Genomic DNA, 144,179 nt, shown 5'->3' on the forward strand with positions numbered 1-144,179 from the left:
AAAGGGTAAGGATGGCTGAAGTGCTGAGGAGGACAGGTGAAGTGGAGAGGACAGCATGGGGGTGCGGGGGTTGAAAAGAGAACACAGGACTTTGTAGGCAAGGAGTTTGAATTATATTTAATGCTCTGTGATGTCATGGGAGGATTTTAGGGAGGGCATGGCATGATCTCCTTATCATTTTAACACAGCTTTCTCTGTCTCTGTGTAGGGAGTGGATCCAGCAGGGAGATGTCAGAAGGTCACTGAATCATCAGGGCAACATTGATAGTGGCTTCAGCTGGGTGGGCAGTCCAGATAGAAAGAAATGAACAGTTTTCAGCTATGTGGGAAGTAGAAATGGAAAAATTGTTGACAAATCGGATATAGGGTTTGAAGAAAGCAGAAAAATATAGTTGTAAGGTTTTCAAACTTCCAAACAAATCTGATTTGTCCTCATGGACACACAACCTTAGTGAAAAAGCAAGCAGGAGGCGCCTAAATAAGTTTTCTTCCCTGGTGGAAGTGGTCTATATTAAGTCTGCTGAAGTCACCCAGAGCATAGTCTACTTTCCCAGAGAAAGACAGCCAGGACTCTGATCCAAACTTGAGACCTCCACTATAAAGTGAAGATTTCAGGTGCAGGAAAAAAGACATCGATATTTATGCAGATTAATATGAGGGTGCAGTTCTGTAGTCTGGGGATCACAGCCCAAGTGTAACTCTAGACTTTCGGGCTGAAATATCCTGGTGTTGAACTTGGATCTCCTGCCATGATGAATCAGGGAACGGAAGGGACTTCGTAATACAATACATCCAGCTTGTCTGTGGAATCCCGTTACTGGAAGAAAGGTGAATGATGACTTTATTCTCTGATCCCTTCCGGGATTCAAACAAACCTAGTGTTCTGAACTGTCAATTTTGTTTAGTGAGTTTCACATAAAGTATCTGTATTAACAGGTAAAACTGTAAACTCATCTTTCCTGACATCTGATTTTCATGTTCTTATTTTACTTATGTTAGCAGGCTAAATATACCATGGACTCTCAGTCTTTATGGATGTATGACAACATGGTTTGACTAACTGAATAACAAAGTTATTATCCAATCCTTGTGCCTCAATTCCCTTATCTGTAAAATGAAAGTGGTAGACTCGATAACACATAACATGTACATAAAATGATTTCTCCAATTCGTTGTTTGTGTTCATGTGTTTACATGGACTACTGGTTAAGGATGAGATTTGGCATCTGATACATCTTTGTACTCTACAGCAGCCATTATGGCCATGAAACCATAAAAATTTATACTGAAGGAGCTTTCAGATGTAGCCTTTAATATATTCTTTTATCTATTAGTGTACTCACTCATTTGACAAATATTTATTAATGATAAATACACAATTGTCAAATGAATGAATACATAAATAAGAAAGAGAATACATTAAAGGTGATATCTAAATTATTTTTCAGCATGACATTATATGACATTTATGGCTATAATGGTTCATAAAAAGCCTTTTGGTAATGAAGACCTTTATAAATGTAATGGGGTTAGAAGCTGTGTTCACTGCTTCATGCCTGCAGATTTGACATCCATAATAGATGCCCAAAACATGAGAAAGGGGGCTCTGAAATCTCACAGAACTGACTCTAAACTCCAGCTCTGCCTTTGACCTGCCCATGAGACCTTGGACAACTTACTTCACTTCTCTAAACTTCAGTTTCTTCCTGTGCAACCTGGAGATTATAATAGAACTAACTTCACGGTGGCATTGTTGGAATTAAATGAAAACACTTAGCATAGTTCCTGGTCCATAATGAGTACTCGGTAGGCTTAAACTATTATTAACTGACTGTTGCAAGTTATTTTATAAGCTTTAGAGGCCAGCAACAGTGGTCTCTAAAGCTTATAAAATGACATTTTTTTTTTTTGCTTCTTCATTGCCCTACCATGATAAGACTCTAGTGCTTGTGTGTGTGTGTGTGTGTGTGTGTGTGTGTGTGTGTGTGAGTGTGTGATGTTTTCTCACTTTGTCCCGCAGGTGGGAGTGCAGTGGCGTGATCTTGGCTCACTGTAACCTCTGCCTCCTAGCTTCCAGTGATTCTCCTGCCTCGGCCTCCTGAGTAGCTGGGATTACAGGCGTGCTACTGTACTTTAATAGGAGTAGACATGCAATAGTACAAGTTGAATAGACTAGAACTAAACTGATTTGGATGGCAATTGAAACATTAAAATAGACTCTGCTGCAGAATTTAGAAATGCCTATCAAGTGTTCACTTTCACTTTTAGGAGTGCTTTTGCTCATATTATCTGTTTAATCATGTCAGCAAATCCTTGAGATCGGCATTATTATTTTTACATCACTGTTAAGTAAACAGGTTTAAAAAATTAAAGTGACTTGTCTGGTTCTTAAAGTGACTGGAACTTGTCCTTGACTCTTATCTTGGGAATCCACATACCAAATTAATTCTACAATGTGAAAAATATCTTTAGGGGAAGTGAGAAGTTCTGATCTTACCCAGATGTTTTCTCTATGATACCACATATTTCATTCACTTCTCAATTGCTCGGTGCATAATAGCTTTTACTAGTAAATAAGAACAGATACAGTAGCCTCCCTTTAGCCATGGTTTCATTTTTTCAGGTTTCGGTTACTTGTCAACTGAGGTCTGAAAATATTCAAAGGAAAAATTCCAGAAATAAAAGAATTCATAAGTTTTAAATTGTGTGCCATTCTGAACAGCGTGGTGAAATGTTGCACCATCTCACCCCCTTCCACCTGGGACATGACTTATTCCTTTGTCCACTGTATCCACTCTGTCTACGTTGAGTGACTCACCTGCTGGAAGGCAGCCAGCTCAGTTATCAGATTGTCATGATAATTCAGTGCCTTTCTTCAAGTAACCCTTATTTTACTTAATTATCCTATGTGATGAATAGTTATTGTTGTTAATATCTTACTGTGCATGATTTATGAACTAAATTTTATGACAGGTATATATAGGTAGGGAAAAACGTAGTGTATGTAGGGTTCAGTAAAGAAAAATCATAGTGTTTGCAGGGTTCAGTACTCTCCGTGGTTTCAGGTACCCACTGGGGGTCTAGAAACACATCCCCTGAGGATAAGGGAGGACTATTGTATACTTTTAGTGTCTCAATTTCTTGAAAAAAGTTGATCAACAGGTAATGCATGTGTGTTCTCTATGCAGTTAGACATCTGTGAACATTCATTCATTCATTTTTAATAGCATTCCAAAATAGTGTTTTTCTTCTGCTATTTTTTCATTACAATTATACCTTTATTAGAATTTTTAAATTTAAATTATGTGTAATTCAAAAACACCAAAAGGGGCAGATAGTAATAGAACATTCATGAACCCACCACCCAGCATATACATTAATATCATGCCTTATTTACTTTATAATTTTTAAAAAAAATAAAATATTACAGCTACCACTGAAGTTAATCTGAATCCCTCCTATTTACATTTTAAACACTTCAGGGCATATGTATAGTTTATAAACACTATAAAGTTTCTTACCCTGTACATCCTTCTGTGACTTGCTTTTTTCATTTAACAGTTTTCAAGATTTATTCATGATATGCAAGTATATATATTTTTTATTTAAAAAACTATCAGATGAACATATTTATTTATTTATTTACTCTGTGGTTGGTGGATATTTATGTTGTTTCCAAGTTTTTTCCACTAAAGTAATGTGCATCCTTATGCAATATTATCAGTTCTCTCAGGTATACTCAAAAGTGGAACTGCTGGGTCAGACTGTGTGTATTCTCACATTTAATAGGTCTTGTTGAGTTGTTTTTAAAACTACTATTTGCACTTTAACCAGAATGTTTTATGTTGGAACTTCCATTTCCCTGAAAATTCACCAACACCTAAAGTCAGATTTTAAAGTTTTTGCCAATTTTCTGTAAATGAAATGGTACAATTGATTTTGCATTTTTCCAATTACTATGTAAGTAGAACAGCTTTTCCTTGTATATATGCTGTTTGGGTTTTTTCCACTGTTCATATTCTCAGTTGCATTATTTGGGCTTTCTTATTGATTTCTGAAATTTTGTTGTATATTTTCAATATCGATCCTTTGTTGGCTATGTGAGTAACAAATGTCTTCTACCAATCTATGTGATGGATTTTAATTTGTTTATAGTGTATGACTGAACAGGAACGCTTGCTTTTTAAAGTAAGCAATAATTAATCTTTTATGGTTTGTTCTGTATTGTGTCTTTAAGATTTTTTTTTTTAACTTTTAGGTCATAAAGATTTACTCCTATATTATAATTTAAAAGTTTCCACGTTTTGCCTTATGCAGTTGGTTCTTTACATGTCTGCAATTTCCATTATTGTATGATATGATACAGGAATATAATTTTAAAAATAAGGATAGCCAGTTGTTCCAACAGCAGTTTTAAAATTGTCCATCCGTGCTTATGTACTATGTTTCAAAATGTACATGGACTTGATGATGGATAGAAAGCTGTTACATGAGTTTTTTTAAAATCATTTTTTCCCTAGCCCTAGGTCAATATTAAATTATTTTCTTTATGATAAATCCTAATATCTTACAGGGAATATTTTTATTTTTTCCCTCCTACTTTAAAAAATTGCTTTCCTATGTTTTCAAATTGCATGACCTTTAACACTTTCTTATGAATTTTAGAATTGGTGTGTCAAATTCCTTGAACACCCTTTATGGAAATCTATTTAAATACCATTGGATTTATAGTTTGTATAGATAGAAATGGTGTTTAAAATATTAAATATCTTAAGCCATATGTATAGTATCAGTGAGAGGTCAGTGCAGAAAACAATCACTCTCTAGGTATCTAAGCAGAAATGAATTTAATACAGGGAATTAGTTGTGGGCTAGCTCCTGGAATAAGTATGTATTTGTTTTGTTTTTTTGTTTCCAAATGTATAGGGGGCAGAAACTGGCTATTTTTGTTCATTTGCTCCTTCTTCTTCTTCTTTTTCTTTTTTCTTTTTTTGCATTGTCATTGGAGAACAGTATTGATTCTTCTGTATTTGTTGAAAACATCCTTTGTGGCGTACAAGATTGCCAATTTTAATGAATGTTTTATGAGGATTTGCAAATGTTGGTGTGTTCTACTTATTGAGTATGAGGTTCTATATATGACCTTTAGATCTAGCGTATGAGTTTTATGCTTAAATCCTCCCTATCCACCAGTTTTTTTTTTTGTCTGCTTGGTCAATTTCCTAAAAAAGAGCCTTAAAATGTTCCACTGTAATGATGAATTTGCTGATTTCTCCTTATACTGATGATAATTTTTGCCTTACATATTTGAGATTAAGTTGTAAAATGAATACATACAAATTTAAGCATTCCGAATACCTGAAGAGTTATCATTTTACCATTAACTCAGAAACTTCTATTAACTTTTTTCTTTTAAAGTCCATTTAGTCTGATATTTTAGGAGTCACACAAGCTTTCTTTTGTTTCAGATTTACTTGTATATATTTTCCATACCTTTAACTTCACATTTCTGTGTAATTATGTTTTAGTTATTGTCTCTTATAAATACATATATCTGGGTTTTTCCTAAATTTTTATTTTGAATAATTTCAAATATGCAGAAAAGTTGAAGAAATAGAAAATAAAATCCTGGCTACCTTTCATCTAAATTTATCAATTATTTATTTTGTCACTTTTGCTTCTCTATCTATATATCAATCACACTTTTTTTAATGGAACCATCTGAACATAAGATGCAAGTATCATGCTGCTTCACCCCTAAATAATTCAGCATTCATTTCTCAAGAATAAGAATATTATTCCACTCAACCACAATAACATTTTTTACACCTACAAAGTCAACAATAGTTTTATAATATTTTCTAAAAGTGGTGCATAAACAAATACCCCCAATTATCCCAGAAATGCCTTTTAATGGCTTTTTCCTAATCCATGACTCAAGATTTATGCATGACACATAATTATTATTTCCCTTGACTTTTAGAATAGTTTCTTTCATATTGAATTGTTTTACTAGTTATTCTGAGGAATTTTCCACTTACTGGATTTGTCTGATTGGGGTCTTATGACTAGTTACAAGTTAGATATTTTGGCAAAAATGTTTAGGTGATATTATAAACTTATTGCATCATGTCATGGAGGCTGTGATGTCAGTTGTCCCACTATTTGTGATGCAATTGATAGCTTGGTTAAGGTGGCAACCACTAGATCTTCCCATTATAAAGTTACACTTTCCTGACTGTACGTAGTAAGTAATCAATGGGTGATTCTTCGCAATCAAATGAAAAGTCTAATCTGCATACCCTTTCACCCAGTGGTTGCAGCATCCATTTATGATCCTTGCCTAAATCTATTAATTATTAATAGGGGGTCAAAGAATGCAACTTTTCAAATGTTGACATTATTTCTACCTGAATTTTTTGGCATTCTTTTCTAAAGAAGAAATTTTCTCCTTTCTGTCTTCCCTATTTTTCTTCCCTACTTTTTTTTTTAATTGAGTAACACTGTGGACACACAGATTTCTTTTTAAATCCAATATTTTATAATCTATTACTATAACTATTCTTTGTGATCTCAAATTTCCCAAAATTTGGAGACTGGGAACTCTTTCAAGCCAACTCCCATATCTTTTAGACATAACTCTAATTGTCTTTGAACATCTCTCCTTATTCTCAGGCACAACATGTTTTAGGCTTACTTTAGAAGTTCCCTGCCCCAGTTCTAGAATCAGTCTTTTTTCCAAGAATCTTTTAGTAGACAATGATATACAGAAGCCAAGAACTGGCCACAGGTGCGCTCAATGCTAATGGCGTGCCAATGCTTCTAGGCTTCCAGATCATTTTAATGGACAGATCAAGGAACATACACACACACACACACACACACACACACACACTGAATTGTACTGCATTGCTGGATATATCACAACTTGTTTTATCCATTCACCCATTAAAGGTCATTTGGGTTGTTTCCAGTTTGGGGCTAATACAAATAAAGCTTCCATGAACATTTCTGTACAAGTCGATGTTTGAACAATGCTTTATTTTTTTCTCTTGGGTGAATACCTAGGAGTATGATGATTAGATTGTATGGTAAGTATACGTTTAACTTTTTAAAAAAATTGTCAGTTTTCCAAAGCATTTGTACTGTTTTCATTTCTACCAGCAATGTATGAGAGTTCTAGTTCCTCAGCATCCTTGCCAACACTTGCTTTGATTAATCTTTTTAATTTTAGCTATTCTAAAATAGCCATAGTGGCACTTAATTGTGATTTTAATTTACATGACCCTATTGACTAATGTTGTTGAGCATCTTTTCATATTCTTATTTGCCACCAGTATATATTTTTTGGTGAAGTGTCTGTTTAAATTTTTTTTTTTTTACCTATTTTTATTGGGTAGGTTTTTTTTATCATTGATTTGTGAGAGTTCATATCCTTAAAGTTTAATATGCACAGTTAAAGTAAACTAAAAAACACTAAAATTAATATCTTGCATCTGCCTCCTTAACACAGCTCTGATCTTGCCCTCCCTTGTTCCAGGTTTCTGTAGGTTAGAACTTTTGTTCCACTTTATTTTTATATGTGCCTTTTTTTTCTGTATTCTCCCCACCCACCCATCCCATCCCCTGGCCTCTTTATTCTCTGATTATTGGGCTTCAGTAAGAAGTGTTTAGCCTTTTCAATGTGTCCTTCGTGTTTCTTAATTACTCTTTCATGTTTTCCATTTCTTTATACCTCTGTTGTGCTTCCTGGGAATTTACTCATCACAGCTACTTTCTTATGCCCTGATCTCTCTTGAACTGTGGTAGGGCAACCATTTTACCTTTCTTTTAAATTTTTAATTTTAATAACTATATTTTGTATTTATGGAGGGTCTACTTGGTTATTTTTCAAAGTCAATGCTCTTCTCTTCCCCATCTGCATTGTGAATCACATTAAAGGTAGATGCTAATCAGACAATGGATCAGCATTTCACCTTTATTACAAATAAAGCTGCTTGGAGAACAGGGCTTGGGTTTGTGGCAACAATAGAATTATAACACTCTGCCTGTAATCAAACTTGCCATCCAGGCACAGGCATCATTAGGAAACCTAGATTCTGGTGTCAGAGCCTGTCCTCTTGAGTCTACTATACAACCTAGGGCAGATGAGAATGCATATTTTCTACGAGTAGACAGTTGCCAAAAAGGAAGAGCCAGAAGGGTTGATCTAGACCTGACCAGTAGTTCCTTCTCCTAAACTCATCAACTACAGTCATGCACATCATAATAACTTTTTGGTCAATGTTGGATTGCCTATATGATGATGGTCCCATATGATTATAGCACCATATTTTTATTTTACCTTTTCTATGTTAATTAGGTTTAGATACACAAATACCATTGTGTCACAATTGCATTCAGTATTCAGTACAGTAACATGCTGTACAGGTTTGTGGCCCATGAACAATAGGCTCTACCATACAGCCTACATATGTAGTAGAATCTACCATCTAGGTTGGTTTAAGTGCACTCTATGATGTATGCTTCAGGATGCAATTGCCCGATGACACATTTCTCAGAATATATCCCTGTCATTAAGCAATGCATGGCTGCATTTAAATCACCCATCTTCTCCAGAGTAGGAGTTGAGCAAATGAGTGAGGTCAAACATATTTCCCTAATGGAAGTTCCTCCACTGGGAAACATTGCATGGGGAGGTGGGGAGAGGACGAGTCATCCATTCTAAGAATATTCAGGAGCTGGTGTTGCTGGCTTTCATTCTCTCTTCCCTTTCTGAAACCTGGAAGTATCCTTTTTCACTTTTCAGCTAAACTATGTATTTACAACTATTTTCAACACGTTTTAACCAACATTTCCATGTTTGAAGCCAGGAGCTTTAGCTGCCATTTTGCCAGAAGTTGTTTCAGAGAGTTTTTTTTCACAAAGGAAACAGGCTATTAAGGCAACTTCTCAAGAACAGGCCTTCCTGGATCCCTTTCCTAGCTGTTTTTAGACTTTAGAGATACCATAAAATATTTCCTAACATTATTCTTTCATTAACTGTAATAAAATAACTGAGTGTAAATCTCAGCATATTCAAGGGTATATTTATTTTTCTCCTGAGTTTATTAGGCAACACACTTTTAAACACATACAATAAATACAATTTGAAGTGCGTGCCTTATATCTTGCATGATGTCGTTTGTGCTCTTATGCTTGTCTCCATTAGTCTATTGCCATAGAGTAATAAAGCTTTATCAAATCAAATCTTTATAATGGATTCCTTGAAGATACTTGAAAATACTTCATAGCCAATAGTTTTTACACAATTGGTTTTTCAAGCAATGAATTTCCATTTAAATAAAATATGGATTTACAATACATAGAAAATTTACAAGGAGTTATAAAACAGTGGGAAAGTATGTCTAGTCTAAACTTTTGTGCATTTAGTCTAGGAAAATTTCACATCCCTCTTTCCACACCTATAAAACCAAACAGAACCAGGACTGACTTGAGGAAAGCAATTATTTATCTCTGCTGTGTCTAACTAAGCAAGCTGCCAAATGTGATCATTTGCCTGATTGGAAGTTCGCATAAATGAAGACTTTGCCATCAACTTTCTTTCAAGTAAGGAAAGAAAAGCATTTCAATATAGTAATGCAAAACAAGTGGAAATTGTTATTGAACATTTACTTGGACGGGCACTGTACAAAATTATTCCTTGTCCAACCACCTCCTCAGCTGTAACTGGTAGCACAATTCTTGACCCATTTTACAGATTAGGAAACATGAGTTTCCAGAGTTTATTGGCACTCATGTGGCTGTTACATCGTTTTGATGTTTAAACGACCTACTTTACTCAAAGTCAGGTAGTACAGTCTGCTGGTGGGACATACAGTATTACTCAAGGGACTTCAAAGGAACAAGAAGATGTTTGAGTTGCACAGTGAGCTAAATTATGCAAGTTGCAGAAATCCTAGGTGGATAGTACGACACCTTTCAGATCAGTTTCTACCCTCAAGGGTGGCAACAACCTTGTAGATCCATTATGGATTAGGTTTCTAAAGTGTTTTGGTGTTATGAACCCCTAGAGTCTTCTGGGGAATCCAATGGACCTCGTCTCAGAATAATGTTTTACAATGTATAGCAGAAAGAAGAGAAATTATATTGAAATACACTTCTGGCATTTGACCCCTTAGGATTTTTCCAGCATTTCTACTCTGCCCACCTCTCCTCTCATGTCTACCAAAGAGACTTTCTCTACTTTATTCAGAAAGGTAAATGAGAGACACTCAAACAGGTCTGTAGGTTATGGGAGTAGCAGGGAGTATGGGATGGGCTACTGAGGAGCTGTTTTTGAGGTGACATCACTGTCTCCCTTCCTCTTCCTTTTCGCTTCCCTCTGGAAGCCTCCTCACTTCTCCAGCTCTTCCTTCCTTCCTTCCCCACATCAAGTCCAATTTTTCTCCTTTTACTTCTTGTCTATCCTCCTCACTCCTTGCTCAGCCCCGCCCGCTTTTCTAGGCCCGCCCCTCCAGGGCCCCACCCTCAGGCCGCTCCTCCAGTCTAGGCCCCGCCTTCTCCTCAGTTTCCTGCCAATGACGCTGGGGCAGCCCGGTCACCCCGCCCCCAGGCCCACACCAAGGGTGTCCGCGGCCTGCCCTCCAGGCGGAGGAGCCCGGACTGCGGAAGGATGGAGCTGGCCGCGGGAGGCTTCTCGGAGGAGCAGTTCTGGGAGGCCTGCGCCGAGCTCCAGCAGCCCGCTCTGGCCGGGGCGGACTGGCAGCTCCTAGTGGAGACCTCGGGCATCAGCATCTACCGGCTGCTGGACAAGGTAGCGGCCAACCCGCTGGAGGACCGCGGGGCCTAGAATGCGCCGGGGTCGACCTCCCCGCAGGGAGTGCGGGGCGGCAGTCGCGGAAGGGACAGGGGCGGGTCTTCTCCGGCTCAGGAAGGAGCTCCGCCCGGACCCTGTCTCAAGCTCTGGAGCTAGCGCAGGGGCGGTGCTTCCAAGTGACTGCCGTGCAGATCCAGGGGAGTTGGAAGGTCACAGGAGTTCAGCCTCAGGTCAGGCCCGACGGGGCATGTAGTTAGAAGTTAATGATAGTTGAAACGTGGGTCAGCTGGTTCCTAGGCCCGTGCACACGTCTGCAAGGGACGTTGATCCTCACTCTCCAATGCGTGTCAGTGGCATATGGGGGCTGGGGTGGGGGAGGGGCGGTATCTTAGGGCTTGGATATAGGAGGAAAAGAAACAGAACTTTTCAAGGACTGGATGTGCAGGGTGGTGTCAGGGGTTGCCGAGAAGGGCCCTACTGTTTTAGTGACTCGTTTCTTTTGGTTGTTGCCCCTTCCTTCCAATTTGCTCTTAATAAGTTGAGTCCGAATCTTCAGGCAGGAGTAAAGATGTAGGAGGAATGGGATTGGTTGTTGAAGTCTTTGGAACCAGGTAGCCATCCAGGTGGAAGGCATTGCCCCTGAGGCCTGTCATCCAAGGCTTGTCATCAGTAGCTTTGTGTAATAGTCGCAGCATGGCAAGTAGTTTAAAAGTCGCCTGCAGGTAATGTGGGTGAAACTGAAGTTTCCTAATACAGGACCAGGATATTATAGTGTTAGAGTTAGGAGGATACCTCATGCTCACCTGGTTAAACCCCAAGTTTCATAGGTGAAAGCAACAGGCCTCAAGGGTGAAGTCACTCCTGAAATGGCCCAGATAAGTGAATAGCAGAGGTGGGATTGGAGGGTTCATGATCTTGTGAATGTCAAACATGTGGTTGCCTTTTTAGGCACTTGCATTTTTGTTTACATCAAATATAGTATTTTTATATTTTAAAACAGAAAACAAACGTATGCAATATTTAGAAGTTGCTCACCTGTTAAACAGGAATGAAAACTCTGCCTGTCTCATTGCAGGGTTGTTAGGGGGTTCAAATCCAATCTGTCAGATATGTGTGAAAATTTGATAGCTGTAAATAACTCTACAATGCACAGGACAGTGACCCCATACCTCTCCCGGGGAAGAATTATCCAGTCCCAAATTGTAATATTGCCAAGGTCAAGAAACCCTACTCTAAATAAATGGAGAATATAGGTATTATGAAGAAATTTCCTGTCTAAATACATATATATTTGCTTTGGATGCAGTCCGTCCCTCTCCAGTTAGTGGGACTGTAAAATATGCTATTTGGAATACTTACAAATTAGTAGGGCTGGCCTTTCCATAATCCAGGACACAGCAGATACTGCAAGTGGCTAAGCTGCCATATTTACTTTTTTTCTGTATACAGATGTTATATCTTGATGGATTACTCACTCAACAAACTCTGAGTGCTTGCTGTGTACTAGGACCATTGGGTTTAACAAGATGATCAAGAAGTTCACAGTCTAGAACAGGCAGAATTAATTTCTTAGGGTAACTTTAAAAGGTACCTTAGTTTGAAAATTGATACATTTTCAGAAAAAGTCTTTCTTTTAATTTTTATTTTTTAGAGATGAGGCCTTGCTATGTTGCCCAGGTTGGTCTTGGAACTCCTGGGCTCAAGCATTCCTCCTGCCTCAGCCCTCAGCCTCCCAAAGTGCTGGGATTACAGGGATGAGCCACCACACCCAGCCAGGCAAAATTCTTTTATCTTCTCTGCTATTCCATTTTTCTTACCAGCCACATCAAGGCTTTGGCCAAGTTTTGTTGATTCAACTGCTCAGACGTGTCTAGCATCTGGCTTATTTCCTCCCATTTTCTTTCCTTTATCTTTGCTACTTTGGGTACTCAGCACCCCTCACTTAGAATTGCAGTGACCTCTTAACTAGTTTTTGGCCTACCAGCTCTCTGCTCCTGTCTATCCTACACCTTCCAGTGCATTCAAACATCTGAGAAGCAGTGATCTTATCACTACCTTTTCAGTGGCCTATTGATTGCAGAAATAATAATAATCATCACTGTAATAGCTAACATTTATTGCATGATTTCTTATAATTCAGGTGCTAAGTGTTTTGGAAGTATTGATTTACTCAACCCTATGATAAGGTACTATGATGATCACCTTTTTACCTATATATAAATGAATGCATAGAAAGGTTAAGTTGGTTTCTCAAGATTCCAGCTAGGATCCAAACCCAGCTGTCTGCCTCCAGTCCTGTGTCTTCAACATGCTCCTGCATTGCCTCTCCAAACAGAAGGCAAATGCTGCCTGGTGGGTACACTGAACTAATTTGGTCTCAACTCCCATTTCCATCATTCTCTCCCATGACCATAGACCTGACATCTTCTCCTCTAGCGAGCCCAGACCACTGTGCCATCTTCCCTGTATACAGACGAGGCAGTTGAGGTCCAGGGAAAGTCAGTGGCATATACAAAGCACATGGCTAAGAAGTGGTGAATAAAACTGGGATTTAGATCCAAGTCCATCTGCCCATGAAGCCCCTACTCTTTCCCCAAGCCACACACACTCTTTTTCTAATAAAGCTTCCAGCATGTGGGATGGACCGTCTTAGGAGGGTGAGTCCTCATTATTGGAAGTACAGTACTGTGTTGGAGAAAAAACTCAAACTGTGTTTTTTTCATTATCTCAACATCGCCAACAACACAGAGGCACAGAAGACTCCTGTGACCAAATGTCTGAGGATGTCTCTCCAAACACCAAGTAAGCAGTCAGTTTTGCGGTGGACGTCAGCTAGGTGTCCTCCTGTTCAGTGTTGACACTACCTACCTGGAAATAGTGTCAGATCCCATAGGTTGAGGTCCCAGTCCCACAAGATTAACCCCCTCTTCCCTGCCACTTGTAATGCCAGTTGAAAGCCCCAGGTTGTTTTACCTGTGCTTCTGACCAACTGGCTGTAAATAGGGGATCCCATGACCCCCTCCTTGGATTCAATTAATTTACTAGAGAGGCTGACAGAACTCAGGGAAACACTTGCTTACATTTACTGGTTTATTATAAAGGATACTACAAAGTATACAGATGCATAAGATGAGATATGGGGGAAGGATCTTGGAACTTCCATGCCCTCCTTGGATGCGTCACCCTCCAGGAACCTCTATGAGTTCAGCTATCCAGAAACTCTCTGAACTCCCTCCTCTTGGGTCCTTTATGGAAACTTCATTGGCTAGGCATGATTGAAGCATGGACAACAGTGTTGAAATATGACTGGACAGAAAAGGTCTCATCTCATATTAATAGACTGATTGGGGAAACCCAAGAAGGCCTGTCCAGATTCTTCTGGCCTCTCCATGCGACATTCCTTCTTCCAGGGTATGAGGCAGGACCCTCCCTGGAATAAAGGTCTTGCAACTCTTGGCTCAACTCCTGAGGCCTAAAGTGCACCAACGTACAAAAGACTGTAACGAGGGCTATGAGAGTTATGAACCAGGAACAGTGGATAGAAACCTGTGTGTGTGTGTGTGTGTGTGTGCGCGCACGCGTGTGTGTATTGGATGTACAGTACTGGAGTATGTATGTGGGTGTGTGTGTATACTCTATGTCCAATACACACACGCCCCCACACATATGTATACACACATATGTAAATTATATATTTATATACACACATATACATATGTATGTATATGTATACATTTTGTATATATAGCTCATAATATCACAAGTACTGTATTCAGAAAGGAGACCAGAGACAATTTGTTTATATACTTCATTGAGCCTTTATTGAGGATCTGCAATGGGTCAGATTTCCATCTATGGAAATGGATCTGAGATAGAGTTGCTCCCCTGAAGATTCTAGTGGCTTAGTTATGAAGTTATGGGCGTCGGTTGGACTGATGGTCCTTTAAGGACCCGATTGTGCATAGCATGCTTGCCACTGTGTGGTACGAGCTGGTTGTGATGACCGTTGGCTTTGCTTCCCACACTCAGCATAGAGGTGGCCAACCTAAGGCCAAAGCTATGTGGCTTCTTGGGGCTCTTGAGCAAGATTTGAAACAAGAATAGAGAAAAAGAAAATTGTGACCATGATTTAAATGATGCTGTAACAAAGTTACTGTTACATGTTTTTAAAAGACTGAAAGAAGAGTAGAGGCTCTTGAAAGAGATTTCAATGTAGCAAATTGTATTTTGAAATAAAAATAATAGAATTGTGTCCTTTTTTTTAGTAGACACAAATGATTCTGAATCCTGTTCTTGGACAAGTGGGCAATTTTGATGTACAACTTTTGATAATTTTTTTTTGTTTTCTATTTTTCTCTTAAATCACAAAATTCTGGACTGGAAAGTTTCTTCTAAGCCATGCTGTCCAACACAATCATCTTTTTCCTCTACTTCTTCTTTCTTTGCCTACTCTATTTCCTTCCTCTCTTATTTCTTCTCCATGTTGTAATGATAATAACTTTGTTTGATGCTGCAAATTATAAATGCTGTCATATAAGTTTTCACTTATCCTTCTAAACAGATGTGGAAGATAGGCAAGAATAGGCTTACTTTACAAATGGAAATAAGATCCAGAGTTGTTGAGCGAGCCACATAAGACCTCATAACTAATAACTGATGTGAACAGTCTGCTATGATAAACTCAGTACCAAATACACAACTTGCTTCACAAGAACTACATTCTGTTTCCAGAGGCTAAAGCAAAACTAGACCAGGGCTGCCATGGGTATTGTGGGAAAAGCATGGATTTTGGAGTCATATAGTCCTGTGTGAGAGTCTCAGCTCTGTTCCTGTATCATTCATTTAAGCATTTGGGAGATATTCATCAACTGCCTCCCATGTGCTACTGTCTTCACAGACCCTGGGGATAAGTGGTGAAGAAGGAACATGGTGCTGCTGCTTCAATGAATGAGCTTCTTAAACATGGATCATATTCATTGATAAGAATAAGCCCATAGTATGTGATGAAATGTCCAGTGGAAAATGCTATAAAGTACTTTAAAGAAAATGTTATAAAGAAAATAAAGCGAGATAAAAGGATAGAGAGATGGCATGGCAGGGTAGCCAGGGGTGATGTGATGTGTTTCAGATAAGGGAGTCCAGAAAGGCCCTCTGTGGAGGTAACATTTGGCCGATTTGAATAATGCAAATATCTGGAGGAGAAATGAATCTGAGAGTGTTTCTCAAAGTTCAAGCACATTGGAATCACTCGAGAGAGCTTTACAAACCATACCAAGCCCTACCTTAGGGATTCAGGTTTAACTGGTCTAGGGTGGGGCTTTGGTGATCCTTTTGAGAGGCTCCCCCTTCACATAGGGGTTAATTATTTTGTCCTCTCTACTTTCTTGTATGTTTGAAATCTTTCATAATAAAACCGTTTTATACGTGTGTGTGTGTATTATGAGTGTGTGTGTGTGTGTGTATATATATATATATATATATATATTTAGGCTTCTCAGGAGATTCATATGAGCATGCTGGCTTTTAAGCCACTGAGATAGAGGAACACTGGGTTCTAGTCCCTCAGCCAGGCTGAGCTTGCCTTATTTTCCAGGAGGAGCCAGGAGGCCCACAGGACTGGAGTGGATGTGAGATTGAAGAGTGGCCAGGGGCCAGGCACTACTTACTGGCCAGGTGATATTGATCAGTTACTTTTTCATTTTGAAATCTCAGTTTCCTCATTTGCAAAACCTGGATAATACTTACCTTTCAGGGTTGTTGAGAGGATTGAACGAAATGATAACATGGCAGAATGGTTCTCAAACTTGAGTGTGTATTGGAATCTCAAATTTGAGCATGCATTGAGTGTGCATTTGGATATATATATGTACACACACAAAAGCATGCATTGAGTGTGCATTAGAATATATATACACACACACATGCTTGTGTGTGTATATATGTATATATACATATATACATGTATACATATATACACATATATGTGTATATACACAAGCATGTGTGTGTGTATATATATTCTAATGCACACTCAATGCATGCTCAAGTTTGAGATTCTAATACACACTGAAGTTTGAGAACCATTCTGCCATGTATCATTTCATTCAATCGTCTCAACAACTCTGAAAGGTAAGTAGTATCCTGGTTTTGCAAATGAGGAAACTGAGACACACACACACACACGTATGTATATATATGTGGAAAATACTATATGTGTATATATATACACACACATATAGTATATATGAATATATACACGTATATATGTGTGTGTGTATATACTAATCACACTCATCAATGAATGTGATCCACGTTCTCATCAATGAATAAGTTCTATGTTCATGTATGTATGTGTGTAGATAGGTAGATAGATACTCTTCTTTTTTATGCATTATATTTCTAACCAGCTGCTGAGTGATGCTGAGGCTACTGGTCCGGGAACCACACTTTGAGAACCACTGGTGGATGGGGAGCATCTAGCATGGTGCTGAGGCAGTGCTGACAGTTAGAGCTAAAGTCAGAGGCAGGAGAATACCCTAGAGATGAGATGCAATGGAAATTGAAAGATGAAAGTGAGACCAAAAAATGTCTTAAGACAAAAGCAACATCCATTTTAGGGCTCCCTCTCCCTGATGTTTAAGTTAGTGGTCACTTGGGAGTAAATGTGGTCCCCTGAGCAGTGCTGAGAAGTTTCCCTGAGAGAAGGGCCATGGGTCACTTAGAAAAGCTCTTCCAGTGATCTGCAAGTCAGGCCCTTGCAGGAACTTCAGGCTTCGTTACCATGCCATTAACCACTGCCCATAGAGTGTGGAACCAGTGCGCGGAGGCTCACAGCTTCAATTTAGACAAAATAAATGTTGGACTGAAAAGCTCTGGCTGATGGCTTGACTTATTAAGTTTTTAAATCTAAATATCTGGCACTGTGAGAAGGGACAGCCTAAATTGTGTTTTTGTCCTTGAATAGGGCTTCTAATCAAAGAGTTTGGTGAGGAGCAGACAGTACTTTCCCAGGGACTGTTCTTCCCTGTGCTCTTGACCTACTAAAATTCTCAAAGACCAGCATGACTGGAAAAACTGCATTTGGGCAGGCTGGGCTGAGAGAAAGTTTGGCCTTTAGAGAGAAACACAGATCCAACTCACAGGAGAACAGATTTCACTCTATAGATGTGAAATCCCTACTCCTATTTCCCCAGATGGGATAATAATCCAATTAGCATCATGAGCCCCATTACTTCAGGATTGTAAAACTGTTCTGCTCCTTTCTGTCATCCTTCTGATTACCAGCATGATTGATAGAATCATTCTTGAGCCCTGGTCACTTTTGGAGCTGAAATTTACTTGTGGGCAGAGCCACCATTTCTCCAGGACACCCGTCTGTGGCATTCTACTTCCCACCATAGACCAAGGCCAGCTCCTTCTTTTCTGTCTCCCTTGAGTGTGCAACTGGGTAGATAAGTTAGAGTCTCAGTTTTTCCCTCTCCTCGCTTCTGTCTTAGGATAAGCCTGTGGGTATGAGGCCATGCGAGAATGCTGGTCTCTAGGTTCAGATTTGGTGGAAGGAGGGGAGAGGAAGGAGTAAGATGCCTCCCTTCTGTCTCCAGGTATAAGCCAAGCTTTATGCTCTCACTCTGTCTTTCACCAGATTGCTGTATGGCGATTACAGGAGGTGGCTATTAATAAAACAAAACACTGATATTTCATTCAGCCTTGGGAATCCCTTGAGAAGAGAGGTGACTTGTAGGGAAGGGTATAGGCATTCTGAATGCTTGGACATAATACCATACCAACATCTGGAGTGAACCAGCATGTGAATCTGGGGCAATGCTGAATAGAGGTTCTTGTCTCTATACATGTGCCTTTTCTGGACATTTTGCAGAACATCTTTAAGCCTCAGTTTTCCTGTCTGAAAAGTGGGTTTACTGATGGTCCATACCTTGTATCATTATTTGGATTAAGTGGGATAATCCATGTAAAAGCACTTGGATCAGTGCCTGCTGTTCAGTTAATACTCAGTAAACATCAGCTATGAGTATTGTTTTACCCAGCTGTGTGCAACCCTGAAGGATTAGACCTATCACGTTTTCTTAGAGAGGTCTTAAATATTAAATCAGATTTAGTCAACTATCTGTCTTTGTAGAGTCTTGGCACATACTTCCCAGCAGCAGCTGCAGCTTTGACTTCTGCCATTAGAACTGCTTTACTTTGATGAAAAATACTTATTTTTCATACCATCTGAGTCTATTACTTGCCCCAAAGTGGATGGACTTGGACAGCTTTTAGATAAGTAGATTGGGGGGGTTTTCCTGTCCCTCTGAGGAATGGAAATGAGCTCTTCTGTGAGAGGCAAAGAGAACTCAATGCACACTCATGAGTGCATTCACAGGATTTGAGAATATGTGATTTATCAAGACCACCTTGTAGTTAGTGGTGTAAATTCAGATAAACACCATAAATTGGAGGTAATGAGTGGTGCCTTTCTCCAGGCCTGGTTGGGTGATGGGACATCTACAGGAGATTACTCCTGTGTGGGGATTGCAAGTGTCATTTGCAAACATTATGACATTTTGACACATCTCATATGTAAATGCATAGCATCTCTTTCAGAGTTTATTCTGTTTGGGACAAATAAGTGTACTGTTGACAATAATATTTCTCAGAATACTTTAACCTTGTAAATATAATTGAAAACAAATTGCACAGCTGTTTTTTTTTACGCATTTGAATCACCATTGCTGAGAAATATACCAGTTTAATGTTTCGACAAGTTAGCCAGCGTGATAGCATCTCAAAAATTAGTGATAACAGTAACAGATTTCCTGGCCATGCATTCCCCTGTCTCCAGCCTCCATTTCTTCACTTATAAAGTGGAGTTAATGATGCTTACATCACAGGATTATTGCAAGTATTCATGATTAAGCCCAGCCTGGCTTAGAGCAGGTTCACTGTAGATATTGGTTTTCCTGAAAATGTACATTACAGTTCTGAATCCCAGTTCTTTAATCTGGAAAAAGGAGATTATCATACCTACCTTGTTAATGAAATAGTAACCTACCTTATTAATGGGAATGATATCTAATATTTACTAAGTACTTATGATGTGCACCACATAATAGAACTTTAGATGGATTATCTAGTTTAATCCTCATAATCATTCCATGAAGTAGAAACTTATTAGGCCCATTTTGCAGGTTAGTAGTGGAAGAGGTTAGATTCTACCCAGATGGTGAATCTGAGCCCATGCTATTACCACCACACTGTCTTTTCTGACTAGCTTTTCTGATTTATGAGACAGCACTTTGGAATAGTATATGGAAAAACTTGGCACAGTACCTCATCTGTTGAAAGTGATAATATTCATCCTTTCTCTATACCTGCCTTTCTCCTGGTTCCTTTCTGAACCCTTCAGAAGCAGCATCTAAAAAAAAATACTTCTTCTGGCCCTTTGGAGGCCTGTTGGGCAAACACACCAGGCTTAGGGACTCAGGGGAGCATCTCAGTGGGAGGTCCGTTCTGGGTGGCCTGGAGCAGGAGTACTGGCTTAGGGAAGGAAAGGGTTCCCATCCAGGCTTTGCCACCAACAGCGTCATCAGCTGACTCTTGGCAAGTCACTCACATTACACAGCTAAGCTAAGACCCCTTCCTGCTCTTAAGATCCTGTGTGATGGGTCTTCTTTATCTTTATCATTAGTTTGTGGTCTGGAACAATGATTTGGGAATGACATGCAGAGAAAATACAGCTAAATAAGGAGACATTGTAGGGAATAGAAGGGGCCAGTGTGCAAAGACACACCATTTCTTTCTGTCTGTCCTGTTGCTAGCTGTAGGACTTAGGCAAGTAAGTTGGCCTCTCTAAGCATCATTTCCTTCTGTAAAGGTAGAGATAACACCAACTTCCCTATCTACATCACAGGGCTATCTTAGCTGTTACATGAGAGAATGAATATAAAACGTTGGAAAGTGGACCATGCTTAGAAAAACAATGACTAGTATTATTGAAAGAATTTGTAGCAGGTCAAAGGGATTAGAAAACTCCTTCAAATACAAAATACATGACTTTTGTTGTATTGTTAATAAATCATCAAGGGAAACAGAATCCAGTCTGCAGTCAAGTAGAAGCCTCTGCTTGATTTCTTCTTGGGATCAAGATATAGTGAATACCAGCTGGTATTCACATATGTACTATAGCAGGTATATATAAAAATATATATACCTACTGGCATTATATATACACATATGTATCTGCTGGTATTATATATAAAATATATAATATATAAATATATGTAATATATATTCTATGTATAACATATTTATGTAGAATAATATTTCTATATATATTTATATATATTTTTTCTGTGTTAGTTATTCAAAGGAGACAGTACTTTTTATAACATGGCATGTAGGGTCTTGTACGCATTTGTGCAAAACTAAATGTTGTATCTCAATTTAATATCCATTAAAGTGTCCATTATCTCTTCCTTGACAGTACATTTTAGCAACATTTATGTACTTCTGTACTGTTTTAATGAATTTATGTATAATTATATTTCTTGTAAATATTCATAAGTCTTACCAGCACTATTCTGTCAGCCTACTTTTTTACCTTGATGTCAGATTTTTAAAAATAAATCTGGACTTGGTAAGGAGAGACTTGTATTCAAATGGATTATTTCAAGGAGTTAGGGAAAGAAGTATTACAGTAGGAAAAGTGCTTTGCCGATAAGCTCCGCAGGCATCTTGGGAGTTGCAGAGCCGTTCTTTTATAAAGAGGAGCAAAGAACGTTAGAACCATATGCGGGGATGTGGGATGAAAGGATGGCATGATCGGATAGCAGATCAGAGAATACTTTTCCCTGAGCCCAGCCTGTTTTCAGGAGGGACTGTATGCTGGCTCAGGTTTAGGATGGGCCAAAGTTCAGGGGCCTGGAGGAAGGAGAAAAGTTCAACCAGTTGGGTTAACAAGCATTTTGTTCTGGTTGATCAGTGGGGGTGGGCAGCTTAGCTGATCATTTATAAGACAAAGAAAGGGAAATCTGGAGGGTCTGTGTCTGGCCTTGTCATAGGTAAACGGGGGCATCCGTGAGTCTTATCTAAGTCATATGGGGAAGGGTAGTGGATCTTCACAGTAAACTTTATGAAACATAAAAGGTAGGGGATTTCTTAACCTTCACTGTAATCTAGGATGACAGGGTTCAAATAAAATTCAGCATTGTTGATAAGGACCACTATGTCAATTAGGATTGTTTTTAGCTACAAGTAATAGAAAATTGGACAATCAATGACAAACAGAGGCATGTTTATCTCACCTAATAAATAGGTCAGAGTTCTACCTATTGGTAGAGTTTGCTGTCATTGATTTAGCATTCAGTGATGCCAGCAACCCTCTGAGTCTTTCTACTCTATTTCTCATGTTGATTGCCTCTTGGTCATAGGATAGTTGCAGCAGTTCCAACCATCATGTCCACATTTAAAACAGGGATAAGTCACACGGCTACCTCTCTCTGCAGAGGAGACCAGGGAAGTTATTGGCTGTTTACATTGCCACGGGGTTCTCTTAATGAGGAGAAGGAGTGTTTACCACATCAAGTCTTATGTTTCTTCTGGCAGTTGCATTCTGTACATGATACTGGCTAATTCTCTACTTCCAACATAATCCTTTTACTATTTGAATTGTAGGAAACTAAATGTCTTATAACTGGAGCATTAGAAAAGTATCCATTATATTTTAGTCTAGATAAGGAAATTGAGCCACTGTTATAGGTGGTTTTCTGGAGGAGCTTCAGGAAAAGCCAAGAATCTCTTGAGTAAGCTTCTTTGGAGTCATTTATTCAAATGTTAGTAAGCTTGGAAAAATAAAGCCGATATTGCAAAGGATTTATATCTCTAATTTTAAGAGATCTTACACATCAGATCTTATTATAGTAGCAATAAAAGTTTTGCCAAATAAGTTTTGCTTTTTCATATCAAATTGTTTGTATAAACAATGGTGCCCAACGCTGGTGAGATGCTCCTTTGGAACTGGTGAGAGGAACTGGTGAGAGTACACACTTGGTGCACACGTTCTGCAAGGTTTGCAAAAAGTATAAAGAGCCTTAAAATGTTAATCTACTTATCCTAAAATTTATCTGTAAGAAAAAATTTGTAGTAAAAAAAAAAATAGAATTATGGACCAAGTATTCTATATAAACATAAATATTCTGGAAATTTTTTTTCATAAAAATATTTGGAAACAGAAATTTTTTTGGAGAATAATTGAGTTAGGTATGGAGTCTTCATAACCTCAGTATAATATTTAGTTAAAAATAAGAATACAAACTATTTATACCATGTGATTCCCGTTTGATAATGTACAGATGTATTTATTTACTTAAAGGAAATATGTCAAATATTATCAGTAGATATTTTTGGATTATGGGGTTACATGTCACCTTTTAAAAATTCTTTTTGTCATTTTTATCAACTTTTTAATTATAAAAACTATTTTTTAAAATATGAAGTAAAAATGAGTGTGGTTGCTGAGATCCTTTTTAAAAAGAAATAATGGGTGAGAAAATGCTTTGATTCAAGAATGTGGACCAGGCTGTTCAGCGCCTGGACATTGTATTGATGAAGTAGGAAAGGTGTGGCCGTGTTATGGAGCATTTGGTTCCTCTGGAGCTCTGGCATTGCTCAGTTCTGCCTCGAAGGGAATGTTTAAAGGAAGTTGTCGCAATCGTTCATTCTTCTGTATTCACGCAAATTATGGTTGTTCTATTTTTCTCTTCCTTGAGAACTTTCTGTTCTCATTGTCTGTGCCATATAACAGGATGGAAGTCACTATGGGTTGTAACTACATTCAGGAGAAGAAGAGAACCAGTGTAAGGGAACAGTGTGTTTTAATTTATGCAGATATCCAATGCTAACTTATTTAAAGGTTGGGGAGGTCATTATCTTAACACATAAGAATTCTTGTTGCTTAGAATGTGTGGAAAACAAGGCCTCAGTATTCTTGAATAATTGCTATTTGTCTCCCTTCCAAAGCCTATGATGAAAACAAGTGTGTATGAGTGTAAATATGTGGGTATGTATAAATCCTTACTAAGTTCTCTTGTGTGTGTGAGGGGAGGGGGCAAGAGAGAGAAGATGTTTATCTTCCTGACATCTCTCATCAGACCCTGAGGTCTGCCCTTCTACTGGGGCATCCATGGCATGGCACATAAGGGGTTCAGATAGACTAGTTTGATATTTGCTGGTTGGAAATTCTTGGTATAAAATCACATGCTTTTAGAGCTGGAAGATTCTTATGGATTCAATTTCAATTTTACATTCATTTTTTGCCAGGTACTTTCACATACATCTGAGATTCCTAAACCGGGATGTATTTATCCCTAGGTTATACCACCCAAGCTAGAAGACCCTTAAAGCTTCAGGATCTCTAGAAAGATTCAGCATGTTTATTCCTTGACTTCCCCTCAGGCCATGGCACAGTGTTTACGGAGAGGGCTTCATTCATGCATGATTAACCAGTAACACGGCCTTAGCGCATGGACGCAAGAGTTCATCCAAAAGTTCATGTTTGTTCGTTTGTTTCTTTGCCTTTGTGTTGAAATTAATCTAATAGCCATTGCTTTAATTTTAATAATAGAGCCTTTAGGCAAAGCTGAGGGTCAGGAATTGTAAGTTACCACCGTACAGAGAGTGAAATGTGTGATGGGGCAACTCTAGGCCAGGACCCTCATGGACAAGCGTATGGCTTACCAAGGAAACAAGGGAACTCTCTTGTACTTTGGAATCTAGAAAGGCCTTTTCCCAAATCAAAGGAACTTATATGATTTGAAGCAGATTTCTTTTGTTTTTCATTTTCAGTCTTTTATACAGAATCAAAAAGAAGCAGTTGTTGAAAAATTCTGTCTTGGAATTGATAAAACAATGTGTTGGGTTTCACTATGCCACATGGCTATTTGAAATATAACCTCTCTCGAGAACTGTAGCTGCCTATGTGACACCCTTACTTGGATGCTTAATAAACATCTTAAACTCAACTTGTTCAAAAGAGAACTCTTAATTACCCCAAAAGCCCACCAATCACCTCTTCTCCAAGTTTTTTTTCTGTCTTAGAAGATGGCATTCCCATCTGCCCAACTTGGGTTATGAAAATTATCCTTGATTCTTTGCTTTCCCCTTCCCCAGGATCTATCAGGAATTCCTTTTTACTTTACCTCCAAAATATATCCTTAAATCACTGACTCCTCGCCATCACTGTTGTTACTTCCCTGTTCAAATCACCATCATTTCTTATCTGAACTATTGCACTGGTCTTCTCTCCCATCTCCTTGTTCTCTGATGATCTATTTTCTGCCAAGCAGCAAGAATCACCTTTAAAAAATTAATTTGATTGCATCATTCTTAAACTGAATTATGAATCAGATCTGGTCATTTCTCTGTTTAACGCCATCCATTAGTTTTCTATAGCAATGAGAATAAAATCTTTACCTCTTACCCTGGTTTACAAAGTCCTTGGGGTCCAGCCCTGACAAACTCTCTAACCTCAGCTCCTGCCACTCTCTCTTTTATCCAGAGTTCTCCAGACCCCAGGTTCTTTAAAGATGCCAGCCCACCAATCTGAGGACCTTCCTTCTACCAGGAACAGGCTTTTCCTATCTTCCTATGGCTGGCTTCTTCTAACATTTGGAACAAGATGCTCTGATAAATGTTAACTCTCATAGAGGCCTTTCCTGATCACCTGATTACATAGATGTCCTCCCCATCCCCGCCCTTGCAAGGCATCATTTATCACACAACTCTTCTTACCCTATTTAAATTACCTAGATGGCACTTATAGCTATCTCTAGCACTGCTGCCTACCTGAATTTAAGATCTCTGAGAGCAGGGCCTGCACCTGCTTTTTTACCATTGTGTCACCAACACCACAGAGGAGGTCAGTGTTTGGTGTGGCATGAACGTCGTCATCAGCTGCTTTTCTTTTTTTTTTTTTTATTATACTTTAAGTTTTAGGGTACATGTGCACAATGTGCAGGTTAGTTACATATGTATACATGTGCCATGCTGGTGTGCTGCACCCATTAACTCATCATTTAGCATTAGATATATCTCCTAATGCTATCCCTCCCCCCCCCACCCCACAACAGTCCCCAGAGTGTGATGTTCCCCTTCCTGTGTCCATGTGTTCTCATTGTTCAATTCCCACCTATGAGTGAGAATATGTGGTGTTTGGTTTTTTGTTCTTGCGATAGTTTACTGAGAATGATGATTTCCAATTTCATCCATGTCCCTACAAAGCACATGAACTCGTCATTTTTTATGGCTGCATAGTATTCCATGGTGTATATGTGCCACATTTTCTTAATCCAGTCTAACATTGTTGGACATTTGGGTTGGTTCCAAGTCTTTGCTATTGTGAATAGAGCCGCAGTAAACATACGTGTGCATGAGTCTTTACAGCAGCATGATTTATAGTCCTTTGGGTATATACCCAGTAATGGGATGGCTGGGTCAAATGGTATTTCTAGTTCTAGATCCCTGAGGAATCACCACACTGACTTCCACAATGGTTGAACTAGTTTACAATCCCACCAACAGTGTAAAAGTGTTCCTATTTCTCCACATCCTCTCCAGCACCTGTTGTTTCCTGACTTTTTAAATGATTGCCATTCTAACTGGTGTGAGATGGTATCTCATTGTGGTTTTGATTTGCATTTCTCTGATGGCCAGTGATGGTGAGCATTTTTTCATGTGTTTTTTGGCTGCATAAATGTCTTCTTTTGAGAAGTGTCTGTTCTTGTCCTTCACCCACTTTTTGATGGGGTTGTTTGTTTTTTTCTTGTAAATTTGTTGGAGTTCATTGTAGATTCTGGATATTAGCCCTTTGTCAGATGAGTAGGTTGTGAAAATTTTCTCCCATTTTGTAGGTTGCCTGTTCACTCTGATGGTAGTTTCTTTTGCTGTGCAGAAGCTCTTTAGTTTAATTATGTGGAATCCAGCTTTCTCTCAACTTGGGAACCAATAGACATTTCTACCTGTTCTGTTTTTATAGAAGACTGGACTTTATGAGTATAAAGTCTTTGGTGTTCTGGAGGACTGCTCACCAACTCTACTGGCAGACGTCTATATGGACTCAGATTACAGAAAACAATGGGACCAGTACGTTAAAGGTGAGTGATGCTTGCTTTTCTTTTTTTTTAGACGTACTTTCACTCTTGTAGCCCAGGGTGAAGTGCAAAGGTACGATCTCAGCTCACTGCAATCTCCGCCTCCCGGGTTCAAACGATTCTCCTGCCTCAGCCTCCTGAGTGGCTGGGACTACAGGCGCCCGCCACCACACCTGGCTAATTTTTGTATCTTTAGTAGAGACAGGGTTTCTCCATGTTGGTCAGGCTGGTCTTGAACTTCTGACCTCAGGTGATCCGCTTGCCTTGGCCTCCCAAAGTGCTGGGATTACAGGCATGAGCCGCTGCACCCAGTGCATTTTTTTTTTTTTTTGATCATTAAAAAGTAGATCTATTCTGACCAGATGCAGTGACTCACGCCTGTAATCCCAGCACGTGGGGAGGCTGAGGCGGACAGATCACTTGAGGCCAGGAGTTTGAGACCAGCCTGGCCAACATGGTGAAATCCCGTCTCTACTAAAAATACAAAACTTAACTGGGCATGGTGGCGCATGCCTATAGTCCCAGCTACTTAGGAGGCTGAGGCACTAAGAATTGCTTGAACCCAAGAGGCAGAGGTTGCAGTGAGCCAAGACTGTACTTCAGCAGGGACAACAGAGGGAGACCCTGTCTCAAAAAAAAAAAAAAAGTGTAATCTATTTTTATTTATTCTTGCCAGTAGAAAAAAATAAAATTAACTTCTACTACATAGTGCTTCCTATTAAATTTTGGCACAAAAGCATTTTAAATGTTGGACTGAAATGCACTTTTGCTATTGCTAGGACTTGCTCCTTACCTAGTCTTAGATCCTCTCCACAGTTTGCTCTTGGGGCTCCTTTGCTGCCACTTTTAAGTTGTGTGATCCTCCCATGTATCTAGGTTGTCATGAAAGGGGAGGAGGTGCGGTCCAAGTTTTGGTTTGAGAGTTGAATCAAAATTTTCCAAACAGAGAAGAATACATGTATGTGAGGAGGTGAGAGAGGGACAGGATGACTGGTTAAGAGCATTCTAGGCTCAGGGATCAGCATTAGTAAGGTCAGGAAAGCGTGAAGCAATATGTTCAATAGCCGCCAGCAGTTTGGTGGTGTTGGATTGGTTGGAGTAAGAGAACCTATCCTAGGTCTTCGACTACTGTTAGTACTAGTTCTACTACTACTATTGTTAGTACTGCTAGTACTCGTAGAACTAGCTAATAGAACTAGTACTAGTAGTAGTTGAAGAGCTAGGGTAGGTTCTTCTACTACTAGGCGAACTAGGGCAGCTGTTGGGTCCAGATCCTCCAGGGCCTAGCATGGCGACCAGGCTATCGGTCTTAGATTTTTCCCTGTAAGTGATGTGTTATGAAAGACATCACACAGGGACTTCTCCTGCCACTTAGAGCTGGAGTAGCCTTTGCCAACCCAGTCATAGTGGAATGGAACTATGAAACTAGCCAAAGGCACATAAAGCCTTTAGTCAAGACTCTTGGTTGCAAGTAACAGAAAGCCAACTAAAGACAGTGTAAGAAGAGAAAAAGGAGTTTATTAGTTCATGGCATTGAAAAAAGTCCAGGGGTTTCTAACTTTGAGGACAGCTGCAACAGGGAACTTAAATAATTTCATCAGGATTGTTTCTTTCTCCATCTGTAGACTCTGTTTTCTTCTGTGTTGACCTAATTCCTAGGCAGATTCTTATGTCATGGCCAAGATGTCTGCCAGAAGATCCAGGTTTATATTCTAACCATATGAGTAACCCCAGAGGAAGGAGAATTCTACTTTTCTAGGGATGACAGCCAGATGCCAGGATTGGCTTTTGTCAGCTCAGCTTGGAGTTTGTGCTTATTTTCTGTGGAAATTCATCATGGTTTGGGGCAACTTAGTGTTCTCAAATACACTTCCTATTTAGGGGGCAGTGGGATGCTTACCTATCCAAGGGAACAGCCAGACACTGTCTGTCCAGGCCTCCCTTGCAGCCAAGATACAGTCATGTGACATAGACTCTGCCAATAAGACCCACATGTGGCTTCAATTTGGAAAAGAGCCATGCGAGGAAGCAGGCAGCATGGAAGATCCATTTTTCAGTGACCATTGATGGCATCTGACTTTAGGGAAAACAACTGCTGAGCCTCTGATGTTTGCTCCCCAACATCAACAGCTTTCACTCTGGGTTCTGATCCAGTGGAAGCAGCAGTTAGGCTTTGCTGGAACAATCTTGAGGTTGGAAATCTCACTCTGGTCCATCCGAGAGCTTTACTAAATCACTTTTTGCTCTCAACTTGCTAGAGTGACTAACTACGACTCTGGACAGATCTGCCATCCCTGAATTCGTCACCACGGCCATGTCTTGCTCATTTTCCCAGCCCTGAAATTACTGCAGAGTCAGTCTTGCGAAACCATGCAGCTGAGAAGTAGGGGAAGGGTGATGCCCTGAAGGAAAATTGAGATGCTCAAGGGGCGATCAATGCTGAGCATGTAAAAGCAACAGATGTCCACCTCTCCCTTTCTTTTAAGGACTCTCATCAGCCTCCTGTGACCCTAATGGGCTGGCACACTCCTTAATCTACAGTGTGCTTCTAATAGATTTTCTTTCAAAACCTAAATTATCCCTCCTTAGCATCTCCTCCAGGGACTTTGGGCTCCTTCTTTAACTGGAGGTAGAAAGAAGTTTACTGCACAGCACAGTCTGGGGACAGAGCGTGTGCATGCCATTAAATTTCTTTGCTATCTCCCTCCAAGAGTTGGCTGCTGTTTGCACATAATAGTAAGACGGAAGGATTATTAGGGAAATTTGGTCACCTTAGCTGTGGCATAGTGCAAAGAAACATGGGAGAGAAGAAAGAAACTTGGGGTAAGCCATAGTTCTGCTGATCTCTAACTATCCAAGAAGGACGTTGCTCATTCTGGAACCTTCATATCCGACCTATGAATGTGCTAGACTGGGTGACTCCGTTCCAGGTTAGCTGTAATGGATCAAGGAATCCTAAAGAGGAATTAAAGGGCTCAGAAGCAAAACTATTGGTACTCTAGTGACATCTGGTGGTTATCCTGAATTTAAAACCTCTGACTATTTTTTTGATGTCTGATTTTGTTTCATTGCATTCTATCAAGAATATTGATTATGCTGTAGAATGGCCAAGATTTGTTGGCTTCTTTTATTTGTGCTGTGTTTTTCTATCCACTAGACTCTGTCCCTGGGCAATAAGCTTTCAGTGGAAATTAATCGGTTTGACTTTTTTCTAGAATTTTATACCTTATGAGTTAGTGGTTTATCATAACCTAAGAGGTCATCTTTTTTTTTTTTTTTTCTAGAGACATGGTGTCATTCTGTCACCCAGGCTGGAGTGCAGTGGTGCAATCATGGCTTGGCTCACTGCAGCCTTGACCTGCTAGGCTTGGATGATCCTCCTACCTCAGCCTCCAGAGTAGCTGGGACTACAGACATGCACCACCATACCTGGCTGATTTTTTTGCTTTTTTTTTTTATATAGAGATGGGGTTTCACCATATTGCCCAGGCTGGTCTTGAACTCCTGGACTTGAGCAATTGACTCACCTTGGCCTCAAAAAGTGCTGGGATTACAGGCATGAGCCACCATGCTTGGCCTAAGAGGTCATACCTTTATTAGTTGTAGCTAAAAAGGCTTCCAGATGCATTAACTTCTTTTGCTTTCCTTTAGAACTCTATGAACAAGAATGCAACGGAGAGACTGTGGTCTACTGGGAAGTGAAGTACCCTTTTCCCATGTCCAACAGAGACGTATCCTTTCCACAAGGTACTCATTCCCTGGCCCTTTAAGTGTTTCTGTGTTCCTCAGCTGCAGTCTATTGCAGAGAGGTAGAGCTGGTTTCTCAGCAGGCACAGATAACATTGTCTCTGATTCTTGCAGCAGCATTTGCTAAAGATATTGCTTCTTGTATGGTGTTTGGAGAGCTCAGAGTGTGATTTCTGGGCCCAACCACATGGAGTGTCTGTAATTTTGGTCACTGGAGAGCAGCTCTTACTTTCCTAAGAAGTTTCCTAGGCCTTGAAATTGTCAGGCCACAGAATTGGGGATCTGGAAGGAACTTCTTATAAAAAGTGCTTGTTACAGCTCCCTCAGTCTACAGAAGGAAAAAGGGCTCCCAGAGAGGTGATAGGACAGAGGCACATAGGTGGTTAGTGGCAGAGCAGGTGCTGGAACTCAGGCCTCTGCATTTCCAGCTCTCTCCGCCTCCCCCATCTCAGTAGACCCCACAGCAATCCCTCCTTGATTGTTGGCTCTGGACACTGACTGTAAGCTTCTTCCCCTCAATGTCCTTGTTTATGAAATGAAGCAGTTGAATGAAATGTAGGGAGGCTTGGCTGGCACTGTAAGGTCTTCAGAAGCCCCCTTAGGACTAAGCTGGGGGGCTAGGATGGAATTTTGGGGGTGGGTAGGATGGAAGTAGGATGACTTCTAGGTAAGATTTTGACTCCTTCACCATGCTCTTCAATCCCAGCAGCGGAGTGTTTTACAGGTTCAATTTCCATGTAAGATCCTTTTAGCAAAGGGTCTCTTGGAGTCAAAAAAAAGTTTGGAAGCCGCTGAATTAGATGAACTGCCAACACTTCAAAGGTGTTCTGCCAAATTTTAATCACTATATCAAGATAATCCTTCCTCCGTGGAGTATCAGATGATATCTATCACATGAGCTGAGAAAGTTGGGGGAGAGAGTGGAACAATATTTGCTAAAAGGAAAAAGTAAAAGTTGTAGGAGAAAGGAACCCAGCGACAAATCAACATCTCTTTCCTGAAACATTTAAGAACTTTACTCATTAGTGCATAAGAGCATGGAGCAATAGACTGTCCAATGTGAGGGTGGGGCAACAGGGGGCGCTGTCAAGACACTGAGGTGGGGCTGAACGCGGGTGGCTCACGCCTGTAATCCCAACACTTTGGGAGTCCAAAGTGGGCAGATCACTTGATGTCAGAGTTTGAGATCAGCCTGGCCAACATGGAGAAACCCCGTCTCTATTAAAAATACAAAAAAATTTAGCTGGGTGTGGTGGGTGCCTGCAATCCCAGCTACTCTGGAGGCTGAGGTGGGAGGATCACTTGAACCCAGGAGGTGGAGGTTGCAGTGAGCCGAGATCGTGACACTCTACTCCAGTCTGGGTGAGACTCTGTCTCAAAAAAAAAACAAAAAAAAGACACTGAGGTGGGTGGAGGCTGAGACGGCTGCCATGTTATAGTAAGTGTAATTGTGTTGTGCGTAGTGACTTTTTTGATTATTTTAGGTTTTTGATTCCTTTGAGTGGGAAACCCAAAATTCTGTTTTATGAAAGTGTAACTAACAAACTAAATATCTGAGCTCCATCCAACTATGAAATTCTAAGTAGGTTTTAGAGCCAGATCTGGGATAAAAATTCAGGTTTCATCACTTCAGCTGGGATGTGGGATTTTTGGCAAGGTTCTTTTCCTCTCTGAGCCTCACTTTTGTCATCTGTAGTATGGGGATACTCATACCAAACTCACAGGGTCTTTGTAAGGATCCAAATTTAAGCTGTATGTCAAGTGCATGATGTTACATGATAAAGGCTCGATAAGCAGTGATTCCTGTTGTTTCATAGACTTTCATTATCCTCCCTAGAATAGTGCCGTAAACTTAAGGGTTCTTCTGTCAAGGCTGATGGACATGAAATGGTTTTGTTATTCTTGGTGAACTAGTGTTAGCCCAGAGAGGACATCTGCCTACGAAATATTCATGTAGTCCCATGTCTTCCTATGGTCATCAGCTGTAACATTGCTTGACCATTTACTATGCATAAAGGTCAGTAATTAGAGCATTGGGTGAGGCCAGAACAAAGAGGAATGACACCATTGTCTGTCGAGTGCTTACTCTGCCCAGGTCTTTCTCTAATGCCCCCACCAAGCCTGTCTGCAAGGCAGTGTTACTCCCTTTCCTACATAGGGAATCTGAGTCTCAGCAAGGCTGAGTAGCTTACCTAGGACCACACAGCTGTTAAGTGACCATTCCTCTGTCATCTCCCAGTGCCTTCTTGGAGAAAGGAAATGTGGTTTCCTCACATAATTAAAAGCATGAAGGGATCACTCACAGGTAAGTAATACATGCTCTTTGGTGAGAACACTAGGTGTTGTGAGGCACAGTCTTGCAGTGCAGGTAGGGAGACAGGGCACGTCAGTGAACTAGTGGTAGAAAGGAGCAAATGCCAAGTGGGAGGCACAGAATCACCTCCCTTTGCTTCCAGCTTGTGGCGCTTTCCTTCTGTCTGTCTACAATGCTGGCGTTGGTGTCTTGCCTTGACTGGCCATGCAGTATGTCTACCTTCGGCAGCGGCGAGACCTGGACATTGAAGGGAGGAAGATCCATGTGATCCTGGCCCGGAGCACCTCCATGCCTCAGCTTGGCGAGAGGTCTGGGGTGATCCGGGTGAAGCAATACAAGCAGAGCCTGGCGATCGAGAGTGACGGCAAGAAGGGGAGCAAAGGTAAAACCCATGGTGCCTGTCAGTGCACCCAGCCAGGGGTCCCCCACGGGAGGGCCAGGCTGATGGGGGGACATGTCGAGTACATGAAGCATATCCCTGAAGGTCAGAGGACAGGCACAGCTGCAGAGCAAACCAGGATCAGCATCTAGAGAGAGCCTCATTCCACCCCAACAAACTTGAGTAGAGTATGAGGTTGATGTTTAACTCTGACCCAGTCTATTTTCTCCAGACTCATGGACTGTCCAGATGAAACCAGACCATTATAAGTAAGCCAGAGAGTTTAGAAAGTCACTTCCAGCTGGTCCTGTGGATACATACGCTGGGCCTAAGGGTAGGCAAGAAAGCTGGCAGGTTTGTCTTGGAGGTCTCAGCTCTGGCTCAGTACCAACTCAGAGCTACTCAAGACCTGCCCAGCTTGAGTTTCAGCCCCCAGGGAGGAAAGCTGCAGACAGAGAGTGGGGTGCGAGGCCACCTGCTCTACCAGAATGAGTGTGGCCTTGTGTCCTAGGCAAAAATCTGAGCTATAGTTAGATGGTCACCTTGAATATGTCACCTACTTTTTATGAGTATCTGTTTCATCAGTTATAAAATGGGATTAATTTTACCATCTCCTTACGATTGCTGGAATAATTGAATGAGAGGCTATATTCAAGTGTCCAGCACTTGCCAGGTATTTAATAAATAGCAGCAAAATGTGTCTATGGCTGTTTTCAAAAGTGCCTATATTTAAGTATGCCGTAAGGGCAGTCAATGGAGAGAAGTCCATCTGAATTATATGCTACCTCCCTCTGCAGTTTCTGAGCTTGAATATGAAGATATAAAGTTTGCACAGTTTTGTTGCTATATTTTTCTGGTATTTTTCCTTTTTCTGAATTGTCCTTTCTTTCCCTCTCTAGTTTTCATGTATTACTTCGATAACCCGGGTGGCCAAATTCCGTCCTGGCTCATTAACTGGGCCGCCAAGGTGAGATCCCAGGAGGTGGGGCAGGGGGGAGGGACGGGGGAGTGTGTTTGACAAATGTTGACTTAGCCCGCGGGGCTGTCAGGCTGAAGAGACACATTGTCTCAGGCGTAATGAGGCTCTTTTATGAAAAGTTTGGTTGAGTGACTCTGGTTAGGGCTGGGATTGCCAACATCCAAGACGGAGGCTGGGACAAGAGACAAATAATTGTCAGCTTGGAATGCCAGCCTCTCCCTGCTTGTGCCCCAGGACCCCGCCAGAATCACTCTCTGGAACCTCTGGACAATAGTCTGCTCCTAGTAGGAACAATAGTGCCTTTGGAGCCTATATTCCTCTGCTTACTGGGGAATAAGACAGACTGACCTGGCTTGGAGACAACCAGATGTGTCCAAGCCTGAGGAAAGCTTCCACTTTTGTTGTTGTTGCCCTTTTTTTTTCTTTTTCTCTATAAGGGAGGGAACTGCAGTGGTAGTTTGTATCACTAGAGACTGCCCAGGAGCCTGGCATTATGGGGACCATCAGCCTGCTTTGCACAAGATCTACTACTAGAGAGCTCAACAGATTCCTTGGAAGAGTGAAAAAGCACATCAACTTTGGAGTCAAACAGACGCAATTTCAAATCCTGGCTCTGCTACTGACTGTCTTGTTTTATTTAAGGGAGCCATGCATTTCTTCCTTTTTAAAAATGAAGATAGATGTCTTCTACTGCATAGAGGGGGAGTAAATAAGACAATATTTAGGAAAAGTCTTGCCCAGTGCTCAACATTAACTAAATAATAATATATCCTGCTTCTTGATCCCCAATCCTTACCATTTTCTAATTCAGTAAAGCAAGTGCTTTCTTTTCTTTGGAAGAATGTAACAATCCAGCCCAAGCCCATTTCTTGTGTTTTCTTTTTTCCAGAAACACTGTTTCAGAAACATCTTCACTTTTTCCTAGAAAAAGCTAACATATAAGGCCTTTTTGCAACAGAAGTTCCTGTTGACTGGTCTTACTTTTGTCCTCAGTCCTACTTTTTGTCATCATCTGCAACAACATTCTGTTGAAATCCAGTTGGGGAGCCTATTCATTTTTGTTCGTCCTAAAGCCAACATTGTTTACCTTCTGCCACATCCCAAAGAATCAAGAGTGACCACTGTGAAGACATAGAAATGACAGTCTCATTTCCTTTGCAGGATGGAGTTCCTAACTTCTTGAAAGACATGGCAAGAGCCTGTCAGAACTACCTCAAGAAAACCTAAGAAAGAGAACTGGGAACATTGCATCCATGGGTTGATGTCTCTGGAAGTGCAACCACCCAATGTCTCTGGAAGTGCCACCTGGAAGTGTCTCTGGAAGAGCACCCACCACTGTTCAGCCTTCCCCTGCTGTTTCTGTCTTCAGAGGCCTACACACTCTACCACATCCTTTCTAAGCATGTTCGCCTGACATCCAGCTCACTCGTCTGCTTCCTTTCTCACTCCCCCCATCCTGGGCTGGGCTGCCTTCTTCTACAGTTCAATATGGGGCAGACTAGGGAAACCTTTGCTTGCTTACTATTAGGAGGGGAAGTCTTCAGTAGGGAACACGATCATTCCATTGTGCAATTTTACGGGGATGGGTGGGCGGAGGGACACAACAAAATTTAAGAATGACTATTTGGGCGGGCTGGCTCTTTTGCAGCTTGTGATTTCTTCCAACTTGGGAGGGGCTGCTGGAAGTGGCATTTCGTTCAGAGCTGACTTTCAGTGCACCCAAACTGGATGACGTGCCAATGTCCATTTGCCTTATGCTTTGTGGAGCTGATTAGGCTGGGATTTGAGGTGATAATCCAGTAAGTCTTTCCTCGTTCCTACTTGTCGAGGATCAGTAGCTGTTATGATGCCAGACCATTTGGAGAAGCATCAGAGGCCTGACCGGACACATAATATGACAACCACATTTTCCTCATCATCCATGAGGAAATGGATGATTTCTCTTTTCCATATGTCACTGGGGAAAGGCTGCCTGTACCTCTCAAGCTTTGCATTTTACTGGAAACTGAGGCGTTAAGATGGCTGTGGCAGCTAGCAAAAGCAAAGATGCTTTGTGCATAGCCTTGTGAAAAAGTATCTTTCTATGCAATAAGATGAATTTTCCTCCCAGAATATTTAGAAATGTAGAAGGGATAACAGTTCACAGCTAGGTAAAATTTAACTGGTGGCTTAATGACTCTGCACCTTTTTCTCAGGAATTCTGCCTAAGTTGTCTGCCTTTTCTACCACCAAAAAGACTTTTAGTTTTCTATGGTTTCTCCTGAATTTTGGTAGGGTAAGGTATTTCTATGTCAAAGGCACAGCCTTGATGATCTCAGGGAAAAATTTTAATCACTGTGTATAATGATACTGAACCTTGATTAATAACAGAAATTCAGGATGTAAAGCCACAGAATGGGATTTATTAACGTGGGATACATCAGACTGTTTGTTTTCTTTCTGGGAAGAAAAGTGTGTTCTATAATGAATAAATATAGAGTGGTTTTTACTTGTCCTGTGTACCACTTCCTTCCTACCTTCTTCCTTTTGTGAGTGTGCATCAGTTAGATCTCCTTTATTTGCAAGTGATATTCAGCCTAATTTGTAGACTTGAACATAAAACATAATTTTGGGCTTACTTATATGCAAGATCAGGTGTAGGTATCTTCATGTAGGGATCAATACAGGTGCTCAAACTGAGATTAGAATTCAGATCGTTTAGTATTGGTCTGCATTTCCTGGTAGCATTGTCGCTAACAGCAATAGGTAGGTTTGCATCTTCCTAGGCTCATGCAAGCAAAACAAAAAAGACAATGTTTCTTTCTAGTAGGACCTGCACTATTCCATAACTTAGAGCCCCTCTAAAACATATGCTTATCTATGCCCTGCTCATTGTGGTCATCTGGATAGAATTATACAAGTAAGTGAATGCCTCATAAAATTATCATTAAAATATCATTATCAGTAATGTAGCTGAAATCTATTCTAGATAAACTAAATCTGAATACTTCCTGTTAATAGAAGTCAAGTTGAAATCTTATGAATAGATTATTTGAAATAAAAGCACTGAGATTATAGTCACTGAAAGAGAATTGGCATGAAATGGTGTCCTGTAAACCATTTCTTTAAATAACATTAAATAATTTGCTAAGAACTCTGAAAATACTAAGAATGCTGAGTTTCTAGGTAAGGTACTTATTTTAAAAGGTTACAGTGTTTGCTGTAATTAATGGAGTTAAGACTTTTTAGCATTTTTACTTGCTAATTTAGAGTAGTGGACAGTCCTCACGAGCTGAGGTTATGTAGGAAACTGAAAACTCTTGAGCTATAGTAAGTGCCAAAGTCAAAAAAAAAAAAAAAATAGAACTGGTAGTTTAGGCCTTTACTTAGAGGGACTTGCACCTGAGTTCTCAGGGTATGTTTTTCTGCAGCAGCTGGATGTATCACTTGGAATTTGTAAGTTATATTGTCATTCCTCTAGCACTTTGTTTTACTTATTTTTCCCATATCTGTGTTTCCAAGTAGACAACCAGCATTTGTGGATAGAAGCAGTTATATCACTTTGATTACTGGTCCTTGGGGTAGTATATAGTAGGCACTCGAATGGTGACTAAATGAGTGAATGAATGATTTAGAGAAGATTGACCAAATGGCATGAACCTGGAAGACTAAATCCATTCAGCTATAGAGGCTCAATCCCCATGGATTCAAGCCAAATTATTCCCCAAGTCAGTGTTTTGTGGGGTGCGGGGTGGGCGGGGGCGGTTTCTAGATTTCCCAGGTTCCCATTGGTCCTTCCTTGAAGTACCAAGGTCCTCTCTCTGTTAAGGGGTGGCTTTGCTGGTGTGGCTATGGGTTATATTATAATGTTAGAGAAATGGCACAGTTTGAATTGAGTCCGGCTGAGATTAGTCAGGATTCCAGTTGAAATTTAATGGCAAAAGTAGCACTACTGTTGGTGGTAAATTTTTTCCACAGGCAAGTTATTCACACTGCATAACAATTCAAAGTTAATGACCACCTTGGAACCGAGGAGTTCCAGCAGAGGGTCACTTCCCTTGAAAATGTTCCTATTTCACAGCAAGAGTCCTGGCCTGACTCCCTGGCTGAGATTCCTCACCCAGAATCCCCATCTATAATGCCTGCCCTTCCAACCTCCCACTTCCTAGCTGGACTTGCAAGAGATGAGGCAGGAAGAGCCCCATTCAGTTCTCACATTTCTAGTGGCACCACCCAGTCAGCTCAGAGAATTATCTTTAAATGCATCGAGACATTTAGTTCTTTAACAGATATTTCTCAAGAGGCTGGAGTCCATCAGCATTGGGATAGGCATGGCATTTGCGGGATGAATGAGAAAGATATGGTGCCTGCCCTTAAGGTGCTTATGGTCTAATGAAAACTCAGTGAACAAGCTGCTGAAGGATGATAAGTGCTCAGAAAAGGAAAATAAAAGGTGCTGTCAAAAAAAGGGCAGTAACCAAGTTTGAGGAGCAGAGGAGAACGTGTTGGAATTGTGGCTGGATGAAGGTTGCAGAAGAAAGCTGTTCATGACAGAAGAACCATTTGCACAAAACCTCTAAGGAGGAAGGACTCAGCAGGAGAGTCAGTCACATGTGAAGAATGACAGAAGGCCAGTGTGGCTGGAGCGCTGACATGAAGGAGAGGCATCTTGTATGTGGCTGGAGAAGTAGACAAGCCATGTAGGGTCCTGAGAGCAATGGCAAGGATTTGGGACTTTATCCCAAGAGTCCCAATAAGCTTTGAAAGATTTGAGATTGAGGAGTGACCTAAAAATATGTATTATTCTTAACACCATTCATTTTTCTCCATGATTCCCCAGCATCTCTGACAGCCTCTCCAGTAGCATTGTGTGGGGCTACTCAAGGTGCTTTAAGCCCTATTACTTTGAATCCTCTCCATTGTCAGGCAGCATGCAGAGTAGCCCATACTTAAATCAAGTTTCCAAAGTGGAACATCAGCTTCTGAAGTTTAACTGAAAAACAAAAGGCTGTAGGGAGGGGACCACCCATGCACATCCCCTCTGTCTCTATTGGCCCATGTTGGGGCGCAGCATACCCTCCCACACATCTGCATCATGCAGGCCATCAGAGCAGAGCCATTTAAGGGGCCAGAAGTGGGAGAGAAAAAATGAAAGGCAAAAAAATGTAAGCAGGTCCACTTTCCCCAAGTTCCTTTTTTTTATATTCATCCTTAACTGCAAGGAAGAACTTTTTTTTTTTTTTTTTTGCTTGAGAAGACAGAAGCATAACATATTGTTTGTTTAGGTTGCAGAGTTTAGAACCAACAAAATGGGAGGACTTCAGAAAAATTATTTACATTGCTCATCTATTTATATATGTGTATGTCCATGTGTGTCTCTTTGGATACACATAATAGATGCTGCATTTCATAAGATATAATAATGGAACAACAATTAAACAGTACACTATGTAAGTACACTATGTAAACTTTCTAAGTTTCCTGTGTGATATGCCAGGCCCGCTGCCAGGCAGTGGAGTACATAAAGGTGGGATGCAGTGACTTTAGAATTAGTAGACAACAGATCCTGTAGGACAATGAGCAGTTTGCTACAAGCTCTTAAAGTATTACATTTTCCTTCCATCCGATGGTGGTCGCATCCTTTCTGATTATTATAAACACTTGTGCACATATTCCATGTCCTCTGCAGACTGCTATAATTCCTGAATGGAAGAATCCGCCCCACATTCATGTAGTCCACTGCTTAGCAATGGACCTGGCATGACATGTAGAAAACTTGGAGTCACTCATATAGCATACTGCTTAGTTGTTGTGTTATTGTATCTTATGATTGCAAGGTCAGTGCATTTTAGTTGAGTGCACAGCCACCCAGCCACCCTTGCAGTAAAGTGTGGCCATGGTATGTAATTCTGGCCAATATCATATGAGCATAAATAATATGTGCCACTTCCAGCTCAGGATCTTAAAAGGAAAAAGTATGAACTCAGCTTGTTCTTGCCTCCTTCACCACGTCTGGGAAATGATGAGAACTGGAACAAATGCCCTGGAATCAAGGATGAAAGCCTAGGATTAAGGATGACAAAATAACTCTACCTCCCTTGGACTGTTACAAGAGAGAGAAATAGACTTCTTTCTTATTTAAGCCACAGCATGTAAAAAAAAAAATAGCAGCTTTGCCTATACCAACTCATGAATAGCTCAAAAAGAGTGTCCCTTTGGACCAGGAGATCAGGAACCAGCTCAAATCCTCCTCATCTATAGACTTTGGATCTCCTGGCCTGTGCCAAACAATAAGTGATCTGCAAATTTCTGACTTGTTCCAGTTTCATTTAATGTGGTCAATAAATGTTGCCTGTTATTAGCTGTTACTCCCAATTGTACATCTCTATCTGCCTCCTGTTCTCCTGCCCCATGCTTTGCCTCAGGCTACTCTTTTTGTCTGTGGAGGAAATCTTCCCCAACTTTTGTGAAATTTCTGTCAAAATTGAAGGCTTACTATAAATCTATTCCCTCTAAGATATTCCTTGGATTTAGAAAAAACTTAATCTATGATGGTGCTGAATAAATGAAATCCAGCACCTTCAGATTGGAGCTACTTCTATTAATCACCTTTGATAGACACTGTATTAGTCCAGGTTCTCCAGAGAAACAAAACCATCAGGATATACACCTTGTCATGCACCACATCATGATGTTTCAGTCAACAACAGACTGCATTCCAATTCATACCACTAACTAAAAACAAATAAACAAAATAAACTAAAAACCCCAACAATATGTATGGCAGTGGTGCCATAAGATTATAATCCTATATTTTTAATGCACCTTTTTAAGCTACACTAATACATACCATTGAGTACTGAATACTGTAGGCAATTAAAACATGTTGTACAGGTTTGTAGCCTAGGAAAACAGGTTACTCCATATAGCCTATTTTTGTAGTAGGCTATACCATCTAGGTTTGTGTAAGTATACACTATGATGTTTGCACAATGACCAAATCACCTGACACATTTCTCAGTATGTATTCTGTTGTTAAACAGCACCTGATTGTGTGTGTGTGTGTGTGTACATGTATGTGTGGAATTATGGAATTGGCTCATCCAATTATGGAGGCCGAGAAGTCCCAGAACCTTCAGTTGGCAAGCTGGAGACCCAGGAGACCTCATGATATAGTTCCAGTCCAAAAGCTGGCAAGCTGGAAAGTCAAATAAATTATGTTTCAGTTCAAGTCTGAAGGCCAGAAACACCAGTATCTCAGCTCAAAGCAGTCAGGCAGGAGGCATTGCCCCTTCCTCAGAAGAGGGTCAGCCTTTTTGTTCAATTCAGGCTTTCAGCTGATTGGATGAGAACCTCCTATATTGGGGAGAGCCATCAGCTACTCAATTCAAACATTAATCTTATCCTCAAACACCCCTACAGTCACACTCAGAATAATGTTTTACCAAATATCTGGACAGCCCATAGCCTAGTCAAGTTGACACATAAGATTAAACATTATACTTGGTGAAAGCCCAGTGTTCTCAGATAAGGAAAAAGATTTAACATTTTGAAGCTCTTATTGTGTGCGAGGCACTAGACTGGATGCTTTAATTACAGCTTAGTCTTTGGTGAGATAGGAAATACTATCTCCAACTTACTAATGATGAATATAGGCTCAGAGAGGCTAAATAATGTGCTTAAGGTAACTTGGCTAGTTAGGTGGTAGACTGGGAACTCAAAGCTAGGCTTCTTTGATCCTAGATCGCATGCTTCCACATTCCCCCTCACATTCCAACACTTTTAATCTTCCTTCTGTTCCATCAATGTGCCAAGCTTGTTTTTGCATCAGTCATTGTACCAGTTGTCCTCTCTGCCCAGAGTGCCCTGCTCCCTGATCCACACAAGCCTGAAATCTTTAAGTCATGCAAGTCGTTGTTTAAATGTCCCCTCCTCTGAGAGATTTTGAAGTTGAAGTCAATCCCTATTCCTTACCTTGTCTGCACAGCATGTAATACTTTCTATTAAATGTATTTATTTTCTTTTCATTTATTTCAGCTCCAAAAGGGTACAGAACTTTGTCTCATTCCCAAATTATATACTCAATAGATAGAGCACAAAAATATTCTGAAGTATCTGCTGAAGGAATAAATGAATCAATGGTGGGGCAACAAGCTCAAAGTCCCATGATCTCAATTTGACCAATAATGCCTGAAAGATAGGTCCAAAAAAAAATGTATTCTCAATCTTGCGTTCCACCTAATTTTTACCAAAGAGGGAACACTGAGGACAAATTTTTAGTTCTTTTTTTTAAAGCTAGAATTGCTTTGTTTTCCAGGGTTTTGTTCTTTATTAATTTGTTTGATCTTTCATTCTGATTTAACACCGTTGGAGAGCTCATACTAGCCCCGTAAAAGTCTACTCAACAGAATGATATTACTGATGTAACTTAGGGAAGGGAGAGAGGCTGGAGGCAAAACAGGGCTAGAAGAGAAGATCTTTTCATTTGCAGGCCAGAATCCTGAAAGAAGAAAACCTGTATCCCCCATGGACAGATATGGGGAGGGGACTGTGGGTGGAAGGACAGCACGCCGGATTCATTTTCTCTTATCTATCTTATCCAATTCCTCTCTAGTGGTTCATAAACTGAGAAAAAGTCAATGGAAACCAATCAGGACAAAAACAGCACTTAGAACTCCATGCAGGGCATACAACAACTTTTGTTTTATGTCAAACAGCTTATGAGGGGCTGGATTTGCTTTTAAGTGGTCATGGATTCTGCTTACCAGTGAATGTGGTGGTTCATTTTCCAAGGGAGAGTGAATGATATTCTTCATGGGGAGCCTATATTTTAGGCCTGGTATTGAATAATTACTGGACTGCTGAAAGCTTCCAAGTAGGAGTTCGCCCTTCACTACACAGTTTGGCTCATGTTCCCATTTCGGCTACTTTAAGCTGTTGTAAACAGCATTCGTTTTCCATTACAAGCTAGGAAATGTGACTTCAGCGACGGTGCCGAGTCCCTGGAGAGCGCCTGCCAGGGAGGCCGTTTCCTCACCTCTCATTTTAGTTTGTAACTTGATGGCGAGGTTGAGTAATCGCTGAAGCTCCATGTCTTCCCATCCTATTCTGTTCCACTAACTTATAAAACAGCCAGTGACCCGCTTGAGGACTAGCGGATCAACCAGATGTTTCCTGAGCAAAGACAGCATGCGTTTCCCCTTGCACATCATCTTGTGAGAGGGGAGGGCTGGCGGGCCACTCACCCCGTCTGACATCATTGGGCGAGGTGGCCTGGGGGAGAATTTCAAAGCAGAGCAGCTTGGCCAGGGAAGAGCTCAGCTGGCAGCTGTGAGCTGGGATTAACTGACCCAGATAACTAGGGAGAAGGAATTGGCAATCTAAGTGTTTGTTCTCCAGCAGGAAGTAGACGGCCTCCTTTCTACTCCCTAAATATCTGTGGCTGTAGGAGACCTTCCCCCAATGGCTCCACATACACAGTCAGGATTGCGTCCACCATATTTCTTCCCATCCCAACTTTTTGTTGTCCCTGGCTTTTGCATAAGGTTGACATGGCACAAGCTCAACCAACTGCAGTGTAATAATAATAACAACCATAATAATAATAATATCAATGAATTATTCTTCCCTAAACAACATTGGGGAAGTCAAATTCTAAACAATCTGATTTCAAATAATCTCCTTATAGATCACTAGCTTGTCAGAGTTGGGGTATTAAGAACCAGTAAAATAAAATATTTTTCATAATACAGAGAGCAGCTGACATGTAATTGTCAGCTTCCCCATAGAAAGGTCATTAAAAATAAGACAAATAAAAAGTAAATCCAATATACCATTTACCATCACTATGATTTCATAAAAGAAAGGTTTAACCTCTTCTGCTGTAATGCATCCAACGTCTTTTCTTTATACTTATAATCAAATCCAAACTACTGAGTCCTAAAAAATTCCATATTACTTAGGATCTGGCCCATGCCTGCTCTTCAAGCTCCACTTCCTCCTTGACTTATTCCTCTCTAGTCTTTTATCTGTTCCTCAAACATACAGTGGTCTTTGCATTTACTGTCCCCAACATCTGGAATGCTCTTCCCCACATCTGTATATAGCACACTGCCTATGGTATGCAGCTTTCTGACACAGCTCCCAATAATCCCCACATCTGTATATTCACTTCTTTGTGTAATGCCCTCCTCTGTATGTGGAGTGGACCTGGGGACTTGCCTCTAAAGAATAGAGTAGAGCAAGAGTGATGGGATGTCACATCCAAGATTAAATTGTAAAATACTCTGCCTTCGTCCATTCTTGCTCACTTTCTCTGTCTGGATTGTCTCACTTGCTTTCTCTCATGAAGCAAGTTGCTAATTATGAGTGTCCTATGGAAGGTCAATGTGACAAGGCCTCTGGCCAAGAGCCAACTAGGAGCTGAGACCCTCAGTTCAGCAGTTTGGGAGGAACTAAATCCTTCCAACAACCTCCTGAGTGAGATTAGAAGAAGATCCTTCTCAATAGAGCTTGGCAGTGACTGCAGCTTCAGAAGACCTCTTGATTGCTGCCCTGTGAGACAGGCTAAGCCAGAGGACTTAGCTAAGCCAAGACACACTGGAACTGCAAGATAATACTGTTTTAAGCCAGTAAGATCTATGTAGTGATAGATAACTGAAGCAATGCCTCATTTATTTAGATCTTGCTCAAATGTTTTCCTCTCCAAAGTCGTCTCTCTCTAAAACAAACTAAACCAAACAAAATGATCACACATTATTCTCTCACACCTTACCCAGTTTTGTTTTTCTTCATAGCAATTATCACTACCTACATTTATATCACAGATTTATTTGTTAGCTATCTTCCCTATTAGAATGAAAATTCAGTGAACAAAATATCTGTCCTTTTGCTGGTGAACAAGATGGACATGCATTTGCCCTGATGATGCTTCAGTTTATTTGACAAATATTGATTATAGGGCTACTTTGTACCAGGCTCCATATTTATAGGTTATTTGTTCCTGGTTCTGTTGTATATAGGCTAATTAATTTTAGTATATTGGTTCAGCTGTTTTGTTTTAAATTTAGCTCAGCTGCTCTTTGATAATGCACCTTTCTGTATCTTTCACTGAGTGTTTGATTAAAATGCCATATGTGGGCTGGGCACGGTGGCTCATGCCTGTAATCCCAACACTTTGGGGGGCCGAGGCAGGCAGATCACTTGAGGCCAAGAGTTCAAGACCAGCCTGGCCAACATGGCAAAACCCCTTCTCTACCAAAAAATACAAAAATTAGCCAGGCATGGTGGCACAGACCTGTAATCCCAGCTACTCGAGAGGCTGAGGCACAAGAATAACTTGAACCCGGAAGGTAGTGGAGGTTGCAGTGAGCCAAGATCACCACTGCACTCCAGCCTAGGCGACAGAGCAAGACTCTGTCTCAAAAATAAAATAGAATAAAATAGCCATGTGTGATAGAGTCAAGAGTAGAGCTTGTGTATACTCTGTTGAAGTCCATTGTTGAATGAACATAATTATTTGAAAAGATACCTAATGTAAATGATGAGTTAATGGGTGCAGCACACCAACATGGCACATGTATACATATGTAACAAACTTGCACGTTGTGCACATGTACCCTAGAACTTAAAGTATAATTAAAAAAAAAAGAAAAGCTCTCAGTTTATGCTATGCTGACATCTGCCTATCTGTTACTTTCTTTTTTTTTTTTTTTATAAAATAGTGCTTAATTTTATTTGGGTTATATTCATATAAATGTGTTATTAATATAGTTTCCAAAATTGTAATTCTGTCAATATATTATCAGTAATAATTATTATCATTATGTGCCACTGGCATAACCAAATTTACTTGTCAATTGTGTCTTTAACTGTGGCTGTCCTAAGACTTTTGTCATCCACAGACAATTGTCCTGTTTGATCCTTTTTTTTTTTTTTAATGGTTTTTCTTTGGAACATTGTTAGTTCTTTCTTTCTTTTTTTTTTTTTAACTATACTTTAAGATTTAGGGTACATGTGCACATTGTGCAGGTTAGTTACATATGTATACACGTGCCATGCTGGTGCGCTGCACCCACTAACTCGTCATCTAGCATTAGGTATATCTCCCAATGCTATCCCTCCCCCCTCCCCCCACCCCACAACAGTCCCCAGAGTGTGATATTCCCCTTCCTGTGTCCATGTGATCTCATTGTTCAATTCCCACCTATGAGTGGGAATATGTGATGTTTGGTTTTTTGTTCTTGCGATAGTTTACTGAGAATGATGGTTTCCAGCTTCATCCATGTCCCTACAAAGGATATGAACTCATCATTTTTTATGGCTGCATAGTATTCCATGGTGTATATGTGCCACATTTTCTTAATCCATTCTATCATTGTTGGACATTTGGGTTGGTTCCAACTATTGACCTCAGATTTACTGTCAGAAATAATATAGAAAGTGTCTATTCTTTTTCTCAAATCCAGTTAAAATTGTTCTGTTAACTCTATCTCTTTGGATGTAAGTTCTATTTATCAAGTTTATTGCCTCTTTTGTGCAATAGGCTTTTCTTGGATGTTTAGTGTGTCTTCATTTTGTGGTCATCTTGTGCAGTTAAGATTGCAAGTTTAACTTTCTGCTTATTTGAGAGCAGATCTGAGAGCTATCACTGTGGCTCCCTCTCCACCGTTTCCAATGAGAGCAATGGGGCTCCTGGTACCATCAGCCATGCTTCCAGGGATAGGATCCTGCATCACCTGTACCTAGGAATTACCCCATCTTTCTGTCTCAAGCTCCCACATTCATGAGAAAATACATCTCAAGGCAGATTCATCTGTTTCTGGCATATGTGTGTATGTGTGTGCTTGTGCATATGCATGTGTGAGCATGTGTGTGTGTGTGTGTGTGTGGTAGACTGGTTAGTTAACCTGGCTACCTTACTGCTCTCATCAGAGACCCCAGAGGTAGACTACCTCCGAACATCGATCGTCTTCATTGTTTTTCTCATCTTTAAGAGCTGCACTTTCCACCAATGTCCTAAGCTATAGCTTTTTCTGCAATTTTATCTCATGCGTTTTCTGCTTGTTTCTGGACCACAAAATGTAACAACTCTTATGTTCCAATCCTTGTGTTTTAATTCTTATGAATGTATTTATACATGCGTTTGTGTGTGGTCATATTTTATATTTTTTAAGTATATAAAATATGAATATATATATATATATTTTTTGAGATGGAGTCTTGCTCTGTCACCCAGGCTGGAGTGCGGTGGCATGAAATCAGCTCACTGCAACCTTCACCTCCTGGGTTCAAGCAATTATCCCTGCCTCAGCCTCCTGAGTAGCTGGGATTACAGGCACACGCCACCATACCCGGTGAATTTTTGTATTTTTAGTAAATACTGGGTTTCACCATGTTTTCCAGGCTGGCCTCGAGTTCCTGACCTCAAGCAATCCACTGGCCTCAGCCTCTCAAAGTGCTGGGATTACAGGCATGAGCCACCACACCCGGCTGTGAATATATTTCTGTTTTATATCCATATGTGTATGTTTTTATAGGTCATCTTATCTACCATCTTGAAGCCATAATCTCCACTGTCTTTTCAACCAGTCAGCACGTCAAATATTTAAAGATAATTATCACATTCTCCATTGTTGTTTCCTCCTCAGTCTAAACATCCTCAGTTCCTTTAATGATCATAATGTACAATAATTTTCTGACCCCTTATCCCCTAAAATTCCCTTCTCTATTCTTCTCGGCACATAGCATTTATTCAACAGCACTGTCATATAATATGGCCCTCAGAGTTGAGAGGGACACTCAGAGTACAATGGGACTGTTACTGCTTGTACTCTGTCTCTATTTTTCTATCAATGCTGTCTAAGTCTGGTTTATCTTTTTAAAACCACATATTTATACTACTGGATTGTAATAACCAATTTCCTTTCTACCTCTCTTCCGAATTCTATATATCTAAACTCTGCCAAGCAACAGGTTCCTTATTCTGTACTTGTGTAATTGATTACCAACCAAAATGAAGGACTTCTCACTAGTTCTTAATGATTTGTACCATGCTAGCTTTAACCTCTCCACATCCTTTTGTAGCGTGTGTCAGAATATGCAGCAAGGCAAGTTTCAGTTTATTCTTGTCTTTAACAAACTGACAAGCCTCTGATATATTGATCTCTGGTGAATTGTGGTTCCTTCCTTCTATGGAACACCTTCTCCTATGTTACTAACTGATTAGAGACCATATTATTGGCTTCTTTAGCCAAACCCCATATTTACTTGTGGGGCTTATGTTATTTATTTACTCAACAAAGATTTATCAAGGGCTAACTCTGTGCCATGAACCAAGTTGGGCATTGGCTATACAGAGATAAATAAACATCATCTTTGACCTCATGGAAGTTATGATCCAGTATTTACGTATTTATAATTATGTATAGACTTATTATACTTATGATTGCTAGTGATTATGTAGTCAGAATTTTACTGAAAAAAATTGCCAATCTGGATAAAGCAAATATAGCAAAATGTTCATTACTGAATTAAGGTGATGGAGTATCCAGGTGTTCACTGTACAATTCTGTCAACTTTTTTGTATATCTGAAATTTTTCATGCTAAAATGTTCGGGGGAAATTTGCCTGTCCCTCATGAGCTATATTTCTTTTATAGTCCTCAGCTATGCAATGGTACATGTCTTTCTTTTAAACTCTTTGGATTGTTTTACTTGCTTTTTATGAACTTCAGGATACCCTCACCTTTTTCTCCTAGGATTCCTGGAAGAAATTGTGACATAGTAGAAAGAATACAGACATTGGAGATGAGCTAGGACTCAAATTTTGAGCCTGGCACCTACTGGCTTCCTGCCTCTGGATAAGTCATTTAATGTATTTGAGCCTCGATTTTTCTTATTCCTAAAATGGAGTAATTATATTCACACTTTGTTGTGAAAATTAAGTAAAATCATGTATGCAATCACTTGGCATATTTAAAATGCACCCTTCCCCACTTCCATGACTTTATCCATCTACCTCACACATCACCATTATTTCCTTTCTTACGAATCAGAATTAACTGGTGAGTACCCATTTATGCTTTTCTCTTTCCTCTTTGAAAAATAAAATTCTCAGAAACTCAGATCCTTAATGTGTTATTGGATAGTTTTGTTTAGCAAATATGGTATCAGAAGATATGAATTCATCCATAACCTTCAAGTTTCCTTTTTGTTCAGGTACGGGATTAATGTTAGGAAAGTACCATTAATATCCTGACTAAGTGATCAGTAATTGCTGTTAAGTTGTAAACGCTTTATTGCCAATTCCTGTCTTGATTTAGTAGGTTTATGTTGTCTGTGTCCTAATTGCTGTGTCTGCAATGTTATCTCCTTTCTTCTATTTTTGCGAAAATCCTGTGCATTCTTTGAGAACAAGTTCAATGCTCTATCCTCCTGTGAAGGCTTCCTAAATCCCTTCCTTCAGGTCTTACTCAAAACATTCTCACTGCACCGTGTTATGTCTTAAAATATCTCACATAAGGACCAGATGGATTCACAGCCGAATTCTACCAGAGGTACAAGGAGGAACTGGTACCATTCCTTCTGAAACTATTCCAATCAGTAGAAAAAGAGGGAATCCTCCCTAACTCATTTTATGAGGCCAGCATCATCCTGATACCAAAACCGGGCAGAGACACAACCAAAAAAGAGAATTTTAGACCAATATCCTTGATGAACATTGATGCAAAAATCCTCAATAAAATACTGGCAAACCGAATCCAGCAGCACATCAAAAAGCTTATCCACCATGATCAAGTGGGCTTCATCCCTGGGATGCAAGCCTGGTTCAATATATGCAAATCAATAAATGTAATCCAGCATATAAACAGAACCAAAGACAAAAACCACATGATTATCTCAACAGATGCAGAAAAGGCCTTTGACAAAATTCAACAACCCTTCATGCTAAAAACTCTCAATAAATTAGGTATTGATGGCACGTATCTCAAAATAATAAGAGCTATCTGTGACAAACCCACAGCCAATATCATACTGAGTGGGCAAAAACTGGAAGCATTCCCTTTGAAAACTGGCACAAGACAGGGATGCCCTCTCTCACCACTCCTATTCAACATAGTGTTGGAAGTTCTGGTCAGGGCAATTAGGCAGGAGAAGGAAATAAAGGGTATTCAATTAGGAAAAGCAGAAGTCAAATTGTCCCTGTTTGCAGACGACATGATTGTATATCTAGAAAACCCCATTGTCTCAGCCCCAAATCTCCTTAAGCTGATAAGCAACTTCAGCAAAGTCTCAGGATACAAAATCAATGTACAAAAATCACAAGCATTCTTATACACCAACAACAGACAAACAGAGAGTCAAATCATGAGTGAACTCCCATTCACAATTGCTTCAAAGAGAATAAAATACCTAGGAATCCAACTTACAAGGGATGTGAAGGACCTCTTCAAGGAGAACTACAAACCACTGCTCAAGGAAATAAAAGAGGATGCAAACAAATGGAAGAACATTCCATGCTCATGGGTAGGAAGAATCAATATCGTGAAAATGACCATACTGCCCAAGGTAATTTACAGATTCAATGCCATCCTCATCAAGCTACCAATGACTTTCTTCACAGAATTGGAAAAAACTACTTTAAAGTTCATATGGAACCAAAAAAGAGCCCGCATCACCAAGTCAATCCTAAGCCAAAAGAACAAAGCTGGAGGCATCACGCTACCTGACTTCAAACTATACTACAAGGCTACAGTAACCAAAACAGCATGGTACTGGTACCAAAACAGAGATATAGATCAATGGAACAGAACAGAGCCCTCAGAAATAACACTGCGTATCTACAACTATCTGATCTTTGACAAACCTGAGAAAAACAAGCAATGGGGAAAGGATTCCCTATTTAATAAATGGTGCTGGGAAAACTGGCTAGCCATATGTAGAAAGCTGTAACTGGATCCCTTCCTTACACCTTATACAAAAATCAATTCAAGATGGATTAAAGACTTAAACGTTAGACCTAAAACCATAAAAACCCTAGAAGAAAACCTAGGCATTACCATTCAGGACATAGGCATGGGCAAGGACTTCATGTCTAAAACACCAAAAGCAATGGCAACAAAAGCCAAAATTGACAAATGGGATCTAATTAAACTAAAGAGCTTCTGCACAGCAGAAGAAACTACCATCAGAGTGAACAGGCAACCTACAAAATGGGAGAAAATTTTCGCAACCTACTCATCTGGCAAAGGGCTAATATCCAGAATCTACAATGAACTCCAACACATTTACAAGAAAAAAACAACCCCATCAAAAAGTGGGCGAAGGACATGAACAGACACTTCTCAAAAGAAGACATTTGTGCAGCCAAAAAACACATGAAAAAATGCTCACCATCACTGGCCATCAGAGAAATGCAAATCAAAACCACAATGAGATACCATCTCACACCAGTTAGAATGGCAATCATTAAAAAGTCAGGAAACAACAGGTGCTGGAGAGGATGTGGAGAAATAGGAACACTTTTACACTGTTGGTGGGATTGTAAACTAGTTCAACCACTGTGGAAGTCAGTGTGGCGATTCCTCAGAGATCTAGAACTAGAAATACCATTTGACCCAGCCATCCCATTATTGGGTATATACCCAAAGGACTATAAATCATGCTGCTATAAAGACACATGCACACGTATGTTTATTGTGGCAGTATTCACAATAGCAAAGACTTGGAACCAACCCAAATATCCAACAATGATAGACTGGATTAGGAAAATGTGGCACATATACACCATGGAATACTATGCAGCCATAAAAAATGATGAGTTCATGTCCTTTGTAGGGACATGGATGAAATTGGAAATCATCATTCTCAGTAAACTATCGCAAGAACAAAAAACCAAACACCACATATTCTCACTCATAGGTGGGAATTGAGCAATGAGAACACACGGACACAGGAAGGGGAACATCACACTCTGGGGACTGTTGTGGGGTGGGGGGAGGGGGGAGGGATAGCATTGGGAGATATACCTAATGCTAGATGACGAGTTAGTGGGTGCAGCACACCAGCATGGCACATGTATACGTATGTAACTAACCTGCACATTGTGCACATGTACCCTAAAACTTAAAGTATAATAATAATAAATAAAAAAAAGAAAAAAAAACACACATACTCATATTTCTAAACACTTTCTCAAAGTTTGAAAAGGAGGGAATGTAGCTACTGAAATATTAAAAGTAAGAAGGATTCACACTACATCTTTTGATACAAAATAAATTCTCCACAGAAAAAAAAAAAATAAAATAAAATAAAATAAAATATCTCGCATAACTTACCATTAGATAGTAAGAACTGTGCGGCCAGAAAAAAGAACTTTTTAAGCTTTCTATCCCTAGTGTATGGGACTAGAAGCAGTCAGCAGGTACTTCTTAGAGATAATTCGTGGATACCTGGAGAGGTGAGTGATTAGAGTTAATTATCCCTGGGCCTCAGTTTCTTCCTCCAGGAAATAAAATAGGTCACCAGGTGACTTCAAAAGCCTATGTAAGTAAGCAGTGAAATTTTATGATTCTTAGCCTTTCTATTATGTTATTCACTCACATGCAGTATACCTTTTTCATTTCAAGTATTTGTCTTAATGTCAGAGCTTTATGTATGGATCTGGAGGTTCTTAATTTTTAAGCAATAGAGATGGATGCTCATACATTCCCTCTCTGACTCTTTGCTCTGATTTTCTCAATGGCTTTGCACCAAGGGTATGGATGAGTTCCCCAACAAATCATAGTTCCCCAACATATACTCCGGTCCAAACAAAAACGGATCTCCCCATGCCCTTCAACCTCACCCTGCCATCCCCTCCATTTTGCAGATCACCTATTTTAGAACATCTCTTCTGTCCTGTGTCCTAACTCTCTGAAAAAGGCTGAGTAGATTCACATATCCTGGAGTCTGGTGGGTGTCTAGATTAATATTAAGAAGATGCTGGCCTCTGAGTCTTAGACCCTTTTATCCTTCAGCATATGCTGAGTTTGAGTTGCTGGAAGTTATTTGATTCTAACCTTCCATATTTGTGAGCCTCATCTGATTATTCTGGACAGTCAGAAACACTTGGGGAGGATGAGGGGGCATGTTAGGGAGGTGCAGGACCTCACATTTTCACCCCTGTTTCCTAACCCTTTAAATTTCAACAATGCTGAACATACTTAATGTTCCGAATTCTCTGCACTCTCACTCACCCCGTTTCCCTCCACTTAACACACTCTTCAAATCTTCTCTACCTTTTTTGCCTGATAAACCTGATTCATCATCTGAGGCTCAATTGAAAACCACTTCCTACAGAGAGAGTTTTCTGATTCTCCTACTACAACTCTTACTAAACTGTTTGGTGATTGTCTGATTATTTACATGATTTCTTCATTTAATGGATGCCATCATTCTTGTTCATTATTGTAGTCCTAGAGCTTAGCACACAGTACCTGAAACACGATAGTTGCTTAACTTGTCTCTATTGAATAAATTAATAAAGGCGGTAGTCGCTGCTCTCATTAAAGAAATTAAAATACTATGGAATGCACAAGATAAGCACACAAATAGCCAATATATTGATGCCTCTCATTTTACAACTCCCAAGGATCCTGTGGAGATAGCATTGTTTCTACCATTTTGCAGAAAGAAAAATGTAGCCTTAGAAGTTATATCAATCATCAAGTTATTCTACAGCTAGAAAGTAGCGGAATTGAATTTGAATGCCAGCCTTCACAGTAGAAGTTAAGTGTTCTCTCCATAATATTGCAACAATATGCAACGACTGTTGCAAAATTGGTACAAAAGTTGGCTGCATTGCAGAAATGAGTTACTCCTAGATGACATTTAAGCTTAGATCTGAAAGACAGTAACTTGTTTTAAAAAATATTTTCAATTGCCAGAACAAAACCAGCCTCCTTTTTTGCATCATAATAAGTTAAACCAATACAGCCATATTTAATGTAAGAAGTGAAAGCTCATTCCCCTCTTGCTCTAATTACATTCCCAAGACATAACCATCATAAAGCCTTTCTATATACATGATATGGTGGTTTTATGTTATTTAAATGAAATCATACTCTAAATGTCCAATAGTCTTCTTCTTTTTTTTTTAAGTCAGTATAACTTGGACAACCTTCTATGGAGTATATTTATATTTACCTCCTGATTTTTAGCTGCTACATTTCATTCCTTTGTAAGAATGTTCTAAAATTTGCTTAACCCGTCTCTTGTTATGGGCATTTGGGTGTTTTTTTTTTTATTTTCTCCCTTATAAATAATTCTATAAGAATTCTCCTTGTATATACATCTCTGAGTCCTCATTAAAGATTTTCCGTCCATCAATTCCTAAAATAGGATTTCTTAAGTTATGGGTTATATGCAATTTAAATTATAAAAGAAGCTGACAGAATTGCACAGAATGTGAAAAACTTGAAATTAGAGGGCAAAAACATTCAAGGTGGAACAAGTCACATAAATAAAGGCACCTAAAAGCATAAGTCACATTCTTTTATTTTTCCCAAGAAGTTTCCACATTTTGACCCTTTGTGTGAGCTCTAACGACAAATTCCAGCTCCCGCCAAGAGACCACAAGCTATTTGTCAGTTTGTCTTTTTATTCTCCTTCTTGTCCCTTCAGTGATGAAGTCCCCAGAGGTTAAACACTCTCATTATTAATCTTACCACAAGAATCCCAGAAAACCAATGTTTGCTGCCCTTTGGTTCTTTATTTTAATGACTCCTCACCACACACAGACCCCTTATTGTGCTATTCACAACTTTCCAGATGAAACCAAAGGCTTGATTCAACTGTAGTCAAAGAAAATGAATTCTCCCCAATTCCACACACATACACACACTAACCCTCCTCTTTTCACCAGTGCCTAAAACTTAAAATTGAATGAACATGACATGAGATGTTTCTAAAGAGCTATCCCCCTGCCATCAGTTTTATTAAAGGCATAAATGTGCAGTCGCATTTAATGGTGTTTATTTTGAAACATGTGATGTTTACCCTTGAAAGCCTATTATGCATCTCTCACCTTACAGTGAACAAAAGGGCATTGTAACTTCACGTAGTCTGACTGCTTGCTTAAATTTAGGTCTGCACTCAAACGAGAAAAATACTTGAGTATCAGTCATCTTGGAATCCAAGGGACTTATTCATAGAGCATGTGGGGCTCTATTCATAAATGATTTATGTCTTTGCATAAAGGGGAGTGGGGGTTGCATGTGTTGCCCAGAGAACCATCATCTGCCTTTCCTGGGTAATTTATACAAGATCAATATTTATCAAGGTGAGCCAAGAATTGTGCCGTAACTCTCTGAGAGCCAAATACTTCATTTACAGTTTCTTCACCCATGGAAGGGAGCGTGACAGATTGAAATGTTTGCATAAAAGCTACTTAAAGAGGTTCTCACTTGATTCCTGTTGCTTTAAATGCGGCGTGATGCCTTGCAAGAAATTGCAGATTTCACTCATAGATGTTGCTCATTGACTAACACATAGTAGATATTAAAAAATGTACTTGTTGAATTAGTGACTAAAGGGAAATAAACAATCATAATAGAAATATTACTATTCCCAAAGAGAAAGACTGGTTGCCCACTTTGTTTATTCTGTCAGTAAATATTAATTGAGCATCCATTAGGCATTTTGCATTGAATAAAGTCACGGTTATTACCTGGGATGATCCCTATACATATGTGTGAAAACTTTAAAACATGTTAATGAAATATATGCTCTATTAAAGGTTCAAAAAAGTGTTCTGGTGATAGAGATAAAGGATCAACTAATTCTGCACAGAGGCGTTTAGGAAAGGATAAGTGTAAGTAGGAGTTAAACAGAAAGTGAATGAGGATGGGAATTTTTGGGAGAAGTAATAGTACGAATTAAGGCAGCATGAAAGACCTTTGGATTGCAGGAATGGGATAAATATGTTGCCATCAGAGATTAGAGTACTGTGTCAGTAATAATAAATAAATCTGAAAATTTCTCTTAGAACTGGATTGTGAAAGGCATAATACACTCAACTAGTGAGCTATTAGTTTATTTTGTAAGCAAGAAGAGACTCTCATAAATTTTTAAACATGGACATTACATGGTTGGATTTCTCATAGGGATATATCTCTGGTAGCACAGTCTATACTATTTACCATCTGGTGGAGATGAAAGAGAGGAGATGACAAGTTGGTGTAAATTTGTTTATGTCTGGTAGTGTCTCTTTGGAGTACTGTTTTGAGAACGATTTTAAAACTTCATCTGGACTCATTGGGAAAGGCTTCAATCTAAAGAAATGATGCCTACCATGAGTGTAAGAAGGAAAGCAGGGAAAGCGTCAGCAGACATAGCTAAGCATTTGCCATCCCTGGGTTAGCAGGACATTGGGAAGGTCTAGATGAGATATCATTAGTCTTTAATTAGGACAACTTCAATGTATGGGAGATGATAGGTGTAGGTTTATATATGATTATGATCTCCTGTGCACATATGACTTGATGAATTACGTGCAGTTTATAATAGAGTAGAGGATGACTTTCTGAAGCTTGTAGTTTAAGACAGATCTTGAGAAAAGCAACCATAATTAATTAAGATGGGGAAAAGTAAATCAACAGTGGTAAAGAGGAAAAAAAGATGATTTCTGTATGATTTTTACACATAATGAGTGTAAAAATGTCACAAAATGTTTGTAGCATGAGTTTGAATCCCAGAGAATGCTCTGAAATGAAGATTTAAACCTGGGATTTATCTGAATATAGGCAACATGTCTCATAGTTCAAGGATAATATTACTGAAAGAGAAGTCCAGTGGAACACCAGCATTCAAATAATGGATAGTAGAAAAGGAAGATCTATGCAGATGACTTCACATTTCCAGAAAGAATATTTCCAATTTGAGAAAAACGTAAAATTTGACCCTCTACCTTTCATTATCACACAGAAAAACAAATGGGATTTCCATTCCTGACTATGATAACTAGCTAGCATCTGAGCAGCTATCCTGCAGAGAATAACTGGAAAAGCTAGATTCAATTTTTAAAAATGTGCTTTAAAGTTTGGGAGATTTACAAAGAAAGCGATAACTTGAGGGGCTAAAAGGAGAGGTGCAGAGATATGAACCTAGTGTTAAGGCTTTGTATTTCCTCTTGAGATTTTTGTGAATTTATAAGTGAAGGCAAAAAAGCCAAGAGAAAGCAGAGCTCATACATTCTCATGGGGCTATGAAGGAAAATGTGGAATTTAGAACCTGCCAAAGATAAATGTCTGGTAAATACCACAGGATTTCTGTTGGTACCAGGGTTAATACTGGTACGAGGCAAATGAGGCATGTATGGCACAAAATTTTAGGAGGCACTTACTCATTAAATCATGTGCCCTAGGTGGCTCACTTGCCTCATGTTAGTCCTGACTCACACTGGGATACCTGGAAGGTTGTCTACAACTACAGAAAAACTGGAAATAGATCACTCTTTATAAAGACTAGCTCTAAAAGAGATGGAGTCAGAATTGTATTGAGACCTGCCTCTAGTATAACTGCCTGAGAGAAACAAAACTGAGTCCTCTCTGGAGGAAGAAAATGTTATCCAGAAACTCAAATTATTGCTACACTTCTTTTTTGACACAATGCCTTCAATAAAAATTTACCAGGCATGCAAGGATATGAGGTCTAGTTATTAAAAAGCAAAAATAAAACAAGAATAAAAGCAGACAAGAGTGCCAGACTGGTAGGAGATCCAGATACTAAATTTATAAGACATAAACTTTTAAAAAACTGGGATTCATATGTCCAAAATATTAAATAAAAAGATGGAAAACTTTAGCTGGGAATCAGACTGTATTAAAAAAACAAATAAACTCATAGAACTGAAAAACTAAAACTGAAGTTAAGAACTCATTATATGAGCCTAACAGATTAAACACAAGTGAAGTGAGACTTAATGAATGTAAAAATGTCAGTTGGAAATATACAGATAGAATAATAAAAAGAAGAATAGAAAATGCAGAAAAGGGTCTAAGAGATATATGGGACAACATAAAAATGTCTAAACTGCAATCTCATAAGAGTGAAAAGGGATAATATAGGAGAAGCAATATTTGAAAAGATTGTGGCTGAACAGCTTATACAATCGTTGAAGGACATTAGCTATGGCTTCAAAAAGTGTTACAAACACCAAGCAAAACAAACAAACAAAAATCCTTCCAAAAAACCATAAAGAAACTCATATTTAAATTCATCACAGTAATTACTGATGAAATGGAAGAAAATATGAAGGGCAACCAAAGGAAAAAAAGATATGTTAGCATTAACGAAAGAATCCTAAAACTTACAGCTAACTTATAAGAAATTATAAAAACCAGGAGACAATTGAATGACATTTTCAAAATACTGAAAGAATAAAAAACTACGAGCCTAGACTTCTATACCCAGAAAAATATTCTTCAAAAATATTGGCATAATAAAGACATATTTAGAAAATGCAAACTGAGGGAATTTATTAGCAACAGAGTTATAGTACATAAAATACTAAAAGAAGATATTTGTATAGGAGAACAATGATTCCAGATGAAAAAAGAAAAATGCAGAAAATAATGAAGAACAACATAAAGATTACATTTGTGCTTAAATGTAAATGAGTATTGACTGTATAAAACAACAACAGTAATGTTATATAAGGTTTACAATATCTGTGTCATTAAAATAAGTGAAAACCCTAGCATAAAAGACAGCAAGGGTAAATATTTTTTAATTGTTTGCATTGTCTTGCAAGTAATAAAAATATATATTTATGTTAAATATTAATAAAATATTTATGTTTGAATCTCAAGGATATACATTAAAGAATTTGTAAAAGGATTAGTAAGCTAATGGGGGGGAATGCAATAATAAAGAATGCTGGACTAATGCAACAGCAGCTAGAGAGGAGAGAAAAAGGACATAGAAATTGATTTAATGCCAAATATATCAATAATATCCTGAAATGTAAGTGGGTTAACTATTCAAACAGACAAAGATTTTTAGATGAAAAGAGAAGCACAACTATATGCTGCTTAAAAGAGACATAATTTAAATGCAAAAAGGTTAAAAGTAAAAATGTACAGAAAGATAGCATAACCTTTTTCATCTTTGTTGGTTTAAAGTTTGCTTTATCAGAGGCTAGGATTGCAGTCCCTGCTTTTTTTTCTTTTTCTTTCTTTGTTTTTTTTCGCTTTCCATTTGCTTGGTAAATATTCCTCCATCCCTTTGTTTTGAGCCTATGTGTGTGTTTGCACATGAGATGGGTCTCCTGAATACAGCACACCAATTGGTCTTGACTCTTTATGCAATTTGCCAGTCTGTGTCTTTTAATTGGGGCATTTAGCCTATTTACATTTAAGGTTAATATTGTTATGTGTGAATTTGATCCTGTCATTATGATGCTAGCTAGTTATTTTGCACATTAGTTGATGCAGTTTCTTCATAGTGTTGATGGTCTTTACAATTTGGTATGTTTTGCAGTGGCTGGTACCAGTTTTTCCTTTCCATATTTAGTGCTTCCTTCAGGAGCTCTTGTAAAGCAGGCCTGGTGGTGACAAAATCTCTCAGCATTTGCTTGTCTGTAAAGGATTTTATTTCTCCTTCACTTATGAAGCTTAGTTTGGCTGGATATGAAATTCTGGTTTGAAAATTCCTTTGTTTAAGAATCTTGAATATTGGCTTCCATTCTCTTCTGGCTTGTAGGGTTTCTGCTGAGAGATCTGCTGTTAGTCTGATGGGCTTCCCTTTGTGGGTAACCCAAACTTTCTCTCTGGCTGCCCTTAACATTTTTTCCTTCATTTCAACCTTGGTGAATCTGATGATTATATGTCTTGGGGTTGCTTTTCTCAAGGAGTATCTTTGCGGTGTTCTCTGTATTTCCTGAATTTGAATATTGGCCTGTCTTGCTAGTCTGGGGAAGTTCTCCTGGATAATATCCTGCAGAGTGTTTTCCAACTTGGTTCCATTCTCCCCATCACTTTCAGGTACACCAATCAAATGGGGATTTGGTCTTTTCACATAGTCCCATATTTCTCAGAGGTTTTGTTTGTTCCTTTTCATTCTTTTTTCTCTAATCTTGGCTTCAAACTTTATTTCATTAAGCTGATCTTCAATCTCTGGTATCCTTTCTTCTGCTTGATCGATTCAGCTATTGATACTTGTGTATGCTTCATGGAGTTCTTGTGCTGTGTTTTTCATCTGCATCAGGTCATTTAAGTTCTTCTCTAAACTGGTTATTCTAGTTAGCAATTCCTCTAATCTTTTTTCAAGATTCCTAGCTTCCTTGCGTTGGGTTAGAACATGCTCCTTTAGCTCAGAGGAGTTTGTTATTACCCACCTTCTGAAGCCTACTTCTGTAAATTCATCAAACTCATTCTCCATCCAGTTTTGTTCCCTTGCTGGTGAGGAGTTGTGATCCTTTGGAGGAGAAGAGGCATTCTTTGTAATAAATAGCTCTTATTATGTTGAGAAGCATTTCATCAAAACCTAGTTTATGGAATGTTCAGCCTTTTTGCACTGTTTTTTTCCTCATCTTTGTGGATTTATCTACTTTTGGTCTTTGAAGTTGGTGACCTTCAATGGGATTTCTGTGTGGACATCTTTTTTTTTATGTTGATGCTATTCCTTTCCATTTGTTAGTTTTCCTTCTAACAGTCTGGGCCCTCTGCTGCAGGTCTGCTGGAGTTTGCTGGAGATCCACTCCAGACCCTGTTTGCCTGGGTATCACCAGTGGAGTCTGCAGAATAGCAAAGATTACTGCCTGTTCCTTCCTCTGGAAGCTTCGTCCCAGAGGGGCACCAACCAGATACCAGCTGGAACTCTCCTGTATGAAGTGTCTGTTGACCCCTGCTGGGAGGTGTCTCCCAGTCTGGAGGCACAGGGATCAGGGACCCACTTGATGCATTACATAATGGTAAAAGGATCAAAGCAACAAGAAGAGCTAACTAACCTAAATATATATGCACCCAATACAGGAGCACCCAGATGTATAAAGCAAATTCTTAGAGAACTGCAAAGAGACTTAGACTCCCACACAATGACAGTGGGAAACTGTAACACCCCACTGTCAATATTAGACAGATCAATGTGGCAGAAAATTAATAATGATATCCAGGACTTGAACTCAGCTCTGGACCAAGTGGACCTAATAGACATCTACAAAACTCTCCGCTCCAAATCAACAGAATATACATTCTTCTCAGCACCACATCACACTTATTCTAAAACTGACCGCATAATTGGAAGTAAAACACTCCTCAGCAAATGTAAAAGAATGGAAATCATAACAAACAGTCTCTCAGACCACAGTGCAATCAAATTAGAACTCAGGATTAAGAAACTCACTCAAAAGCACAGAACTACATGGAAACTGAACAACCTGCTCCTGAATGACTTCTAGGTAAATAACGATATTAAGGCAGAAATAAATAAGTTACTTGAAACCAATGAGAACAAAGACACAATGTACCAGAATCTCTGGGACACAGCTAAAGCAGTGTTTAAAGGGAAATTTATAGCACTAAATGCCCACAGGAGAAAGTGGGCAAGATCTAAGATTGACACCCTGACATCACAATTGAAAGAACAAGAGAAGCAAGAGCAAACAAATTCAAAAGCTAGCAGAAGACAAGAAATAACTAAGATCAGAGCAGAACTGAGGGAGATAGAGACATGAAAAACCCTTCAAAAAAATCAATGAATCCAGGAGCTGGTTTTTTGAAAAGATTAACAAAATAGATAGATGGCTAGCCAGACTAATAAGGAATAAAAGAGAGAAGAATCAAATAGACACAATAAAAAATGATAAAGGGGATATCACCACTGATCCCACAGAAATACAAACTACCATTACAGAATACTATAAACACCTCTACACAAATAAACTAGAAAATCTAGAAGAAATGGATGAATTCCTGGACACATACACACTCCCAAGACTAAACCAGGAAAATGTTAAATCCCTGAATAGACCAATAACCAGTTCTGAAATTGAGGCAGTAAGTAATAGCCTACCAACCAAAAAAAGCTCAGGACCAGATGGATTCACAGCCAAATCCTACCAGAGGCATAAAGAGGAGCTGGTACCATTTCTTCTGAAACTATTCCAAACAATACAAAAAGAGGGACTCCTCCCTAACTCATTTTATGAGGCCAGCATCATCCTGATACCAAAACCTGGCAGAGACAGAACAACAACAACAAAAAACTTTCAAGCCAATATCTCTAATGAACATAGATGTGAAAATCCTCAATAAAATACTGGCAAACCAAATCCAGCAGCACATCAAAAGGCTTATCCACCATGGTCAAGTCGGCTTTATCCCTGGGATGCAAGGCTGGTTCAACATATGCAAATCAATAAATGTAATCCATCACATAAAACCAGTGACAAAAACCACATGATAATGTCAACAGATGTGTAATAGGACTTTGATAACATTCAACACCCTTTCATGCTAAAAACTCTCAATAAACTAGGTTTTGATGAAATGTTTCTCAACATAATAAGAGCTATTTATGACAAACCCACAGCCAATATCATACTGAATGGGCAAAAACTGGAAGCATTCCCTTTGAAAACTGGCACAAGACAAGGATGCCCTCTCTCACCACTCCTATTCAACATAGTATTGGAAGTTCTGACCAGGGCAATCAGGCAAGAGAAAGACATAAAAGGTATTCAAATAGGAAGTCAAATTGTCTCTATTTGCAGATAGCATGATTGTATATTAAGCAAACCCCATCGTCTCAGCCCCAAATCTCCTTAAGCTGATAAGCAACTTCAGCAAAGTCTCAGGATACAAAATCAATGGGCAAAAATCACAAGCATTCCTGTACAACAATAATAGACAAACAGAGAGCCAAATCATGAGTGAATTCCCATTCACAATTGCTACAAAGAGAATAAAATCCCGAGGAATACAACTTACAAGGGATTTGAAGGACCACATCAAGGAGAACTACAAACCACTGCTCAAGGAAATAAGAGAGGACATAAACAAATGGAAAAACATTCCATGGTCATGGATAAGAAGAATCAATATTGTGAAAATGGCCATACTGCCCAAAGGAATTTATAGAGGTAATGCTATCTCCATCAAGCTACCATTGACTTTCTCCACAAAATTAGAAAAAACTACTTTAAGTTTCATATGGAAACAAAAAAGAGCCCATATAGCCAAGACAATCATAAGCCAAAAGAACGAAGCTGAAGGCATCACACTACTTGACTTCAAACTATACTACAAGACTACAGTAACCAAAACAGCATGGTCCTGGTACCAAAACAGATATTTAGACCAATGGAACAGAACAGAGGCCTCAGAAATAGTGCCACACATCTACAACCATCTGATCTTTGACAAACCTGAGAAAAACAAGCAATGGGGAAAGGATTCCCTATTTAATAAATGGTGCTGGGAAAACTGGCTAGCCATATGCAGAAAACTGAAAGTAGACCCCTTCCTTATACCGTATACAAAAATTAACTCAACATGGATTAAAGACTTACATGTAAAACCCAAAACCATAAAAACCCTAGAAGAATACCTAGGCAATATCATTCAGGACATAGGCATGGGCAAAGCCTTCATGACTAAAACACCAAAAACAATTGCAACAAAAGCCAAAATTGACAAATGGATCTACTTAAACTAAAGAGCTTCTGCAGAGCAAAAAAAAAAAAAAAAAAAAAAAAAAAACCAGGATCAGAGTAAACAGGCAACCGACAGAATGGGAGAAAATTTTTGCAATCTACCCATCTGACAAAGGTCTAATATCCAGAATCTACAAGGAACTTAAACAGATTTACAAGAAAAAAACAACCCCATCAAAAAGTCAGCAAACTATATGAACAGACACTTCTCAAAAGAAGACATTTATGCAGCCAACAAACATATGAAAAAAAGATCATCATCACTGGTCATTAGAGAAATGCAAATCAGAAACCACAATTATCAAAACCATCTCACTCCAGATAGAATGGCGATCATTAAGAAGTCAGGAAACAACAGATGCTGGAGGGGATGTGGAGAAATAGGAATGCTTTTACACTGTTGATGGGAGTGTAAATTAGTTCAACAATTGTGGAAGACAGTGTGGCAATTCCTCAAAGATCTAGAACCAGAAATGCCATTTGATCCAGCAATCCCATTACTGGGTATATGCCCAAGGGATTATAAATCATTCTACTATAAAGACACATGCGCACGTATATTTATTGCAGCACTATCCACAATAGCAAAGACTTGGAACCAATCCAAATGCCCATAAATGATAGACTGGATAAAGAAAATGTGACACATATACACCATGGAATACTATGCAGCCATAAAAAGGATGAGTTCCTGTCCTTTGCAGGGAAATGGATGAAGCTGGAAACCATCATTCTCAGCAAATTAACACAAGAACAGAAAACCAAGCACCACGTCTTCTCACTTATAAGTGGGAGTTGAACAATGAGAACACATGGGCATAGGGAGAGGAACATCACACACTGGAGCCTGTCGCAGGGTGGGGGACTAGGGGAGGGATAGCATTAGGAGAAATAGTTAATGTAGATGACGGGTTGATGGGTGCAGCAAACCACCATGGCACGTGTATACTTATGTAACATACCACACGTTCTGCACATGTATCCCAGAACTTAAAATTTAATAAAAAAATTGAAAAGATGGCATAACTACAGTAATATCATACAAAATAGATTTAAGGTGAAATTATTAATATGGGTTTTTTTTTAAAAAACATTTTATAGCAGTAAAGGGGTCAATTCACCAGAAAGGTAGAACAACCATGCATTTGTATGCACCCAATAAGATCACTTTAAATTTATAAAGCAAAAATTGATAGGATCAGGTGAAATAGACAAGCCTAGAATTATTGTGGGGAACTTCTTGTTTTGTTTTGCTTTAAGCAACTGAATTTGGGGATGGGTTGTTTTACATCAATAGATAAACAGAAGTATACATCTCCTCATTATCAAACTATTTTCCTCGTTTCTTTTTAAACTATTTTATTTTAGATTCAGGGGGTTTATGTGTTTTTTTCTTACATGAGTATATTGCATAATGGGTGAGGAATGGGCTTCTAATATACCCATTACCCAATAGTGAACACTGTACCCAGTAGGCAATTTTTCAACCTTGTCCTCCTTCCCACCTTCCCCCATTTTGTAGTCCCCACTGTCTATTTTTCCATCTTTATGTCCATGTGTACCCATTGTTTACTTCCCATTTATAAGTGAGAACATTCAGTATTTGATGTTTCTGAGTTAGTTCATGTAGGATAATGTCTTCCAGCACCATCCATGTTGCTGCAAAGGACATGATGTCATTCTTTTTATGGCTGCATAGTATTCCGTGTGTGTAGACACACACACATATATGTATATATGTACATATATATACACACATATATATATGATAGGAGATTTTAATGTACCTCTGACAGAAGGTGAAAAACAAGAAGACAAAACACACATTTAGTAAGAATACAGATCTACACAATACCATTTAAAAATGTGTATCCATTTGGCACCAGATTTGACTCTCTTCCCATTGCTGGGAGTAGTTCCTCATATTGTACCTATTAAATCTTTTGGAAGAGAATTTTGTTTTATTTGGCCCTGCTTTTGAAGTAAGGTATGAGAACTCCAGTTATGGTCTCTCTCTCTCAATCTGTATGTGTGTGTGTGTGTGTGTGTGTGTGTGTATGTGTGACTTTAGAGAAATCTCTTTGGCCTCATTTTTGGCGAGAGTGATACATCCTAAAGAATGAAAACATTTTTATTCTTCTCCAAGTGATGGGAAACAGGCTAATACAGGGTGGGTTCTCATTACCTCCTTAGAAAGATAAATAACTTGCCAAGTGCTTAAGTTATTTTCCAAAGGGCCTTAAGTCCTTTAAAATGGGCCATGGATCACAGAGTCCTATTATTAGACAATAGAAGTATAGGCAAGCAAGAAAAACAGAAAGAGAAGGGATCTAGACTCAAAATTTGGAGATCTGGGTTTCATATTTGAGAGTGATCCTCTACAGAGAGTGCCAGAGCAATAAACCAGGAGAAGGACTTTATGACAGTGGTGTGCTGGAGGTACTGGTTCATACTGGCTTGCAAGAAACTTTTGTGTGCATATCTTCCCAAATCCAAGTTCAGTACCATTACATTGGTGGCTTAAATGTATATAATGTGGTAGAAGTATTTATATCAGAGAAATTGGCAAATGGTACAAAACAAGACTGTGTGTTGGCGAAGCTAGTTTTTAAACATTTATGAGTATACCATAGCCAGAAAATTACCACTGAATTTACCCTCTGAAAATACCATTTGAATATAGGACTAGAATAAGACTGCCAGGTAGGAAACAACATCCTACCCTAGGATGATGACCCTCCTTGATAACTTGAGAATTATCTCAAGTTTCAAGTGAACGTCTGTACAACTAATGAGGGCAGTGTGAGGAATTAAGGAAGGAAGTCTCCCAGTTAAACCTCGGTACTGGACAGGAACATGTTAATACCTGCTGAGTTTTAGATGGGAGTGTAGACATCACTATTACAGTGTTTGTGTTTGTGTAAGTATTTATACAAGATTGTGCCTTCCATTTCATATATATTACAGAACAGGAAAATGTTGTCAGCTTCCTCATGAAAAAGAGGTTTTTGGAAGAGACAGAGATTTCTCAATTGAGACATGAGAAGACTTGACTTTTATATTGCTCAGTTTCACACAGGTCATGGATGAGTGCTAATCTGCTAATGACTCAGACTGCATTTGGTGCAATGTTCCCTGTATCAAAAATGAAACTTATATAGATGTATAGAAAAACAAAATAAATCAGAACATGCGAAGAATGAGGGAGACAGTGATGGTGATGGTGGAAGTTTCCTTCTGATTTCCAGAATTCTCCTTTGATGCAGAAGTTAGGCCATAATAGTCTTCAGAAATGAACTATTAGTGATAGTCTAGTCTTTACAGCAGTAAAACCATGTTGATAGGTTATGGGATTTCTTTCTTTATCATCACCATGACTGCTTCTTGGAAACCACTGAGTTGGCAGCAGCTGTGTTCATTAAAGGCTGAGTTCTCAGAAGTGTTTATAAAACTAAACAACCCATAGATTTCTACTGGCAGAAACTAGTCATTGGCATTCTATGTCTTAGTTGCTATTCCTTTTTCACATGCGGCTTGGCAAGACTGACATGTGTATCAGAATCATATGTACAATTTTAGTTAAACATGGACTCTCCTTCCATCCTTCCCATCTCCTTTGGGCAAAAAGAGAATTTTTAGATCCTTATTTTTCTCCCTCTTCATAGGTTTAAGAGAACATTGCCTTATATAAAACAGTAAATCTCTGACTGATACCCCACTCTTTTTGATGAATTGTGCTGTAGAATATTTGATAGACCTTCTTGTTAAAGCTTTAATATGAAGTCAATAATTAATCAAGTAATCAATATATAGTTGGCCTTTATAAGTGCCAACACCATGGTCTGAAGATTGGTGAAATATGTTTGCTTTTTCACTTTAAGTCAACCTTCAGCATTTTCAGGGTTAAGACTCTAGAGCAACTTGAGTCGAGACTACCATGGAATTCACAATAATTCTCTTGAATTCAATCTATTACATTTGAAAATTATATTTGAATCTCCCCCAGATATAAATGCTTCTAATTTTTTTGGTACAAAGCATTTTCACATTCATTATCTTATTATAACCCTCTAAAATTCTAAGGGCAAATAAAGTAGATATTAGCGATAATGATAATTACTGTGTTGGTGAAAATAATGCTTTTAATAGTGATGATAATGATGGTGGTGACTACAATTTAAATGCCTCCTAGGTCCCAAGTCTTGTGATAGCTTTATATATATTATATCATTTAATCCTCTGAACAACAACCTGAGGTAGAGTACCTCAACTCAAATATATGAAGTGATTTGTCAAAGGTCACATAGCTTATAAATATTAGACCAAGGTTTGGAACCCAAGTCTTCAGTCTTCTGGGCCAAGTTATTTGTAATCTATGAATTGCCAAATGCAATGCATAAAATGCCTTTACAACTCCATAGGATGGTTGACGCACCTCACCTCCCTCAGAACTTGGATTAACTTCACATTCTCTGAGAAGCATTCTCTACCACTTATCAGCCATCTGATTTTAAGCAAATTATTTGACATGAGTTTACTCATCCATAAAAAGGAGGTAACTCATCCATGTTGGCTCAGTCTTTTCTGCAAAGATCCAATAACTTAACCAAAAGGCTAGAAAAGTCTGGCAAGTAATATGCATTTATTAGGTTGTGGTTCACCTTTCCACACTGGCCACTTGCCTTCTTATGCTTTATTGCAATTATGAGAAGCACATGTGGCAAAACAAGGGTCACATCAACCCAAAGCACACAGAGTTTGGATGTTAGCACGTTATTCCTAATCACTCAGATTAGCAAGCAAGTCGTACTCTTTTCTATCTGTCCAAAGCTTAGCAGCATTACACTGGACCTTAATCCTGCTGTAACTAAGGGGCAGTAATATGTCTTAAAGAAAAATCTTTAAGAGAAAGGAAAACTGAAGAACCCTGGAAGGTCCATCCTGGAATGAGCCAAAGCTAACACTTCCTCAAAAAACAAAGGAATTTCCTTCCCCCTCAACCCCACCCAGCATATTTTATGTATAGTTTCTAAGAGGTCAGCTAAGAATAATGGGCTTGAGCCAATCCCGTATTGGCCAACTACTCTAAAGTATTTCTCCTCAATATCTGGTGAGGCAATGGTGTTCAAGAAACATCTACACAATGCAAAGTGAGCAAAAACCAGCTAATCCTAAATCCTACATCAGTAGTCTTCTCCAACCGTGGGGTAAAAAAGACATTTTTGGCCAAAGACTATGAAGTAATGCTCTTTATTAGCTTACTTCTTCTCTGTGTCCAAATGATATAATAAAATTCTGACATGAAAAAATAATATTTAGAATTTTCCATTTATAGTCTTCAAAATAGTGGTTGTCCTCATTGTCTCTCCTTCTCTCAAACAAAAAACAAAACACAAACTCTTTATAAATTTAGATTGAGTTGACTTATTTTTCCATTATTTGAAAAGTTTCTTTATATATGATATTACATCTATTATCTCTCTGTATACTATACCCCTTAAGGTAAGCAGATGTCATAATCTCTATTTTGTGGATAGGGAGGGATGCTTAGAAAACTTTGTAACATATTGATATCTCAGCTAGTAAATTGTGGAACCAGGACTGGAACCTACAACTTCTGACTTGAGATTGTTTGAGATTGTTTCCAAAATCAGAGCATTCTCAGAGTCTTTTTTTTTTTTTTTTTTTTTTTGGAGACGAAGTCATGCTCTATCACCCAGGCTGGAGTGCAATGGCGCGATCTCAACTCACTGCAACCTCCGCTTCCCGGGTTCAAGCGATTATCCTGCCTCAGCCTCCTGAGTAGCTGGGATTACAGGTGTGTGCCACCATGCCCAGCTAATTTTTGTATTTTTAGTAGAGATGGGGTTTCACCACGTTGGCCCAGATGGTCTCGATCTCCTGACCTCGTGACCCGCCCGCCTCGGCGTCCCAAAATGCTGGGATTACAGGCATGAGCCACCGCATCTGGCCAGAGTGTTCTTATTTTGCTTTTGTTGTTACTGTTTTTGCGTTTTGTGTGTGTGTTTTCTCTATACACACCAAGTACAGGGTTTAGCTCTGTAAAAACATTGAAAACAAAACAGCAGAAAGGACTAAAGCTGTTACTATTAGAAATTTACCTTCCAGTTGGTAGATACATAACACTGTTCAAAGCAGGAAGCAAAGTCAGTATTATTATTATTTTTAAGAGACAGGGTCTCACTCTTTCACCCAGGCTGGAGTGCAGTGGTGGGATCATCACTCACTGCAACATTAAACTCCTAGGCTCAAATGATTCTCCTGCCTCAGCCTCCATAGTAGCTGGGACCACAGGCATGCACCACTATGTTGGCTAATCTCTATTTTTTGTAGAGACAGGGCCTCACTATGTTGCCCAGGCTGGTCGCAAACTCCTGGCCTCAAGTGATCCTCCTGCCTTGGCTTCCCAAAGCATTGGGATTATAGGCTTGAGCCACGGTGCCTGGCCGAGCAAAGTCAATGTAGTTAAGTACTGGGAAGGCCGAGCAAACCAATGGTAAAATTTGGATGAGAGTCACTGGGGAGGTTTCTGGGCCTAGTTGAATATCCACCTACCTATAAAATCTAGAGCCCTGGCTTTCCCATCTACTGAGACTCCAGGGGTAGGGGGCTTGTCCCACTGAATTGTCTGTGCTTCTAGGAAGCTCCTTCATTGTATGTGAGCCTGATGTGCTTTTATTATCCTCTACTGCCTTTATCATAGGAGTGAACCTCATCTACTCGTTGTCCCTAAAACATAACAGAGCCTCTCACTGTTTACCCATATCCAGTTCATGAGGCTTGTAGGAGCTCCCTGTGGATGTAGTATTTGGGAAAAAGATTTTGGATAACTGTGTCAACCTGTTGGGATGCTTCCCTAAGAGTCCACTAGAGGAAACCATAGTCAGGAGGGAAATTGGGGTTTAAAATTTAAACACAGAACTATGTGTTGAGCTAATGGGGCAACACTAGGATAAAACAATAGCTGGGCAGTGAGAGTTAGTGGCTTAATGACCAGGAGAATAAAAGCAAGAATTGCTGTATGGAACAGGAGAAATTAGGCAGTTTAAGCCATCTTAAAACCTTGGATTTTTCTTTTATTGCAGAGTTACACCCAAGCTGCCAGAGTTCTTTAAAGACATCAGGGGAGGCCGGATAGTTGTCCCAAGCTATTACCCATCTATAAAATGCCCTTCTCTCCCTATTAATTACTTCGATTTCTACATTTTCTGCATGGCCTACCTCTAATATTTTCTTCTGCAGAGAATTGTTCTTAGCCACTCAGACTATAGGAATCATGCTCAGTTGTCATATATTTCAAACAGTTCTGTGTCACCATTTCCTTTGTTACATACAAAGTCTTTCCTCCAAATAGAATATAAACCAGTTATAGAGAGGCAAAAACATGATGCCTTTCGAAAATCCTAAAGGCCTTAGCAAATTAATTATTATCATTATAGCAAACATATCTAGCACTTACTAAGTTCTCTTCCAAGCACTTTTCACATATTATCTCATTTAATCCTGACAACCAACTATGCAGTATTTCCTATTGTCATTTTATTTTACATATGAGGAAACTGAGTCCTAGGCAGTGTAAGAGATAGTCCCAAGGTTACCCTGTTTAAAACAGAGATCTCTCACCCAGAACAATTTCTCATTGGCACCTTCACTTTGCTCGGCTGCCAAAAAAGTAGATATTGACGTGGAATCTGAATACAGCACCTGGCTGGAGAGCATTGCCTGTCTGATGATTCACACTTTTAAATAAAAATAATAAAACCCTTGGCTGGACAGCTTCACTTCCACAGTCCAGCTGGGATGTCGTCACTGTGGTTCCAAAACACACTTGGGTGATATTTCAGCTTGAATAAGTGTCATTTGCACATTCAGTTGTGAAAATTCTGCACGGAGGTCTTGTGATCACACTCCTTGTCAGGCATCTGCCAAAAGCTTGCTAATGTTTTGGCTCCCTTGTCCTGCTGATTTTTGCTGGAAGTGACCTAGAGGAGCGTGGGATGCCTTCTCCTTTAGTTGAAACCCAAGTTAAAATGGGACAATCTGGGTGAGTGACCCAAACCTGAGTCCTGATTCAACCATTATTTACTGAGCACTCAGTATGTATCAAGCATTTTCCTGTATTTTATTACACTGAATCTTCCTGGTAGCGCTCTGAGGTGGGTGTTGTGATCTGTATTTTACAGATGTGGAAGTAGATTCAGATGTGAAAGTAACTTGCCAAAGGCCATTCAGTGAGTAGAACTAAAGAGATCTGATTCCAGGTTTCCTGCCCTCATCTCCATATCAAGGTGCTTCTAGTTCACTTTGAGGTGAATAAAGTAAAGAATTGAGGGGTAATATAATAAAGATGATCATAATAATAATTACAAACATCACTACCAACATTTCTTAAGTCTGCACTGTGTGCCAAGCACTATGGGAATACCTTACAGGCATCACTTCATTTTACCCTCACAACACCCATAAGAGGTAGTAGGCACTAGTATTTCCCCCATGGTACAAAGAAGGAAAATGATGCTTAGAGACGTTAAGCAGGTTAGCAAATGATGTGCCAAGATTGAAGCCCAGACATTCTGTTGCCAAGGCTTGCTACAACAGCTGTATGAAAACATGCAATGTGGGAGTGCTAGATTAGATTCCTCACCTGCCCCATATCTTCAAAGAAAGCACCAAGAGAAAGTGTGAGGTCAATGATTTGAAAAAATTAATCAGACTGTCAACATTTCCAGTGGAGCCCATTCAGCCAAAGTCACCATTTTCAACGTTAACCTCCATGTTGCAAGGCTGACTTAGGAACGTTACACTCACAGACTCTGAGGAAGATGATGGATTTGTTGAGATGGAGCCTCACCTGGCTTGGAGCCAGGATGTCCAGGCTAAATCTGTGTCATTTAGTCCTTTTCACCCCATCTTATTGGGAGTAAGCTGGAAAGAAAATTCGGGTGCTTTGCCAAGGCTTTGGGAATTCACAGCCCTGTCACTCAGAGATGAGAAGGATCCTTTAGGTAGAAAAAGTTCTCAGTCACCCCTTCTGGAAGAGAATCAGTGATGTGCCTTTCCGCAGTCATGAGAGTTATCACTCCTCCCCACGGGGAGAGTGGGCAGTCACGGTGAATCCTGGAAATGGGAGCTGCTCCCAGAGTGATTGAGAACAGAACTGAACTCAGTTCCTCACTTCTTGGTACCAAAGGGGTTGGGTTGTGCCTTGCAAAGGGAGAGCAAGAATGAAAAGAAGAGTAGAATGAGGTTTCGTTTTATATCCAGTAATCAACACACCAAATTAAAAATGAGCAGGGCAGTTTTGTGTGTGCTTGTGATTTGTTACACTGTTTTCCTTTCCTCTCTTATTTAAAAAAATGCTATTTAAACAACATTATAATGACATTAAAAGAAGTACATTATTTATTTATTTATTTTGAGACAGCACCTTGCTCTGTTATCCAGGCTGGGGTGCTGCGGTGGTGCGATCTTGGCTCACTGCAACCTCTGCCTCCCATGTTCAAGTGATTCTCCTGCTTCAGCCTCCCGAGTAGTTGGGATTACAGGTGTGCACCAACATTTTTGTGTTTTCAGTAGAGACAGGTGTTTTTGTGTTTCAGTAGAGACAGCTAATTTTTGTGTTTTCAGTAGAGACAGGGTTTCACCATGTTGGCCAGGCTTGTCTCGAACTCCTGATCTCAGGTGATTTGCCTGCCTTGGCCTCCCAAGGTGCTGGGATTACAGCTGTGAGCCACCGTGCCTGGCCAGAAGTTTAATAAAGAAAATATTCACATTCCACTTGTAGAATACAGCATAGTCTTTGCTCGTGCATCATCTATTCTTATGTAACTGTAATCAGACAATAGAGTGAGCATTTTTCCATGTTGTCCCATATTCCTTAAAAATATTCCTTGCTGGGCATGGTGGCTCATGCCTGTAATCCTAGAACTTTGGGAGGCTGAGGCCAGAGGATCTTTTGAGCCCAGGAGTTCAAGACCAGCCTGGACAATATAGTGAGACCTTGTCTTTACTAAAAATAAAAACATAGCCGGCCATAGTGGCACATGCTTGTGGTTCCAGCTACTCAGGTGGCTGAGGTGGGAGGATCACTTGAGCCTGGGAAGTCAAGGCTGCAGTTATGAGAGATTGAGAGATCGTGTCACTGCACTCCAGCCTGGGTGACAGAGGAAGGAAGACCCTGTGTCAAAAAAGAAAAAAAGAAAAATTGTTTCAAAAGAGAATTCAATGCGTCGATTACAAAGCCTATTGCTTCTTTCCTGTCTTAATTTTGCTGACACTCTGATATTTTAATCTCCATTCTAGAATGTGAGCTTATTCATATCCATTCTAGAGGAATGAGGAGGTTTGAAAATGAAGGGACATGCACATTTGTCTACCCTGTCATGTGTTAATGGTTCCCATTAATAACAAAATAGATGAGGATTAGATAAGAGGAGAAACAGAAGAAAAAAAGATCAAAAGTGTTCACTAAAATGAGTTGTATTCTAGTTATTTTCAATTTTAGGAGAACCAAGGTGAAAAAATGCACTAACCGGCTGACAAACAGCTCTGCCCTCCGGAGGCTTGGCAGACACTGAGCAGCTGCTCCCGGGGCCAGGCACCTCTGGCTGTGCCAGCAGCTGTGCCAAGGCTGAACAAGGTCGGGGGGAAAGAAATGCTTCACATACCTTTGGATTTGTTTAGTCATTGACGCAGGAAATAGGTCTGTGTCGCTCAGCTGGTAGCATCATTGCGTTTGCCTGGAAGGTCAAGGGTTCAAGAACCACACTAGAAAGTTGGCAGCTTCCCGAAGCCAATGCTTGCACTGTCATGGAAGGCAGGTGGTGGTGAACACTGGAGAAAGGAATGCTCTCTCTGCATGTCCCAGGGAAATGGGGCTCACAGGGGCAAGACAGACACAACACCACTCAGTTTACTTTGACCCATAAGCTTCAAAGTACTCCTGTGTGGAACTAGCAGAACTGTCATCCAGGGGACAGGATTGTGTCATAGACACCTCTAGAAGACAAGCGGAGTTTGGGGCTCTCTGATGCATGCTCTACCATCTTTTTTACTGAACCCTCAGCTCAGCCTCTGTTTCAGCTTTGAGAAACTCAGAAACCAAGAACAGTGAAAAATTGTGGCAGATCCTCAGGAAGAAAAGAGGCCCACACTTACTGAGTAAACTAAGCCTGGAATTCAGGTCTACAGCCCAGTAGAATAATCTCTTTGTAAACTTCTCTAAAATGCTTATGTGCATTGCTGCTTGGAAGTTCAATGTTATGCACAAAAGCAATTTACTATAATATTTAAGATATTTAAATTAGTTTAAGAGTTTAAAAAGCATGATTATATTTGAAATTATTGGGAATTATTTATAGTAAATACATTTGATAATTTTGCTTTTGGCTAAATATTGGAAATTTGGGGAAATAATCCAAAAAATGATAGTAGAGAGGGAGTTCAGCAAAGGTAAATGTGGAAATACATCTTTTAAAATTAATCAAGCCCACTCCGCTAAAAGATAGATCACTTAAGCCTGAAATACAATTTATCTGCCTAAAGGATTTCTATGGCAGCAGGTGTGGCCTGAACAACAGTGCACACCTGAGTTGTTTGTGCATAGAGTAACATTTTGGCTTACAAGTTACCACAGGGCTAATTGTTGCTTATTTATCTCGTGGGCTGCTCTGATCCTAGATACCTTTGTCCCAGGAATGTGGGAGATTGAGTAGGTGTGGGGATGGTGCTCTTCGGTAAAATTGTCTTTAGACTGGAGAAGGTACAGTAACAGGCAGCTTCTTCTTAGTCTAAAGGAAAAAAATCCCTGACTCCTTTCCCCTTTAAATAAAACACCTTGCTTGCAACCAGCTATAAGAGAGGTTTGAGGTTGGCTTGCATCGGGACCCTGCCAACAGGTTCAAGTCTGATGTTCCTACTCCCAGGACATCTTTTGCTGTCTTATCATGAGTTTTTTATTTATTCAGTTATTAGGAGCTGTCTTTCTGTTCCTACCCTCAGAGACCTAAACAAGACCTCTCATCTTTTGAAACCAAAGACAGAGTGAAACAGTCCCCAAAGAAAGGAAATCCTACAAAGTCTAATGGAAGTTACACAGTTTTGGATTTCCCTTGGCATTTCGTGGTACCTGTCTCTAGTCCTTAGTGCTGTCTACCTGAAATTACTAACATTTCCTCTCTTCGTGAGGACAAGGTTCTTCTTCTTTAATTTTTTAACAGCTTTATTGAGATATCATTCACATATCTCACATACGATTCACCCATTTAAAGTATATGCTTCAATGGCTTTTATTATATTCACAGACTTGGGCAGCCATCATCTTAATCAATTTTATAACATTTTCACGATCACCCCCAAAGAAATCCCAAATGTTTTAGCCAACATTCTCCAATCCTCCTGTCCTCCCAGGTCTAGGAAACCACTAATGTAATTTTTGACTCTATGAAATTGTCTGGATATTTCTCTATCAAATATTCTGGATATTTCATACAAATGGAATCAAGGCTCTCTTTAAGTATCCTACTATTCTTCCACAGAGCCTGGCCAAAAACCTCGTACCTAGTAGGCCTTTTAGCAAGGCTATATTAGTTACTTGATTTAGGTATATTAAATGACTCTTTTAGGATCAATATAGCTCATGAGTGGGTAACTGGATAGTCCTAGATGAAAGACCTCATATGCCATTACCCATGGCGTGTTAATGGTCTGGACAGTATCAGAATGAAAAGACAGCCTATGAGTCATAGCTTCCCCTAGGTGAGGTCCCACAGACATGGCCCCCTGTACTACTTGTCTGTTCAATGATATAACACGGACGCCATCAGCTCAACAAATCAGAAATCGATTCCCTAGAAGACTGGAGTTCTCTTATAAGTTGGCACACCACGCTGTGTGTTAACAGGCAATAACACTAAAATGCACTAAAGACCATGTAATTTATTCCCAACATGCTGTTATTCTTTCCAAAACATTAGCTTTGGAGCAGAACGTTTGCTAAATGTTGTCTTTATTTCCAAAGCTTGGGGTAAAGATCATATGCAACCAATGACTGAGAGATAATTGGCCACTTTACAGTTTTAACCTCAAATGAACTCCCCCGTCTGAGTAAATTTCCTGGTAAAAGATCCCATTTTAATAGAATGTGAAAGCTGCAAGAAAGATGGAGCTTACAGATCACAGTATGGTCTGTTAGATAAATGACTAGGAGTAATATTTCTTAAAACCACATTTTGTAGACAGAGTTAACAGAAAACCCAGGAAAAAAATACCCAGTGGTTCAGCATTCACGCTTAAATGAAAATAGCATGTGTGTTTTCAGCTCAAGTTGTGCCAGGGCTTGGAGGGAAATTGGCAAGGATTAAAACCAAGAGTCTTTTGGGGGTTGTTGGGTATTGTCATCCTGGACCTGACCTCACAGCTTTCTCTTGGAGGAGAAGGCAAAAAGTAGCTGTGCTAAAACTTTGCTCTAAGAGTTGCCACAGAGTACAGAAAGTTCCTCTTCTTGCAGTTGGCTTATTTTCACTGAGCTGGCACTGAGCCAGAAGTCAAGTTATTATTTTGTTTAATAGCTGAAGAAATGACCATCTTGTGCTTTTTAACCTAAAGGTGGCCTTGACTGCAGATCCCTGGATGTGGGGAAGCACCTAAGAAGGTCAGTTCTTATGGAAGAATGGGAGGGTGCTCTTGCTGTGTATTTAAAGTGAGGTCCTTGGTTTCCTCCTTTGGATTATCATCTTTGGTGAGGTTTGCCTCATGGAGAACTGATGACTGTGAGTTGTCATGTACAAAGTGGAAAAATAGCTTTATTGTCTGAAGCTCAAATTTCACAGGCTTGCACTCCTTGGTTTAGAATTCAGATTCCTCAGTTTGAAAGAGAACAAGAAAATGTCGCACCTTTTAATCTATTTGGGCAGAAAGAAAATTTAAATCTAGTCAGAGAGGGTATCTGTCTACAAGAGCTCATCCCAAAGATTTTAATTAGTTATTCAAGAAACCATGGCTAAGAACACACTATGAGCCAGGAACTCTCCTGGGTCCTAGGGGTTACAGAGGAAAACTAACCATGACTCTACCTTGAAGGGCTCACAGTTTATTGGTGATTGGTCATAGGGGAGAGGGAGAGGGAGTAAGACCTAAGTGTGGTGAGTACCATGATACAGGTATGTACAGGATATGATGCAGCACAGCTTGGGGTGGGTCAGAAAGACTTTTCATGAGAAACGAATCCAAGGTTGGGTCTCAAAGTAAGAATAGAAGTTAGCCAGGCATCTGGAAGTTCACAGTTGCATGGGGGAGGCAGTTGGCTGAGGTAGAGGGAAAAAGCACAGAAACGGAGATCGCATGATGTGATTCAGCATGTCTTGGGTGGGTAGGCATGTATTTTTTGAAAGATGAGGTCAGAGAAGTTGGCAGAGGCCAGATCAATAGCAGCCTTGGGTTTTAAACAAGACCACTTTCCTAGCTCCTCCTGGCTATTCCAACATGGCAACTGGTGCCCTGAGTTCTATCTCAGCATTTGTCACTGTGTGAGTATCACTCTTTTTTGCTCTAAGCAGATAGATCTTGCAGATCTGTAAAAAATTCTGGTTTTTCCACTTACTATGTATGTAATCTTGGACAAACTACTTAGCTATATGGAGGCTCTGTTTTCTCTTCTGTAAAATGGGTCAAACAAAAAACAACTTCATAGGGTTATTGTGAGTATTACCAGGATCAAACAAGAACAATGACTGGCATGAGAAAAAAGTGGTCATGAAATATTTGTGGAATTAAATTGGGTACAGGAGTGAAAAGGAAATTCTTCTGTCTGGAAAATAGCCTTTAGCTTTCCAAACACCAGTAGCTGCCAAAGCAGTGTAGGACACCTGGAAAGAGGTAGAAAAGAGATCCGAACCATGAAGAAGAGTGACAGGAAGCCACAGACCCCAAAACTAGAAGATGGTAAGCCAGTGAAGCAGATCAAAGTGGGAGGGGTGCATCTTGTGCCAGAACAGCAAGGGCACTGCCAGGTCAGAAGGGTGGCCAGGAGGGAGGAGGTGGCAGATGCTGGCTCATAGGGCACTTCAGGGAGTGAATGCATGGCAGCCTGTGGCTTCCTCTTTCCTGATGTTGTCCTGGTGTCCTACCAGGCTCTGGAAAGAAATCAAAAAAAAAAAAAAAGGAAAGAAGAGAGGAAAAACGGGAAAAAGAAAACAGCGGCATTGTTGTTTAATAACAGCAACACCCCTTCATGATAGAAAACACATAACAAACTAGAAATAGAAGGGAACTTCCCCAACCTGCTAAAGGGTGTTTATGAACAAACCACAGCTAACACACTTAATTGTGAAAGGCTAAAAGCTTTCCCCCTAAGATCAGAAATAAGACCAAGGTGTCTGCTCTTAACACTCCTTTTCAAAATTGTGCTGGAGGCTTTAGCCAGGGTAATTAGGCAAGAAAAAGAAATAAAAGACATTAAGATTGGAAAGGAAAAAGCAAAACTATCTGAAGATACATAATTTTTTATATAGAAAAACAATATTGAAAAAGAAGAACAAAATTGGAAGATTTGCAGTTCCTGATATAAAAATTTACTACAGGCCAGGTGCAGAGGCTCATGCCTGTAATCCTAGCAATTTGGGAGGCTGAGGTAGGAGAGTGGGAGGATCATTTTAGTTCAGGAGTTCAAGACCAGCCTAGGAAATATAGGGAATCCCAAATCCACAAAATAAATAAACAAAAAATTAGCCAACCATGGTAGTGTGCATCTGTCGTCCTGGCTACTTGGGAGGCTGAGGTGGTAGGATTGCTTGAGCCCAGAAGGTTGAGGCTGCAGTGAACTGTGATCACTCCACTGCACTAACAGAGTGAGACTCTGCCTAAAAAAATAGCTTACTACAAATAACTTGCTACAAATCTACAGTAATCAAGATGGTGTTGTACTGGCATGAGGATTGATATATAAATCAATAGAATAGAATTGAGGATCCAGAAATAAACCCTGTCAATTACAATAAATTGATTTTCCATGAAGGAGTATCAAGAAAATTCAATGGGGGAAGAATAAGCTTTTTCAACAAATGGTACTGAGACAACCAGATATCCATATGCAAAAGAATGAAATTAGATCACCTGCCACCGTATATAAAAATTAACTCAAAATAGATCAAAGACCTTAAATGTAGGAGCTAAAGCTATAAAATTCTTAGAAGAAAACATAGGGGCAAATTTTTTTATGGATTTGCCAATAATGTCTTAGATCTAGCACCAAAAGCATAAGCAAAAAAATAAACAAAATAGATAAATGTAACTTTATTAAAATTAATAACTTTTGTGCTTCAAAAGAAACCATAAAGAAAGTGACAAGACAATGCACAGAATGGGAGAAAATTTCTGCAAATCATATATCTGATAAGGGGCATTCCTGTTGCTATAACAAAATACTGAAGAGCAGGTAATTTATAGAAGTAATAGAAATCTATTTCTCATAGTTCTGGAGGCTGGGACATTCAATATCAAGGCACTAGCAAATCTAGGGGCTGGTGAGAGCTGCTCTGGGCTTCCAAAATAGTGCCTTGTTGTTAGGTCCTCACATGATGGAAGGGATGAAAGGGCCAAAGGGATGAATAGCTCCCTCGAACCTCTTTCATGAGGTCATTAATCTCATTCATGAGGATTCTACTCTCATAACTTAATCACCCCTAAAGGCCCTACATCTTAATACTATCACATTGGTGATTAGACTTTAACATATGAATTTTGAGGAAACACATTCAGGCTACAGCAGGGCTTGTATCTAAAATACGTAAAGAAATGATACAACAAGAGACAAAAACTTAATTAAAAAATGGAAAATAATCTGAATAGACATTTCTCCAAAGAAGATATACAAATGGCCAATAAGTGCATACAGTATGTTCAACGTAATTAGCAATCAGGGATGTGCAAATTAAAACTGCAGTGAGATGCCCCTTCACACCCATTAGGATGGCTATAATGAAAAAGATGAATAATAACAAGTGTTGGCAAGGATATTAAGAAGTTGGAGTTCTCATACACTGCTAAAAGGAATGTTAGGCAGTGCAGCCACTTTGGAAAATACAAGGCAGTTTTTTAAAATGTTGAACACAGAGGTTTAATGTTCAAAAGGTTAACATTTGACTTTGAAATTCTACTCCTAAGTATAGATACAGAAGAAATAAGAACACAGAGGTTTAATGTTCAAAAGGTTAACATTTGACTTTGAAATTCTACTCCTAAGTATAGATACAGAAGAAATAAAAACACAGGTCAACACACAAACTTGTACGTAAATGTCCATAGGAGCATTTTTCATAATAGGCAAATAATGGAAATAGTCCAAATTTCCAATGACTGATGATTGAATAAAACATAGTATATCTGTACAATGAAATATTATTTGGCAATGAAGTACTGATACATGGTACAACATGGAGGAACTTTGAAAACATTATGTCAAATGAAAGAAGTCATTCACAAAGGATCATATATCAATTCATGTACGTGAAATGTTCAGAATAGGCAAATCCATACAAAGAGTAAATTAGCGGTTGCTTGGGATTAAGAAGAAATGGGAAGAGATGCTAATGGATATGGAGCTTCTTTTGGGGGTGATAAAATGTTCTAAAATTTATTGTAATGATGGTTGTACAACTCTGTTATTTACTAAAAACCATTAAATTGTACACATAAATTGGTTCATTGCATGGCATGTGAATTATATCTCAATAAAGCTGTCATAAAAACCAACAATACAAATAGCTATTGTTAATTTAGCACTTTCTAAATGCTAGGTACTGTGCTAAACTATGTAATCTTACCTAAGTCTCATAATAAATATGCCAGGAAACTTTTAGTTTTATTTACAAAGGGAAAACATGAGTTCAGAGATAAGGAAATTGCCCAAGGTCACAAAACTAGTAATTACCATACTAGTTAGGATTTTAACTCATTTTTGTCTCATTTTGAGTTTCAGGGTCTTACAAAATGCCATTAGATGGATCTTGTGAGCCTCCTTGTGTACAAGGCTGGGGTGTTCACAATAGTGACTAACACGAAACAGTAGAAATTAGTGAAATCTCTGCCTCTGACTTTCTCACCCTGGAACTGGGGTGAGGTGTTGGCTCCCAGGCGCTGTGGATATGGGGTGGCAAGGAATCTATCCTCAGTGAACTGAATTAATTCCTTAATTCTCCCTCAGATATGTCACAGCTGTCATTCTGGAGGTGAGACTCTTGACCCTCCACCCCCAGCACCTGATTTTACAGATTATGTCTTGCGTTTGAAAGTGAGTCCTGTTACTGTTGGCTCTGTCTGCTTCCTAGTTCCAAGAAACAAAACGTGAGAAGGAAGGTGTTAAGCCCACAAGACAAAGACGTCAAATAGTTCTCACCAAGGAACATTTGGATGAGTTTTGGGAAAATGACTGTGAAGCAGATGGATTACATTTTCTGTTTGGGCTCAGTAATTAAGGGGAAAGGGGGACTCAAGCCAAATGTGCTGGGATTTTGTCAAATTCCAAATGTTGGAACACATTTCAGGATGTTTGACTGAGTTTGGCAGAATCAGTACCTTGACTGTGGCCTTCTCTTCTTGGACAAAAGATGACCGAAGAGCCTACAATAATCCAAATCTGAAAGAAGCCACAGGCATGGTTACCCTTTTGTGGGAAATGGCACAATGGTACCCTTTGTCAGTTGGAATATTTCAGTGGGGGGATTAAATATGCATATGGTTATTCTTGCAGGGTTTTTGAGAAAGAGGATAAAAATCAGCTCACATAACACAATTTAAGAACATATTCTTTCATTCTATTCCTTGTGATCCAGAGGCTAGAAGTAGAATTGCATCCTTCCATGACTATCCAAACCCCTTATTCTGTGCATCCTGAAGTATCCCCAGGAATTTTTGTGGCTGTACTTACTCTCATCCTTTGCTCTTTCCATTTGATTCTTTAGAATCAGAGCAGAACCAAGCGGGAAGCTCAGAATCAGAGAGATCTCATCAAGTTTTCGGCAAACCCAAACATTCTGCAATAGATTGAGTGGAAGGAAGAGGAAGGACATAAAGATAAAGACATGAGAAAAGAAGCTGAGTCTTTGTTGAAACACTGAAATGGGTGCAGGTATCATTTCTTATCTCATTGTTTTTTCTCATAAGCCCTGAATTAATTCATTTATTCACAGTATTTTCACAGATGTGAAATTCACATATTATTCACAGATATGTTCACTATCATCTATGTACTGGAAAGATAGCAGTGAATAAAATGGACAAAATTACCTGCCCTCTTGGAGCTCGCATTCTAATCAATAAAATGCCATTGTCACTTGGAGGATATGCTTATCAAAATTTTTAGAGGTCAGTTGCCTAGCTGGTCAAAGAGCAGTAGAATTTAAATTTTTCTCCTGTAAGTAGCTACAATGCTTTGTCAGAATTTTTACCCTAGTATTACAAATATTTATTCTATTTTGCTGATAAATTTAAAAATGGCCTTCAGTGTCATTCCAGATGGGATATGTTGTCTTACCATTGACAGAATATTCTACACCCAAAGTTAAAATTTCTAAGAAGAAAACACAATTAAGTTCATCCTTTAAAACATTTTTTTCAAATGACTAAAAATTAGCTATTGGGAAGTGCTGATATTAAAATGGCAGCAAAGCTTCCGCCTCAGAGCTCTCCTTTCTTCTCCCTGTCTTCTCATCAGCAGATCTTTTTTTGTTCACTGAAGAAGCAAAATTGGAAAGTAAATATATAAATTAGAAACTGGCAAGAGAAGTAAACAGCAGTCTTGGGTTTTCACTTCAAGGCAAAACGATGGCTCCTAGTGTCCCCTTCTGCATGTCAATCTTGTATATCAATTCCTTGTGATAGGAAATGTTATTTTCAGTGGACTGTAGTCCAGGCAATTGTCAAGAGAGCTCCTATGTGGCAACTGTTTTGGACATGTCCAGAGACACAACTTTTTCAACACTGCATCAGCCCCAGCCTGGCTTTCACTGCTTCTGTATCCCTAGCTGGTCACAGCTAGCTCTGCTGATGCTCCACAGCTTCAGGCACAGCTCCACCTGAGCTATTCCTGATGGATATGAATAGTGCTGCGTAACTCCCTATTGCAGACTGGTTTCACATTAGGTCTACTGTCTAGACTTGAGACTTAATGGCCCCAGATGTCTGAGGGACTCCCACACTCCTTGCTGCCAATTAGATCTCAGATCTACTGGTGGTATTCATGACCATAGGGGACTAAGTTTGGGTGGTAGCTCCCTTCTTTTACCTTCTTCCCATACATTCACTCAGTCCATAGAATAGAACTGCAAACTTGATGTCCTCTTTTTAATCCAACCAATCAACTTGTCTAATGCACTAGTCCCAATTCTGGAGATCCTAGTTTCAGTGACCCAGTTACTGACCTGGGTCTTCTTGCTTACAAAGACCTCCGAGAGTGTACCCACCTGCCTGTTAAACTGGTTAATTTCCACCAATCTAAGTGTAGGTGCCACTTACTAGATGCAACTTTTTGGTATAGCCATTTCTAAAATGAAGATGGAAACAGGTACAGCCCCAAAGACAGTAGGCATGACCTGACCTCCTGTACCTTTAGAGTTATTCCTTGTTCCATCTCAGTGCATGTCTCAAATTAATTAGTGCATGTCTCAAATTAATTCCTGCTCCATTTTACAGCTTGCCTGATAATACTATAGGCAACAATGCAAAGTATCTAACATCAAAGTCTCAAACAATGATAAATTGTAATTGGAACTACTTCATGGTGGGAGAGAAGCTTTTGTTATCAACATTTATTAGGCCTGCTGGACCTTTAGTAGGTCACTCGGTCCCTGAACACAGAGATAAGTGGACCTGGGTTTCATATTTAGTCTTCTTGCAGAACAAATTTAGCCTTGGAGAAGACCAAGGCTTTGGGCCCAGGAATGGCCTGGAAGTTCTCTGGGACTAATTCAAAGCCTCACTAAACTCCCTCTTGGAACATCTTAGGATCCATAGCCACAGATTCCTTGGTACACCCAGAGCATGGTATAGACTTTATAACACTGCCAGTCCTTTTTAATGTTTCAATCTTTTTCTTTCATCTTTATTCTAATGGTGCCTTGAGAAAAAACAGCATTGAGTATACAAATGAATTTGGGAGTAAGAGAGAGGGATCTGGGAGAAAAAATAAAAGTGAAGTTCAAATAAACTTGTTTGGGGAACTAAATGGCTCTTACGTTAAGAAGAGTGGGCTCATCCCCACCAGGTGCACAAATTTTTTTAATGTCTTTTCTTATTTAAGAAAAAAAGTAATTTGTCCAAATTAATGACCCTTTGTCCAATATGGAGGGTATTAGATACTTGATCTTTTCTTCTATGTCGAGGGCATGGCTGAAGTCTTTTAATCTGAGCTCTGAGAGCCCAGTGAGAAGTTAGTTGTTTGTAGCTTGAGACCTGGACCATTCTTTTCCCTTTAAAATTTTGTGAGTCTCTAAGTCAACTTCAAAATAAGGATTGGGAAAAACTTAAGGCTGTCTCAGTTTTGTGTTGAGTGAATGCTTGCTTGAAATAGAGAAGCAAAAGAAAAACAAAGGTAAAATATTTTGATCATTCACCAAATTAAGAGTTAGATGTTACTGCCATCTAGTGATGATTTAACACCTGGCCGCCAGGGGAAGGTAGAGTCATCTTTTTGTTACACAGGCATCGCCTTAGGGCCTATCATAGACTTGCAGGTTTGGGAAAAAGGTGACATCTGAGTAAACTTCCAAATTACCAGAGGATGGTACTATGGTGAAAAGGTCCCACAACTGTGAGAAAAATGCATGTATTCATATTAAATCCTAAGCCTCTCTGCCCATAATATTTCTTTAAAAAAATCTTCCTTGCAACAATGAAAACAGGTTTCTCTTAACTCCATGACTCCAGGATCCTTAACGCATATTTAAACATTCACAGGCAAGTTATATGCCACCTCTCCATTGCATCTGCCTCCAAACCCTGTCTCTACACATCACTTAATAGAGCTCCAATCCCATTCCTCCTCATTCTGACTGCGCTAATTCCAATCCCATTCCTCCTCATTCTCACTGCACTCATGTGGTCACTGGAGGTGGGGAAGAGGAAGAAGCAAAGAAGATGATACTGTGCTTACCTTGTGTAGATGCTTTACAATCATAGTTGCCCTCACTATCATCCCAGAAAGTGGCATCATTCCAGTGTGAAAGATGAGAAAATCAAGAATTAGAAAAATTAGGTAATTGGCCAGAGATCACACAGTTAAGTGTAAGTAGCAAAGCTGGAATTTGAACCCAGTGTACCTGGTCTCATCATCTGAGGAGTTTTTTTGTGGCTTGGTAAGCACAGTGATAGGATGTTGGAGAGGAACGCTGAATGTGGAACAGTGGGAAATGTTCTCTGCTCATCAAAGGGCAGAGTTCAAGAACATCCTCATGTGGCCTCCTCTGGAGCAGGTACAGAAAAGCTGGGAAGGTACAGAAGTACTTGAGTATAAAGGCTTAGCAGGTTTTGGACGCACAAGCAAATCCATATCTAGAGCAGGGTTGCCAGAAACAGATGGTAACTCTAGGGTGCTAATTTCATCCCCTTCCCTCATCTGAAGAAACGCCATGCTTCATGAGGGTATCCATCTCCGAAGGATTAAAAAGATAAGAAAAAAAAAAAAAAGAAGGTGATCTGATCTAAGCCTGGCACCAGCAGTCCCCTTAGGTATATGGAGGAAAGAACACTGAAGTTGGTGAAAAGGATATAGGTCGGGATTTCTGTTGCCTTGGGATTTGGGCTACAGCCATAAAGCTAAAGACATGAGGCAAAGCGTATTTAGTTTTCTTCATTGGCATCAAAGAACCTTCCCAGATGCCTTTGCAGTTAGATGGCTCATGAAATCTTGGCCAAGTTCCGGCCAATGGCAACAATGTAAGCCTGTCTAGGTTTGAGCTCTGAGACATCCTACGTGATCCTTCACATGCTCTTTCTTCTTTCCCCTGAGGGCTACATGTGGAGTATTCATAGGGTAATTCTGAATCCAATTTGGAGCCTTGAAAAATTACTTGGTGCAAACATTCTTCTCTCTCCAACACACACCAGCCCCTCATTGGACTGGGTTGTGAATAAGAAAAATGCCACTAAGATTTTTTGTTTGTTGTTTATTATAGCATTTCATGTAATTTAACCTGTTAATATACAACAACAGATACAAAAGATACCTACTGTGGTAAACAGCCAAAAAAAAAAAAATGGCCAGAATTCTTTATTGCTCCTTGTATCCAAGCTCTTTGCAATTTGACTTTACACTTTGTCTCACTAGGGAGGCAAAGTCTATTTCCCTGCACTTTGAGTCTGAGCTAACCTGTGACTTCTTTCATGCAAGTAGTAGCTGTGTGCCACTTAGGAGTCTAGGTCTCCAGAGGCTTTGCATGCTTCTGCCACTCATTTAGAATCCTGCTCAGCCCCAGTGACAACAAGCCTTGACCTGCTGGATAAGGAGGGACATGAGGTCAAGACACCCCAGCCAACCACCAGCTAATGCCATCCTAATTCAATGTTCAGCCAGCCTCCTGCCACCCACAGCTGACCACTGAAGCATAAGTAAGCTCAGCTAAATTCAGTTAAGCCTGGCCCACAGAAACAAGAATGCCCAGCTGATGGCATGGTGTGTTTTAATACTTATTATTTAAGCTACTGGATTTTGGGGAAGCTTGTCACACAGCGTTAGCTGAAACACCTATATTTTAAAAAGATCTACTGCTCATAACCCAGCAGGACTTACTAAGAGGCTAGCAGAACTTGTTTTGTTGTTATCAACCTACCACAGTCTCCAAAATTGGAACATTCCCCGTTAGAGGAGACATCACTGGGATCAGGGGTTAGAGGGGTTAGAGCATCCCATGTTCCTGGTAAGAACTTACTCCATTCTGCCTCTCTGGGAAAAGATTACAGGTGTTTTCTTTTTTCAATGAAAGTCCAGGCTAATTAAGGGAAGCACTGAGAAAACCACTTGTAGAAATCGGTGGGAGTCAGAGAGAGGACCTGCAGGAATTGGGGCTTAGCTTATCCCTCCCTGGCGAGAAGCTTATTAGGATGCAGGTCCTGTAAAACCACTGTTACTCCCAGCAAAGCAAGCATGATGGAGTAGTTTTTGATAGAGCTGAATTTTATGCTATTTGCGTTCAAGGATGTATATTAATATAGTGCCTGGTACTGCTTCTCACTTGGACAATTTTGAAGGCAGGAAACTTTCTAGGGGCACTCTGTGGTGGGAAGCAAAGGAACAGAAAATTGGTATGCTAAACCCTTCTATAACTAATTGGAGAAGCAAGGAGCTGTAAGTTTCCTACGTGAGAAAGGAATAGGTAATTGGATTGGAACATTTTGGCAGAACAGTGTCTGTATTAGCCTCCTAGGGCTGCTGTAACAAAGTACTACAAATTGGGTGGCTTAAAACAACAATGTGTTCTCTCACAGTTTTGGGGGCTGGGCATCTGAAACCGAGGTGTCAGCAGGGCTGTATTCCCACTGAATCCTTCAGCAGAGGGCCCTTGCCTGCCTCTTCCAGTTTCTGCCTGCACAGACGTTCCCGCCTTGTGGCAGCATCACTCCAACCTCTGCCTTCATCTTAATATGGCTGTCTTCCCCCTCTGTTCTGTGCTTTCACATGGCATTCTCTTCTCTTTGTATGTCTATTTCCAAATCTCCTCTTTTTATGACACCAGTCATTGGATTAGGACCCACTCTAATGACCTCATCTTAACTTGATGACATCTAGAAAAACTCTGTTTCCAGGTAAAGTCACATTCACAGGTATGGAGATTAGGACTTCAATGTGTCTTTGTGCGGGGGAGGGTGGGAAGCAATTTAACCCAAAACAGTGCCCAAAAGGGCTGGCTTCTGGGTGATGGAGCCCAGTAGTAAGAGCTGTAGACAATAGCAGAAGATGGGGGAGGGGGCAAGATGAGAGCGTGCAGCAGTGCCGGGCCTTCTGAAAAGTGGGCACGAATCACTTTAAGGAAACTGATATTTGGACTTCTGCTTCCCAATGGGCATAACAGCCAAGGGAGTGCCGGATATGGCCCCAGTCAGGAAAAAGAGCTTCTTGCTCCTTTCCCTCAAGGGCTTCTTCCCAGTCCCCCCTACATGTTAAAAATGGAAGAGATGCAGAAGGAGAAAGTGTCCCAGGAACAAAGGAGCAGACACCTGTAATAATCATCACTGAGGACCAGAGCCATGGGGAAAGCTAGCACCAGAGAGAGAAGAGGAGACAGTGGGGCTGAGTTCAAGATGAGATTGATAGTTAAACCAGACTTTGTGAAACCTGAGTGGATATACAGGTTGAGATTTGCCCAAGATATGATCAAGAGGTGCAGAAAGGAGCTTCAAAGGCCAATATGTGAAAAAAAAAAAAAAATAAAGACATACTTACACTTCACCTAGTGAATCAGTTTGGTAGAAGAGTTATAGGTGTTAAAGTCTAAACTGTGTGATTTTTGTTTATTTGTTTGTTTGTTTGTCTGTTTTTGTTGAGGTGGAGCCTCGCTCTGTCACCCAGGCTGGAGTGCAATGGTGCGATCTCGGCTCACTGCAACCTCTGCCTCCCCAGTTCAAGCAATTCTGTCTCAGCTTCTTGAGTAGCTGGGACTACAGGTGAATGCCACCACACCCAGCTAATTTTTGTATTTTTAGTAGAGGTGGGGTTTCAAACTCCTGACTTCAGGCTGATCTCAAACTCCTCACCTCAGGTGATCCACCTGCCTTGGCCTTCTGAAGTGCTGGGATTATAAGCTTGAGCCCCTATTCCCAGCCTAAACTGTGTGATCTTGACCAATCTTTTACCACCTCTGAGCCTCAACTACCTCATCTATACAGTTTGGATAATAATTTAAACACACACACACACACACACACACACACACACACACCCTCTACAAGCTTGTAAAAGAACTTTCTATGTTTGAGGTGCTGTTGTCACTGAGATCAGAATCCACAGATGGTGGCTTGTGTTTCCATGTTTGGTTATAGGTATCAGACAATGCATTCAGCTTTTCTGAGCTTCAGCTTTCTCATTTATAAAAAAGGGCCATGAGTCATGGGGCAAATGGAAAGATGAAATGAGATGTGAAATTGCTTTTTTATTTTGCAAATTGTTTTATATTTGCAAAGCATTTCAGGCATGTCTCCTATTGTCTGTGTTTTTATGATACCAAACAGCGGCAGCATGTTGAATTAAATGTAAGAATTTATATTACTTGAATTCTGTTGGTGAGAATTTGTAATGAGCAATCAACCTTGTACAATATGAACCCCCTGGAAAGCTTTAAAAATACTAATGTCTGGGTTCCACCCCCAGAGATCTCCACTTAATCAGTCTGGGCTAAAAAACCTGGGCATCAGGGAGATTTTCCAAGCTCCCAGGAGATTTGACTGTGCTGCGGGGTAGGGGGAGGTGATTTGAAAACCATAGAGTAGAAAGTTCTGCTGCTGTGGCTGAATGACTGACTGCCACATTGTTATCTGTTTTGTTTTTCTGTTTACCTCTGACAATTTTTAACTGCACTGCAATTTTTGTTGATAGACTAGGAACATGTTGATTTGGGTGTGATTTTCTGGCTAGTCAGCGATTTTTTTTTCTTTTAGCTTTAGGTTTTGCCAGTTTTGATCAACTACTTTATTATTTTCTGCTTGCCACACAAAAAGTGTACCTGTCACCTTAAAAATGAAAATTGGTTGGTAAAATTCCACATTCTGACAGGAAAAATAACATCGTTTTTGTGAATCTGAAAGATGGTTTCCTTTCCACCACTGGAACAACTGCTTTTATTTTTTAATAATCTGAGGTATCTTAGGACTGCAATTACACTGTAGAAAAACACGTGACATTAATAAATCAGAATAATTAAAACAGTGCAAAACAAACACATTTGTAAGTGCTGAGCAGAGAAATACACAGAAAAATGAATCTTTTTAGTTGAGGGGTTAGGGGAGATGGAGGTTGCCATGATGAAATCAGATTTCTGGGAGAAGGCTTAGACATGCCTGGGAGCACATGAAGTGGTGTCAGGCCGGCTGCTGTGAGGCAGCAGTATAATAGTCCTGCAGGAGAAAAATTAGATTTCAGAGGGGTGGCTGAAAACATGAGGTCAAAACTGATACAAAGGCAGATTTGTTCCTAACAGAAAACCCTCTTGCCAGCTGTCGGCGCCTTCTCTTCCTGCCAGGTTTGCAGGGCAGGGGCAGCAGCCTTCTTCCCTTTTGCCCAAATAGGAGAAGAGCCCATTCAATCGATTACGGGCTGTCCAAAGTGGGCTGAGACCGGAGAGCTTTTCTTCTTCTCCTCCCACTTTCCCTCCAAAAGCAGCAAGGGTGAAACGCCAGGTTTAAAAAGCGACTCGGTAGCTGACAGTTCTTGTAATACTCCCAGTCTCAGCTGCTCTCCTAACTCCAGGGTATAATTATCCTTGTACTTAATTGGAGGTTCAGGAGAGCTTATTAGCTTGCTCTGTTGTTGCATAATTCAGGAGTTCAGTTCAAGCTTCCTTAAAAGTGAAGCAAAGGCACCACTTTGTGGTGCAAGAAGCAAGGCTGGACAACTGAGGAGGGTCACACCTGGCTCCATGCCCTCCCTGTTCTGCGGCTAATTCACTGGGTAGCATCAGCCAAATAGCCAACCGCTTTGGGCATCAGCTTCCTTCCTTGCCAATGAGGAGACAGACCTGGGTTAGTATTTGTGAAAGGGTGTTACCTGAAACAGTTGCTTTTCAAGAGGCTTCTTTAAAAAAATGGTTTTGTGTCCTTAAATAACTTCAGAAAATGTTGTGTACCAGGCATGCCTGTGGTGTATATAATAGATTGTCTCACTCAATATCTGTTCCAACGTCAAGTTTACTACCTAAACCCTGTATTTCCCAAACTCCTTTGCACTAGAGTTCCAGATACGATTAGGCTACCAGTCAGATGTATTTGCATAAGACATGAATTTGAAACTGGGGTAAGTAGGCAGGGAGACATTTATTTAACTGCCATGGAATGGTTCCTGTGGCAATTTCCGGATCGTAACTGAGTTCCCTTAGCAAGCCAGTACTCTGCTGTGATTCTGAAAATTATTCCTGCAGGCCCAGCACGGAGCTTGCATTGCCAGTGTTCCAACAAATTTATAAGCTCTCAATTCCTTGTATCAAATCCCTTGCTAATTAAAATAAGAGTGGTTTTATTATCTGCAGCTGAATTTGACTGATGCACAGCCTCTTAGGTATTGACAGTACATATAAACCTGTTAAATATTCTAAAATTTCTGGCAGTAAAGAAACCTATTTTACCTAGCCTGTTTCAAACTTACTTACTTTAACTATAAACCAGGGGTCTATATCTTATGTTGACTCTTCCTGTGCCTTTCAGAGAACAGTATACACTTTTGTTTTCTCATTGTCTTAGACGGGGGAAAGAGGAGGCAAAGTCTACAGCCTTCAGAAAGCTGTGAATTCTGATCACCTCTTTGTATCTAGCCTTCTTGATGTAGACTATGCAACGAAGGGGTTGATGAATAAAGATGTTCATGATACTTCTGCCTCTCATTTCCTTGTTAGGATTCATTCTCATAGACATTTTGATCTCTGGGTCTGAGGAGAGGCCCCAGGGTCTGAGTTATTAACAAATACTCCAGGGGATTCCAGTATAGCTGATGCATGGTTGGTCCTCCTTAATAACTGCACAGGCCTCAGAATGAAATCAGCATTATGCTCACAGTTGTCTTCCTGGAAAAACCCTCCACCACTCATGTAGAACTTCAGCCTGAGACCAGGTATTTCAGCAGTCCCTGCCTCTTCAGCAGCTGGCAGGGACACCTCGGTTACAAAAGGAATATTTTAACTGCTTTTAGTCAAACAGACTTTTTTTTTTTTTTTTTTTTTTTGAGACGGAGTCTCGCTCTGTCACCCAGGCTGGAGTGCAGTGGCGCGATCTCGGCTCATTGCAAGCTCCGCCTCCCGGGTTCAAGCTGTTCTCCTGCCTCAGCCTCCTGAGTAGCTGGGACTACAGGCGCCCACCACCACGCCCGGCTAATTTTTTGTATTTTTAGTAGAGACGGGGTTTCACTGTGTTAGCCAGGATGGTCTCGATCTTGTGACCTCGTGATCCACCTGCCTCGGCCTCCCAAAGTGCTGGGATTATAGGTGTGAGCCACCACGCCCGGCCAAACAGACATTTTGCCATCAAAACAGAAACACCCGGCCGGACGTGGTGGCTCACACCTGTAATCCCAGCACTTTGGGAGGCCAAGGCAGGCAGATCTCGAGGTCAGGAGATTGAGATCATCCTGGCTAACACAGTGAAACCCCGTCTCCACTAACAAAAAATTAGCTGGGCGTGGTGGTGGGCACCTGTAGTCCCAGCTACTTGGGAGGCTGAGGCAAGAGAATGGCATGAACCCAGGAGGCAGAGCTTGCAGTGAGCCGAGATCGCACCACTGCACTCCAGCCTGGGCGACAGAACGAGACTCCATCTCAAACAAACAAACAACAACAACAACAAAAAAAAACAAAAACAGAAACACCCAAGCAAGCTTGAGTTTCTGTCTCACCTTTCTGCACACCACAATAGTTCTGTCACTATGCCGTTGGAAGTATATTTTGAAAGCTCACTCTCAGGTGAGGATATGAGATCCTTGAGGGCAAGCTCTGTGTCTCAATTATCTGTATTCCTTAGTACTTAGAATACTGATTGCACAAAGTATCATGCTATTATTATTTTTACTATTTTAATGTCCAGATACATCCTTCTTCTAAAATGGCTACTGCCTCAGGACGTTTGAAGGGGGAAAAGAAGAAGAGAAATTTCTGCTCCAGGAAGGCTTGGAATGAAGAACACAGATAGCAAATTGTTCTTCTCTCCTTTCACCTCTCCTCCCAGTTTTTAAAGTCTCTCACCTGCAAACTCATTGGTGGTGTTCTTTCTTTGCTTGCAGTTCTTACAAAGGCAAGAATGCCTGAATACTTGGTTGAAAGAGCATCTATGGCTTCAACCTGAGTGTGTTTTCCAAATTCATGCAATGTATTATGCCCCTAGGCCTTTGAGAGCTGCTGCGTGTAATCCCTAATGCTATGGCTGACACATGTGTCTATCAAATTGTGTCTTGTCTGAGCCTTCTGGGCACAAAGGAATATTCCCTTGATCAATATGTTCGATGGGCTAAAACAGTTTTGCTGAATATCAAATATTGCCTGTGTTCTGCTAGGCCCTGGACATTGGAGTATGATTTACAACATCCCATTTGTTTTGATCAGCACCCCAAGCTAAGTTGAGGGCTTTGGGGGCTCTAAATGGTTGCAAAAACTTAAGCACAATTCAGTGTAAATGGTTTAAGAGTTTAAAGAGACCGTCCTTCTCCTCTGGGGCAGTTTCCTCTTGGTTCAACTTTTGTCATATGTTCCCTGGGAACACTGCAAAGTACTGAATGCTTCACACTCACTGCCACTCTGTCCTTCAGAGGGGTGTGGACTGAGGTGGTTAGAGATGGTCTTTGAATGTATTCGCTTAGGAAATATCACTCAGGGGAGTTGCAGGAGGAATATTTGAGCAACATCATAGATGTGAGGATATTAGAGCCAAGAGTGATCTAAGAGATAAAATAATTCAATTATTTTATTTGAGAGATAAGAAACTTGAGACCCAATAGACGTTCCACAGCAAGTATAGATACAGAAGCAAAGTTTCAGGCTTGGAATCCAGGATCTTTTCTGAATACAACAAGTAACCTCCAAAATTTATGCTTTTGAAGGAACAATCTGCAAAGAAACTTAAATTGTGCCTTCTACATACTTCCTCTGAATTTCTCTAAAGGCTTTTCAAAAATGAACAATTTATCCACAGTGCTGGTCCAAATAAGGGAAGTATCCTCCCACACAAAGAAAAGTTTGTAAGTGCTCTCATGCACTGCCTGGCACAGTTTCCTCACCCAATGCCAGACTTCAAAATTAGTGGTTTTCAAAGTATGTTCCCTAGACCAACAGCATCAAATCACCCTGGGAATTGTTAGAAAGGCAAACCCTTGTGTGCAGATCTACCAATTCATACATTCAGAGGTGGTCCTAGATCTCTGTATTTTGCAAGCTTTCTAGGTGACTCTCACGCATGCTCAGGTTTGAGAACCACTTATTAATTTTGAATTTTCTTTGCACAATGTTATTTAGAAGCAATTGGAATATTCTCATCCCCCGCTGAAAGACCTTGCGTCCTGCCTTTTTTTGCCGTTCCTTAGTTTCATATCCTTGGATTAAGACTTCTAGCTCTAGATTATCCTGGACTATAAAACATGTTGAGCCTTCAAATCCTTCACATATCAGTGTGTACAATCATATCAGAAACTTCCTTAATAGCAGATTTTGATAGAGTATATTTATAACATATTTATAACTTATTTATGTCTGAAGACTGACTTACAAAAATGTAGGTGAATTAGAATAATGAAAGAGGTGTATCTCACGAAACACAAGCATAAGGAGGAAGCCCCTGAGTCTCAGGAGCTGACTGAAACTAGAGCCTAGAATGCCCACAGCACCCCTACTTTCCTCTTGTATCTACTCTGCTTTTGGAGTCAGTTTTGTTCTCTGTCTTTTAAAAATTATTATTTTTTTAAATTTTAAGTTCTGAGGTACATGTGCAGGATGTGAAGGTTTGTTACATAGGTAGACATGTGCCACAGTGATTTGCTGCACCTATCAACTCATCACCTAGGTATTAAGCCCAGCATGCATTACCTACTTTTCCTGATGCTCTCCCTCTCCCTGCCCTCCACCCCCAACAGGCCTCAGTGTGTGTTGTTCCCCTCCCTGTGTCAAAACTGGCTTTCTCTGCCTCTCAGTCCATGTGAGAAAAAATGGCTACAGCCTGCAACTCCTAAGTGGAAAAGATCTAGCCACCAGGAAAGAGCCCACATGTCTTTCCCAGTCTCAATTCCAAGTTCCTAGAAGGGGATTTTAGCTTAGGAAGGATCAGCTTTTCACCTGAGGTCCATCGCTTGTGTGTGTGTATAGGAACATGCCCTTTGGGAGCCCCATGCACATAATGGTGTGGATGGTGTATGGGTAGAGTTTTCTGAAAATAGGGGAGGACTGGAAAGTTAACCTGATAGACAGACAGCTTGGATCCTGGATAAGAAAGTAATTAGAAAGAGTTCTATTGAATGGTGGAGGGGATGTGAAAAAGAGGAGGGGGGCAGAGGGATGCAAAAGAATAAATTTCCCAGGTGGTAATTCTAAGGGTTTAGGCAAGTCAGTATTTGTAATAGGTTGAGTTGTGTTCCTCAAAAAGATATGTTGAAGTCCAGCCCCAGGTACCTCAGAATGTGACCTTATCTGAGAATAGGGTTATTGCAGATGTAATGAGTTAAGATAAGGTCATCCTAGAATAGGGTGGGCCCTAAATCCAATACGATTATGGCCTTATAAGAAGAGGGAAATTTGGACACAGATGCGGAGACACAGAGGGAAGACAATTATGGGAAGTTGAAGGTAGAGCTTGGAGTGATGCTGCCACAAGCTAAGTAGTCTGGGGCTGCCAGAAGCTTGAAGAGGCAAGGAAGGATACTCTCTTAGAGACTTCGGAGGGAGCATGACCCACCAGCACCTCGATTTCAGATTTCCAGCCTCCAGAAGTGTGAGACAATAAATGCCTGCCATCCCAAGCCACCAGTTCATGGGACTTCATTATGGCAGCAAACACAGTATTCTTTAGCCCTTTCATGCATGTTGAACTGCTACCTGTCCCATGCTTCAAGCACCACAAAAGCCTAAACTCCTGCAGTCCCACTTTTCCTAGCTTGGTTCACGACAACCATTCACCTTTGGCTCAAAAATCTTCCTTCCTCATTTTCTGATTTCTACTTTGCTTCTGGCTTATTGACTTATTACCTCTTCTGGCCTCATCATTCTTTGGATTTTGATATCCTTTACTATTTGATATAGCCAGTTTCAAATTATTCCCATTGCAAGGGACAGAAACTTAAATATGGAGGATTTATTAGCTTAGAAGTATAAAATGCAGAGATAGTCTCACTTCAAGAAGAGTTGGTGATAAAAACTCAGACATTGTCGCTAAGACAATGTTTCCTTTATCCCATGGGTTTGCTTTCCTTATCACTGTCCCAAACCTCCATCAGGCTCTCCTATCTGGTACAAGGTGGCTACCTGAAGTGCCAGGCTGAGGTCTGACCAGCAGATTGACTAGTAGGATGTCTTTCTCTTGATAGTCCCAATAGGAGTTGGGAGACCACAGACTGCCTATTTACCAGTAATGAAAACTGAGGGAACATACTATTTTAATTGATTCCAACTGGGTCATGTGTCCTGCCCTGGAGATTTGGAAGGAAGTCAGCTAAATCTGAATCAAGTGTGCCCACAAAACACTTGCTGAATGGGAGATTGATATTGGGAAGGCAAAAATAAAAAGTGTCTAGTGCATCTTCCACCTCAACTTAGATTCTTTATTCTTCTGTGTTGCAATAGGCTAGCAAATACCTATTGTGGTATAACATGACCCAACCTTGTAGGTTCACTTAGTTTTTTTCCCACCCTGAAGGAGAAGTAGGAGAATGAGTGCCTTATGAGTTCAACCAACATGTTTACTCATAAAAATTCAATGAAATGACATAATTAATATTTTCCAATTCATAAAAAATGACATAACCTAGTGGATAGAATTTGATAAACTACATGCTTTTAGCCCAAAAAAGTTTTCTAAAATCTTTGGCAACTGATACTACTTGTGTATACTATAAACTAAAAAAGAGTGGTTTAGTCCACCATTATGTCTTTAATTATTTTTTCATTGAACATACCAAGTGCCCCAAAGACAAGGTTGAGTCAGTGGACTTTTGTCTGCCTGTGAGGTGAAGGGTCTTCTCTATCCTTGCCTTATCTATCTCTTTGAAGTACTTTCCTTCAATGGCCACCTAACGCATATTCTTTGCAGAACTGGGAGACTTCCTGGGTTATCTTCAGCAAAACAGACTGCTACTCTTCACAGAAACAGCATTCTTCTCCTTAAAGTTCTTCCTGGGCCTAGGGCTAAACTATCAAGTATGTTTTTGAATATATGTTAGCTTCAACTCCATACCTTTGTCCTGCCATTGTTTCTTCCTGGGACACATTGAAGACAAAGTTATAGCTTTATTGTCTTCTGCCATGAAATTTTCCTTGGTCACCTCCATGCTAAGACTACATCAATAAGAAATAAATACATAGACCTTATTCTAGTAAGAGTGACTAATAATAAGCCAAAATTATACAAATAATTCTATATTTCCTGTTGTGATAGGCAGTGAAAAGGAGAGTGCTGGGGGAATGTACATCAAGGGGATCTAACCTAGTCGATGGTGGAGCAGGGAATAGAGAAGGTGTCCCTGAGACTGTAGTGTTTAAATAGAATCTTGGAGGAGTAGCAGGACTAGTCTGGTGATGTGAAGGTTGTATGGTGGTATGATGGAGTTTGATCACAGATATGGTAGTTACAGGAAGGAGTTTGGCATATCTGAGAAATGAAAGGATGACAACATGGAGGCAGCAATGAGTAGGAAAGTGAGATGAGCTCACTCAAGGATGGAGGTGCAGCCAATGATGAGGGAGAGTCTTGTGAGCCGCATGAAGAACTTTAGACATAATGCTGCAAGCAGTGGGTGGTAATAACAAGATTTCAGACAATGGCAACCTAAATGGGTTTGCATTGGTAAAGGCCATTCTAGCTTCCATGTGCATAATGGATCGGGGAGAGATAAGAACGTGTGCACTAGACTCTTAGATTGTATTCGTACGGTGTTGAATCATCACTGGGAAACTTCCTTTCTTGGGTACCTATAATGGTACTTGCCTTTGGTAAATGTGCCTCTTAGAAGATTTGGATGCCCTTAAAACTCGACATGTCTAAAACCTATCTCATCATCTTTTTCAATGCCCTTTCGCGCCATAAAACTCCCAACCTGGGTCACATGTCTTGGCAAATAGCGCCAATTTTCATTTGGTTACGTAATCCAGAATCCTCATATGTCTTCCTTTCTCTTTGTCTCCCTCACCAGCTCTCACTCCAAATCCTTTGCCAAAATTGTCTATTTAATCCCCCTTACATCCTCAAATCCATCATATCTCTCCATGTCTGTAACCATCTTCTGACAGAGCCACCATCATCTCTCTTGCCCAGGGGTCGACTTCTTCCTCATTCACTTCATTTTCCTCACTCTGCCGACTCCCTGCCAGTCTGATCTTTGCACCAGAGTGTTCTTTTCAAAATGCAAGCTGAGTGCTGTGGCTCACACCTTTAATCCCAGCACTTCAGGAGGCCATAGCTGGGAGAATCGCTTGAGGCCAGGAGTTTGAGACCAGCCTGGGAAATATAGAAAGACCTAATCTCTACAAAAATAAAAAAATAAAAAATAGCAGGGCATGATAGTGTGCACCTTTAGTCCCAGCTACTTGGAGGCTGAGACAGGAGGATCTCTTGAGCCCAGGAGATTGAGGCTGCAGTGAGCTATGAGTGCACGACTGCACTCCAGATTGGGTGACAGAACAAGACCCTGTCTCAAACAAAAGAGAACAAAAAAATGCAAACTTAATCATATTTCAATCCTGTTTAACATCTTGTAACAACTTTCTTTGCTCGTAAGCTTCAGACAGAATTCCTTAATACAGCCTGCAAGCACTATTCAGTGCCTGGTCAATAACCACTCTCAGCCGCATTCATCTCTGCTCCAGCCACAGTGAAATCTGCAATAGAGGTTGTCCCTACTGTCCCCTCTGCCCTATTGTCATGATTTTGTTAGCATATATTCCTACATCTCATCTCAGTTAAAGGTTCACTTCCTCAGGAAGCCTCTTCTAACTTCCCTGACCAGGTCAAATTCTCCTACTATAGCATCTCTTAGCTCCATGTTCGTGCTTGTTGCAGTTGCAATTTTGCATTTGTCTCAGTTAATTTCTCTTCCCTCACTAGATTGTAAGCTCTGTGAGGGAAAACTTAGCACTGGTTTTTGCTCATCATTATAGCCCAGAATCTCAAAGACCTTCCATGATATTTATTGAATGAAGAGTGATGGAATAAACACATATCAAATGGTGCTTTTTATTGAATATCTAATGTGAACCAAGCAATTTATGTGCATTATCCCAGACCTCACCACAATCTGGAAGACAACTCGGATTTATTTTTTAATTTTAAAGATAAAGAAAACTGGAGCTCAAAGAAGTGTACTTATCGGAGATTACAGAGCTCATAAATGAGCTATTTAACCTATCCAGTATTAAAAAGCTAGTCTATCTGTTTCTACGGGCTGTGCAGTTTCAACCATAGCATACAGAATGCTAAGGCTCGGGGGAAACTGGAAGGCATTTGATCTAATTCTGTCATCTTGCTAAGAAGGAAGCTGAGGCTCATGGTTAACAAAACCAAACCAAACCAAACAAAAACAAAACAAAACAAAACAAAACATACACATTCACATAGAACATCCATAGGAGAGCGCAGATAGAATCTGTATCTCTCTTGACTTTGTTTTTCCTATTATCATATGTCATTTTAATCCTCTAGTAAAGAGTAGCAGCAGTGACTTAACAGATTTTTTTTCATCGCTGCTGCTTCTTAATCCCTTTGAGCCTCAATTTCTTTTTGTATAAAAGCGGAACAATAACGATTTTGTACAGATGAGGTATGCAAAGTCTCTGGCTGCAGTGAGCACTCAGTAATAAGAGCTATTTATTGGGCCAGGATTCCAACTACTTTCATAAAAATAGCAGGAAAGTCAAATGGAAAGCTGACTTGATGGTAGGGGAGGCTTCTGCCCACCAGCTAGTTCCACGTTTCTCAACCCTGCACTGAATGTTAAAATCACCCGGGGAACTTTTGAAAAATTATGATGTCTGGTCCCAACCCCATGGAGCCTGGTTTATACAGGGACAAGATATCTATAGGTTTTTAAAGTTTCTCCAGGGGATTCTAATGACCACCCAGGGTGGAAAAGCATGGAGCTAACTGGGGTGCAGGACCAGTGTCCTCATAAGAAGTCAAAGGTTTGGTGGTAAACAACAACTGAAGCATGTTTTCAAGGTGAGATCCATTGGAATGTATATTCCTGTCCTTTATTTAGTTTAAAGTGATGGATATCTTTTTATTTTTTCGAAGAAACAACAACAGATTTTTTAAAATTTTGCACCAGTCACCATTGCCCAAAGTGGCCATCCAGTGGTCATATCTGAATCGCTCTTGTAGCAAGGAATTCTGGAAAACTTCAGGGCATAGAGTCTGCTGGGACAGGGTAGGGGGTGGAAATACATGACTGAATGGTAAATAAAACCAATTTTCTTGTTGCTGGCTTTCTGGCTACTTAATGTAAAGCCATAATTATTTCCATAGCAACACACTGATCACATACAACATGAATATGTAGATTCCCCAGAGGGAAGATGGAATAAACTGTATCTTTGTACACTTTACTTGAAAAAGAAAAATAAAGCTTGTATAATTCCAATCCACAGTTGCATAAACAGTATTTTACATCCATGTAGATAATTAATCCAAATTCATCTATAACCACCAGAAATGAATGATGTGCTCACTGAGGCCATAGAAAAATACCCTATATAGTAGTGCACATCCATGATTTTGTTTTCCATGGTTTTGGTTGCCCATGGACAACTACAATCCAAAAATATTAAGATATTTAGAGAGACAGCGCAAGAGTGAGAGTGCAAGCACACATTCACATTACCTTTATTATGGCATATTGTTATAATTGTTCTATTTTATCATTAGTTATTAATGTTGACTTCTTACTGTGCCTAATTTATAAATTAAACCTTATCATAGGTACATAGGTATAGAAAAAGAAACAAGAGTGCAAGGTTCAGAATTCCAAATCTGAAAATCTGAAATCCGAAATGCTCTAAAATGTGAAACTGTTTGAGTGTCAACATGATATACATTGGAGCATTTTGGATTCTGGATTTTTGGATTTGGGATGCTCAAGCAGTGCAAATATTCCAAAATCCAAAAACGTCTGAAATCCTAAACACTTCTGGTCCCAAGAGTTTCGGATAAGGGATACTCAACCTGTATGTATAGGGTTCAACGCTATCTGCAGTTTCAGGCATTTACTGGGGGTCCTTGAAACATATCTCCCACGAACAAGGTGGGGACTACTGTAATTGATACGTATGTGTATGTGTGTTTGCAAAAGACAGAGACAGAAACAGAAAAAGATAAAGAGACACAGAAAGACTTGAAATCATAGTACATGGAGATTTTTAGAGGGAAATCCACGTCATTAGTAGCCTCCTTTCAGAATTAAAGCTCTCAAACTACTCTGATTATTGAAGCACTTGAGGCATTGGTACTAGATGGGTTCACAGCTTGGAGATTGCACTATAGGCTGCAGATCATGCAGGGAAAGTAGACAAGTAGTACTGTGGTTGTGGAACTTCCACAGAGGAGAGGTTGTGGGTAGCCATCTGGTGAGAAGGGCGCAGTAGAGTTGAGTGAGCATGGAGGTGTCTCAGAATATTTGAATTGAAGTCTTACTATGGCTTTTATGCAGATTATATTTTTACTGAGTCTAACTTGGAAATGGAGATGTGATAAAACATTCTTGAGTCACTACTTTGGTATTGCCACTGAGAAGAGCTCTCCAGTTTTCTCCTTTACCTCTTTAATGCCATGGTCTGTGGTTTTGAAGCTTCTCTAGGATCTATAATTCTGGATCTCGGGTGAATATTCCAAGTGAGGAGGGGGCCGTCATACCTTGGGCGAGATCAAAATAATGAGCACAGAGACTATCCTGCATTTCCTGGAAGAATCTCAATTCCAATCAGTCCTCTGTGATTCCACAAGGAATTTTTAGATTGGGTATGCAAATTACTCATACAGAAATCATTGTTTCTAGAAATATGACATGGTGATTCTCATTCTGGCTGACTCTGTTTTAATGTTCTCTCTCCTTATACCTTTTCCTATACTCCCATATAAACACAAAACCATCTCTGTCTACCTCCCTCCCTCCCTCTTAACCTCTATTTACCTATCTAGCTAATTCTCTTTATTGAGATATAGATGTGAGTATGTGTGTATATAGAAAAAATATATAAGTACACCTCCCATATTCAGAAAACATTTACTGAATATATATTATGCACAAGGTACTCTCATATACTCTTAAAATACTTCAATGAATAAAAAAAGAAAAAGTCTTTGTCCTTGTGAACTTTACATTTTTGGGGTTGAGGGGAGCAACAGGCAATAAACAATAACTATAATAAACAAGTTACAATAAGAGATACACAAAAATTAGTGTGGGGCAAATGGAATGGGGCATGGGGGCAGGTTGCAATTTTAAATAAGAGGGTCAGGAAAGTCTACAGTGAAGGTACACTTGAATAAGTAGAGGCCTATATTATCCAGAACTAGCTCTTGAACTTCAGAGCAAATGGGAACTGTTTGGTTTAAGTTACGTGTTTTTTCCATTGCCTTATTTTCACTGAGATGTTGGAAGTCCCAGGAAATTGTGTATTGTTATATCAGTTCTTGAATGGGCAGAAATTTGACTGAGAAAAGCCAGATCCTAAGTTAATCAGAAAGAGACTGCAAAGAGCCAGGCTTTAGTTTAAAAAGTGAAGAACCAGACTGGAGAGATCAAGACCAGATCTTGATGACAGGTTGGCGTCAGCTTGGAGGCGTGAAGAAATTGGACAATTTATGGTCAGCCAGTCAGGTTGCATCATAATTCCTAGTCTGCACAAGAACTCAAGGGAAAGAACAAATAAGTTTTCCGGTTCTATTTTCAGTTTATTTGCTCTCTGTTTTATGGATTTCAGACTCTTCAAAGATACTCTTCAGTGGCTTTGTTTCCAAATGAAAACCAGAAAAATGATGCTGGAATTTCATAGAGGCAGCGGCGGATGGAAGAGGGCTCCTCCTGTCTATAACCATGGGAATATTGTTTTTGATTGTAGACCAACTAACTGCAAAGAGAGAAGACACATAAATAAGACAAGCCCTGGAAAGCACATGTGGTGTGACGGTGTCCTGCCGAAGCTGAGAAGACACAAATAAAAAGTAATTATTTACTGTTTGTAAGAGAGTGTTCTAAACCCAAGACACTGATTCATAGATGCTATCATGGCCCTGTAAACACATTAAAAATCAAATACAGGTTATATTACATGTACCCAGTTCATCTTACAATGGTAAAGTCCAGAAATTGTCAACAGTCTAAAAAAATTCTAACTACTTGTCATATTAATGATGTGTAATAAGGTATAATATTGATAATATTTTATATTATAATAATGTTATATTATCTTTTTTCTTCTAGTCTTGATCTTGTTTGTTTTCAGATCTTAGCCATGAGGGCATTTAAAATGTTTTCTGATTATGTTTAAGGATGATTGCACTGCATGAAATCCTTCAGAGGCCTCACACTTCTTTTAGGATAAGATTCAAATGGCTTATGAAGCACTAGGAAGTCTTTTTGATCTGCCCGCCTCCCCATCTACCTCTCCAGACTTATCCTGTGCCACTGTCCCACAGGCATCCTTCCTGCTTCCAGAACAACTTTATGCAGTTCCACGAATAAACTGTGGTGTTCCATGCAGCAGTGTCTTTGCTCATGATAGTTCCTTTGTCTAGAACATTCTTCCTGCCCTCACCCACCGGACTGGATTTATCTCTTCCTCCGCATAGTTCTTCTAACCTTTCTTTCTCAGTCAGACTGAATAGGGATCTGAGTCCCATAAGACCCCAGGCAAACCTCTCGCATGGCTCTTACCAGCTTGAAATGTTAACAGTTGCTCTTTTTGTTTCTTATGCCAAAGACTAAGAATTTCTTGAGAGTAAAATTGAAATGATCTCTTACCCCAGCTTCTAGAATAGAGTAATAGTTCTTAGTATATATAGTGGCTCAATGTATATGTGTGTATATGAAATTAAATTGAAGCACTGAAGGTCTCAAATATTGCAATATCCACAAGGTAACGAATCTGGGAACTTTCTGGCAATCATTACACTAATGTCAGTGACAGAGATGGAGCTCAGAAAGTTATAACTATTATTTTAAGAAGCAATTTTCCAAGGTCAGCAGTTTATCATGAGAGCCTACTGACTTTCTCCCTAACCCACAGGAGACAGATTTGAGAGAGGAAGCGATAAATGGCTTTTCAATTCCATTTACTTCCACAGTTTTTAAACGCTACATCCCCACTGTCTTCATATAAACTCCAACCAGCATAGACATCGTATTATAAATGGAATTGATCACCTTGTAACATGGCAGAATAGTTTGTCTTTGATCTAAGATGGACCAGCTAACAACTCTATCTGTGCAAGGCCATTTTGTGTGCAAATTAGAAAGCAGGTGGAATCTGTGTAATTATAGGACACACATCTGGACCTGGCTCCTTTCTTTATGTATCCATTCCATTTGCCCAGGCTCTGGGTCCCCAGCACTCTGTCCTGTGCAAAGCTGACCTCCATTGCTACACTACTGCTTGTCCAAACTTTCCCATCTTGAGGCTCTTTTCAGTGCTTCTGATTCGCCAATCTATTGAACTAATTCCTGTTAAGCTGCCAGTGCCATAGATTCATAGAAGCTTAGAGTTTTAACCCTTGGGGTCTAATGCAGGACCTTCCTTTTACAGAGGAGAAATAGAAGATCTGGAGAAGGGGAGGTAGCCAGCCCAAATTCATACCGCGGACAGGCGGAATTATATCTGGGTTCTCCCTGACATTCCAGTATAGACTCACCGACATAGACTCTAATCCCTGCTCAAGCATTTACTGATATAATTATGGAAAACTTGCTGAAACTCTCAAAGTCTCTGTCCTTGTCCTCTGTAAAATCCAGAAAATGGTAACTTCCACCTCACAGGGTTGTTATAAAGGTTAAATAACAATATATAGACCAGGCGCGGTGGCTCACGCCTAAAATCCCAGCACTTTGGGAGCCCGAGGCGGGTGATCACCTCAGGTCAGGAGTTGGAGACCAGCCTGACCAACATGGTGAAACCCTGTCTCTACTAGATACAAAAAATTAGCCGGGCTTGGTGGCACATACCTGTAATCCCAGCTACTCGGGAGGCTGAGGCAGGAGAATCCCTTGAACCCGGGAGGCGGAGGTTGCAGTGAACCAAGAATGCGCCATTGCACTCCAGCCTGGGCAACAAGACCAAAACTCCATCAAAAAAAAAAAAAAAAGACATCTATCACGGTTTTAGCACAGCTTCTGACGTGCACTAAACATTTAATAAATACTGAACAACTTGGAGCAGGATCTTAGAGGAGATGCTTTAGAGCAGGGTTCCCTTTTAGCCTTCAGCTCAGCCAATAGGTGTTTATTTTGACCACTTCCAGTAATGCACTTTGCTCATAGGTCTTTCAAGATAAACGGAACGTCCCTAATAATTAATGTTTTGGTTATGTGCCCACTTGAGAAGAGATACCACTTCAGCCTCTTCCGTCTCCGTGGTGCAGCCAGGCCCTAGCGTCTCTCCATCCCTGTTCCCCGCGGGCTCCCAGGACGGCGTCCCCGGGCCTCTGCGACTCTGTGGAGGGTTTCCGCGGGATGCTCAAGGGGGCAGTGTGGTCCTGCCGAAGAGGGCCGCCTCGCCTCGAGGAACGCCTTGGCCATTTTCACAGGAAAATGTTTACCCTGGAAATTAAATTGTATTTGGGATTTTGGGTTTCCCCTCCCCCACCCCGCCGTGGGAGGTTTCGGAAAGTTACTGTGGTGCCCAGCGCAGTCAGAGGCCTGTCAGCATTTCAGCTCCGCGCGGCGGGCCCTGCGGCCTCCTTCAGCACCTGGGACCCCCGGGACCCCGGGCGTGTGAGGGCCGGGCCCCCCCGTGAGGCCCCTGGCTCCGCACCAGCCCAGCAACACCCCCTCCCCCCATTCTCCCATCTTTAGCCACTTTTGGATCAACAGCTTAGGATGAATTTCAAACTTAAGTTGGATGGTTTGAGAGGGTTGGGGTGTGTGTGTGTGTGTGTGTGTGTGTGTGTGTGTGTTCCCAAATATTTCTGAGAAAGTGCTCTTGAAATGCGCCCTGTGTATCCATGGATTCATGCATATTCATAGCCTGTTCCTCTCTGTAGGTTCAGGTTTTTCTTTTCTGTCAAACGAGGCATTAAGTAAATTCTAAGGTCTCCTGCAGCTCTGACATTCCAGAGTTCTAGATATATAAGAATAGAGAGGAATCTGTGAAAAAGTCCAACCCTGGGGAACTCCTTCCTTTCTCTGTAGCTTTACACAGTGAAACCATCACCCAATGCTCTTGATAACTTAAAGATGAAAATTTCCTGTTCTCCAGATATCCTGCTCAATTCACCCATCATGTACCACCAAATATAGATTCACTGCACTTTGTCCTGTGTCAGGGACAGGGGTGGCTTCTGCACATAAAGTGGTGAAGAAAACAGGTACAGTCCCTGCTCTAATGGGCCTTGAGGATTCGTGGGGATATCGCTGCTACATCAATAATCACACATAAAGGGGGTGAAATTACAAATGGACGTGAGCGCTTTGCAGGAAAAGTAAAGGGTAAGATAAAGTGTAAAGAGGATCTCATTTAGCATTAGGGGTCAGAGAAAGGGGAAATGATCTTCTAGCTAAGATATGAAGGACAGGTGGAAGGTGGCCAAGCAGTGTCTGTGTGGTACATCATGTGTAAGAACCGAATTACTGCCATAGAATGGCTGTTTGAGAGTGATAAACCCCCTCTTTTGGCATCCAAAGAAGAAATTAAGTCACTCTAATTCTCAGAGAACACTTATAGCAAAGTCCATGATAGTTCTTATAGGTAGTTATATTGTCAAAGATTCAGAGCCTCTCACAGTGAGAAGAAACCTCAGAGGTCACCTGACTCAAATCTGTTCTGATTTAGAAATCTCCTTCAAAACATGCTATACAATTATCAGGATTCTGCCAGGAGTCTCAGCTACTCAAGAGTCATTTTTCCCACTCTTGACAAGTCATCTTCCTTCCATTGAGTTCTTAGTTTCCCGTTACTTAGATTTTCCTTGCTAGACTGTAAATTCCATAGAGCAGGAATTTTGTCTTCTTTGTTCAATGGTGTTATCTCAAGTGTCATGAACAGTGATTGCCATGTAGTAGCCTTTCAAAGCACATTTATTGAATGAATTCACTGAGACTAAAATAGGCCTCCCTAGATTTTTGCTCACTGGCCTTAGTTCTGCCCTCTAGAACAACAAAGAACAAACCTAACATCTTATGTAAGGACAGTCTTATGGTCATTTAAAAATAGCCATCATTTTCTGGTTATTCTCTTCTCTCTGTTAAATATTTCCAAGTATGTAGTTTTGAAACTCTCAACATTTTGATCACTATTTGGGATTCAATCTGACATGACCAGTCACCTGATGTGTTTTGGCTCCATGGCCCTACCCAAATTTCATCTTGCTTGTAATCCCCAGGTGTTGAGGGAGGGACTTGGTGAGAAGTGATTTGATCAGGGGGGCGTTTCCCCTATATGTTGTTCTGGTGATAGTGAGTGAGTTCTCAGGAGAGGTGACGGTTTTAAGTGTGGCATTTCCTCACTCTTTCTCTCTCTGTCTCCTGCTGCCATGTAAGACATGCTTTGCTTCCTCTTTGCCTTCCACCATGATTGTAAGTTTCCTGAGGCCTCCTCAGCCATGTGGAACTGTGAGTCAATTAAACCTCCTTTCTTTATAAATTACCTAGTCTCTGGTAGTGTAAGTTCCAGTCTGAAAGCTGGCAGTCTAAAGACTCAAGAAGAGGTGATGTTTCAGTTTGAGTCCAAAGACTAATGTCTCCGCTCAAAGCAGTCAGACAGGAAGAGCTCCCCCTTGTTCAAGGGGGGGTCAGCCTTTTTGTTCTGTTCAGGTCTTCACCTATTGGATGATGTCTATCCATATTACAGAGGGCAATCTACTATTCAGTCTACCAATTCAAATGTTAATCTCATCTCCAAATAGCCATATCCAGAATAATGTTTTTTGTTTTTGTTTTTGTTTTTGTTTTTGTTTTGAGACAGAGCCTCACTCTGTCTCCCAGGCTGGAGTTCAGTGGTGAGATTTCAGCTTACTGCAACCTCCACCTCCCAGGTTCAAGCAATTCTCATGCTTCAGCCTCCTGAGTTGCTGGGACTACAGGTGCATGCCACCACACCCGGCTAATTTTTGCATTTTCTTAGTAGAGACAGGGTTTCGCCATGTTGGCCAGGCTGCTCCTGAACTCTTGACCTCCTCAGCCTCCCCAGTTGCTGAGATTACAGGCGTGAGCCACCGTGCCAGGCCCAGAATAATGTTTGATCAACTATCTGAGCAACCTGCAGCCTAGTCAAGTTGACACATAAAATTAACCATCATATTACCTATCAGACTATCAAAGAAAAGTGTGTGTAAGGAAGCTTTGAAGAATTAACTTACAGTGAGAGATAGTACCTCATAGGTGAGAAGTAGCTAGTGGCATCTTCTGGGAGGAGGGTAATTGGTTGGGTTTGTATACAGGCAGAGGGAGAAGAAAGTTTTACCCTTACTAGGTCCAGAGGAACCTGTGGAACTAATGGCAATCATGAGAGCAGATGGGACAGATTACATTCAGAAAAACTCCTCATGCACTAATAATTTGCTTGAATAATTATTCTTTCTAATACTTACCCCCTCCACAATTTTGCTGTGAACTGGCAGTGAAGGCAGGACCAAAACCAAGAAAGAACTTATTCACTCTCAATCATTCTTTAGGCTTGGAAACTGGCCTTAACCCATTCAATCCAAAGGTGATAACTGTGGCCCAACCCCTTACCGGCTTCAGGATAAAACACTGACAATGAAAGGCAAACCCAGAATCATCAGGGCCTACAGCAACAGAGCTGGAAGTTGGGAATTGTGCTAACCGGAAATGTATTTGACTTTCTAATGCTGGGGTCCAATCCCAAATTAACTTATCTCATAATAAAATGTAAATGATCACTCTCTCAATTTAGCTATCACACATAGAAAACAGTTCATGCTTACTGGAATAAATAAAAAAAAATAGTGGTATAACTCAGTCTCCATTGTAATTCTATGCACAATTTAATACAATAAAATATTATGAGATGTGAAGAAGCTAAAAAATAATATCTATCATCAAAAAATAATTCAACAGAAACACAGATGAACTAGATATTGCAACAAGCAGACAAGGAGTTACATATGATTATAATAACGTTTTAGGATGTATAGGAAAAGATGAAAAAGTAAATGAATAGGCAAAGATCTCAAGAGAGGTTTGGAAAGTATTAAAAAAAAGAGCCAAAATAGAAATTCTGCAGCTAAAAAATACAGTAGCTAAAATAAATACATATTAGATGGCTGAAAAGGAAATGTCTAGCTCCAGATGGTTTTACTGACAAATTCTACCAAACATTTAAAAAACAGCACTAGAGTCAGGTACAGTGGCTCATGCCTGTAATTCCAGCACTTTGGGAGGCTGAAGTGGGTAGATCACCTGAGGTCAGGAGTTCGAAACAAGTCTGGCCAACATGGTGAAACCCCATCTCTACTAAAAATACAATAAATGGCTGGGGGTGGTGGCGGGCACCTGTAATCCCAGCTACTCAGGAGGCTGAGGCAGGAGAATCGCTTGAACCCAGGAGGTGGAGGTTGCAGTGAGCTCAGATTGTGCCATTGCACTCCAGCCTGGGCAACAAGAGCGAAACTCTGTCTCAAAATTAAATAAATAAATAGAAATAAAAAATGGCACTAATTCTACACAATATCTTCCAAATAATAAAAGGAAAGGAAAGATTCAATTCATTTTATAAGACGAACACTACCCTAACACTAAGACCAAACATAGACATAGATCAATGCCAAAAAAACAAAACTATAGACCAATATTTCTCATTATCCTAGATTCAAAAATTCAAAAAATTTTAGCAAATTGAATTCATCCATATAAAAGTATACCACAACCAAGAAGAGTTTATTCCAGGAATACAAAGGCTGGTTTTGTATTCAAAAAAATTATCAATGTAATTTGGCATATTACAGTGGATTTTGGTTTATATTAACTAAAGTTTATATTTATTAGTTTATATATAAACAGTTTAAATAAGAAAGACTTCATGATCATGTCAAATCATGCAGAAAAGCCATTCAAAATTGAATATAATGTGGCCTAAATTATACTCATTTTTATACCAATTCGGTCGTAAAATGTAACCTTTAGTATCTTTTATTGAGAAAGGGACCCACAAAAGCAAATGTACCTAGGTCCTATGAAAGTCATAAAGCAATCCTACTCTGGAATTATATAGATAATAATTAGTTGGTAATCTTAAGTTATATCACTGTAATATATCAGTTTGTTTCCTCATCTATACAATAGGAGATAATGAATAGTTTTTATTTCATAGGAGCGTCGATTTTCAAAAGATTATACAAGTACCTAAAAGCTTATTAAACTGATTTTTGTATAAGGAATAACAATAAATGGTAGCTGCTCTTAAAATGCATATATATGATATGATATGTACTTTGCTTAAACTTTCTGTATTTTTAGTTTATCAGTTAAATTGGGTTAGGACATTTGTATTACAAGACATTATACATTTTTGGAGATTCTTTTCCAGTTTCACAAAGTTTGCATAAGGCTTAAAAACTGCAGTTATACTTTGCAGGCTAATTCCCGTCCTAGCATTTATGCAAAGATCTACAAAGATCCAACCAACTCCTGTGGGCTTTTTATGGGATGATGATTCTGTCATATACTTTCTATGGCACGTAGGTCTCAGTTATCTTCTCAGTAGCAGAAAAATGACTTATATTCACCCACTTTTACTTTATACTTAGTCCTCTGTTTATTTTTCTCCTCTATAAAAAAATCACTTAATGGTAGAAAAGCTTTTAAAGATATAATTTGTTATCATTGGTCAGAGATTTTTCTCCGTATGAAATTCATTGATCCTATTGGATCAAACTGGTCTGATTGGCATCATGTTCTAATTTAGTGATTCTAAAACCCACCTACAGAAGCAGAGGGTTGTTGCTTTTTAATACGAACCACTGTCTCTCACTCCGCTGATTCAGGTTTTTTAGATAAATTATTTTAAAAGCTCTCAGGTGATTCTAATGATTGACCAGATATGGAAACCAATATCTTCTCAACTATCCAAAGTATCACTCATGTGAAAAAGCATTGTTATTTTATGAAAATGGGCTAGGGCAAGGGGAAGGAGCTCTGGCCATTGATGCCAAAAAGGCTCTTAGATCCTATTTTTTCTTAAAAGTATGATTATGTGTAGAGTGATGAAAGTATGTTTGACATAGTCATCTTAGTCATTACTGAGGCATAAATGACTTTGAGAATTTTATCAGTGCTATAGATAGACCCTTTCTCCAGGAAATTCAGAACATTTCTCAGACAGTTTCAGAGAGTTAAAGATTTTTTAGAAAATATTTCTAAAACAGAGCTTTCAGATGAGCTGAAATGGACTATGGAGGTTGTCTGTAAGGTGACCCACTCAAGCTCTCAGCTAGCACGTTGAATTGGATGATATTGGGTAATACTGGAGGCCAACCACACTGCAGAGTTTATTCTACTACATTCAGCTTTCTTTTCTTTTCTTTTTAAAGGAGGGTAATCTAACATATTATGTCTAAACTTTAATTACTTGGCTCACAAATAATAATGGAAACCTCCCTTCTCAAAGAGTGACAGAAAATAAAATACAGGCTGTGGGGAAACTCTATACATCCTTGGGTCTCAGTTTTCTTCATAAGATGAAGGGACTTATTGGGTCAGAGCAATGGATTTATTTTTTTTCTGACTATGTTTTTAATTTCAAAATATTTTAACCATACTAAATGAAATGATATAACAAACCCACATATATTTACCATCTGAATAAAAAAACCTTAATATTCTGCCATATTGGCTTCCAGTTTTTTAAAAGAGGTAAAATGGAACAACCACAATTGAAAATCACTGTATGTACTATCTTGATCTCATCTCCCGGCCTTCCAGAGGTAGCTACAATCCTGAAGCTGCTGTGTGTCATTACATTATTGTTTTTGACTTATATTACGTATATATGAAAAAATACAATATAATTCTACAAGTTTTGGAATTTGAGTTAAATCAAATTTTATCAGACTCTACATATTGTTTTGCAATTTATTTTTTTACTCAACTTTATATTTTTGAGATATTTCCATTTTGACATTTGTAGCTCCAGTTCATACATTTTAAGTGTTATATACTATTCTGTTGAAGTAATATATACTAGAATCTCAGAATAAGTGTGAAATTCAAGTGCAATGGAATTTATCTTTGAAGAATGAGACAAGAGTATGTCTTCTTATCTCCAGTATCCTTTTAGCATAATTTCATTGAATATAACCCTCAAACAAAAGGAGGTGACAATGAACTGGAAAAGTCATGGTACTGTAACCACTCTCCTGGAATTTTATTCCAAATATAAGGCCAAGAAACACTCCCATTGATATTTAAGCTGGGTCATACAACTTCACCAGGTACTGCCAAACCATAGAGAGTGAGACCCAAGAACTGCAAGATCTCATAACTAAAATCCTTATCTTACCTGGCTGAATGTTTGAACCTCATTTATTGTATTTTAGAGAGATTTTACTGTACAATAGTTAATTTATATGTTCTCCTATTGATGAATATTTTGGTCATTTCTAATCACTCATTCCTAGTGTTTTTAATATCATTTTATGTTTTCTTCTACCCAGGTTTGAGTATTTCTCTAGAGAATTCATGTAGGAGTGAAACTGTTGAATAAACAGCTCTGCAGATCTTCTCCTCCAAGTGATTGTACTAATTTATTCTCTAACCAGCCATTATGGGCTGAACATCTGTGCCCTCCTCAAACTCATATGTTGAAGCCTCAATCCCTAGTATGATAGTATCTGGAGATGGGACCATTGGAAGGTAATTAGGTTTAGACTAGATCACAAAGGTGGAGCCTTTATGATGGGATTAGTGTCCTTATAAGAAGAGGAAGTGAAATGAGAGCTCTCTCTGTCAGTATGCACACAAAGAAGAGGTCATGTGAGCACACAGAGAGATGGCAGCTGTCTGCAAGCCAGCAAGAGGGCCCTTACCAAGAACAGAATCTGTTGGCACCTTCATCTTGGACTTCCCAGCCTCCAGAACTGTGAGAAATAAATGTCTGTGGTTTAAGTCACCTAGTCTAAGGTATTTTGTTATAGCAGCCTGGGCTAAGACACTAGAATTTACAAAACTTCTCATTGATCCACGACTTCATTCAGCATTTACTGGCATTGTCAGATTGATGCAAATCTGATAAACATAAAAAGGTATCCCATTTTGGTATTAATTTACATTTCCCTGATAACTGGGGAGGTGTAATATGTTTTAATGATTTTGGTCCCTTCAATTACCACCTGCGAATTAACTGTTTACATATTTGTCACATTTTTAAAAGAACAGTTGTCTTTTTATTATTGGTTATGTTAATATGTCATAGATCTGTTTATAATATATTAACATATGAATTTATATTTTAAATAACATATATCTATATAAACTTATGTATATAACATATATGTTTATGTAACATATGTCATTTATTTATATAAAACATATGTTACTTACATAACACATATTTATAACATGTTATAAATATAACATATTTATAGTTATGTTATATATTACACATATAATATTAAAATATATTTATATTATAATATATAGCATATTTTATATGTTATGTGTTATCTGTTACACATACATTAACATAAGTAATATGTTAATAGTCAACATAACATATATTTAAATTATAACAAATTTATAACATATACATATTTTAACATATAAAACATGTATATTTATATGTTACATATTATAACATATGTTATAAATATAACAACATTAACATATATGTATTAATATTATCTTTCAGTTCATGACTTGTCTTTTAATTTTGCTTATGGTGGTTTTCTGCCCTACACAAGTATTTACTTAAAAAAACTTGAAACATAAGCTATCCACAGGAAATTGCACACAGCATAGGTGTACAGCATGAAGAACACACCTATGTAGCCAGCACCCCAGAGGCCCCATCATGCTCCCTCTCAACAAACCTTCCCACAAAGGTGACCACCATCTATCTACACTTACTACTCAGTTGTGTCTGTTTTCTGAACTTCATATAAATAGAATAGTGCAAAATATATTATTTTCCTCAGTAAGGTGCTACTTAAATGTTTCTGTGTTTTTTGTAAGGCAATAGTTTGTTCCTTCTCCTAATTCTTTATTTTATTATTAGAATATACCATAGATTATTTTTTCTACTATTAATAGACTTTTTCTTCTCAGTTCTTGGCTAATACAAATAGTTTTCCTATGAACATTCCTATACATGTTGGAGAATATATGCAAACAGAACATTTTGGTTTGACATATAGCTACAAGTGGAATTGCTGGTCCTAGAGTCTGCACAGTACCACATAGTATTTCTAGTACTACACATTATTTCAAAATTTTACACCAATCTCTATTTCTACCAGCAATGCCTAAACAGTCCTATTGCTCCACAACAATGCTGTCTTTTGGTATTGACAATAATTTTCATTATAGCCATTCTTTATGTGTAGTATAGGCTCTTGGTAGTTGTAATACATATTTTTCTGGTGACTAATGAAGCTGAATATCTTTTAAAATTATGTTTTTTGGAATTTGAATTTCCTCATCTTTTGTAAGAGCTGTTCAAGTCTTTGGTTTATTTGAAGGAATGGTTGTCTGTATTTACCTTTTCTTTGTGTATTCTAGACCCAAATATTTAACATATACATGTTATATATGTATATGTATATTACATATGGCATGTTATATATGTGTAAAACATGCATAGGTATGTATATATTTTTTACATGTTGATGTATGAATATGTATATTCACCCAGAAATATATATACACATATGTAAGTATACATACATAATATGATATATATTTTTATATGTGTGTGTGTGTGTATAAAGTATCTTCCCTCATTCAGTGATCTGTCATTCAATCCCTAATGGCATTTTTTCTTCACTGTATGACTTTTCTATGCTTTCTATATTTTATATTTACATATTCTATATTTTCTATATATCTTGAATCATAAAATTACCTTTTAAAAATTGAGGCATAGCATAGTCACAGAAAGGCACACTTCAGTGCATAACTCAAAATTTCACATATTAAACATGTCCACATAACCAGGCCCCAGATGAAGAAACAGGATACTGTAAGTCCCAAGTCTTCCTTGCATTTCTTTCCAGTCACAGTTTTCCAGGTGGGGGTGGGGAGTCACTAACCTGACTTCTAAATGCATGGAGTGGGTTTTCATATTTTTAAATTTAATATAAATAATGTGATACTTCTTTTGGGGGTGTCTGGTTTAGTTTGTTTAATAATAGGTTTTGTTGCTGTCTTAGTCCTTTTGGGCTACTGTAACAAAATACCATAAACTCAATGGCTTATAAGAAACAGAAATTTACCGCTCACAATTCTAGAGGCTGGGGAGTCCAATATCAGGGCACCAGCAGATTCGGTGGCTGGTGAGGGTTCATTTCTGGTTCATAGATGACACCTAGCTACGTCCACATAAGGTGGAAGGGAGAAGGCAGATCTCTGGGGCTTCTTTTATAAGGGCACTAATCCCATTTATGAGGGTAGAAGCCTCCTGTCCTAATCACCTTTTTAAGTCCTAATTTCCTAATATTATCACCTCTGAGGTTAGGTTTACAACATATGACTTTTGCAGAGACACAAACATTTAGACCATAGCAGTTGCTTATAGCAACTATTTTATTGTTAAATAGAATTCTCTTCTATTAATATGCCATAATGTATTAATCCTACTCTAGACGGATATTTTGATAATTTTTATGTTGTAGCTGTTACAAATAACACAGCTATGAATGAACAATATTGTAGATTTTTTGAGAGCATATATATATGCATTTCTTAGGTGTGGAATTGCTAGTTCATAGGATATGCATGTGTTCAGCATTAGTGGATACTTCCAGATAGTTTCTTCAGTCTTTGTTTTTTTTAAGCCAATCTACACTCCCCTCAGCTGTCTTTAGATATTTGAAGAAGCCAGCCAAGTCCAGAAAACTAAAAAGCCCACTTACAGACTTGAAGTTGAAACAAATGGTTATGGCTTTGAACAACTGAGATTAAGGGCAGTTTGTCATACAATATAATTGCCTCAGTAGATACCTGATTTACTTGCATTCTTGGAATAAACTCTCATTTGGTTATATTATCCTTTTATATACCACTGAATTCTAATTGTTAATATTTAGACTAATGATTTAACAATTTTTACATCTATGTTCATTAGCGTGTTGACATTTAAATTGCCTTTTTTGTAATGCCCTTGTCATATTTTAATATCAAGCTATGCTGACCTAATAATTTGAGATGAGAATATTCCCCTCCCCAACTCTAAACATTTCCTCCCCTAATCTCTTCCAGAGTGTGTGAGAAATTGGTGGTGTTTCATCCTTAAATGTTAGGAAGAAATCACTGTGAAAGCCTTCTAGTCCTTGAGATTATTTAGCAGAAAGAATTTAAATTATAGATCAAGTTAATTAATATATATGAATTTATTAATATTTATTTCTTCTCATTTCAGTTTTGGGGATTTCTAGAAAGGTGTCAATTTGACTGAAACTCTCATGTTTACTTATATAAAGTTGTTAATATCCTTTTATTATCTAGTAATATCTGCAACATCTATCTGTGGCGATGACCTCATTTTAATGTCTGATATTAAGGGGTTTTCCCCTTCTCTGTTTTTGATCAGCTTTTTTAGCTGAGTCCATGACTTTTATTAGCCTGTTTTGTTTTAAGAGCCATTTTATTGTTTAATTTTTATATTAATAAATTTGTCTTCTATCAATTTGTTCACATCAAGATTCCTGGATTTTTTTTTCATTTTCTTAGGGTAAGGTTTTTTTCAACTTTTTTAGGTTGGATACTTTCATATATTCTAATATATTCATTTTAAGCCTATAAATTTTATCCTTAATAGCTTCAGCTTTACTTCACATCATCTAATAGCAGTAGTTTCATCATTATTTAGCTCAAATACCTTATATTATTTTTTGTTAATTCTATTTTGATGTGGATTATTTGGAAGTATGTTGACTATTTTTTAAAGAGTAGAAATTTTCTGGCGATCTGTTTGTTTTCAATTTGTTGATTCATTCTCCTGTGGTCAGAAAACAGAATGGTGTATCTATCCTTGTTCTGTGTCCCAAGCAGAGAACAGGTTCAGGGTATAAAATTATCACGCCATCTTCAAATTGAGAGTTATAGGGTCTTGTGGTTCTTTGAGTTACCTAAGAGTCAGAAAGAGAAAAATCAGGCTGAATTCTATTCACCCCCTGCCCTATTTCATTTTATTTACAGCACACCTACCTTATCTGTTTTACTGACTAGGTTTTGGTGTAAGATTTTTTTAAAAAGAATTTCTCATCCTGACACTACTAAAAATGCAAAAATTAGCCAGGCATGGTGGCGTGCGCCTGTAGTCCCAGCTACTTGGGAGGCTAAGGCAAGAGAATCACTGGAACCCAGGAGGCAGACGTTGTGGTGAGCCGAGATCACACCATTGCACTCCAGCTGGGAGACAGAGCAAGACTCCGTCTCAAAAAAAAAAAAAAAAGGATTTCACTGCTGAAAATGTTTATAAACCACTGTATTATTAGAATATCCTGCAGTAGTTTAGTTATAAAATTTCATTATTCTACATATTTTGCTATTCGGAAAAATCATATTACCCTTCTGGGTTCAGAATGATCTAATCAGGTTGACATGGTATGCTGACCTCCATACAGTTGATTCATTAAACTTATCCAGTTACTTTATTATTATGTTAATGTACATATATGATCTGGGTGTGAATGACCACATGGACCTCTGCTAAGTTTTATAAAAACCAATATAGCTAGTTATCAAGTAATCTAGTAAAAAATATTCAACCCATCCTGAAGATCAAAGACATGCATGTTAAAGCGGTAGAGTCATATAATTTTCTTTATTTATCACAATGGCAAATATTAAGTATTTTTATACACTTCTAGTGAGAATCTGTATTTAAAATTAGATGGCTTTTTTTTTTTTTGTCTAAGGAAAGAGCTGGATCAGAGTCAGGTGTCACAAACTCAAATGCCTACAGGAGCCAGAAAAGGGAAACCAGATTGACATTTCTCTTTCCCATGGAAGTGTTCAATTTTGAAAGCTTTCTATGAAGTTCTAGGAGTGTGTCTAAAAATAATGAATAGAGCCAGTATGTATTTCAAGTATAAGACAACAATTAGATATACTCAAACATGAAGCATTTCAGCACCAAACAACCCTTCTTATCCCAAATGCATACATGCACTTGCTGACAAGTTCTGCTTTAAAAGCATAAAGCAAAAAAAAAAATTAAATGAGAACTGAAGGAGCCATAGTAAAAAAAGTATTAGTGGTGTGTGCTGAATCTTTTTAAATCTAAAACTAATATAAGCCAATTATGCAAATAATATTTATGGAACAGATTAGTCATGCGACAAAATATAATAAAGATAATGATAAACATAATAAAATTACTTCAAAAATTTAAAAATGCAGTTAGAAGAGGTAGGAGAAGGTGTGAGATTTTTCTCTGATAGAGTAACTGATAGGGTCAAAACTGAAATTTGCTAAAAAAATCAAACACATAGATTTCAACTACTACATAGCCTTTCATCAGTCTTAGAGGGATATTTTTGGAAAATAATGAATGAGGTCATTATACTTTTCCCCCTTCTATGAAAATCAAGTTAAAATAAATGCTTTTATGCAAAATCACTGCATGATCTTTTTAAAATAAGTTTTAGAATCCATTACTGTTCTATGCATATAAAAATGGTATTTGAGATGATAGTCCCCCAATAATAATGGATATTTCTTGGTGGAAGATTTAAGGTGACAAAGGTGTTTTCTTCTTTCTACTGTTCTCCATGTCTAAAATTATTTAAAAAGATCAGGCAATAATGTTACAAGAACTTTAACTCATCATTTTTCTTCTTCAAATAAAAATAAAGCAAATATCAAACAAACACATAAAAAAAATTGTGTGCTTCATTCTATATACTAATTGTGACCCAAATGATCACTGAGATTTCTGTAATTCTAAACCATATCAGTCTGGTTCTAACTAATGAGCAATAAGAAAACTCATGAGACAGCTGTCCTTGCCCCTCAGAGGACATCCCATCTCCTGTCTACTCTTGCCTTGGAACTGGATCTATCCTCCCTCCCACCTCTACCCAGTAGCTGCCTCTTTCTTCTGCTGTCTCTGTGTAAAGGTTCTTCCATGGTCTTATGTAAATTGGAATTTAAATCCTACAAACTACATTGTGAGACTAATGGATCGGAAGAGATCTTTCCTCTCTGCCTACTTCTCCCTTGAAGGGAACCGTATTTATTGCTTTAATTAGAGCACCAAGCTGTAGGAGTAAATGCAAGTCTTCAGCACTTCTCCTGACAGCTTTAAATTGGGGAGGCAACTTGGAAAACTTCTGTTGCAAAAATGCCAGCTGGATAATTAGTACTATGTGGCTAACAGTTTAAAAAAGCTGGGAGGGGAGATGAGAATTAGTGTAAGCATCTTTAACACACTTTAACATTCTAAAATGGGTTTCCAAAAATGTTGCTGCTGAAATGTTTGCAAGATTTTTGTTAAATGTGACTTCATGTATTAATGTTCTTTTTGTGTGGAGGGAGGAGGAGGTGTTGACATTCATCTAACCTGCAGCAAGTGTCACTGGATTGCTGAGCTGGCTTTCTCTCTGTGCTGAAAGGAAAGAATAATTCCCTCCAATTATTCCTCCAGGGAGAATTAAATTTGCCAACTGATTAAGGCAAGAAAAGACAAAGTTTCTCAAAGAATTTTGGGAATTCAGCATGGTCTGAATAAGTCATAAGTTTTTAAGATAATAACCTGTAGTGTGTCCAGGGTGATGTCCAAAATTGCTAATGACTACTGAGGTACGGTCCAGGCCAATCAGAATAGAAGCTTGGCATTATGCTGTACAGGTACACGATACTTCAATATTAGCTCTGGTTGAATCTCCTTTTTTGCATACAATGTACCTCTGCTTGTTTAGAAAGAAGGATAGAAGCTTTTGGTGGTCTCTCTAGAAGATGAAACTGTTTATAGTCAGATTTAACTACTTTTTATAAATTTTGAACACGATCATCTTTCATTCACTTATTCATTCAACAACCCACAACACTGAAGCCACTATGTGCTGAATAGTAAAGCTTCAAAGACAAACAACAAAGACCACAATGTCTGCCTTTATAGGTTTGTGTTTTAAAGCAGGGATCAGCAAACATTTTTTGAAAAGACCCAGATAACAAATATTTTCAGCTTTGCAGATACATGGTACCTGTCACAACTATTCAACTCTTCTGCTGTAACATAAAAGTAGCCATTGGCAATACATGAACAAATGAATGTTGGAGTGTTCCAATAACAGTTTCTGGATACTAGATATTGAATTTCATATAATTTTTACATGTCATGAAATATCATTCCTCTTTTGAATTTTTCTGACCATTTGAAAATGTTAAAAACCATCCTTAGCTGATAGGCAGTACTAAAACTTGTGGGTGTCTAGATTTGATCCATGGCCTATAGGGTTCCTGATCTAGAGAGTTGACAGTGGAGAGGCTCAAGTCACCAGGGTCAATTGGCTGATGTTGAAAGTGAAGTGACAGAACACCATCTGGCATAGATGACTGCACGCCCATTGCTGTGTGAATTGAAGAACGTTGGTGCTGGAAGAAACCTCAGAGAGGCCTTGAATGCCTTTAAAGGGTATTTGCTTCACTTTCAGGTCATTTTCAACCAACTGACCCAGTCACCTTCAATGGCAGGACTTGGAAACTTCCCAAGGCAGCCCACTTTATTGTTGGATAGAGACATTTTCATTAAATTTGTACTTTTATTTCCTACAAATATATGGATAAATAAGGACTCTGAATCCCAGTAGGACTTAGGATCCTTATTTTGCAATCTTTGGCAGGCCTCAGAGAATGAATGTAAACAACTTTTCCACAAGACATATATTACAGACAGCTATCCCATCACTTGTAAGTCTTTGGCTATATTTTTTGCCAATTTTTGGTCACATAATTTGTTTTTCCTTATTGGAAGGTTGAAAAGGCATGGTTCTAGGTTTCCTATTCTTTCTGATTCCTTCAAGTATTCAATACTAGCTCATTTGTTTACAGAATGGAGAAAATTAAAAAGAAGCTTAAGGAAAAGAAAATTAGATTGTTTCCTTTTAAAGTGGTGAGTCAAAACATGTTTGCATAAAAATAACAGTATGAGCCAATGTGCCCTATTAAAATTAATCTGCTTATATGATAAGGATTTTGGACCATGAGGCACAGCGGTTTTGCCTTGAGAAAAAGTGCTAATCCCAAATGAGCCTTGTCTTCTCTGCAAAGTGAATATTACCAAAGCTAGCAAGTCTCCTAACCTTTCCTGTAATTTCTAATCTTTATTAAAATATAAGGCAATTTGTTAAAGTCATTTTAGTAACAGAGGTTGTATTTAAATGGGCCAAAGTACTGGGGCAAAAATGCATGCTGAATTGTGTGTGTAGGGGGGGTGGTGTATGCATGTCTCTCTGTGTGTAACTGCATTTATAACACTATATTTTAATTGCTGGACATTGGGTTGTATAATAAATATTACAGACTTCGAAGTTAAACTGATTATATCAAAAAGCTCCATCACATAACATTTGGATAACTTTGGGCAAGCTACTTCTCAACTTATCTTTAAGTCTTAGTTTCTTCATTTGTAAAATGAGAGTAATAATGTACATTTTATAGCATCAAATGAAAAACGTTAGCAAGCTGTTTAAGAGAAAGTTCTGGTATTTGAATATCATTATCTTCTTCTTCCTTTCAGCCTCTACCAAATTGCTTGTAAGGCTAATAATTGACAAAGTGGGAGTAAGAGAGAAAAGAAAATGAGATGCTGGAAACCCAGTAGGAAAAAATTTCAAGCTGGAGCTACAAATACATTATCCAAGAGATTCACTCTCTGGCTTCTTTATCCTTTCCCTAGAGTAATTAAAATATGACTGTAATATGATTAAATGTTTAGCTTAAAAAGAAAATCTCTTTCTCATCTGAAAGTTATTATAAGGAAGCAGACTGGTGTGGTTCTCATTTAAAAATGTAAATGTTGGTTTAAGTGTGTGAGATTGTCTCAAAGTCTAATAAGAAATACTGTGGCTCTTCTAATTGGAAGGTTGAAAAGACGTAGTTGTAGGTTTCCTATCTTTCTGATTCCTATTGCATTCCTGGAGGTTGGATTAACTTTGGGCACCAAGATATTTGGATGCTAGCTAACAATTTTCTAGCAGTTTGCTCTGTACTTTTTGATTACGCACTTTATGAGAATCAATTTCGTTAGTCCTCACAACAAAGTGACAGACACTATTATACTCCCACTTTACAGATGAAGAAACTGAGTCAGTTGGGACTCACATTAAGGTAGCGACAGAGCCAGAATCGCACTCCAGGCTGACTGGCTATGGTTTGCATTGCCCTTCCTGAGTTCCCCAGGGCATTTCTCCCCTCTCCACTTTCCCTCATCCTTTCTTCCCACTTCAGTGGGAGAAAAAGGTACTATAAACCTGATGAACAGGGGTCCTAAATCTATACACCTGTAAGGCTCAGCAGATGACATGAATGAGTGTAGGCCTTATAAGGAGATATAGACCGAATGCCATGTAAAGGGAACAGTCACCACTCAGCTGTAATTAATTTTTGAGTAAAGGGAATTCAATTTGTTCAACAGTTAGCAAACACTTAACCCATGCCAGATAGTCTCCTTGGCATTCAGACGGCTGTGGTTAAGGAAATAAAACCCCTGTGTTACAGGTTTTTATAGTGTCTTTCCCAACAAAAAACAAAAAACATGTCCACTCAGAACTTCAGAATGTGATGCTATCTGGAAATAGGATCTTTACAGATGCAATTAAAGCAAGATTGTGGATGAGATTAAACTAGATCAAGGTGGGCCCTAAATCCAATGACAGTGCCTGTAAGAAACAGAGAAGAACACACAGACACTCGGGAAGAAGAGCACCTTGTGAAGATGGAAGAAGACATCGGAGTGATGTCTCTGCAGGCCAAGGAACGTGAAGCATTGCCGGTTACCACTAGAAACTAGGAGAGAGGTATGGAGCAGATTCTCCGATTTCACCAATTTTTCAGCCAAAACACTGGAAAATAACTAAGCGACCAGAAGTTCAGGAATTGTTAAGCTAGAATTTGACATATTCATATGATTGACCATTTCGTGGCTATTTAGAAGTAATGTTAAAATATTAATTTGAATGCAAAGACACAGTGCCATATAAAGTTAAAAAGCAGAAGAAAAGATATCTGGTCTTAACTGTAAAAATATATGCATAGAAAAAATTCAGGAAGAAACTGCAATAAAATGCAGTAATTGTTTCTCTTTGTGTTGGGGTTATCTTGATATTTTTCTGTAAGCTTTATTTATTTTGCATTTTTTTCTTATGAATATGTGTTGATTTTAGTATCAGAAAATAACATTTGTTTTAAAAAGCAGGAAAAGCACTGAGCGATGGATGTTTTCTAGATGTGTATTCTATTCAATATTATCAGTAGCCTCTCAACAAGATGGTAAAAATTGGCCTTTAAACCTAAAACAACTCATAGATCTGGGAGAATCTGAAGGGCAGACCTTTAACTGTTGATTTTATTCTAGCCCAGGGAGGATGAGTGCAGTAAAAAATGTTAGGGCTAGAAGGATAACTGGAGCCTGGAGGTCTGCACTGTGCTACTTCGTAAGAAAAATTTGTGATAATGATATTTTTTGAGACAGTAAAACACAGACCTCTAGGTGTGAATAAAACGCCTAAGAGAAATCTATGTTAAGAGGCCAAATGATGAAGAAATAGCCTACAATTCAATAAAGGTAAGCATAAGGGTTTTGTTTATGTTTGTTCATTTTCACCTGATTAAAAGAGAATTTTATAAGATGACTACAGAAGGGGATAATGACTTACTTTTCAAAAAGAGATGATTTTAGAGTTAACAGCAAGCTTTCTTGATACATAAAAATGTCCAATTTTTAATCATTGAAACAGTCAATAAGAAAGCAATGGAAAAAGAAACAATTAGGGTGTGAACAAATCATTGCCAAATTGCAGATCCTCAGAAATGAAGGCAAATGATACCAGAAGTCAACAGGATTAGAGTATAAACACTTGGTTTACAGCCATGTCTTTGGGAATTCAGCTTTAGGGACCCTCCAAATTAGATTTATTCTGAGTTGCTAGCCAAACAAGACTAGTGAGTTGAAGCTACAAAAAGTCAGCATTTCATTTCAATGTAAAGATTTTTTTTCTATTCATTAAGAATATTTTCAATGGATTTGGACTATCTTCTGTGCTAATGACTCAAGTCACTATGGGGCCCCATCAGAGGTCATGCCATTGCAATTGGGTTGATGAAGCTCCCATACCATGTAGTATCTGGTCATCCCACCCCCTCATGTGCTCTTCTTTCCTTATTTCCAATTTAGTTAATGATATCACCGTATTCCATCCAGTTGCCTCAGTTGGTAATCTCAAGGTCATTTTAGCCTTATTCCACCTCCTCATACTGCTATAGTTCAAACCTTTGTGTCACCCCAAAATTCATAGGTTGGAATCTCTTCCAAGGTGATGGTATTAGAAAGTGGTCCCTTTAGGGGGTGATTAGGTTATGAGGGTGGAACCCTCATAAATGGGGCTACTATCCTTAGAAAAGAGACTACAGAGAGCTAGCTAGCACCTTCCACTGTGTGAGAAAGCAGCAGGAAGACTCCCTCTTGAACCAGAAAGTGGGCCTTAGACAGACACCAAACCAGCCAGTGCCTTGATCTTGAACTTCCCAGCCTCCAGAGGTTTTAGAAAAAAAGGTCTGTGGTTTATAAGGTACCTAGTTCAGGATATTTTGTTACTGCATCCTGAATGGACTAAGACACATGCCAAATTGGGTAGAAATGAAAGCCTTAGAGAAGTGCATGTAATGTACCAAGTGTCTACTAATCTTTTCACTCCTCCAGTGCCATATTGTTCAAGCTTTTGTCATCACCCATGTGAACTTTTACAATAAACCTGTAATTGGCCTCCTATTCTTTCATTCTTGCTCAATCCATCCAACCAATTTTACTGATAGATTAAGAGCTCAGTTTATTAGCTCAAAGACTCACAACATATAGGCACTCAATAAATATTTGGTGAGTCAGTGAATAGATGAATATGTATAATGAGTAATAAAATACCAATCCAAATATGCCTTCCCTGCTTAAAAGCTCCTCCAACCTTATTACATACAGGTTATAGCTCAAATCTTTTAATTTGATCTGACTCCTGCAAAACTTCCTAAGCTCATTTCTTGACACATATTTTGATGCACAGTGGGTCTCTAGTATTGAACTAGAATGGTGATTCTCAAACCTTATCATATGTCAGAATAAGCTGGCAGGCTTGCAAAAACACAGATTGATAGATTCTACTTCCAGTATTTATGACTCAGTAGGTCTAGGGTTGGGCCAGAGAATTTGCATTCCTATTCATTTCCCACATGTTGATGATGCTGCTGGTCTAGGGACCATACTTTGAGAATCTCTAGGCTAGATTATCTAAAAAATTCTTTCAGCTATGATAGTCAATGATATTTGGTATTAAAAAGACCTCAAAGACTTATATTTGTAACTCAGACTAATTTTATCCAATATGATACTATTTGAAGTGATAATTTTGTTTTTAAGCCAGATCAGAAAAGCTAGAGAAATGTTATAGAAGGGAATATGGTGTCTTTTCCTTTTTTTTTTTTTTTTTTTTTTTTTAACTTTCTGAGCTCTAAGGTATAAAGACACATTATGCCCTGGAGCTCAGAAAGTAAAGAAAAGGAAACCTATCACTGGCCCTGTAGAGTTACTAGGTTCTAGTGGTTAAGAATGTAAGTTTTATCATTGTAAAGACTTATGCTGAGTTCCAGCCCTGCCCTCACTACCTGTGAAATCTTAGGCAGCTTATTTAACCTCATTAAGCCACAATCTCTCCATCCTTCAAATGCAGATGGCACCAGGATCTATGTCACAGGGTTGCTAAGGGGATTAATGTATATAATGTGCTTAGCTGGATGCCTGGAACATAGTTGTGTGCATGAAGTAATGCCATTGTATGTTTAACAGGTAAGAATCTTGGTCCACAGAGTCAGTTGATAAGAATTGTAATTTATCTATTTTTATGTGACTCCATTTAATTTCTCTTAATAGTACATATTCTACCATTCGACAAAAGATAAATTCAAGTCAATTCAGTCCCCACCCAACTTCCTTTCCTTCAAGTTGCATCGGCTTTCTAGGGACTTGTGTGGTGCATTGGAATGGTGTTTGGGGATACTTCATTAGTTCTATGTCATTAACAGGTCTACACTGGTATCCACTGAGAAAGACATAATTGTGACTATCCTTTGGTCATGGGTCAAGCAGGTCACTGTTATATTATTCTAAACCATAAGATCACTTTAAGTTAGACTTTGTCTCATCTGCTTCTTTACCACCCGTGAGGACACAGGGGAAATTCTGCTGCTGTCCTAGACTTCTCTAAACCAAGGGAATACATTGGGTTTGTTTAAGAGCCTTCCTCTGTGGTTTCCTGGAAACAGAGGAAATTGTTCCACTGCCTCCAGCTTCTCACTGGTATATGTGGGGACTCTGGGGATCTGCCTCAATCCAATGTGCACATAGGTAGCATGCCTGATATGGCTTGACTGTGTCCCTACCCAAATCTCATCTTGAATTGTAGCTCCCATAATCCCCTTGTGTTGGGGATTATGAGGGACTGGTGGGAGGTAATTGAATCAAGGGGGCAGGTTTTTTTCCATGCTGTTCTTTCGTGATGGTGAATAAATTTCACGTGATCTGATGGCTTTATAAAAACAGTTTCCCTGCACATGCCCTCTTGCCTGCTGCCATGTAAGATGTGCCTTTGCTACTCCTTTGTCTTCTGCCATGATTGTGAGTCCTTCCCAGCCATGTGAAACTGTGAGTCCATTAAAGCTCTTTTTCTTTATAAATCCACCTAGTCTTGTTTATGTCTTGGCTTGTAATTGATATAAATGGATAAGCCAAAGAAGAAGATAAAATAAAATCATAAACAATGTTCAACTAACCCAAGAGAAGTCGCAAAAATAAGGAAGCAGAAAGAAAAAAAAATGAACTAAATATTAAATTGGTGCAAAAGGCATTGTGTTTTTTGCAGTTATTAATAAAAGTAATATGGCAGGCATTGTATCCTAGGGGATCATAGATATGGTCTTCTCTTGCTCCTCTTACAGCTGTAGCCTGGACTCCACACTATTCCTGTTTTTCTTGTACATATAGGAGTTTTTCTTTCTAAATCCTTCCCCAATATGCAGTAGGTTTTCATTAATGCTCCAAAGGCAATGATGTAAGGATGTAAAAGTAATTAAAGTCAGAAAAGAGCTGACAAGATAGAAGATATTAACTCAATATGTTAATATCACACTTAATATCAATATATTGAATTTTAAAATTAAAATTCAGAGATTGTCAGAATGGGCAAGAAACAAGACCCTATACTGCCTACAGGAAACTTAATTTAAACATATGCAGATTAAAAATAGAGTGCTAAAAATGATATACCATGCAGACATTAATGAAAAAGTGGGAATAATTATTAATAATATAAAGCAAAGTAGCATTCAAAGCAAGACATATTATTAGGAATAAAGAAAAATACTAGGTAATGATAGACAGGTCAATTCTCTAAGAAAATATAAAAGTCTTCAATATGTGTGTACCCAGCAATAAAGTTTCAAAATTCATAAAGCAAATACAGACTTGAAAGAATAGGGAAATCCATGTTAGGCTAAACTAATTGCAGGCTGATGGCTCTATTATTTTTTTAAAAAATGGCCTGGGGCATAAATTTATTCCATGACTTGATCCAATTAAGGTTGGGGAAGGGTAAGTTTCAGTGCCCATCTTTGAATGTTTTCTGACACCAGGAGGGTTCTAAACTGTCTTTCCCTCTGGTTCTCTCTAGTGAACCAGCTGGCCTATGGTTTAGCTTGTCACTCTTAATTCAGAGAAACTATTGTTTTGAAGCTTAGGTTTACACTTCCCACATTTTGTTTCAAACAGTCAGTTTCTTTGAGAAGAGATCTGGAGCTCTCTGCTCTTATGGACTGCCTGTTGCCCTGGACAGACATCTCTGATCCACTATGTTAGGTATTTGGTAGGGCAATAGCCTCTGGTCTACTTGTCTTACTTCTTTCAATGTAAAACTTCTGCACTCTGAGTGAGCTGGAATGAAAGTGATCAGGGGCCCATCATTATTGGTATTCCATGCTCGGGGGAAAACTTTCATCCTATGCATGAAGGCTGGGTGGGAAAAGGAAGGGAAACCCAGATCTTTAGGGCATATTCACCAAGAATTTAATCTCTGCATTTTGGAGTTGGGTGAGGGATAAGTAAAATTTGTGGCCTGGCCTTCTCAGTGAGATACTTGTGTCAGGCAGTTCTTGCAATGCTATATAAAATATGCTTTGTAAATGGGTAATTTACAAAGAAAAGAGATTTAATTGTCTCACAATTCTTCAGGTTGTACAGGAAACATGGCACTGGCATCTTCTCAGCTTCTGGGGAGGCCTCAGGGAGCTTTTACTCATGGCAAAAGGTAAAGTGGGAGCAGATATTTCACATGGCAGAGCAGAAGAAAGAGAGAGAGTAGGGGTGGGGAGGTGCCACACACTTTTAAATGAGCAGATCTTGTATGGACTCAGAGTAAGAACTCACTTATCACCAAAAGGATGGGCCAAGTCATTTATGAGAAATCCATCCCCATGATCCAAACACCTCCCACTAGATCCACATCTAACATTGGGGATTACATTTCAACATGATATTTGGGTAGGGACAAATATCCAAACTACATCATTCTATCCCTGGCTGCTTCAAATCTCATATCCTTTTCATATTGCAAAATACAATCATGTCTTCCCAACAGTCCCCCAAAGTTTTAACTCATTCCAGCTTTAACTCAAAAGTCTAAAGTCTCGGCCAGGCTCAGTGGCTCACACCTGTAATCCCAGCACTTTGGGAGGCCGAGGCGGGTAGATCACGAGGTCAGGAGATCAAGACCATCCTGGCTAACACAGTGAAACCCCGTCTCTACTAAAAAATATAAAAAATTAGCCGGGCATGGTGGCGGGTGCCTGTAGTCCCAGCTACTCGGGAGGCTGAGGCTGGAGAATGGCATGAACCCAGGAGGCGGAGCTTGCAGTGAGCCAAGATTGCACCACTACACTCCAGCCTGGGCGACAAAGCAAGACTCCATCTCAAAAAAAAAAAAAAAGTCCAAAGTCTAGTTTGAGACAAGGCAAGTCCCTTCCACTTATGAGCCTATAAAATCAAAAACAAATTATTTACTTCCAAGATAAAATGAAAGTATAGGAATTGGGTGAACATTTCCATTCCAAAGGAAAGAAATCAGCCAAAACAAAGGGGTTAAAGTTCCCAAGAAAGTTCAAAACCCAGCAGAGCAGCTATTAAATTGTAAAGCTTCAAAATAATTTCCTTTGACTTCATGTCCCAAACCAAGGGCACACCTCCATGAGGGATGGACTCCAAAGGCCTTGGAAGGTTCTGCCCCTGTGGCTTTGCAGGGTTCAGCCCCCACAGCTGTTCTCACAGGTTGTTGAGTGCTTCTGGCTTTTCCAGATGCAGGGTGCAAGCTGACAGTGGATCTTTCATTTTGGAGTCTGGAGGACAAAGGCCCCCTTCCCACAGCTTCACTTGGTAGTGCCCCAGTGTAGACTCTGTGTGGGACATCCAACCCCATGCTTTCCCTTCACACTGCTCTAGTGGAGGTTGTCTGTGGGGGCTCCTGCCTTGCAGCAGGATTCTGCCTGGGCACCCAGGCTTTATTATACCTCCTGTAAAATCTAGGTGGAGGCCACCAAGCCTTTACTTTTGCTCTCTGTGCACCAGGAGGCTTAACATCACATGGAAGCTGCTAAGGCTTATGGTTTGTATTCTCTTAAAGTGGCAGTTTGAGGTATACTGGGGCCCCTTTGAGCCCTGGCTGGAGTTGGAGAGGCAAGGACGTGGGAAGCCGTGTCCTGAGGCTGTGCAAGGCAGTGAGGCCCTGGGCCTGGCCCACAAAACCATTCTTCCCTCCTAGGCATATGAGCCCATGGTGGAAGGGGCTGCCTTGAAGGTCTCTGAAATACCTCTGAGGCCTTTTCCCTATTGTCTTGTCTATTAGCACTTGGCTGTCTTTTAGTCATGCAAATATCTCTAGCAAGTGGTTGCTCCACTGCCCACTTGAATTCTTTTTTTTTTTTTTTTTGAGACAGAGTTTCACTCTTGTCACCCAGCTGGAGTGCAATGGCTCCATCTTGGCTCACTGTAACCTCCACCTCCAAGGTTCAAGAGATTCTCCTGCCTCAGCCTCCCAAGTAGGTGGGATTACAGGTGACTGTCACCATGCTCAGCTCATTTTTGTATTTTTAGTAGAGATGGAGTTTTACCATGTTGGCTAGGCTGGTCTCAAACTGCTGACCTCAGGTGATCCACCTGCCTCAGCCTCCCAAAGTGCTGGGATTACAGGTGTGAGCCACTGTGCCTGGCCAAATTCTTCTCCAGAAAAACTTTTTTTTCTCTGCCACATGGCCATGTTGTAAATTTTCCAACCTTTAATGCTCTCTTATGCACTTTTATTAAAAGTAATGGCAAAAACCACAATTAGTTTTGCACCAACCTAATATAAAGAAAAGAGGTTTGATTGGCTCAAGGTTCTGCAGGTTGTACAGGAAACATGGCACTGGCATCTGCTCAGCTTCTGGGGAGGACATTGGCTCCAATGCAATGCCTCACTTGTCTTACTGAGTTTTAGTAGATTTTCTTGTGTAAATGCTTATTTATTTCTACAAGACTTTAGGATAACTTCCAGACACTTTAAACGGTTGGCGATAGTCAGATAGGTAAATAAATAGATAGATAAAGTACATCTATATACTATCTATTTCTCCCTGTCTCTGTCTTTCTCTCCAAATATGTATCAATCAATTATGCATATTTCTCTGGGGAGTGGTTTTGCAGACTCTTGACTGGGACCTAAGGGAAGAGAGACTCCTCATACTGTCATCCTGGTGAAATTTGTAATGGCTTTTGATAGAAATTATGTTTGAGCATATGCTAGGGTAGAAACAGAGAACCATCTACCCTATATAGAGTTGAGTAGAGGCAGGAAGTCAGAGCCAGAGGTAATTGTAAAAATATTAGTTCCCTGGGAGTTTATGGAAATCTTGGGAGAGCATTAGAATCTCCAGGATATGAGATAGGGATGTAGAAGAAGAATCAACTTCACCCATTCCCTCCTAGGTTTCAGCACAGAAGAGTCTCTGGCTTAGTGGGTAGATTATAGCTTTGAGATATACGCCATTACCTTGGAGGCAGATTCCACAAAGAATATGCCAGAAAGACAGTTGAACCGAACCTTTGTACAACTCTCTGGCTGCATAACTTCTCCCCTTAGACCAAAAAAGGAAAGCCCCTATGAACTGAGGAACTGGTATTTATCTCTGGTTTGGCAAGGAGTGAATTGTTACACAGCCTAGGAAGAATTTCCCATTAAACTTAGTTTCTGCATTTTAAAACCCTTCAGAAAAGCTTAAGTATAAGCTTATTTCTTACACTTAAAAAGCAGGCTTTTCAAACTGAAAAGACAAGTCCAAACTGGTCCCTTTTATCAGACAGGTCTGTATCTGGGGGTGGTTTCAGCTTCAGCAAGACTGATTTTAGGGGTAAAATGGATGCTTTCAGGAAGCTAATAGAAACTCTTGGGGAAAGAGGGCAAAGATCTAATTGCTTTGTTCACAGTTCTGTAATTTTGTTGGAGCTCTGTGGTTGTTCACACCCTTGTGCCACATTAATAATTATTGGGCTATATTATTAAACCAATTTCAGCTCTTGGGAGACCAAAGTGTTCCTTGGCAGCATTGGCCAATATGAAAAACAATATCAAAATGTTAACACTGGAAGAGCTTGGAGTCCTTCTAGAATCAATGTTTTCAACTCACATTCTGTAGAGCCCAAAGGTTCTGAAGAGAGACTTAGGTGTGAGGAGAACTAGGGGGAAGCTGAGGAAATAGTCCAATAAAACCTCTCATCCCTTCAACCAGAGCAGTTCTACCTATTTGTTTTATGTTTTGCTGGGATTCCATATGAGATTTTGTTTAATATAAACTAGTACTTTTCTGCCTTAGAAAAAAGCCCATGATGGCAACTACTGATCCAGTTCAGATGTTAGCAAACATTCTTTGTAAAGATCCAGAAAGTAAATATTTTAGACTTCAGGACCACATATTCCCATCGCATATTCTTTTTTTTTAAATCATTTAAAAAAAAGTAAAAACCATTCTCACCTTGCAGGTCACATGCAAATAGGGCAGAGGAATGACCTAGTTTGACTATGCCGTTATTTTAGGTGATGAAACTAGAGTCTGGAGAGGGACAGTATCTTCTTTAACCACAAAATAAGCAAATAGCTGAGACAGGCTTTGAACCTGCGTATAAGGAGCACTCTGCAGAAACATAATTCCTGTGCTTCCTAACAAGGCTCTCTGCTTCATCAGCCACAGTCCCAACCTGTTTTGTGATCTAACCATTGTTCATTGCAACAACAACAAAACCTTTTCAGTTTCTCTGCTACAAAATTGACAGCCACAGCACACTAAGCATTTTTTCAACCAGGAAAACGTACGTACATTTGGATATTTTCCCAAGGTAGCATCGCTTTATCCACCATACCTTCTCAATCTGGAACCAATTTATGGGATGTTTCTCTGAGCATTGTGATACCCTGGGAAGAGAACTCAGCCACAAAGTGCCAGACTTCTGATCTACAGAGCTGTGAGCTATAAAAGTGGGTATTGTTTTTAGCCACTAAATTCATGGTAATTTGTTATGCAACAATAGAAAATAAATACAACACTCCTCCTTGCCTTGTTGCAGAGTAAGAACTCAATTTCCACTTGATAGTAGGGATCAGTCACCTCAGTCACTAACTTTATTGTTTGCCCAATGTAGTGGCATGAGGAACGCAAGGTGGCCAGGTGGCAGTCTCAGCTTCTATTTTAATAAAACCATTTTTATGTACTCTGGTGGAAACACACACCTCCTAGGCACTAAGATCTTTGAACCAGCAGAGGTCAAAGTGTTACCGAGCAAAAGGGCTTACTAAACAATGGGTTAGAAGCCAAAACTATGACACCAGGTTTTTGAGAAAAGAAAAGCTTTTTATTGTAGGTTGACCAATGAGACAGGAGTCCAGCTACAATGTCTCCCTGTGCTGGCTTTTAGGTAGTAATTTTATTATGAAAGATTTAGGTGGTGGATGCTAGGATTAGTAGATGACTGGTGACTGAAAAGGGGAGGTCTAGAAAGTCCTCAGCCATATGCAGTTATTTCTTCATGCTATTTCATGGATTACATGTGCAAATCCAGGGGAAATTAGTATGAAACATGTGGTGGAAGTTCAGACTGTGATATCAGTAAGCTTGTTCTGTGCAGACTCCAGTTGGTATATTGGTTACAATTTCAGCCAGTTTTGTTATCTTACAAGCTGAGGGAATTTCAGAGTTTCAACAAATTGTTTTGTTTTTTATCTGCCATCCTGTAAATTCAAGAATTTCTCTTAGTCACTGGTTTCTTTAACTCTTTGGGGCATGGTTCAAAAGTTGTAAAATTTTGCTATTGAATTTTTAGGGGTAATAGTGAGAGGAGCCACTCCCATTTCCATTGTTTGATGTCCAGACATATGTCTTCTAACTATGGGTAAATAATACCGTATACCGAATGATGAATTACAGCATATAACGTATCTTGGAGGGCATTACTTCAGCTCTGCAAAGGGTTGGCACCCAGTAGATGCCATACCATTCCTGATGGACATAGAAAGTCATTTCATGTATATATTATATATACACATTCCTACTACTGGCATGTGGAATTCTGGGTAGGGTAGGCATTTGTTTACTCTGGGAGATATTGCCAAAACGTTTTTCAAAGTAGTTCACTTAATGAACAGAGTTCTAGTTCCCCTACATGTCTGTCAACATTAGATATTGTTAGTCTTTTAAATTTTAGCCATTCTGTAGGTATACGGTAATAAGTCTCATTGTAGTTTAATGTGTACTTTCCTAGTGACTAATGCATTGAGCACCTTTCATTTACTTTTTGGCCACTTAGATTTTCTCTTTTGAGAAGTACCTGTTCAAACCTTTTGCTATTTTTTTTTATTATACTTTAAGTTCTAGGGTACATGTGCACAATGTGCAGGTTTGTTACATATGTATACATGTGCCATGTCGGTGTGCTGCACCCATTAACTGGTCATTTACATTAGGTATTTCTCTTAATGCTGTCCCTCTCTCCTCCCCCTTCCCTCCACTCCATGACAGGCTCTGGTGTGTGATGATCCCCGCCCTGTGTCCAAGTGTTCTCATTGCTCAATTCCCACCTATGAGTGAGAACATGCGGTGTTTGGTTTTCCATCCTCGCGATAGTTTTCTCAGAATGATGGTTCCCAGCTTCATCCATATCCCTACAAAGAACATGAACTCATCCTTTCTTACGGCTGCATAGTATTCCAAGGTGTATGTGTGCCACATTTTCTTAATCCAGTCTATCATTGATGGACATTTGGGTTTGTTCTAAGTCTTTGCTATTGTGAATAGCGCCACAATAAACACACGTGTGCATGTGTCTTTATAGTAGCATGATTTACAATCCTTTGGGTATATACCCAGTAATGGGATCACTGAGTCAAATGGTATTTCTAGTTCTAGATCCTTGAGGAATCACCACACTGTCTTCCATAATGGTTGAACTAGTTTACACTCCCACCAATGGTGTAAAAGTGTTCCTATTTCTCTACATTCTCTCCAGCACCTGTTGTTTCCTGACTTTTTAATGATCGCCATTCTAACTGGTGTGAGATGGTATCTCATTGTGGTTTTGATTTGCATTTCTCTGATGACCAGTGATGATGAGCATTTTTTCATGTGTCTGTTGGCTGCATAAATGTCTTCTTTTGAGAAGTGTCTGTTCATATCCTTCACCCACTTTTTGATGGGGTTATTTGATTTTTTCTTGTAAATTTGTTTAAGTTCTTTGTAGATTGTGGATATTAGCCCTTTGTCAGATGTGTAGATTGCAAAAATTTTCTCCCATTCTGTAGGTTGCCTGTTCATTCTGAGGGTAGTTTCTTTTGCTATGCAGAAGCTCTTTAGTTTAATTAGATCTCATTTGTCAATTTTGGCTTTTGTTGCCATTGCTTTTGGTGTTTTAGACATGAAGTCCTTGCCCATGCCTATGTCCTGAATGGTATTGCCTAGGTTTTCTTCTAGGGTTTTTATGGTTTAAGGTCTAACATTTAAGTCTTTAATCCATCTTGAGTTAATTTTTGTATAAGGTGTAAGATTATCTCTATTGAGATAATAGTGTGGTTTTTGTCTTTGGTTCTGTTTATGTGATGGATTACGTTTATTGATTTGCATATGTTAAGCGAGCCTTGCATCCCAGGGATGAAGATAACTTGATTGTGGTGGATAAGCTTTTTGATGTGCTGCTGGGTTCTGTTTGCCAGTATTTTATTGAGGATTTTTGCATTGATGTTCATCAGGGATATTGGCCTAAAATTCTCTCTCTCTTTTTTTTTTTTTTTGTTGTGTCTCTGCCAGCCTTTGGTATCAGGATGATGCTGGCCTCATAAAATGAATTAGGGAGGATTCCTTCTTTTTCTATTGATTGGAATAATTTCAGAAGGAATGGTACCAGCTCCTCTTTGTACCTCTGGTAGAATTCGGCTGTGAATCCATCTGGTCCTGGACTTTTTTTGGTTGGTAGGCTATTAATTATTGCCTCAATTTCAGAGCCTGTTATTGGTCTATTCAGGGATTCAACTTCTTCCTGGTTTAGTCTTGGGGGGGTGTATGTGTCCAGGAATTTATCCATTTCTTCTAGATTTTCTAGTTTATTTGCATAGAGGTGTTTATAGTATTCTCTGATGGTAGTTTGTATTTCTGTGGGATTGGTGGTGATATCCCTTTTATCATTTTTTATTGTGTCTACTTGATTCTTCTCTCTTTTCTTCTTTATTATTCTTGCTAGTGGTCTATCTATTCTGTTGATCTTTTCAAAAATCTGGTTCCTGGATTCATTGATTTTTTGAAGGGTTTTTTTGTCTCTATTTCCTTCAGTTCTGCTCTGATCTTCGTTATTTCTTGCCTTCTGCTAGCTTTTGAATGTGTTTGCTCTTGCTTCTCTAGTTCTTTTAATTGTGATGTTAGGGTGTCAATTTTAGATCTTTCCTACTTTCTCTTGTGGGCATTTAGTGCTATAAATTTCCCTCTACACATTGCTTTAAATGTGTCCTAGAGATTCTGATATGTTGTGTCTTTGTTCTCATTAGTTTCAAAGAACATCTTTATTTATGCCTTCATTTCATTATTTACCCAGTAGTCATTCAAGAGCAGGTTGTTCAGTTTCCATGTAGTTGTCTGGTTTTAAGTGAGTTTCTTAATCCTGAGTTCTAATTTGATTGCACTGTGGTCTGAGAGACAGTTTGTTGAGATTTCTGTTCTTTTACATTTGCTGAAGTGTGCTTAACTTCCAACTATGTGGTCAATTTTGGAGTAGGTGTGATGTCTGCTGAGAAGAATGTATATTCTGTTGATTTGGGGTGGAGAGCTCTATAGATGTTTATTAGGTCTGCTTGGTGCACAGCTGAGTTCAAGTCCTGGATATCCTTGTTAACCTTCTGTCTTGACAATCTGTCTATTATTGACAGTGGGGTGTTAAAGTCTCCCATTATTACTGAGTGGGAGTCTAAGTCTCTTTGTAGGTCTCTAAGGACTTGTCTTATGAATCTGGGTGCTCCTGTATTGGGTGCATATATATTTAGGTTAGTTAGCTCTTCTTGTTGAATTGATCCCTTTATCACTATGTAATGGCCTTCTTTGTCACTTCTCATCTTTGTTGGTTTAAAGTCAGTTTTATCGCAGACTACAATTGCAAACCCTGCTTTTTTTTTTTTTTTTCCATTTGCTTGTTAGATCTTCCTCCATCCCTTTATTTTGAGCCTATGTGTGTCTCTGTACATGAGATGGGTCTTCTGAATACAGCACCCTGATGGATCTTGACTCTTCATCCAATTTGCCAGTCTGTGACTTTTAATTGGTGCATTTAGCCCATTTACATTTAAGGTTTATATTGTTATGTGTGAATTTGATCCTGTCATTATGATGTTAGCTGGTTATTTTACTTGCTAGTTGATGCAGTTTCTTCCTAGCGTTGATGGTCTTTACAATTTGGCATGTTTTTGCAGTGGCTGGTACCAGTTGTTCCTTTCCATATTTAGTACTTCCTTCAGGAGCTCTTGTAAGGCAGGACTGGTGGTGACAAAATCTCTCAATTTGCCTGTCTGTAAAGGATTTTATCTCTCCTTCACTTATGAAGCTAAGTTTGGCTGGATATGAAATTTTGGGTTGAAAATTCTTATCTTTAAGAATGTTGCATATTGGCCCCCACTCTGTTCTGGCTTATAGAGTTTCTGTGGAGAGATCCGCCGTTAGTCTGATGGGCTTCCCTTTGTGGGTAACCCAACGTTTCTCTTTGGCTGCTCTTAACATTTATTCCTTCATTTCAACCTTGGTGAATCTGACAATTATGTGTCTTGGGGTTGCTCTTCTCGAGGAGTATCTTTGTGGTGTTCTCTGTATTTCCTGAATTTGAATGTTTGCCTGCCTTGCTAGGTTGGGGAAGTTCTCCTCGGTAATATCCTGCAGAGTGTTTTCCAACTTGGTTCCATTCTCCCCGTCACTTTCAGGTACACCTATCAAACGCAGATTTGGTTTTTTTCCTATAGTCCTATATTTCTTGGAGGCCTTGTTCATTTCTTTTTACTCTTTTTTCTCTAAACTTCTCTTCTCGCTTCATTTCATTCATTTGATTTTCAATCACTGATACCCTTTCTTCCACTTGATCGAATAGGCTACTGAAGCTTGTGCATGTGTCACATAGTTCTCATGCCATGGTTTTCAGCTCCATCAGGTCATTTAAGGGCTTCTCTATGCGGTTTATTCTAGTTAGCCATTCATCTAATCTTTTTTCAAGATATTTAGCTTCTTTGCGATGGGTTCAAACATCCTCCTTTAGCTCGGAGAAGGTTGTTATTACAGACCTTCTGAAGCCTACTTCTGCCAGCTCATCAAGTCATTCTCCATCCAGCTTTGTTCCATTGTTGGCGAGGAGCTGCGATCCTTTGGAGGAGAAGAGGCACGCGGCTTTTTTAATTTTCAGCTTTTCTGCTCTGGTTTCTCCCGATCTTTGTGGTTTTATCTACCTTTGGTCTTTGATGATGGTGACCTACAGATGGGGTTTTGGTGTGGATGTCCTTTTTGTTGATGTTGATGCTATTCCTTTCTGTTTATTAGTTTTCCTTCTAACAGTCAGGACCCTCAGCTGCAGGTCTGTTGGAGTTTGCTGGAGGTCCACTCCAGACCCTGTTTGCCTGGGTATCACCAGCAGAGGCTGCAGAACAGCAAATATTGCTGCCTGTTCCTTCCTCTGGAAGCTTCATCTCAGAGGGGCACTCCGCTGTATGAGGTGTCAGTCAGCCCCTAGTGGCAGATGTCTCCCAGTTAGGCTACACGGGGGTCAGTGACCCACATGAGGAGGCAGTCTGTCTGCTCTCAGAGCTCAAACTCCATGCTGGGAGAACCACTGCTCTCTTCAGAGCTGTCAGACAGGGACGTTTTTTGCTATTTTTTAAGATTATCAGAATGTGTCCTTCTCTCTCTTTTCTTTCTCTCTCTCTTTAATACAGTATTATTGGGTTTATTTTGTGAATATTTTCTCCTACTCTATGGCTTGCCTTTTTGCTCTGTTAGTGGTGTGTTTTGATGAACAAAAGTTTTATATTATAATGAATTTCAATTTTTCAATATTTTCTTTTATGTTTTGAATATTCCATGTTTGGTTTAAGAATTTTTTGCCTTCTGCAAGATAATGAAGATATTTTCTTGTGTTTTCTTTAGAAGATTAACTGGTTTACTTTACAAATTTAGGTCTATTAGCTACCTTAAATTCATTTTTGGAAACAGTGTTTTACATTTTTCCATATAAATATCTATTGACACAGACAAAATGTCTTCTGTTAACACTTCTGTTTAAAGTTGTACAGGAAGCCCTAGCTAACACAGAAAGCAAAATAAATAAATAAATGAATAAATAAAATTTATAAATATCAGAAAGTGTATGTAGAAAATCCGAAATAACGTACAAACAAAATATTCAAATTAATGTGTGAATTAGCAAGGTCACTGAATACAAGTTCAATAAACAATAAAAAATGCATTTCTACCTCCTAGCAGCAAACAATTAAAAATAAAAATTTAAAACATTACCATATGTAATAGCATCACAATCGTCAAATACTAAGGAATATACTTAACAAAAGGTGTGCAAGACCTCCACACTGATAACTACAAAATTGCTGAAATTAAAGACACTTAATTATAGAGATGTATCATGCTTATATATCCAAAACAACCCTCATAATTTTAAGATTTGTTTTCCACACTGATTCATACATTCAATAGATTCAATGCAATCCCAATAAAAACCAAAAAGGGTTTTTTTGGGATGTGGGCTCATTGAACAACTGCTTCTAAAATTTATATGTAAATACAAAGAACCAATAAAATCCAAACAACCTTGAAGAAGAAGAAAATTGGAGGACTTACATGGTTGCATACAAAGAGTTACTATGTATCTTTGGCCGTGCGCGGTGGCTCAGCCTGTAATCCCAGCATCATGGGAGGCCGAGGCAGGGGAATCACCTGAGGTCAGGCACTGGAGACCAGCCTGGCCAGCATAGCGAAACCCCGTCTCTACTGAAAATACAAAACTTAGTGGGGCATGGTGGCGCAAGCCTGTAGTCCCAGCTACTCGAGAGGCTGAGGCAAGAGAATCGCTTGAACCCGGAAGGCGGAGGTTGCAGTGAGCCGAGCTCGCACCACTGCACTCTAGCTTGGGCAACAGAGCAGGACTCCATCTCAAAAAAAAAAAAAAAAAAAAGAGTTACCATATATCTTCAGTTAATTATGACATGTGGTATTGGAGCTCAGTTGGGAAAAGAATGGACTTTTCAATAAATGTTGCTTAGATCAATTGGATATCCTTATGGAAATAAACCATTTTCTTTTAAACTAAGAAAATGTTTTTTTTCTTGTATGTGAAATCAAAAACAGTTGAACTCATAGACAAAGAGTAGAAGGATGGTTAACAGGAGTCAGAGGGTGAGGAAATGGGAGATGTTGGCTAAAGGGTACAAACTTGCAATTATGAGATGAGTAAGTTCTGGATACCTAATGCATAGCATGGTGACTATAGTTAATAATAACGTTGTATACTTGAAATGTACTAAAGAGAGTGTATCTTAAATATTCTCACCACACAGACAAAAAAGGTAATGATGTGACGTGAGGTGCCTGATACAGCAATTAACTTGACTTTGGTAATCATTTCACAATGTGTATATGTATATCTAAACTTTATGTTGTACAACTTTATTTTATTTTATTTTTTTGAGATGGAGTCTCACTCTGTCACCCAGGCTGGAGTGCAGTGGCATGATCTCAGCTCTCTGCAACCTCTGCCTGCTGGGTTCAAGCAATTCTCCTGTCTCAGCCTCCTGAGTAGCTGGGACTGCAGGCATGCACCACCATGCCCAACTAACTTTTTGTATTTTTAGTAGAGACGGGGTTTCACCATGCTGGCCAGGCTGGTCTCAAACTCCTGACCTCGTGATCCACCCGCCTTGGCCTCCCAAAGTGCTGGGATTACAGGCGTGAGCCACTGCGCCCAGCCTGTTGTACAACTTTAATACATACAATTTTAATTTCTGCATTATACTTCAAGAAAGCTGAAAAAAAAAGTTTTGTCCATGGGTGCTGAGGTGTCAAGCATGAAGCAAATTCTGATAAATGGAAATTATTTGAAGTTCTAATTTTCTGTATACTGAAATATATAACAATTTTACTCTAATATTGTCACAGTGCTGTCTTTTCCTCCTCATTTAGAGGAACCTTTCTTTGACAAATATTTTTACATGACAAAATTCATCAAATAAGTTGTTTTTGTATATAGATCCTTTTGAATGTTTGGCTACATTTAGATATTGTAAAATCATAAACCTTCTCAATTTAATTTAATTTCAGTATACAATATAAATACATTCAATCCATCAAAAGATTGCTCCCAAATATCAACAGAATAAAAACACAATGAAATTCAAAATTAATTCTTGTATACCATTTGACCGCTTATTTAATTTGTTGTGTTCCTTCTTTGCTTTCTTAGGCATAAATTTCACTAACTTCCTGCTTGCAAATTTTGTTTTCAATAATTGCCATATGCTCAAAGTTTCCAAAAGCTGAAATTGAAATTCAACGAATGGCTCTTTATTTGTTGAATACTCTGATTAAATGTTTTCAGCTAATTTTGAATAAAATGCAACAAAACTTAAAAGACTCATTTATTAAAAAAAAATATCATTGAAAGAAACTTAGGTTAATGCACAAATTAATTCTTCAATGCCTCAAATATTTCTAAGATATTATTGCTGATGGGAAGCAAAGAAAGAAACTATTTCTATGTTGCTGCATTTCCTGTATTCAACATTCTTTCCATTACAAAATTTTTTAGTTCAGTTATGTTACACACACACACACACACACACATATATATATATTTGTAAATTCTTACAACTGCAGCTTCTGATTTGATTGTTATGCAATCACAGTTTTTTTGGACACAACAATGTATTATGTGTGTATCAAACTGATCCAAGTACATCATGTTCTGTTTCTTAACTTTAGTATGATACTATATTCCACCAAAATTGGTATTCCTATTATGACTGTAAAACTGAAAATTTTATCTTCAGTGCTGACTTTTAACTGATAATATGGCTTGGCTGTGTCCCCACCCATATCTCATCTTGAATTGTAGTTCCCATAATCCCCACGTGTCATCGGAGGGATCTGGTAGGAGGTAATTGAATCATGGGGGTGGTTACTCCCATGCCGTTCTCGTGATAGTGAGTGAGTTATCACAAGGTCTGATGGTTTTATAAGCAGCTTTTCCCCCTTTGCTCAGCACTTCTTCCTGCCGCTATGTGAATAAGGACGTGTTCGTTTCCCCTTCTGCCATGATTGTAAGTTTCCCAAGGCTTCTTCAGCCCTGTGGAATTGTGAGTCAATTAAAACTCTTTCCTTTATAAATTACTCAGTCTCAGGCAGTTCTTTATGGCAGCATGAGAACAGACTAATACAAGTGACTAATGTCAGATTTTTCACTTTTGATAGGATGAACCTCCAAATGTTTTACATTGCATCCATTATTTGGACTAAAAAAAGTATTGTTATTGGAATTAAGTTAACTGACTTTGTTGAGTTGAATCATCCCTCTGACATAAAATTGACATATTTTAACTTTTCATGAAGGTCTTCTGCTGATGGACCCAATATTTTTAATAGATATCACATTAGCTTTCTTACATGCACAAGAAAATTTGAACTGAACGTAAAAGTTAAATTGTTTGCCTTAAAATTCATGTTTTACAGAGTGTTATAGACACACACCTTTTGTAGCATCCAGTGTTAGATTATTTTCATTCAATACAGTAACTACTAACTTTTGAGGCAGATATCAGTGCCTCTTCAGCGGACCTGGGTCTTTGGTTTTCATGTGGTGATAACCATCATTATAGCTCCACTGGTGATTCATAAATGTCAACAAACATTTTATGCATGTCACATATTTAGGATGAACTTTCTTGATAAATGGAAATTCATTATTTAAATTTTATTAAATATGCATTTCTATTTTTTA

At 39.2% G+C, this 144,179-nt stretch overlaps 1 protein-coding gene across 8 annotated transcripts; it reads left to right on the plus strand.

Annotated features, from left to right (window-relative positions):
* Nucleotides 1–10,574: 10,574 nt before the first annotated feature.
* PCTP (phosphatidylcholine transfer protein) lies at nucleotides 10,575–104,895 on the plus strand. Of its 8 annotated transcripts, none has more exons than XR_004667257.3 (7): nucleotides 10,619–10,816; nucleotides 26,850–26,967; nucleotides 30,616–30,695; nucleotides 33,236–33,407; nucleotides 34,304–34,371; nucleotides 83,034–83,200; nucleotides 103,923–104,802. XR_004667257.3 is itself a non-coding variant. In XM_003817412.5 (6 exons), the coding sequence occupies exons 1-6, from the start codon at nucleotides 10,676–10,678 to the stop codon at nucleotides 35,608–35,610; spliced, it is 645 nt and encodes a 214-aa protein (XP_003817460.1). In that variant the 5' UTR covers nucleotides 10,575–10,675; the 3' UTR covers nucleotides 35,611–36,871. The 8 variants fall into 8 exon arrangements, 6 of the variants coding, with proteins under 6 accessions (XP_003817460.1, XP_054957076.1, XP_008968856.1 ...); XR_008954956.2 differs by lacking the exon at nucleotides 10,619–10,816 and adding an exon at nucleotides 10,945–11,049 and having other exon boundaries at nucleotides 103,923–104,895; XM_003817412.5 differs by lacking the exons at nucleotides 83,034–83,200; nucleotides 103,923–104,802 and adding an exon at nucleotides 35,545–36,871 and having other exon boundaries at nucleotides 10,575–10,816.
* The last annotated feature ends 39,284 nt before the right edge of the window (nucleotides 104,896–144,179 follow it).

This window comes from Pan paniscus, chromosome 19, assembly GCF_029289425.2.
Source record: "Pan paniscus chromosome 19, NHGRI_mPanPan1-v2.0_pri, whole genome shotgun sequence".
Taxonomy (NCBI): domain Eukaryota; kingdom Metazoa; phylum Chordata; class Mammalia; order Primates; family Hominidae; genus Pan; species Pan paniscus.

Coding starts and splice junctions, on each gene's coding strand:
- PCTP (XM_008970608.5), top strand. CDS start 10,676: ATGGAGCTGGCCGCGGGAGGCTTCTCGGAGGAGCAGTTCTGGGAGGCC. Junction 10,817..26,849: donor TCTACCGGCTGCTGGACAAG/GTAGCGGCCAAC, acceptor CTGTTTTTATAG/AAGACTGGACTTTATGAGTA. Junction 34,372..83,033: donor TCATTAACTGGGCCGCCAAG/GTGAGATCCCAG, acceptor TTGATTCTTTAG/AATCAGAGCAGAACCAAGCG.